General features: G+C 42.2%; 1 protein-coding gene across 1 annotated transcript; it reads right to left on the bottom strand.

The window, feature by feature from the left end:
* Positions 1–66832: 66832 nt before the first annotated feature.
* Positions 66833–68587, bottom strand: LOC147447639 (flavonol synthase/flavanone 3-hydroxylase-like). Its single transcript, XM_086523375.1, has 3 exons — positions 68022–68587; positions 67426–67777; positions 66833–67319 (listed from the first exon to the last, which is right to left on the bottom strand). Exons 1-3 carry the CDS (start codon positions 68546–68548, stop codon positions 67056–67058), a joined length of 1143 nt encoding a protein of 380 aa, XP_086379501.1. The 5' UTR covers positions 68549–68587; the 3' UTR covers positions 66833–67055.
* Between the last annotated feature and the right edge of the window lie 75592 nt (positions 68588–144179).

The raw sequence follows: 144179 nt of genomic DNA, 5'->3' as shown, positions 1-144179 counted from the left end.
TTGGTGGCGGGCTATCACCCCTAGTTAAAATAGACCAAACCTTTAGATTATTTTGAAGGGAACGTACTCGCACCTTACTACTTACTGGCTCTCTTTTAATTAAAATCCTTTACTTGAGAATATTCCCTAACACCTCGCCCCTTTAACCTAGTTGTCGGGTTTCCCTGCCCCACCCAAGCCCGCATGCACACTGCTCGTTCGAGAGACAAACACATCTGCACCTGCACACTACTCTCGGGCCTGCACACATCTCTCAACCTCCAAACGCATCGAGCTCTCTCAGGCCTGCACATTGCTCGCTTGTCTCATCAGCGAATATCCCCTCTCCCTTTTCACTCGCCTCTGTGCACATTCACCACCATACTGCCCTTGGCCTCATTTCCTTTGCCCCTGCGCGTTCTTTGCCTCCTATGCACAGCCTATCCTTCATGTCTACCACATATCAAAAGGTGCTTCCACCTTGCATCTCTCACCTGACAATAGGGACACTCATACGCAAATCTGCATACGTTATGCCATATCCTGCATCCGTCTTGCGACCAGAGCAACCATGCATCCATCTTGTGACCACGTCGATTGCGCAATCACAGGCAAAGGGTGCACAAGTATCGAACCATACAGAAAGAGATAAGACTCTCTTGAGTCTTCTCATCGTAAGGGCTCCAACCAGAGAGAGAGAGAGAGAGAGAGAGAGAGAGAGAGAGAGAGAGCCTTGTGCGTTGCTTCATGCAGACTGGAGTTCGGCGCTGCTCTTTAATTTCATTTGAAATGATTTTTTTTAAATAAGGGAGGATCTCCCAAGATTCTAGTGAAACAAGCATTTTAAAAAGTCGGACCTCCCTACTCGCACGAATGAAATGAAATTCCATTAGTGTTAAGATTCCTTTATTCCCCTCTGGGCGCTCGGTCGTGCTGCCTCAGCCAACGTCCACAGTGCGCATGCTTGCATTTGCATTCGCCTCACCTTGCTGCTCTGTCTTCTCGTCATCTCTCCTCCAATTGGCAAATAGACGTGCTCCATCTCTTGTTCTTCCAGCCCGCCCTGCATATCTACCACCTTAGCCAATTGGCTTGTGCTTGCAGAGATGAGGTATCAATCCCTCTCTCTCTCTCTCTCTCTCTCTCTCTCTAGCCTCGTACACAAGATTCTGCCCAAGGCTCTTGTGCGTGCTCCAAGTAGAGAGAGCTTTGATGTGTGTGTGTGTGTGTGTGTCATGTGTGTGTGTGTGTGTGTGTGTGAGAGAGAGAGAGAGAGAGAGAGAGAGAGAAAAGGAGAAGAAGAAGAAGAAGAAGAAGAGAGTTTTAGCCTACCAGGTTCTGCCAAAGGCTCCTGTGCGTGCTCTAAGCAGAGAGAGCTTTGATGTGTGTGTGTGTGTGTGTGTGTGTGTGTGTGTGAGAGAGAGAGAGAGAGAGAGAGAGAGAGAGAGAGAGAGAGCCTCCAAGTCGTTGTTTGGAATTCCAGTGGGATAGCATCTTCAGATGATTCTCATTAATCTTTTCTTTTTGAAAATGTGTAGCACATACTGATATAAAAGAAAAATTTATATAAGCTCAAAATTATGATAAGTACATAATTACTTTACACTTTTGCATTGATTGATTGGAGAAGGTCGTGGAATGTCACCGCTTGTGTGTTCGTCTTTCATTTCAGAAAATGCGTCAATCATATCATCCATTTGCTCTCCTCTCATTACTTCTTGGCGCTATACGTCGTCTTGCACTGACCGCGGGACGTCATCCAATACTCTCCTTCTTTGTTGTGGATGAGTGATGGTAGGCACTATGTTGTGGATAGATGTTTGCATTTTGGGGGATCCATAGGAGTTGAAGCGCTAGTTTTGGAGCCGCTCCATTGGAAACATACCATGGTCACGAACATGCTTGTTTTAGATTCTGTTTTTACAAAAAATCTGATGCTTGCATTGCATTCAAGGGCACGCCACCCTCTCTTCTAGATTTATGTTACGAGACTGGGCATCCTCTTATTGTAGTGATTAGCTGCAATTGGGATAGCTGATGTAATGGTTAATTATGTGCTGTCTATTTATTTTTCTAATTGAGTTGATGATAATTTTGTTTTTCTAATTGAGTTGATGATGATTTTATAGAGTGGAATGCGAGGATTTGACGAAGAGGCGCCGGCAATTACTCTTGGCCATTTTATACTCGCACAGTATTTGAGATTTACATTCCGATAAGCCACTATGGCTCTGTAAATAATTGTAGTGGGAACTCCCCTTATGGGTCATACAAGAATTAATGAGCTTCATTCCTTTACAAAAGTGAAGTGGTTGTAAAAGAAGGGCCTCAATTTTTGGCACCTTAAACTCACAAATAATATATTAAATACCAACTCCACAAGAGAGGTGCAGTGGAGTTTGGGGTTAAATTTAGGTTTTTCTCTTGCAAATTCTCTTTTCTACTCTCTTATGCTATGCTCTATTTTGTTGTGTACTCTCTAATCAAGTCTCTATCTATTACACACTCTTACAATCTTGTCTATGGCAATTCTATGTTGTGTGTGTGTGTGTGTGTGTGTGTGTGTGTGTGTGTGTGTTTAGGGGGGTGTGTGTGTATGTGTGTGTGCTTGGAAATTGGGCAAAGAGGTGGACAAGTTGATGGTGATGTTTAAAGTATGTGTTGAATAGGTTAAGCAACCGATCTCCCTCTCTACTCTCATCAGTGGTATCAGAGCTTCAAGTACGAGGAAAATCGGCACCGGATTTCAAAATTTAAGGAGAAAATTATGAAATTGCAGCATCGAGTTGCAATATCAAGGTTTACATGACGACTAATTGGCAATCGCCTAATTGTTTTCACTCATCAACGATTGAAATTCGAAGGCGGATTATGGCTTGCTAAAGGAAAGAAAGAGTAAGAGTCGAAGAAAGTAGGGAAATTTGAATCACGTCGGTGATTCGGCTTGACTTTGGGAAGAGGCAACGGACGGCGTAAATTTAAAAAAAAGGAGAGAATCTCGATCTAGCAGGAATAAGGAGGAGAGCCGGTGGACATTCAACCACTTAGGAAGCAGCTTGGGCTACAGGATTTCAAAAAAAAAAAAAAAACATCCCAAGTTTGCATCAACTTGGATCGACGGTGACCCCTTTTGCAACATAAACAAACAAGTCGGCCATGGAGACGACAAGCTGCAGTGGGAACCGCCCCTCGCATGGCCAACATCATCACTGACAACCGCCAGGTCCCTCTGCCAAGCTGGTCGCCCAAGACCATAGGGCACTTTTGTGTTCTTTCTCGAGGGCCAAAACTGCCTTTGCAAGTCGCCATCGTCCTCCCTCTTTCTCGCGTGCTGTCGCCGTAGCTTTCTGCATGCCATGCAAATGGTTACACACCTTTCATAAAAGGTGTGGCCTTGGTTAAAATTACTGGCTGGCCACCCAACTCAAGAACCAAGTTGGCTCCCCCTATTATTAAGAACCTATACACCCCCTCTCTAACTCCCTTGGTCGGTCTCCGCCGGGGGATATTTCTAGGTGAGCAGTTTCCGACGAGCGCTTTTTAGGAATCAGGTGAGCAGATTCCTAAAAAGATTCTCTCTTCCTCTTTGTGGACTATCTCTATCTCTCTCTTTGAGAGAGAGAGAGAGAGAGAGAGAGAGAGAGAGAGAGAGAGAGAGAGAGAGAGAGAGAGAGAGAGAAAGCTATGGAAGCTAGACAAATTGTTTCAAAAACAATATAGACAAGGGTACTTAAAACAAGAACTCCCATTAATAAAATGTTACATTTTATTAAACTTGCATTACATAAACAAGAAGTGTTCATCTTCTGGAAGGCCCGGTTTTAGTAGTTGATGTGCTCCCTTCGATTGGCATATTAAGATTCACCATGTTGCTTAGCTGCTGCCTCATTTCCTCCTCATCCTCCTCTGTGATGAGCCCAATTTTCTTCCAGCAAGAGAAAGCTAGTTGTCCCATCTCGTTCAAATTGATTAAGCTCTGCATATTGAGTTCCTTGCGGCATTGATAGAGGCGATACATGTTGATGGTTGCCTTGAGAGCCTGACGAAACCAGTCGGCTCCATACAATGCCTCTCCGTTTGGAATGGCTTCCATGGCATCCCACGCAGACTTTATTTTACCGCAAGATCGTCGGACATCGTGAAAGAAGGAGAGGTGTGCTAGGAAGCTAGTGGATGCTTTCACAAAAATAACTCAAGCTATGGCAATTTATAGCCACTGTGGTAATATTATATTATTTTATACACGATTTGACACATAAACAACCAGTACTCAAATATGAAAAAAAGTGTATCCCAATGTGACCATCCTAAGATAAAATTAGAAAGTAGTACAATTGTTTAGGTAAAGTATGCTAAGAAGAAGTGAGCATTGTCAAATGCTATGCATCCATGCCTGGATAAGTCCGGCTTCGACTCAGTGCCCTGAAGATATCAACATCTGCTAGGATTGGTTGATGGATAAACATGTTCTCATTTTGGCTTAGCCCTAGCACATGCAGATAAATAAAATACAAATGTTTACATGCAAGATATGGTTTTTGCTTTGACACCCGTTCCGTGAAGTCTGGGCATGTGCACGATGGCTGGTTGCTAATACAAACTTTGTACATCTCGACATGACCATCTTCACTGTTCGTCTCTAGTTTGAAGACCTCACTAACACCATTTGCTGCACATATCTCTTCTACAACCTTCGCTCTCAGGGCTAGTGCTAGACTGATCTTGCGAGCAGCATCCTCGGAAATGGAAGTCGATACCGTACACGTAGACCATCTCGCACTGTGGCTCTTGCACTGCCTTCAGGAGTCGATGCATCTTTTGACTTGAAAGGAGAGTTTGTCATATTTTGTTCTTGAGCAACTGGCGTTACATTAGATACTCCTTCTTTGCTTAGCTCCACTTGATACCCCCCTTCATGCAATATTTGCACCTCATCCTCCGATAGGTTGGTGCCCACATGCACGGGCCAAGTGTGTGGTGGATGAAGAGGCTGCGGCTCAATGTTCTGGTCTATTATATGACAATGCAAGACATGATCCGGACAAAACCAAAACCATTGACGCACCACACCATTTTGGATGTTTTCGATATCCTTCAAACGATGGGGCTGGTATACCAAGGCTAGAACCTGCTATACTGCATCCACACCTGCGTCCGCCTCTTGGTGTGCCGCTACATGTGACCCTACTACCTTGTGGAGTTCGACGTATGGCCCACATTGCCTCATTGACCTTGCGCTCAACTACATACTGTCCACTAGAACCTATACTTCGTACTGCTCAACTACATACTGCCCACCAGAACCTATACTTCGTTTTGGGGTTTGTGATATCCCTTCTTCTGCAAAGTTGATCTTACGTGGTCTTCCACACTTCTTGCGATCTTTGGTGACCGATTTGTACTCAGGCCTATGTGATGCATCATCTTACACGTTGATAACCTCATTTGGCTTCCGTTTTTGCCTTGATGTCTCCTTATCTCTTGTTAATGGAGTTGGTTGTTTATACATTGGAGTGTCCTCAGTAGCCGCATTCACTGCTCTAATCACTTGGCTAGGACGTTTTTCATGGCGTTCCGTAAGCTTTTGTATTGATGGACCCTTACCAATGTGTTTTCCATGGCTGTATGAAATGACCTTTGTGCTCTGTAAGATGGAATTTGCAAGGTCGGTTGTACATGCATCATATAATGATATGCGTTTATGGAAACCCTCCCCTGCTAGCCAGCTGCCATGCTTGCTCTCCGCAAGGTTAGTGTGTGAAGTGTTTGGTCCATCAGAGCTACTTTCTACGCATGTCATAATGCCACCCCAATGTGCAATACGAATTTCCCACCAACTAAGCCATGAATCCATGTATGGAATGGTTACGGTCTATGCAATGACCGTTACGCCACCATTGGCGTATCAGACGAGCCTCCGCTGCTGCAGCCTCTTTTGTTGGTGCTTGCCTCCACTCTCACACATTTCTTTGTGTGTGTGTTGAGAAGCTTGTACCACATACTTCATTGTGTGTTGATTCAAGCTTTGCTTCCAATGAAAAGACAAGAACGCTCTCGGCCGCTCATTGTATTGGTCTTGTCACCACCATTGAAAACAATTTGAACTGCATTCCAATTTTCTTGAGCTTCATCAGCCATGTAGCCAAAGAAATTTGCTTTGTCACACCCACATGATATCATTACATCATTAAGGCACTCCCAAAACAAACATTGTGTTTCCATGTCTTCCTGTTTCATTTCACAAGTTGCAATAGTCAAAAGGTCTTGCATGCTGCAAACAAATTGTTTTAGAGAGAGTAAATGGAAAGCCACAAAGCTCTTAAGATAGGCCATGTACCTTGGATCATAGACATGACAGGCCATAGTCACCCAATCATTAACACGTCTAGTGTGATCAAACTGGATCCACGCACGTTGAAGATCACCATCCCGATCTTGTCTCATTCGGTTGACTAGGTCCACACCGGATGCCGGACCAATTGTGGACATTTTGAAGACATAACATTTCTCCCTATCCATACCTTGACCAGGAAACCGGCTTCCATGGAAAAACTCATATGTGCAGTCTCGCTTTAGTATTAGGAGTGCATCAATGCCAAAAGATTCTTTGTCAACCCCTCTACGTAAAATAGATACTGACCTCCGAAACCTGTCAATGTTAAAAGTGTTTAGATTAAAAAATAATTTAGCATAGAGTTTTGCATCGAAATAAGAATCTATGAAATGCTCATACCAGTTATCTTGCACCAATGGGCCCAACTACTCAGCGATTGCAAATAGCTGTTGCTTGCCTAAAATACCTTCGTTGGTGTTGTTGCGAAGAAGTGTTGTACTTATAATTTCTTTTGCCAAACACATTTGAACCTTCCTGGCTTCTGCGTGTGGGTCAACAGTCAAAATCCTTTGCACCATCAGCTTGGTGTTGTCCGTTAGTGTTTTGGATGTGATGCTGCGCACATCGTGTCGATGTGTGCCATGATGAATCATGACTCTAGTGGCAGTCTCATCGGATGGCATGACATAGTATACTACACAATCACATGTTGCAATACAAAAAGCAATTGCCTTACAAAAATGGCATGTAAGGCTCTTATCTCCAATCTTACAATATTTCCCAGGTCTAGTTGCCTTTTGTATGTACCCGTTGAAATGACTTGTATTGGGAATATGGTAATTAACCAAGCGGACACATTGTTCATTCATGCACTTGAGAGATCCTATGCAATGACTAAGACGCACTACACCTGCAAATACAATATTGGATGTAGTAGGCTTCGACCACAAATGAGGATCATACTTATGCTCCATCGCATCCATATGGTGCAACTTTCCCATGGTAGGTGGAAATTCTAGAACAAGATCTCCATTGTAAGACCTTGGAATCTCTGTAACTTGTTCCACTACTTTGATTTGCATTAACAGCTTTGTCAATGTGCCCTTCTTCTCGGCCTGTAAGAGCTTTTGTCTTGTACTCCTTTTGAAGCTGTTTAAGGGAAAAACTCCAGGGGGGGTACATAGATCTATTAACTCCTTTGGACCGAATTGCATCTTTGACAGACTATCCACAATGGAAATGGGAATCATGCTAGGTGAGCCGGCATACTCTGTTTGATGAGATACGTTGACTTTGTATTTACGTGAAAGATGCTCATCCAATACATAGATGAATTCACCCAAATTGTTGAGAGTCCTCCACTACAAGAGGTTGTGTGCTCTTGTGACGCTGTTAGCGATGGAAATACACTGGGTTTTTATAACCCTCGACGTCGCTAAAACTGTCGCTAGTAGCGTCGCTACGAGAGTGTCGCTATAACCGTCGCTATAGGCGTCGCTATATAGCGACGCTCATAGCGACGCATATAGCGACGCCTATAGCGACGGTTATAGCGACGTTTACACAGAAGACTATAGAGACGCTCATAGCGACGCTACAGAGCCATAAATAGCGACGGTTATAGCGACGCCCGAGAGAATTTTTTTTGGGTGACAGGGCATTCACTGCCACCCATCAACCATATTGTACTTGATTTACTTTTTAAAAAAAGTGCAAGGGTAGATAATAGACCCAAAATAGTCACCCACAAGACGCATTGTTTGCAAAATTGACAAGCATAAAATTGACAATTGTACACATCATAGGCAAAATGAATTGATTGGCAAATGTAATAATGACAATTGTACAACATCATAGGCATAAAGAATTGATTGGCAAAAGGAACTGCGGTGACAAATGTAATAATATACATGGTTCAAAAAGACGTATAAAATCCGTCTCATGATACATAAGCTATGAGAAACCCTAAACTAATGCTATCTAGCTACGACTAAACTGATGTCGTCTAGTCAGACGTCTCATCGCATCCAAGCAGCGTATCTGTCGGATTCTGCAAAAAAAGACAATAAGACAGCTTTCAGTAAGTATAAACATATAACGACATTTATAAAACAATACAAAAAATAGAAAAGAGTAAACCCTAATACTAACCATGCCGCCGCGAGAACTGAGAATGTCCATCAGGGCGTTTAAGCCCTTCCTGCCTGCGTACTCGCGCTCGTACGGTGTGGGATCACGTCCTGTCATCGACCACTGTCAAAACATACAAAGATTTCATTATGTTAGAATTAAAAAACTCATAAACCCTAAACTATCGAACATAAAGAGCAATGCGAAAACACTTACAAAATCGGCCTCAAATGATGCCCATCCACCGCTCCCCAAGTGGTGCGAGCTCCCTGCCTCTACTCGCGCTCTGGCTGCATCCTTTTGTTGCTTCCACTTGTCGGGATTCTCGCGCGCTGCTTTCTTCGCATTCTTCTAATCTTCTTTGGCCAGCCAATCTGGCCTGTTCCACCCATTCTTGATTGCTTTTTGCACTTCGGAACGCTTGTGTTTGCAGTATTCGCGCATTCGAATCTTCATCAGGTCTTCATTGAAGCGCTGATCCCGTGTTGGAACGGGAAACTCATCATGAAGTATGCTGATGACTCTGTTTTTTAAATCACTTGGTACTTCACTCCATTTGTTTAGTATGTAGTGTTTAAACAGCTGAGAGCAAAGACCACGCATGCGTGAGATCACCTTCTTGCCGTCATCATCCATGATGATGCCGCCGCTGAAGTCGACGGACTAAGGCAAGCCCTCTGGCCGGTGACGCGTGAACCTGGGTGTCCCGGCAGGGGTCTCTAGCGGCGTGTCGATGGGGGTACGGACGTCAGGTGTCTCCACCGGCGTCTGGGCCCCGAAGCGAGGAGTGTCGAGTGGGGTGGCTCTTGGCGGAGTAGGTAGAGGTGTGTAGCTGCTAGGAACAGTCAGCCGCGCAAAACCTGGCGTAGATGGCGATGCTGTGGCTGGTGTGGGGGCGGGCAAAGAAGGGAAGGGTAAAGAGCCTCGTCGAACACGAGCCGGTGTGGAGGCATTGGCGGCGGAATCCCCACAACAACCGCCACCGCCACCACTAGAGCGCCGGTGTCTAGACGAGTGTGAAGATCGTCTCGTCGACGCCGAAGCTTCGGAGCGCGCCGAATGCTCCGAAAGAGAGGGAGATGCGGATGGAGTAGGAACGCGCGATGATGCGCCAGAGCGATGACGCTCCACGTACCACTGTCTCTGCTGCGGTGACAAAGAAGAAAGAAACTCCTCATCATCCATACCTGCATTAAACACACGAATATTTAAACTTAATATTGAATGAATAGAGTAGACAATGACGCAAAGACCATTAAATACAATGACGTAATGACGCATATAAATACAATGACGCAATGAATTGAGTGATAGAAGAGGCAAGTCAAAAACTTAGAATTTTCAATCAAAAGATGTGAGCGCGAGTAGAAAAGAGCGTTATACACCATGGAAGGTACTTAAAGAGCCAGAGCTTTTACAACACGGAGCAAAATTGTTCAAATACAATATTTGTGGCTTTAAGAGATCTCTCTCTCATCCTCGTATAACTCAGCATAACTTCCTATATCTATATAGAGCTCTCCGTTTAAACACATATCCTCTGTTTCATTTTGTAGCTCCTCTGCATGCACCCCATATAGAGTAGTAGCATCTTGATGCTCGTCTGGCACCAGTGCAGCGGCTTTTGATTGAGCATCTTCTCTGATCTCCTCCATTGATGCCGTTGTGATTGGCACATGGTAGCCTTCATACGTCCTTGCACTACACATCCATATTCTCCACTTTATATCGCCCTGGCACAATCAAGCTTAGCCATAGGTGCCCCTTCTTCGTAGTCAACCACGGGGGAATTTTGTAGTTGACGATGACAGCGGGCCATACACTGTAAGATGTTGATCTTTGACCAAATGGATTTACGCCATCCATAGCCAGGCCTAAGCGCAAATTTCGAGCTTCCCTGGCAAAATCCGACCATGTTCCATCTATATGTTTCCAGGCTGCGCAATCTGCAGGAATTCGTAGCACACCATCCGAAGATTTATTCTCCTCATGCCATGATGCTAGGGCGGCCATGGACTTACATTCGAAGAAATGCTTGATGCGAGGAAGCAGAGGAAAATGTCGCAAAACCTTTTGTGGAATTTTTGTCCCGTGGAGATCTACTCGATATCTTTCGGAATCAAAGTTTCGGACACTTCTCCATGTCTATGTATTCCCCTCTGAAAAGAATGCAGTCATTAGGACAAGCGTGGATAGAATTGTAATCCATCCCCAAGTTTCGCAAAATCTTTCTTGCTTCATCTCAGAAATCTGGCATCACATTGTCAGCTGGTAGTATGTGCTCTTTAAGTAATCTACACAACATAAAAATACGATACAGTCGTGTAAAAATCTATCAGATCATTATACATTTAAAGTTTTATTAAAGTAAACTAATTGTAATAGATCACCTGAAAAGCGCTGTGACGCTAGTGTCACTCCATCCAAACTTTGCCTGCATGTTGAGAAGAACCAGGAGTGCTTTCAATCTAGACATACGTGCTCCATTATACAATGGCGTATCGGCTTCACTTTTCATATCATCATAGATAAGCCTTTCTGAATCCATGATCGTCTCGATCATTTCATCAATCTCGGGCTCAAACATTGCCTGGTTGGGAATGTGCTCTGCATGATCATCCCCCGAGCTGTCAGAGGCTACATCTTGTGGCCTCACATATGCTGCTTGACCAAAGCGCCTGCGAACACGTCTATTGGGTTGCAAGATTTCTGCTTGTTGGCCAGCGTCAGAGTCCGACGAGTTTTAATTGGCAACAACTCGATCTATAATAGATGGATCGAACTCGCCAAATTCATGAACGTACTGCAAAGAAACATGTCTTGTCCGTCGCACAGCATGCTTGCATTGATTACAAGGACATAAGACCCTCGTTGAGAGAAAGGTGTTTCGGTTGGACGGTCCCACATCCTCGTCACTACTCATAATGAGGATAAAAATCTTATAACCTGGACAACAAATTTAATATTCTATTGGCATTCTTCGTCTTATCTCTCTCTCTCTCTCTCTCTCTCTCTCTCTCTCTCTCTCTCTCTCTCTCTCTCTTTACCTCACATTCTCTAGTCATGTCCAATCCCCGCACACCTCGGTCTAGAGGTGCACGGAGATCAGAACCACCGGGTTATAATCTCGTCTTTATTGGTCAATACCTATATTTGTGGGTACAAGAAATCTACAGACCCACGTCTACATGATACTGCATGTAGTGAACAAAACCCCTTTGCCTCTTCTCTAGCTGTAGCACTTCACAGCATCTTAACATCTTTTCACAGTAGATCTTTTCAATGTTCGTCTAACTCTAAACCCTAAACCGTAAGTAATTCTTGCGTGGACTCTATCTAACGTAAATAAGCGTAAATCTAACTTAAAATAAACCTAAATCTAATTTAACGTAAGTCTACATCTAACCTAATCTTTAACGTCTTTTGGGATAGTTTCCTACGACGTTAAAACTCTCTTCTTCTTGTGTGTGTGTGTGTGTGTGTGTGTGTGTGTGTGTGGGTAAACCTAAATAAACCTAAGTCTAATCTAATATAACATAAATCTAAATCTAACGTAAATTATGTTATATTAAAAACAAAGAACTAAACTAACAGGGATTATAAGAACCTTAAAACTGATTTAACACATAATTTTTCACATAACTCGGCAAGAGTTGGCATTCTCATCACTAAAAATGTGAGAGTTAACTTCCGGCGGTGACACTGCCTCATCTCCATCCACATCTGACGACAGCAATTGGCCCTTTAGACCGTTCTTGCTCTTGTTACTAACTTTGAAGTTGCTGTTGAATGACTAGAGGTTGTCTAGATGGTCATTGTGTCGGGGATGTAGTGACTCTTGCCGCCCTGAAGATCCACCTTCTTCCCTATCTTCTGAAGACATTTCACCAGTACTTTTGGATCGACGGAGCCCACCATGAGTGAAGGTAGCAATACCCTATATTCCATTGAGGGCTTTCTTCACCCGCTTCATACAGGCATCGCAATCTATGGAGACCTAAATCTAATCTAATATAACGTAAATCTAAATCTAGCGTAAATAAACGTAAATCTAATTCAAAATAAACCTAAATCTAATTTAATTTAACTTAAATAAACCTAAATCTAATTTAAGGTAAGTCTACATCTAACCTAATCTTTAACGTCTTTTAGGATAGTTTCCTACGACGTTATAACTCTCTTCTTCTTGTGTGTGTGCGCGTGTGTGGATGTGTGTGCCAATAAAAAGAGATAAATGGTATAACCTTTCTATCACCCATTCCAAGTATGATAGATTGGTTATGCCATTTCCCTCTTGAATAATAGGTCTTGGGTTCAACTCCTCGTCGGCTAGATCTTTAGGTCTTTTAATTTTAATTAGTTTCCTACGATGTTAAATTAGTTTCTCTCTCTTTCTCTTTCAATGTGTGTACGTTTTTTTGGATCGTATGCATGTTTTCTCTCTCTTTTCCTCTCTCAATGTGTGCGTTTTTTATTTATGCATGTTCTCTCTCTCTTTTCCTCTCTCAATGCGTGCGTTTTTTGTTTATGCATGCTTTCTCTCTCTTTTCCTCTCTCAATGTGTGTGTGCATTCTTTGTTTATGTATGTGTGTGTGCCTTTTTGTTTATGTTTGTACTCTCTCTCTCTCTCTCTCTCTCTCTCTCTCTCTCTCTCTCAAAAACACTATGTGTGTGTGTGTGTGAGAGAGAGAGAGAGAGGGAGAGAGAAAGAGGGGAAGGGAACATGAGAGTGAGGAGAGGGAATGAGCATACCTGGCTCTCCTTCCTCTCCTCGTGTGTGTGTGTGTGTGTGTGTGTGTTTGTTTGTGTGTGTGTGTGTGGAGAAGAAAAAGAGAGAGAGAGAGGGAGGGAGAGCGTTACCTGCTCCTTGCTTGAGGGCGCCGAAAAACTCAGATCTGAGATCTGAGTTTTTGGGCGGGCTCTGTTATTTTTTTAGCCCAGTCGGCGTCGCTATGAGCGCCGCAAATTTCTTTGGAAATTTGTGACGCTCATAGCGACGCCGGGATTTTTTTTTGAGCGTCGCTGTGTGAGCGTCGCTAATATGAATAGCCTCTTGTAGTGCTCTCAAGAGGCAAATTCATTTCAATATCACCTACTTCGATAACAGCATCTAAAGTTGTAAATTGCATTGGAGAAATTAATTCTAAAAGAAATGATTCAGATATTATGAATTTACCATTGTAAAAAGGATAAGAAAACTCTTTACCCAAGAAAAATAAAGAGCAAGCCATAATAATATGCTAAGCAAATAATTAAGCACAAGATCACATTGTATAAGCTAAAACAAATTGATTATATACTCACGTCTAATAAGTAGCCGTTATAAATTTAAAATTAATATTATTTTATTAATTTAAAAAATTAATGTTAAAAAATATGAAATAATAAAAATTTTTTAATACAAAATATTTGTTTGTGACTGTGTGTGTGATCACGGGTGATCACGGGCTGGAGCGTTTTGCGTGGACGGAAGCAATGCACTAACGCAAGGGGGGCGGAGGGAGAGAGACCAGGGCAATGGACGGTCGGGTTTTGCGTGCTGGGCCGCCAGTACGGACAAAGGCGGAGGTTGGGTGGGGGCATAGGTTTTTTGGGGGGGGGGGGGGGGGGGGGGCAAGTGGGCGCAAGAGCGGAGGCGGGGGCGAGATGAGGGGGCAAGTGGGGGCGGGATGAGGCGGGGGCGGACAGAGGCCGCATGTTGGGTGGGGGGGGGGGGGAAGTGGGCGCAGGAGCGGAGGCGGGGGCCGGATGAGGACGGGGAGGAGCGGAGCGGGATGGCCTGCATACTCGTCCATGGCTAGTGCGTTGGCCATAGGCGGGCACACGCTCCCGTGTGGACGGTGTGCCTGCCCATGGCCAACGTGCTGGCCGTGGGCGGGTCTGCCTCTGGCCACGTGTTGGCCAGAGGCGAGCACACGCCGAGCGTGTGTCCGCCTTTGGCCAACGCGTGGCCAGAGGCAGAGGCGCCCATGGGCGGAGGCCGTAGCTTGGGTGGGGGGTGGGGGGAGGGCAGGGTGGGCAAGGGGACAGCGGAGCCTGGTGCAGGCGAAGGCCGCAGATTTGGGTGGGTGGGGGGGCAAGTGGGCGCAGAAGCGGAGGCTGGGGCGGGATGAGGGGGCAAGTGGGGGCGGGCGGAGGCCGCAGGTTGGGTTCGGGGGGGGGGAAGTGGGCGCATGAGCGGAGGCAAGGGCGGCATGGGGGGGGGAGGAGCGGACGGGATGGCCTGCATACTCGCCCATGGCCAGCGTGTTGGCCATGGAAGGGCACACGCTCCCGTGTGGAGCGTGTGCCAGCCCATGGTCAACGCGCTGGCCGTGGACGCGTGGGCGCCCCTGCCTCTGGCCACGCGTTGGCCAGAGGCAAAGGCGCCCACGGGCCCACGACAGCCCACGTGGACACGGTGGCGTGCGTGTCCACGTGTACCGTCGGTTGGCGATGGTACAATTTGCCAATCCACGTACACACGCAATGGCCACGTGCGCCAGCGTGTCCACATGCCTTGCCACGTGGACACACACACACACACTAGCGTGTGTGTGTGCACCACACACGCGCACCTAAGTGCAGCGTGTGTGTGTGTGTGGCACACACACACACACATAGACGTGCGCTTACATGCAGCGTGTGTGTGTGTGTGTGCGCGCACACACACACACGCACACGTACACACACACGTGCACGCGCACACACACACGTTGCATGTACACACACACACACACACACACAAATGCACACACACACACACACACAGGGGTGCGTGTGTATGTACACACACACACACGCTGGCGTGCGTGTGTGCACCACACACATGCGCCTAAGTGCAGTGTGTGTGTGTCTGGCACACACACACGTGCGCCTGCGTGCAGCGTGTGTGTGTGTGCGCACACACATGCACACGTACACACGTGCGTGCACGTGTGTATGTGCGCACACACACATACACGTACACACGCACGTGCACGTGCACACACAGACGCTGCACGTACACACACACACACACACACGCTGCACCTACACATACACGAACACGCTGCACGTACACACAAACGCACACGCACACACGCACGGACATGGCAACACACACAGACACACACACACACACACACACACACACACACACACACACACACTTCTTTCTCTCACACACACAATCATAAAAGAAAATTTAAAATTAATAAAAAATTAAAAGCTTTATAAAGTGACCTTCTCTTCTTCATTTTCTTCTTCTCTATTCTCTTTCGCTACACAGATCTCTCTCTCTCTCTCAAGTTCACATCTCAAACTTCCAACCTACAAATTCTCATAAATCATCCTATATCTATTTCTTATAAATTATCCTTCTTTCTCGCAAGCATGAGAACAAGAAACCAAACAAAAAATACTGGTGCAATTGATGAGGTGGATGTTACTACCTCACAAGAAGTACCTCCGTTAGGCACACAGGATAGCCAACAATCTCAGGCATTGAGTTCTTTGGATTGTATTGTATCCATTGTAACTGGAGTGGCTGGAACATCACAATCAAGGGCCGCACCCAGTCATTGTGTGGAAACAGGTACCGCTATGGAGAATGTCAAAGACGAAGTGGTTGGAAATGTTGTCGACAAACACATTTCTTTGGGTTGGGTGGATTCTCACAGAGTACCATACGATGGGAAACTTCCATGATTGCCTCTTTGTCGACTTCTCTCAAACCCCGCCATCCGCACACATGATGACCATGTGGCCGATTTGCAACTCTCTATTGCAAACAAAAGCTACCAACCAACGATGGCCAGATCATTTATTGTTAGTGAACAAATTCCTGGGGAGGATCACAAACAATTTACTCGTTGTGGTCACACTGCGAGGGATCTTGCAATGTCATATGATTTGGATGAAGAGCTTCGCCAAATCCCCGAGCTTAGTCACATGGTCGAGAGGTACTTTGTGGTTTGGGATGGTAATCACCGATTGGAGGCATGGATACGGTGGATGAACGAGAATGACATTCCATTTGAGAAAGCGCCAAAGGTGGAGTGCGTTCTAGTTGACTTTCAGTCACATGAGGCAGCGGAGTTTCTATTGATTTTGGGTATGATCAATAGGTGAGCCCTTTGTTTTTTTGCTAATGTAAATGCATCTTATTTGTAAACTATATAAATTACAATCGATTGTTAAACAGGGCCACGAGGGTTTCAGTGCCTCACACGACTGCTCATGATATTTTCATGATGAGAAAGCTAGGGTTGACGGACCCTACATCACTTCTGCAAAAATTCCCCGAAAGAGCGCGTTTGGCAGCAGAAAGGGCTTTGAGTTTTAGAGGTCCAAATAAGTCTAAGTGGCTAAAATTGCCAATGGCTGTCCTTGCGCAACTACTTTGGAAGGTATGCTTCAAACCAATTGTATATGAGAATATGTTTTGATTATGAAATCTTATTATGTGTATTTTGATCGACTCTTTTGAAAATAATAGGAAGAGTTCGATCATATGTTTAGTAGTAAAACGGAAGGGCTGCCATCAAAAGGGAGTTTTGACTACGAGTTGGCACCTGACGCATACGAGAAAAGCATCAATCTAGCGCTTTCTCAAACGGAGCAATACTTTACGCGCAAAGGGCTTGAGAACGCCACCATTGCAAATCCCGAGAATGGCAGCGATTTTTTCCAAAAATGTATTTCATTTATAGGTTGGGGCGAGAAGACCACGAAAATGACACCCTCGAGAGTGGCAGAGGTAGCGCGTGCACGCATTAGCCCAACAGAGTAAGTAATAGTCGTTTAAATCATTGGATATATTTCTATTTTTATTATGTAGCAATAAAAAATAAGTCTCGCTTTTCCTTTGATAGGAAGTGCCGATTGCTTGATTTGCTCCAAGGCGGTGATGCATCCTTGAAGGAGAAGGGCATCGGTTTGACGGAGAAGGCCTGGATCCAGTGGCTTTGATATCACGTGTACTGGTGGCAGTTGGAAAGGTTAGATTTAGTGAACATTTGCACCAGCTAGCAATTTGTTATGTAACTTGTGAATTATTATTTGCTACTACAGGAGAGTGATTGAGATGGCTGAGAAAATGGAGGCCGAGAATCATGATGTTTCTATCCAACATGAGAAGGCTGAAGGTAGGCATGGTTGCACGCTTGCCCACACATTATTGACATACATACGCAAGCACTTTGAGAAGGCCTTCAAGAAGTGGAGTGCTCGGATCAAATCCACACATGAACCCGAAGAGCAACCCCATTTTGCTTCTATGGCACGACGCTTGCTGTACAGGTTCGACATCTTTAATTGACAAATTAAGAATGTAGTAGGATACACTAATCTTGTTCTATGCAAATGAAAACATTGTGGTTTGTCTTGTAGATGGTGGAGAGATGCTCTTGTCTGCATGGTGCAGGTTGGAGAGAGAGGAGACGGGCTTATATCCTGACGAGTGTATAGATAACTTGCGCCCAAAGGGAGCGTGGCTCAAGTGTCCTTGGTGGCTGGACTACCCAGACAAGGAGTACCCACCCGAAGATGAAGAGCTATACATAGGTATGCCTCTATGTAGTTTTCACCTTTTCCATGAAGCAATAGAATATGGGCTCAATAACTCTTCTTCTTTTAATTAATAGCAGAGCATAGTGCGTCACGGAAGAAAGCGGTTGTGATAGAGGATACTCTATCTCCAAACACATCAAAGAAACCAGAGAGGAAGAAACAGACCTCAAGGAAAGACTCGCAAGCACAACAAGCTGACAAGCAACGTGGGAAGAGAAAGAAGAGGGCTGTAGTTTCGAGCGACAGTGAGAGCGAGCATGTGGTTGCGGACTATTATGTAGAAGTCAGCTATAGTGCTCATAGCCTTGGTGCTATGAGTCACAGTGTACCGACACTATCCTTCACTCCCAGACTAGTGGGGGGCATCCAGGAGTCCCCTCCATGTTCACCATCGCATGGTAGGGCTGCAGAGGACCTATCAAACATGGCTAGAGTTGTGGGAGATAACCATCCAGGTACGTGAAAATGCTTAATGTTGTGTTGTTCTCTTTAGCATTGCTTGAAAGCTATATTTGATCTTATGTTGCTACATACAGATATGCATGTAGAGCCACGCCACCTTGCAGTGCATGCTAGTGCCAAAGAGTTGGCAAAAGCTATTCCAGATGTGTTGTGCAATGACAGGTAAGCCACGCTTATTTACAATCATAGTTATGTGCACACTTATAGTGCTAACAAAAACTGCATGCAGTTCTATGCAGTCACTACGTAGATTCTTGGGCTCTTTATCAGGAATAGGGTAGATGAACCCCAGCTTGAGATTGGGTGGCGTACATTCTGTGTACATGACCTTTCCCTTACACACCAGGCCACATGCAGCTAGCACGGGTGGGGTTCCTTTATGGAACCAATGGGATAGTGATCTTGTGGATGCTGCATTCCTTCTGGCATCCGAGTTTCCTTTGGTGGATGGCATGATTGTGGCGACATGTCGTGCAGAACATCTTTCCATCGTCACTTCGAAGGCAGAGGGAGCTGGTTTCCAGCTGTTGAGGATATTGTACTTACGACTACCGGAGGCTAGTTGTACGACTGTTCAGGACTATTTAGAGGGGGTATGTTGTTTTTTTGTTTTGATAATGAATAGTAACTTCGATGTTCGTGGGTCAAAAAATAATGTTTTACTTGCTCCTCGCAGGTTGGTACTTTGTTGCTAGCTATTTTTTCACCCCCTAGAATTGGTGGGTGTCGGTTTCCGAGGTACAATCGAGCGGATGGAGAGATTGCAGAAAATGTATGTGGCTTCTTTGCAGATGATGACATGTTGTGGGAGAAGCTACCAGGATCAGATTCCACACAGTGGACGCTTGATCGTATGGGCCGGCCTTATCGTAGAGGTGTTGAGAGGAGTCCAGCGTTTGTCAGGTGGTAGAATTTTTTTGTTAGCTGTTTTTATTGTTCCTATAAAATTATAGGTATAATAAATCTAAAGGTAACTTTTTTTTTGTAGATGGCTACTAGGTACCTTCACAGACATGGGAGATGCTGTGTTGGATTGTTTTGCAGGAGTTGGGACATTGGCAGCACAATGTTTACTACTATGTAGACATTGCATCAGTTGTGAGAAGGATTGGGCAGTTTTCAGTGCTTGTTGGGAGCCAGCTCAACGCCTACCTTCCGATTTAGGCTCGACATTGATGTTTCATAGGAGTGTCAGAGCTCAGGTAACTGAGCAACCGCAGTAGGTGTCTGAGCAGCTTCATCCGCTTGACCCACCGTTCTCGACACCACTCAGCAGTCAGGGCGGGGCAGTAGCAGCACCATATCCCACTTTCACAGCCCCATTTTTGGCATGGCGTGCAACTGGACCGTCTCCCAGTTCATTCATTGCCTCCACATCTGAGGCCCCGCCCGGGGTTGATCCATTGCCTCTTTCACTACCTGCAGCCCCCCCCCACATATAGTTTATACCCTTTGCCATTTGGAGTAGTTCCCCCACCATTTGGTGCACTACCCCCGTTGACACGACCTTTGCTTCCTCCCAGAGGATATGGCCCCCACCGCCCTTCTTTCCTCCACGTCACCCATGATGTATCACCCCCCATATGTAGTTTGGATGCAATGGAACTCATAGGTTTGGGGTTTGCTAGATGAAATAGACCCTAATTGTGTGTAAGAAACTTCTATTTCTCTTATTAATAGTGTATTGAATGATTCGCCGATTTTTTTGTTTGAATGTAAGTTGGTCGTGAAATGACAATAAAATTTCTGGAGAGAGCGAGAGAGAGAGAGAGAGAGAGAGAGAGAGAGAGAGAGAGAGAGAGAGAGAGAGAGATGGGTAGATTGTCCCTTCTTTTGAGAATCCGCTCGCCCGATTCTTAAAAAGCGCTCGCTAGAAACTGCTCGCCCAGAAATCGCGTTCGTCTCCGCCAGCCCAAGCAGTAAAGGAATCAAGCCACCGACTCCCTCGGCGCATAATCTCAAAAAAAAAAAATCTCTTGCCGTTCAAAGGGAAAATTGGCCGTCCATTCCTCACCGATCATCTCCAACAACCTTTGGTTGTTCACTCTTCGCCTTTTCTCCCACTGCCACTATAGTTTCAAGAACTATGCCTCAACCATAGATAGCCGACTCCATGAACCGAATTTTACGATGAAAACTAAATTATTTTACTGATTACCATTACTTTTGGGATAGGAGAGAGAGGGCGCCACGAAACTTGACCGACTCGCAGACGCATCGTCGGACCGCTTACTTTTTCGGCAATTTTCTAGCGCATCGCCATTCTGGACTGGACACCACCGCAATTTCTCAGCTAAGGACATTTCATTTCTGTTATTTATTTTACTCTCTTTTACTGATTCTGCATAATGCATCTATAAATATAATCAAACATTGTTATATATATAAAAAATAAAAATATAAAAAGCACGCAATCATGGCACACCTTCCTCAGGCAGCCACGATTGTTGAACAACTATTAAATCTGCAACAATCCCTCGCATATGAACGCATGTGAAGGCAAGAACTTGAAGATAAATTATTGCATTCTGCACGCATTGAACCTGCACCGGCACCCAAGCAAAACAAAATTACCAAAAAAGCCTTCACTTTCAAAGATTTTGATGGCACTAAAAATGCTAGCACGGTTCTAACATGGGTCAGTAAGCTAGATGACTATTTTCATGAAATGAAGACTTCCTCGAGCGTGAAATGGTAAAATGTGCATCAAATCATCTCACTAGCAGCGCTGCATTGTGGTGGAATGCCACCAAACAACACGGGAAAAGACCACGTACTTGGCATTCATTTGAAAAAGTGTTTTTACCTCAATTTTTGTCCACACAGTACAAAGCTAAAGCATGACGTCAATGGGATTTTTTTTGACAAGGTCAAAATGAAGATGTACAGGGTTACACTGACCGTTTTTGAAATTTTTAATTCAATTGCAAGCTATTGAACATGTTAGTCGCGGGTAATTGAAGCGTAAGTACATATCAGGCTTGGCACTACAAATTGAACATGTTAGTCGCAGGAAATTGAAGCGTAAGTACATATCAGGCTTGGCACTACAAATTGGTGCTGAGGTAGATATGTTCGCGCCAGATTCTCTGTCAAAGGCTATTAATTTGGCTCTCAAGGCAGAAAAGAAGAAAGGTGGATAACCCTTTGGTGTGTACGATGTACTTTCAAATTCCTAGTCTCTGAAAAAAAAATCATTATCCCATAGTCCATATACATGTATCCAAAGGACATCCCAACAGTTTTACACAGGTATTCAAAGCACCCTACACATATTATATATATCCTTTTTTTGTAACAATTGTCTCTTAAAATACATTTCACGTGCTTTTATGAAAGAAAAAGAAGGAGGGAAACCATTTGTGGTAAATGAATCTTTTAATGTACGCAATGATTTTGAGTAAAAGTTTTGTGAAAAGAACTAGTCTTGCTTGGTGGGCATTGCTATTGAATATCTATAGAACATAACATGACATACACACATTGACATCAAGCATTTAGCACTGAAGTAAACAAGTACAAAGTGCATTGGCAAACTTTTTTTTTTTGGGTGCAAAACTCACAATTGTGAGTGGATAGTATTAAGAATATCAGAAATATACACCAACCTCAAGCTCAGACCGAGCCTTGAGGGTCAAAGGATTACAAGTTCTATGCTTGATAGAGAAACCACAACTACTCCTAGGCTTTACTTATTACAAGATGTCATCATGATATGTATTGTTCTAGACCAGTCCTCTGAGGCTTGTTTTCCTCCGATCATGTGGATCGTCACTCTGCTCTCTTGTATGATTTCACAAAAGCTTGCCACAGCAAGATCCCCCTCAAACACCCGGTGGTTCCTTGCTTGCCAAATATGGTGAAAGAATTAGTACCTGATTATTTGTATGCAGACAAGCAGAGCAGGACTTCCCAACCTGTTACTACCAAAGAACAAATCAGTCTCGAAGAATTTAATTTTCCATGTCCTTTGAATCCACTTGCATTGGCAAACTTTTAAAAAATAATTACATTTGTGTTTATTACTGTAAATCAAGCCTAGTCAATTTTCTCTTATTTGCATTGGAACCTGAGAGAGAGAGAGAGAGAGAGAGAGAGAGAGAGAGAGAGAGGGGGGGGGGGGGGGGGGGGGGAGGAGGAGAAGAAGAATATAATTTTAACATTGTAGGAAACTATCCCAAGAGATCTTAAAGATCTATCCGACGATGAGAGTTATGTGTTGTCACAGTCGGGGGAAACAAGGAGTCTAGGTAGACTGCCAATCATAGGACCTGGTGAAAAATATATCTGAGGAGAAAAATGTTGGGACAAAGAGCTATGCTATAGAACGGTGATGTAGAGAAGAACGTTGGGTTGCAATATATAAGATGCATTGCCAAACAAAGACATATGTTGATCAATATCAACCACCTAGGAATAAAGTAAACATGTACAGAGTGCATCGAGTACTGAAATACATAAGTTGAATTGCTCAACTATGAGAGAGGAAGTACGTATCTATTTGATATATAGATACGATGATCAAGATTGAGCATGTACTAGTGAGGAAAAGTTAAGGAAGTATTAACAAACTCAAAAAATACAAAAAGCATTAATAAACTATAAAAATTAAATTGCACTACCGACCTGATAATTGTATACGATTGTTGTCTAATTGTCCAAGCCGGAGGACAATGTTTGTATCAAGCTACATAAAACCAATGTGAATAGTTAAACATTTCATCTTACAAATGAGCCATCTCACAGAGTGAAAATGCTAATTATATAGTGCGTGTCACGCAGAAGTGCCATACAAAAGTATGGGGGAGAGTTGGCATTGTGGTTTCTCCAAACATTATAAGAAACAGAAGTCGTGCCCTGCCCCATAGGATTTATGTGTTAAACCTAGCAAATGCATAGGCATGGAGAATTGGATGCAGATAACGAACCTTGTAGTGTTGTCGAGCTGGAGTCGTCAATAGGTGAGCAATGTACCCATGATTGAGCTTGTTGTGTGGATAAGAGTGAGATCAAAGGTTTTTATCACTATTAACCACCAATAAATCTTGCTCAAGTTTGTGTGATTGGTTCCTTTTTGAAGAGCAATTATGTCAATTCCTCCTAGTCGACATCATCATTGCCACCATATCCTTTGTATCTATCCATGTGATCATGATTCTCTCTGTGAATCCTTCAATCACGATCCCTATGGCCAGAATCCCTTCTATATTCATCTTCTTTGGTATGTTCTCTTTCTCTTTCCTACCTTGTCTATGTGAACTAGGGACTAGGGATGAGTGAGCTATGGACCAATTACCAATTATAGGGGAGGGCTTGGGAGAAATGAGTTGAAAAGGAGGATGTGAGAGGGTAATCTAAGTGGGGGTTCATGATGGATATCCTCATCCTCATCATGATCATCATCACCAGGGGTTTCATTAACGGGTTCACAAATGCATGAACACGTTAATAACATGTGTTAATAACATAATTTATGTTGTGACCACATCTATATTCACACAACTTTTTCAATGACCGGTTTAACCTGCTCTGCCTATAAACCCGTCGGGCTTTGGCTTTGTGCGGTGGTCCCTGCCGCGTAATCTTAATACCCAGTTTTTTGGACGGGCTATGTCATCACTATATAGAGGGAATGATTAGGCGCATCTTCAGCTTTTTGAGAAATATTTGGAGTGTTTAGAACTTCTTGTTGGCTAGGAGGGCCCTTTTGGGAAGAAGGTACTTCTTTTAGGGACGATCTTCTTTCCTCATAGACTCGCCTAAGGCTATTGAGCCACTAGTCTTCAGTTCTTTGAATTGTAGGTTGAGTGTGGTTTGTAGTAGCTAATACCTAGAGAGAATTAGGAACAAAGCTGGAGGCACTTGAGCTTGTTTGTATTTGAGCAACACAGGTAATTTACAAGTTGCTTGCTCTCTCATGCTGCTTTATAAACGCTTTGATAGAGCCAAGAGTCTTGCTTAGGGGCTAGTATTGGTTCTTGATATTTCATATGTTCCACATTAAGCAAGGGTCTATTGTCTTATACTAGAGTATTGGGCAGACATAGATCCTTGGTTTGCTTGGTGTAAAGTATCCTTAATTGGATACAAAAGATATCCTTCATTGGGTGTGCAATGTACATTGTATGCTATCAATTTAATGTATCATAATTTGAAAATACACATTTATATTGTCTAAAGATTACTTGCATTTATCATGCTATGATGTTTGAGGTTTAATAAAAATTGATATCTGTACATCTACAAAGATTAATATCTGTGGATATTTAAGAGAACATCAAGAATATCGATTAAAATGTAAGTAGGTCTAGATATTTGATTATGCATGTAAAGTAAGTTATTGAAATAGTTAAATAATAAACACAATACTTGAATTTTTAAACTAGTTTTAAATTGTTGTGTTGCTACATTTTATCATCAAAATCACTATATGTTTGTGTAGAGATGTACGTTGTTGTAATACATGAGTATTTGTTTTGTTACTTTAGTTATGTATTCATTGTTCCATGATTTTTTGAATAGGTATTTGAGATGGAAGGAAACATTGGACTTAGTGATAAAATTCAAATTCAAACTAGCAAGAAAAAAACATACCTGGGATAGAGTGGCAATATGCAATTAACATTGGTGATCGATTCATAGATTATACCATACAACAAACTCTGGTGGGGCACCTCAACTAAGGGAACATTTTCTAGGTGGACCCAAGAAGCGGGGTCGCACATGTCAGTGCAACTATAGTGGTCAAACGCTCGCGGGAAGAAATTCAAAAGTAAGAATCAAAGAAACATTACACGTCTACTACTAATATCTTTGGAATGCCAGAACATATTGGTTCTGTAACATTTAATGGCCTAGTAACTTGTGTGTAGCGGAAAATAGCATGAACTCATTAGAATAGATTCCTAATGAGATTAACAAGAGTGCTTGGGTAGAGAGAGCAACAAAAAGCATAACACCTAGTTAGATAGCATGAACAATACTTCAAAAGAGAGAGAAATCAAGCAATTGACAACAGTTGAGGACCGGGTTTGCCTGGAGCCGGTCCCCCCTCCAAAAGGCTTTGTATTATGGTTTCTCCCATCAAGAGAGACATTTTACAATACAATTCTTTGTGTTCCTTCAATACTAGCTAGTGCAATGAAGATGGAAACTTCATGCACTAAGCAAAACACTTTTCAAACACAACATTAATTCCCTCACGGTCTCAAACCCAAGACCTCACACATCTTCGAAGATGGTGAGAGCTAGCGGGGTATGAGAGTAGATTGAGAGGAAGAAGGAGTATTCTTACGAGAAACATGTACATCTCCTCATACTAGCATAGCTTAGCTTAGTAATTAGCATGGTAGAGGAGATGAGCATGCATTGACACTTGGCTCTTGGTTGGATTTGCATCACAAAGCCAAGAGTTTTTGGTGTAGGCCTCCCTTCTCACAAGCTTGGAGTAAGTAGTAAGCTTTCCATTAAAGCTTGAGAAGGAGAGAGAGTCTTCTTTGCTTCACACATGAGATTGTGTGAGTGTGTGTGAGATAATAACTTGCAAAAATCAACCCCCTCTCTCTCTTGGTCGACCTCCCTTGCTAATTACTTATGCTACAGCCCTATTGAACCTCCCCACCCTCAGCCAATGGAAATTAAGCAGCATAAGCGATAGCCTTTTGACATGTGTCACCCTTTCCCCTTTTGTGAGAGCTTTAGGTAATTAATAAATGTAGCTAAACTCTCATTGGACCCCTTTGCCTCCTGACCAATAGGAATCAGGCAAGCCATTGGGATGTTGAATGCTCATTGGTCCCCTTGGGAGACTGTCCAATAGTCTTCTAGAGAGCTTAATTCTTCTTGGTTCTTTTATTTAGTGTTTTTAAATTAATTAAACTAGATTTAATCTAGCCTAATTCTCATTGGTCCACCTCCATGGATATCTAATAGGATTTGAGTACACCTTGTGGGCATCTGACCTAGGGAGCTGACATGTGTCCCTCTTTCCCCTTGTGTACAAATGAAGTTGTGTGTGTGTGTGTGTGTGGGTGTTTCTCTCTCATCCCCTACTTCTTGGGCTCGCCCCCTCCTATGTAGGGCTTGACAAAGACTTTTTGGGACACACTCAAAGCATCCAATTCCCCTAATGTTTGACCTTTGGAGTCAACCTTTGAAACCTTAGCATTTTGGAAGTCTTTATGGGTTGAACCTTAGGGTCTTTTGAGCCCATTGTTGCACATAGCTCTTTTGCGGATGGCCCCCCCTTTGGATCCCTACTTTCCCTCCTTTGGATCCCTACTGTGGCCGGTGTGCTACCTTAGCCAATATTCTAGCTTTTTCTCCCCTGGCACTTCCCCATATTAAATGATCAATTTAACATGAGAAAATCATTTAGGAGAATTAGATATTGATTATTATGACATTACCTCTCTCTTGAAATCATAGTTGTCCTCGACTATGGGGTAGAGAAGATAAAGCATATTCATTAGTCCTTTTCGTAGCGGGTAGAGGATCCCTATGTTACCCTACGACATCGTTCCAGAATGGATGACTGGTCCATTTGGTGCTTGAGAGCTTAAGCTGCCGCTAGTATGTCTGCAGATTAGTCCTATCAGTCTTCCATAGTAGAGTGACAAGCTCTACTTGGTGTTCGGGAGACGTCGTCTCTGCAAACTTGATCTGAGCATGCATACTACTTCATTTTTGTGCACAATAAAGAAAAAGAGAGTCTTATAAGACAAAAACTTTGTTCATTTTAAAAATTTGTACATTTGCTTACTCTAGGGAAGCTTTGTAAGCATTGACAAGGTTTAGGTTATCCTTTAATTGTATGCCTTGCATCCATCTAGCATCTTTAAAAGGATAATTCTTGAACTTAATAAGATATCGTCGATAGTCTTACCGCCTCTTAGTACCTTGTCTTCATGTGGGAGAATGGACTCGGGCTACAACACCTCTTCTTGGTCCTCGATCTCTGGTGGATCTTCAATAGTTGGTTCTTGAGGTGGCTCTACTTTGTAAGGCATTGTGTATGAGCCAATAACTGGGCAACTTGAGTTGATAGGCCATCTCATTGATTGGCCTAAGAATCTGGAAGGGACCATAGTAAATTTTTGCTAACATAGCATAGTACTTTTGGTGTCCCGTAGGATTCTTGCCTGTCATGTGCCTTAATCTAGCCTTGGGAGATTTTAATAAGACCCAATAATTTTCTTTAAAGACTTGGACTCTTCTGTCCTTGTCAGCAATAGCGTTTTGCCTTTGCTGTGAGATAGAGATAGCATCCTTAAGCTTTTGGAAAGATTCTTGTAGGTCTCAGCTATACGCATCTGCAGCGAAGGTCTTCTTGTGTACCTTAAGTAGCAAGGGACTTTTTGATCTTCCCTCAATTACCTCAAAAGTTGCTTTTCCCGTGGAAGTATGTACAATGTTATTGTAGGCATACTCCACTAAGGGTAAGTGTTTAATGGTTTGTTTTAGCCGAGCAATTTTGCACACAGATTCTGACAAATTGTCTGACAATTCACTCTGACAACACAGAAATTCCTCCTCCTACAGATTCATCACTTCAGCAACACAGACATTTTGAACTGAACATTTATGCACTTGTATTGTACCCAGAACATAGAATACATAGAGATAATGAGAAAGAAATAAGACAACTAATCTGAATTTTGCATTCGAAAAACTGCTGCATCTGACATATTGCATCTGACAACTAGAAATCCGTCATTACATAGAAAATCCGCCCAACACCATCATGCTACATAACTGAATGGCTTTCTTCCTCCCATGAAAGAGAGAAAACGACCCTTAAATTCCAAGATCCCAAAAGTCACTTAAAATAGACTACGGTTCACACCTTTGTCAAAAGTAATCCTCCTAAGGTCTAACTCTAACACTTGGCACAGCCCGGTGGCTTGAGCCATAGGCTGACCTCGGACCCACAATCCCTTGATCCATAAACTAGATAAAAGAAGAAACTTGCAAAGATAAAACAAAATCAGCATAACAGCCATCTGAATATCCTCCTCTTTGATATTTTGCAAATGGTCTGACTTTTGTTCTGCAATATAATCCTCCACTGATTTTTGATGAATATGCCACACTGCTGACTTTTTGCTTCTTTGACTTCTTGCCTTGCAATTGAATAAATTCTTCCTCCACATTTTGAAAATTGGACCATACTCGCTTGTCAAACTGAATGAAAGAAACTTGACTGTCAAATCAGACAACACTTTTGCAACACTCAAAATTTCCACCTTGATGAAGAAAATCCGCATAAACTCCATCGGATCATCTCCTCAGTAAAGCACATTCCACTGAATCCATATGTCGATTCCTCTTGAACTTCTTGAGCATCCATACAAACTTGTAACACATTCCTCTTCCACAAATAAAAAACCAAGTCTGAATTTTGACAATCCGCCATCCACATCTGTGAGGATTCTATCTGATCCATTCTTATCAAAATCCGACCATAAAACAATCCGCTCAACTACATTCTTTGCAATTGAATGTTCTCCTTTCACATACTCAATATTTGACATCAAAATATGCTCTTGAATCTGCCAAGCATCAAGATAAGCTTCCATAAAAATTTTTGGTATTCTTGTATCACCTGCAATGTAACCATAGCACTTATCTGCAACAAACATGATTTGACGACCTGCAATGGATTTGCCTCTTGTTCCTCCATATTCATCGTGAGGAAATTCAATTGTTGAAAATTCTTCCCATCGATAAGCTGATTCCAAATTCTGTTTATAGGATTGAGATATCACTTCTGCAATATCCTTTGGTTGTATATCCTCTTGTTTTTGCTGATCTTCCACCTGCTTCCTTTTTTGATATTTTGCCCGTGGCTTATTCTGATATTCCGCATCATACTTCCTCCTTGAATCCAATTTGATCCTCCACACCTGTTTTTACATAATTGGACTTGTAAAACCTACTTCAGATCCTTCAAATATCTGCATTTGACATCCTCCAAGCTGAATGCTATCATAACAACTTTTGTCAAATAAATTTAAACCCAAATCTGCCAAATAGTCGATTTCATCACCAACTTTCTTCACAATGAAAAATCCTGAAAGTTAAACTGAACATTTTTTATCCACATCAAAGATTTAGATACTTCAAAACCGAAGTTTTCACCCTCAACAACTTTTGTGACTTCCCACATAAGAATTTGACATTCCACTGTTGACTTTTGCTTTGCATCCACATCTCTAATCAGATTATTTTTCCATCACATTCCTTTCCACGCTCTCTATCATCTATAACATGTGTATCCAAAGCTTCAACCAACAAACTATTCCCCTGCATCATTGCATCCTTTCTCTCTGGCTTAATTTGCATCAGGATCTGACTTCCATGATGACAACTCAGCTTTGCATTCATTCTATATCTTTGTTGATTACTAAAATTGCATCTTCTTTCGCATTAAACTGATGTTTGTACACATTTGAATCCATACCTTTCAGATTTGAATAATCCCAAGCACATACATGAATGAACTCCTACAATAACTTCTTCAAATTCAATATAAATCTGTCATCAAGATGAACACTGATTTTGACAACTTTTGGACTCAATTTAGATCCCAAATTCAGCTCTTGCAAAGAATCCTTCTTCACCCTTGAAACTATCTCCATCAGCTTGTCATACAAGCGCTCAACTCTTGTATTTTCTTCTTTTGTTGCAATATCCCTGTCCAAATTGTTGAAATCCTCCTTCACATTTGACCTCTGATTGACTTCTCTCTTTTGAATTAAATTCTGATCTGCATCTGCATTCTCTGACTTATCAGATGACTTCTTAGAGTTCTCCTGACAAACTGTAAATTCAGACACAATAAAAGGACTTTTTTCTTGAATCTGTAAACCATCACAATCAGCATATGTAAATTCCTTTATGGTTGGTTCAATGCACTGGGATCCTGATTTCAAAATCTGCTTATGGGTTTCATGTATCAATTCCACAACATCATCCGACTGAAAATCCTCTTGTGTGAATATGTTTGGTAGAAGTTCCACAGTCACTGCGTGAGCATACTCTACTGGTAGGTTAGGAGTAGCTAGGGGCTCTTTGAGGCTCTCTTGGCCAAGCTCCTTCTACACTTCCTTCTCCTCCATCTTTGTTAGTCCCACTTGGTGACTTTCAAACTCCATGCCAATCCAAATGTCATCATCATCATTGGACTCCCCTTCAAACGGATCCTCAAATGTTTCTCTCAACTTCTCACATGCTTTTTGTAATTGCCCAATGCTTTTCGTGCTTGAATATGACTTCTGCTTGTCCCCTTTATGAGTATCCAATCATTCATATGAATTCTCCAAGTCATCCTCAAAATCAGTTAGTCTTTGTAATGCATTCTTCATTTCCCCCAAATCTAATGCTTTATGCACTTTACGGATTATTCTATGAAACTTTGTGCATAAATCAACCATACACCATTTCCTACATGCATCTTTCATCAAGCATTCATCAACCGCACATGGACAGTCATCCGCTTCATGCTTCCTACTCATACAAATCTTGCACTTCTTCTTCTTCTTTTTACCCCCCATTACTTCGATTCTTCTCGAAAACCTTGTAATAAAATGTTACCTTCTTGTGGTTGCAAATCAGATTCCATCTTTGCAATTCAGATTTCTCCTTGTATTCTGATCATCTTCTTTGTTCTGCTTTGCAAACTGTTTGCCTTCTTGTAATTGTCATCATAACTGCTACTCGGTAATCTTCTTGGCAATCTTCAATCCCACAAGAGAGAGTAAATCTGACCATGAAGACGCTTCATAAGCACAGTGATCGCCAGTGTTTAATGGTTTGTTTTAGTCGAGCAGTTTTGCACACAAATTCTGACAAACTGTTTGACAATTCACTCTGACAACATAAAAATTCCTCCTACTACAGATTCATCACTTCAGCAACACAAACAGTTGGAACTTAACATTTCTGCATTTGTATTGTACCCAAAACATAGAATACATAGCGAGAATGAGAAACAAATAAGACAACGGATATGAATTCTACATTCGACAAACTGCTTCATCTGACATATTGCATCTGACAACTAGAAATCCACCATTACACAGAAAATCCGCCCAACTTCCATCACGCTACATAACTGAATGGCTTTCTTCCTCCCATGAAAGAGAGAAAATGACCCTTAACTTCCAAGATCCCAAAAGTCACTTAAAATAGACTATGGTTCACACCTTTGTCACGCTACATAACTGAATGGATTTCTTCCTCCCATGAAAGAGAGAAAACGACCCTTAACTTCCAAGATCCCAAAAGTCACTTAAAATAGACTACGGTTCACACCTTTGTCAAAAGTAATCCTCCTAAGGTCTAACTCTAACAGTAAGTACTTCTCCCATTGGGATCTTTGATCTACTTCCGTTACATAGGCTTTTAGTAGATCGAGAATTGTTAGGTTAGCTATTTCACTTTGGCCATCCGTTTGCGGGTGATAGGCCGAAGAGAAGTTTAGCCTTGTTCCCAAATTCTCAAAGAGACCCTTCCAGAATTTATTGGTCATTCTAGGATCTCTATCTGACACTATGGACATTGGAAAGCCATGGTACTTGAAGATTTGTGAAATGAAGAGGGTTGCCATTTGATGGGCTTTGATAGTCTTTTTGACAGGTATAAAATGAGCCCTCTATGCTCTGCATAAGGAGGAGCATGAGATTCATACATTACTTTCTCACGTAGTGAGCTAGTAACACATAGTATATTTCCATAGAGAAGATAACCATCTTGTAAATAGTCTATTTTCGTAGAGAAGATAACCATCTTGTAAAGTAAATGGTTCTTCTTTCTTCCATAGTACAAGGGCTGAAATCACATCTCTAAAATCGGGATCAATAGCATACTCATCTATCATAGAAGATAGATCATTGTGAGTTGCTATGGAAACGGCATTCACTCTCGGCCGTCTTGAGAGTGCGTCGGCTACTTGATTATGCTTGCAAGCAATGTGAGCAATATAAGAATGAAATTGCAAAAGAAAGTTTGCCCACCTCATTTTTTTGTCGGAGAGCTTGGTTTGCGTCATGAAGGACTTAAGACTTTGGTGATCCGTTCGCAGAATGAAAGGAGTCCCCAATAAATAGTGCTTCCATGAGTCTAAGACATGTAGAACAGCGAGGAGTTTCTTTTCATATATGCCTAGAGCTTGCTCAACAGGGTCGAGCCTTTGACTTTCATAGCCTATGGCATGCCCTTCTTGAAGCAAAACAGCTCCAAGGAAATCACCACAAGCATCACATTGGATCTCAAATGGCTTTGAGATATCCGGTAGTGTAAGCACAGGTTGAGAGATAAGATTTTCAAAAGCATTGTTCTCCTTGGCAGACCATGTGTACCTAACGTTTTTCTTTGTTAGGTCATGTAATGGTCCTGCTATTAGTGAGAACTTTTCTATGAAGCATCTATAGTATGCGCACATACCTATAAAGCTTCTTAACTCATGAAGATTCCTTGGTTTAGGCCATCCTTTTATTACCTCTAACTTTGATGGATCCATTTGGATGCCATCTTGAGAGATAATGTGACCTAAATACCGAATCTCTTGTAAGAAAAAATCACTTTTCTTTTGATTAACATAAAGTTTATTCTCTCTTAGAACTTGAAATATTACCTGGAGGTGTTGCTTGTGTTCGTCTAATGAATTAGAGTAGACGATGACATCATCAAAGAACACTCCAGTAAAGGTTCGGTGAGGCCTGAATAGATTCTCCATCAAGCAATTGAATGTGGCTGGTGCATTGGTCAAGCCAAAAGGCATGAAAATGTATTTGTAAAGACCAAACGTAGTGCAAAGTGCGGTCTTTACAATGTCTTGATCAACTATCCTTATTTGATAATAGCCACTTTTTAGATCAATCCTACTGAAGTAGGTGGACCCTTGTAGCTTATCAAATAGGTCTTCTACCCGTGGAATGGGAAACCTATTCTTGATAGTGATCCTATTTAGTGCTCTATAGTCAACACACATACGATATGTGCCGTCTTTCTTTTGCACTAGTAGCACAAGAGAGCAAAATGGAGATGAGCTAGGCCTAACCATGCCCTTCTCGACTAACTCATGCACTTGCCGCATAATCTCCTCTTGTTGAGCTTGAGAAACTCGATAGGGAGGTTTTTTATGTGGTGAAATTCTTGGAAGAAGTTCAATTGCATGGTCATCATTGCCTCGTTTAGGAGGTAGCTCACAAGGGATGTCGTCAATAAAGACATCTTGAAACCCCTTGAGAAAATTAGATAGCTCTAATTCCTTTTGATTGTGTGTATTTTCTTTTGTTAAAACATTAGGTTCATTTTGAGAATCTTTAACAAAAATCATGTACACGGAAATAGAGCTCTTTATTGACTTGTTGAAAGCTTGTGTATGTACAATGGGTATAGTGTTACCCATTTCCTTAGCATCTATATACATATCTTTTTCCATGAACTTAAAGGAGATTCTCCTTTCAGGGAATTTAACATTGGCAACCATGCGATCAAACCATGGTGCCCCTAGGATTATATCCTCATGCTTGAGAGAAGAGATAAAGAAGTCCTCTTTGTCCACATAGCTTTCGACATGAAGCCTCAATTTCCCGATTAAGGGAGTGACTGAAGCTTCTTGCCCCTTGAAAGCACCATCTGCGAGTAGGACATCTCCCATCTCGTAGGCTTGTATGCCTAGCTTGGTGGACAACTCTAAAGATATAAAGTTGTGAGTAGAACCAGGGTCAAAGAGAATAAAAGCATCATGTTCTCTTACCTTTCCCCAAGCATGGCATAGAGGAGATCCTTTGTGGTGAATTTCGTCCTCTTGGATTTCGACCAAGGTAGCTCTAGGAGGTTCATGGCGGATGTTCTTTTGGGGACAAACGCGGTACGCATGCCCTTGCTCGCCACACTTGAAACAATGGTTATCATTGCGATAACGCTCAAGCTCTTCAGGAGAGAGTTTATTTTTGCCTTTATAAACTCCCTTCTCTTTAGCTTTGTTGGAGTTTCCCTTAGGAGACTTTTGGACATTGTCCTTCCCCTTAGGCTCATTGGAACCCTTTTTTTTCGTGGGCTTAGAATTTCTTTTAGCCCCCGTTTGGAAATTGATTTGAGAGGCCACCATAGTATGGTGTATGACCAATGATATGGTGCGTGGCCTTTGGGAGTTGACATACTCTACCATTTCTTTAGTTAAGCCCGCACAAAATTGTTGCTTTTGCTCTCCAAAATCCAACTTTTTGAAGACAGTGGCTTTGAGTTGTAGGTCCCAAAACTTGTCTACATATTTGTGAATGGATTCATAGGGAGAGAGCTTCAAGCTTTGCCATTTGGTGAGTACTTTGTCTTTGGCATTAGTGGCCAAAAATTGCTTTATAATGGAAGCTCTTAAAGCTTTCCATGTTCGTGGAGCTTCATCATTGGCCCGTAGGCTAGACCACCATTGTTTGGCGGACTTTTGAAAGTGCATAGCTACATGGATTAGCTTAGAGGACTCCGTGAAGCCCTCATCTTCAAACACCGCATCGAACTGTTGGATAAAGGCCAAGACTTTGTCCGTAGCACCAAAAGTGCCATCGTAGGTAAGGAAAGAGATACTCTCCCCTCCTTCTTTGAACTTCTTGAGCTTGGATGACCTTTTCCATGCCGCATAGGATTTCCTATGGCAACTTCTTTTTAATGGTTCAAAGGTTGCACCATCACTTTCTTCAAAAGATGAAAAATTTGAGGAAGATGGAGAAGAGGTTGACCTCTTTCTGGCCTTTTTCTTTCCTTGATCTTCTTTGTCTTCACCATCACTTTCATAAGAGGACGAGGATGAAGAATATGGAGAAGAGGGTGTCCTCTTTCTCGCCTTTTTCTTCTCTTGCTTTTTGTAATCCCTCTTTGAAGTATGGTGTGGAGAACTATACGATGGTCTTCTCCATTTTGGAGGTGATGGAGAGCGTTTAGCCCACCGTCTTCGTGGAGCCATCTCCGCCAAGGTGGTGGGAGACTCACTTCTTTCTCATTCCTTCGGTGAAGGCTCTTGATTTCTCCTTTGAGAAGGAAATACGTCATTAAGGAGAAAATTTCGGAGCCCTTCATATGGATCCTCTTCTTCTTCCCGAATCGGAGAGAGATCTCTTTTGGAAGTCTCACAAGGAGGCTTCCTAGGTGCTCTCTCGTCATGGTGGGGAGATTGGAGAATCCCATGAGCACAAAGCTGCCGTTGCACTTCACTTTGGAGGGATGGATTGCCCATGGCTTGTTGAAGCATAGAAACAAGATAGTTAACAAGCATCGGGGCATCATTAGTAGCATTAGCAAAATCAAAGTTATCAACATTAATTTCACTCTCTTTACTATTGTCAGCCATTCTAAAAACTTTTAGGTGTAAACTTTTTAGGTGTACTTTGGCACTTCAAGCCCTAGTTGCTACTCCTCTTTACCCCTTTAGAAAAAGCACTCAAGCTACTATACAAGTGGCTCGAATATCCTTAATTGCAAGGAATAGAAGAGAGAGTCGTTCAACACCAAAACAACACCGGCTCCTGTGAAGATTCTAATAGCTCAATCATGGTTAATAAGTCATAGGCAAGCCCCGTAGGTCTCCACTATTAAGACCATAGCTCTCGACGATGATGCCCCGTTAACTGCACAAAGGCAGGAGCACTGCAAGGCTGAAAAATCCCTATTCTACTTAATCACATGCAATAAATAGTACCAACCATTTATAGCTAGCTTGAGGACCTCCCTTCTTGAGCAAGAAAAGAGAAACCTTGTGCTCAGATACCAATGTAACATTTAATGGCCTAGTAACTTGCGTGTGGTGGAAAATAGCATGAACATAATGAGCATTTCATTAGAATAGATTCCTAATGAGATTAACAAGAGTGCTTGGGTGGAGAGAGCAACAAAAAGCATAACACCTAGTTAGATAGCATGAACAATACTTCAAAAGAGAGAGAAATTAAGCAATTGATAATAGTTGAGAACTGGATTTGCATGGAGCCGGTCCCTCCTCCAAAAGGCTTTGTATTATGGTTTCTCCCATCAAGAGAGAAATTTTATAATACAATTCTTTGTGTTCCTTCAATACTAGCTAGTGCAATGAAGGTGGAAACTTCATGCACTAAGAAAAACGCTTATCAAACACAACATTAATTCCCTCACGAGATCAGACCCAAGACCTCACACACCTTCGAAGATGGTGAGAGCTAGCGGGATATGAGAGTAGATTGGGAGGAAGGAGTATTCTTACAAGAAAGATGTACATCTCCTCACATAAGCACTCATATTAGCATAGCTTAGCTTAGTAATTAGCATGGTAGAGGAGATGAGCATGCGTTGAAGCTTGGCTCTTGGTTGGATTTGCATCACAAAGCCAAGAGTTGTTGGTGTAGGCCTCCCTTCTCACAAGCTTGGAGTAGGTGGTAAGCTTTCCATTAAAGCTTGAGAAGGAGAGAGAGTATTCTTTGCTTCACACATGAGATTGTGTGAGTGTGTGTGTGATAATGCCTTGCAAAAATCAACCCCCTCTCTCTCTTGGTCGACCTCCCTTGCTAATTACGCATGCTACAGCCCTATTGGACCTCCCAAGCCTCAGCCAATGAAAATTAAGCATCATAAGTGATAGCCTTCTGACATGTGTCCCCCTTTCCACTTTTGTGAGAGATTTAGGTAATGAATAAATGCAACTAAACTCTCATTGGACCCCTTTGCCTCCTGGCCAATAGAAATCAGGCAAGCCATTGGGCTGCTGAATGCTCATTGGTCCCCTTGGGAGACTGTCCAATAGTGTTCTAGAGAGCTTAGTTCTTATTGGTTCTTTTATTAAGTGTTTTTAAATTAATTAAACTAGATTTACTCTAGCCTAATTCTCATTGGTCTGACCTCCATGGCCATCCAATAGGATTTGAGTACACCTTGTGGGCATCTGACCTAGGGAGTTGACATGTGTCCCTCTTTCCCCTTGTGTACAAATGAAGCTTGTGAGTGTGTGTGGGTGTTTTTCTCTCATCCCCTACGTCTTGGGCTCGCCCCCTCCTATGTAGGGCTTGGCAAATACTTTTTGGGACACACTCAAAGCATCCAATTCCCCTAATGTTTGACCTTTGGACACAACCTTTGAATTTTGGAACCTGAGCATTTCGGAAGTCTTAATGGGCTGAACCTTAGGGTCTTTTGAGTCCATTGTTGCACATAGATCGTTTGCAGATGGCCCCCCCTTTGGATCCCTATTTTCCCTCCTTTGGATCCCTACTGTGGCCGGTCTGCTAGGTTAACCAATATTCTAGCTTTTTCTCCCCTGGCACTTCCCCATATTAAATGATCAGTTTAACATGAGAAAATCATTTAGGAGAATTAGATATTGATTATTATGACAGGTTCCATCCAACAAACTCTGGAAGCATTGCCGACTTGCACTCCGAATCCCAATGTGTAGCCAGAAAGTAATCTACCCAGTGCATCTTCATCGAAGCGTCATTTTGATATGGGAAAGGGGTCTATGCGTCAAACTTCATTACAAGAAAGATTACGTAACGGTCTATTCGATGATGCATATCTTGCTCTTGTTGAAGAGATTTACTTTTCAGGAAGTGCTATGGTGATGGTGGACAATAAGCATTGGAAGACAGCATGGAAGAACATTGGTGAGTTTGGATCGGGGTTTTCATTGCCCATGCACCATGCTATGTGAAATGATCTATTGGAGAAATTCTATGTTCAAGTAAAAGAACGTGTGCAAAGGGTAATTGTTAGCAATATAAACCTTTCTAGATGTACCATAGTCAACGACCACTGGTCCAATGTACAAAGAAAACCACTAATTAATTTAATGACTGTTTCACCTAGAGGCAAAACATTTGTTCGTGTTGTGGATTCACATGGTTCAATTAAGTCTAGGGTTATATTGCTAATGTATTTTCCTCTATGATAGAGGAAGTGGGTGCTAAACATGTAGTCAAAATTGTCTTAAAGCGACGATACCCGCACATTTTTTCTTCCAGGTGCAATACACATGGTTTGATTATTGTATTAAAATTTTGGTATAAAAGAGACTATTCCAAGTGGTTTACCTCTATTGTCGATACTACTTGGCATCTTGTGAGATTTATGCTCGAAAGACAGAGAGTATTAGATATTTTTCGACCTCGCATGTCAATTATGTTAAAACTACCTGCAGAGACTAGATTTTGCACTCACTTCTATATTTTTGAGTCTCTTCTTCAAAACAAAGATGCAGTCATAACTACATTTACATGGGGATAATAAACTTGTGAGCTTTTCATTTAGAGCTTTCTATAAAAATTTAGAGCTTTTTAAATTCAGAGCTCAAGGAGCCCCATGCTTCCTATACACTATTGCCAAAGTAGAAAGTTATTTTCTATATTTTTTAAGCTTCTTAAAGCTTGTTACATGACATAAAATATGATAGATAGGACCTAAAAGGTGTCAACATGAAGATTACAATGAGAGAATAGTTTAATTGAGCAATATCCGAATGTATGACATAATGGAATATCAAGAAGATTTCTATGGGGAGGAGAGAATCTCCATAACAAGATTTTGAAGATCTCTTGGAAACTTTTCTTCCAATCAAAAGCTAGTAGAGAGTTGAATGTGCTCAATCTACAAGGATGGTTGATAAGATAGTAGAAAAGTGGATATTTAGATCCATAAAGCTTGATGACTTTGGTCATGCCTAGTAGAAAAAAAGTCATCTAATTTTTGTGCAGGAGGACAAAGCATGGAAAGGTTTAGACTTGAAGGAGATTGTCATCTCCACAGAAAAGGTTAAGCAAGGTGGCTCAACTTTGACTTCTAGAATGTGGGAAGACTGGAATTCCATTAAAGAATCCTAGAAGTTTCCCAATGACATCAATTTTAACTATCACTATCTACTTCATGACTCCATTTGGTTGGGCTCCTTTGTTGACATTGAAAGAATGTCTCATATATGCTTCAAGAAAGGGATAAAATCTTAGAAAGATGTATATAGAGAAAACCATTGACTTAAGAATACTGAATTGGTGAATGTCTTTCACTTGTCAAAAAGGCACCAAGAACTTGTTCAATGTAGTTGGCATGAAGGATTGAGCTCTTCAAACAAGCCACTCACACAAAATGTAGATCTTTAATAAAAAATACTGTATTGGGAAATACAACAGATTCAATCCATAAGAAATTCTCCTACAACTCACGAATCAATACTTTGCCCAAAGAAAGACTCAAGAAGAAATGGTAGTTCTATTAGAGTATCAAGCAGTGGAACAACATGATCAAATGCCTCTGGGCCTATTCCACAAAAATTAAGCATAGTATCCTATATGAATCATCATTCTTCATCAAGGGATTTGGACAAGGGGAAAAGAAAAAAAGTTTTACATACCCAAGATGCTCTTCTGCAATAGAGTTTTTTCCAACACGTACTTGTTTCATGTCAAGCTAGCTCTCATATGTGAGAACACTTCAAAAATCACCTCTCTCCCTTTTGTATTGAAGAACTTTTTGGAGAGTGCAAGAGACAAGACATTCCCTTATGGAACATATGGAGAAGTGTCTACTTGTTGTTGCTGACTTGATACTCATAAATTGCTGCTCTTCATGAAAACTCCTTTTAATTTTAAGCTCACCTATTCTTGTGGGACCTTAGAAGAGTAGCTTAACATCTAGTGTCTTAAATTAAAGATATGTCTACTCTTTCCCCCTCTCAATTTCATATTATTAAGTGGTAGCAATGGCTACCTTGTATGGATAGATGTTTCTCTTCTGTTTGGTTGCTGATGCTAGAAGGCTCTATCTAGTTTTTCAGTCTCCCCCTCCATTCTTGTGTTACCTCAAAAGGGAAGCTCAACATCTAGTGTCTTAAATGAAAGATATATTTACTCTTTCCCCCTCTCAAATTCACAAAGGCTACCTTGTATGGAAAGATGTTTCTCTTCTATCACGTTGCTAATGCTAGAAGGATGTAGCTAGTTTTTTTATCTTCCTATAATGCATTTTCTTTGTTGGGACTACCTCATTCCCTACCTATGTGATTTGATGTAATCTTTTTATTTCTTAATTTATTTTTACACTCCTTCTATTGAAAAGGGCATAATGATTTTTTTTTCATGCACTTACATAAAAAGCGTTGCAAATAGAGCATGGAATTTTTTTTTTAAAGAATTGAGAAAAATATCCTTGAATGATACTTGTGACAACACCATAGACATATATATTTCGACAAACCTCTATTGGAGTGAATGTTTTTTTTCAAACTCTTGAAGATTTTGATATAGAAGTTTGTATGCAAATTTCTAAGGGTCCGCTTGCTATAAATGGAGAACGCGGAAGACCTACAAAATACCAAAAATAACATGCTATGGGGCCAAAAGAAAAGAAAAAACGACTTAAATAGAAAAAAAAAGGATGGACCAATTATAAATCTAAAGACAAGGGTAGTGATCAGGGATGTAAGAGAAGATAGGTATGTGCACTGTCAAGACTATGACGGTTGAATGTGTATTTTGGTTGCCATTTGTCACTTATGTCCTGCCCAAACAACAAGAAAGGGTAAAATATACCACCAGTAGGCATGCATAGCCTCTCTTACAAGGATAGCCTTGAAGTTTGAGTGGCAAAAAAGAATGCCCCCCTCTCAGTGTGGAGGTCTAAAAGGATTGAGGTAGGAAATGTTATAACTTTGAATGAGCTTGCAAAACTATCGTGGTGACATTGATTTTGTTTAGTGTATTGCAAGAGCAACAAGCTACCAATATAATTGTTAGGAAGGGGAGGGTCAATCATAAATTACGAACAAAAGTATATTACTTTTTCAAACATGGTAGGAAGCACACCAAGCCCACTCAACTAGGGGCAATATGACATGAAACACTCCTTTTGAATGTGGTTACATCCATAGTCCATAGATTCATAGTATTATCGATTGACATTTTTTACTAATTAAATTATGCATTTCTGGTTCATGAATCATTTTCAAGACCACATCGTTGTAGCACCTCCGGGCCTCGGTGGCGATTCAACCGCCTTGAAGCACGAAATTTCACCTAAAGTGCACGTAGCATGTCTGCACATGGATGGTTTATGAGCTCAATAGTGTCTACTTTAAAGATCAACTTCTTTTAAGAAAACTTTTTCAACCCAACAATTTTGTCTCCTGCTACCTCTACTGAGTACTCGCCTTAAGAAAGTGGTGCCTTAAGAGCACGGAGTGCGTCTGCGCGCATGCGGATGGACTCAGAGCTTGTGGTAGTTGACCCCTCCCCCTTGTGTATCATGGTAGTTGAGCCCTTCCCCCTGCGTATCATGGTAGTGGACCCCTTCCCCAATTGGACACATGGTGGGTGGTGACACACACCTACTTTGTTTGGTTTGGACACAAAACACGCTTATAAATTTCGTCTCGCACTACCTATAGTCAAAAACCTCAAGAGCATGGAAGTCGTCCGCGTGTGTGCGAACAGACTCCTATCCGCTTCTGACTTTTGTCTCCTGCTCTCAAGGCTTATTAGCCTCAAGAGCACGAAAGTCATCCGCGTGCGCGGACGGACTCCGAGCCCATTGTAGTGGACCCCTATCTGCTTCTGACTTGTCTACTGCTCCAAAATGCCTCAAGGCTTATTAGCCTCAAGAGCACGTAACTCGTCCGCGCGCGCGTGGACGGGCCCTGAGCTCAGTATAGTAAACCTGCATCTCACGCGTAGCATCTCACAGCCTAATCAAAGGAGAGTGGCCAAGCTGAGCCTTTGAAAGAAATGACCACACGAGTGGCATCATCTAAAAACCTGGCCGGTTTCGCCACCCTCAGCAGCTGGTCTCTCGCTATTGCTATGCACTCAAGGGATAAATAAAAGTACAAAATCTCATGTGTGTGTAGGACGTAAGGCTTTGCATCCTGGGTAAAGGAAATATGGGTTTGCGGCCAAGCAGTGAGATATTGTCCATAATCTGCTTTTGCAATCACCAATACACAACAACTAGGTGACTACCAAACATTGGCTCGCCCGGGGAAGAGGCATTTTGTTCAAAAATTTTGTCTTCATGATTAGTTCATATCTTCAAGTTTAGTGCCCATGTGGTAAGAGGCTTAGTACGGGAATGTTGCAAGGGGAGGGCTAGAGGCATTACAATGTATTCGTGATGGGGTTGTGGCAAAGCAATGAGATGTTGGCCTTAATTTTCTTTTTCAATCACCAATACACAACAACTAGGTGACTACCAAATCTTGGCTTATCCCGAGAAGCATTGATCAGATAAGCGACATTTTGTACAAGAATTTTGTCCTCATGATTACTTCAAATCTTCAAGTTTAGTGCCCATGTGGTAAGAGGATTAGTATAGGGTTGTTTCAAGGGCAAGGTTAGAGGCATTGCAATATATTCCTAGGTCGAGGAAAGATGGGGTTGCGACAAAGCAATGAGGTGTTGGCCTTAATTTGCTTTTGCAATCACCAATACACAACAACTAGGTGACTACCAAATCTTGGCTTAGCCCAAGAAGCATTGAACAGATAAGTGGCATTTTGCACAAGAATTTCGTCTTCATGATTAGTTCATATCTTCAAGTTTAGTGCCCATGTCGTAAGAGGATTAGTGCAGGGTTGTTGAAGGGCAGGGTTAGAGGCATTACAATATATTTGTGGGTCGAGGAAAGATAGGGTTGCAGCCAAGAAATGAGATGTTGGTCTTAATTTTCTTTTGCAATCACCAATATACAACAACTAGGTGACTACCAAATATTGACTTGGCCCGAGAAGGGTTGATAAGATAAGAGACATTTTGTACAAGAATTTTGTCTTCATGATTAGTTCATATCTTCAAGTTTAGTGCCCATGTGGTAAGAGACTTAGTATTGGGTTGTTGCAAGGAGAGGGTTAGAGGCATTACAGTATATTCCTAGGTCGAGGAAAGATGTGGTTTGCAGCCAAGCAATGAGAAGTTGGCCTTTGCTTTTGCAATCACCCATACACAACAACTAGGTGACTACCAAATCTTGGCTAAGCCCGAGAAGCGTTGATCATATAAGAGGCATTTTCTACAAGAATTAGTGGTTATGTTCTTACCCTTCTTATTTGAAACAAATCTAGGATCATCTTGACACCCTTGCTTCAATTACCTACACCGATACTGTCAGATGGTAGCGCCTCCTCCTCATCTCTTTGCTTGTTCTCCTTCTTACCATTCTTCCAAGAAACCTTAACCAGGGATTAGGAAACAAGGCATATGCACAACAAAACACCTCATTGTTCTTAATGACGCTTAATTTCATTATTAAAATCAAATGAAAATTTTTCTTTATGTATCAATGCAATTTTGCACCAAGGATTGACAAACTCCATTGAAGTGCACATTGTGCAGCCGTCAAACTAGAGTAATTTATGCTTTAAATCATAAAAAATTCTTAATGATGTAAGCAAAAAAAAAAAAATTGGTTTAGCTTGATTTTACACTTGGTTGTAAGAGGCAAAGCAAGTAAAATTCCATGTAAAATAAGGATCTCAAAACAATTGTTGCTCACTAATTAGCTCACATCATCTACTAACATTCACCACAAGAGATGGGATTGAGGCATGGCTATCCAATATACCAGAGAGCGAATGATCAACATGGAGTATCATGCTGCTACCTCAACATTATAAGACATAAAGATGCAAATTGTCATGACTCATGTTTCTATAAGTGAGACGTGTTCTTGTTATGTTCGATAGTACTGAAAGCTCCAATATGAAGGTGAGTATTACACAAAATTATTTATACACAAATAGAGCTCCAAAAAATTATCATTAGAATAAATTATGGAGAAGAGATGTTGGTTTGTAATCAATGGTCCTAAAGTAAAACCATTGCATTGATGTGCTCAATGGAGAAGGTATAAAGGTTGAAAGAAAATTATTTGGATAGCATGGAAAATGGCCAATGTATCACTAGGAGAATGTATCACTAGGGGAACTATCCAAGTCTGAGTAATAAAGGTTGCCCTGCCTATGGGTCATCTCTTCCTGCGAAAAGTTACAAGCGAGTCTCTTTCTTGCCTTAAGTTACTTCCATCTAAAAATAAATAAAAATCATAAATATTTCAATTTTTTAAAGCCAACAAGTGAGATTTCTCCAATTGTCTTTTGCTATCAATTTACACCCCCCATTCGGGTGAGCCAATTGAGGCTAGCAGGGTCTTAACACTAGAATGGTAACATGACACTTTTGTGTCCTGTTAAGTGACCATTTTTCTTGAATTATTTGAAGAGTATGAAAATGAATTTCTAGGTGCTATATATCCACAAATTTGCCTTATGAGCTGAAAAAAACTTAGCATTTTTTTTGGAGTATCGATCTCACCATTAACCTTACTCTTGCACAACATTTTTGAACCTAAACTGTGTGAAAAAACGGGTCCTGTTTTTGGTTTTTTTTTCAATTTTTGGCAACTATACCACTCTAAAATTCATGTTTGTGAGGTTTAGATGGCTAGAGGTTAGGCCTTCATAGTTCTCAACATGTTTTGATGCTTGTAGGGAGAGCTAAGTGTTAAAATTGAAAGTTATGACCAATTTACAAGAATTGCTTAATCCTATTTTTTGGCCAAAATTAGCACTTTTATGATTTTTTTGGTGACTTTCTTGATATCCATATTCAGTTTTGATTGTGTAAGTGTAATGTATACCATAAAGCTAATATTCCTTGAGTTTTGGGGGACCTAATATGCTATATAGCATAGTATATGATGATGGTTGATTTTTTTGATTGCTGAAGAATACGATACATTTTAGAGTAGCAATTATAACTTTCTCAATATTGCTAGTTTCTTAGGCCAATTGTGTGTATTTTGTAGGTAGTAACCATATCTAATCATAGACTACAAACTTGGCTAGATATTGAGTAGTTTCTATGGGTTTCTAGAGGTCATAGTGCTAAACCCAGTTTTTTTATGTTTGCTGTATTTAGCACTTTATCATTGCCCCCAAGGTTCCAATTGTAAGAGATCCATTATCCTTTTGACATGCTCCATGTCTCCTTTTCAATCCAAAGACCCAAAGGGAACTAAGAAAACATGTGTATAGTATCTGTATTGAGCGTGACTATAGAAACTTTGATGATAGGTCCGCAGAATGACAAAAATGCAACTTTTTTGTACCTTTTTTTTTCCCCAAAAAAAAATTAGTGAGGTAAAAGCAACCACATGTTTTGGTCACCAACCCATTGAAGTTAACAGGGCATTTTATCTCATGTCCTACAAAAATCCCCACTCTTATTTATATGCAATCAACCGTAACAAATTGCTGTTTTGGGTAAAATGCAATGGTCCATCAACTTTGGAGGCTTGTAGTAACCAAGGGATGAGAAAAATTACAAGTTTCTCATTTTTTCCATATGTAGTAGTTATTGAGCTGTAAGCTCATGAAAGGATTTTTCAAAATGAGTGGATCTACTATGGTTTTGGAATTTTTTCCCAAAACCGTGAAAGGACACTTTTATGTCCTGTTAGGTTACCATTCTAGTGTTAAATGTCTCGTTGTTGAAATAACTCCTTATGAAAGGCACTGACATATTCCACTAGTGCAAGAAAAATAGTTTTTTCCTCTTCTAAGCTTACTTTCTCCAAGGAGGCGAGGAAGGCGCATAAATTTCCTTCTTGTTTCCTTTAATTAGTAGAGAAAGTTGATGTAGTGAGAGTGGCCATGTCATAGGAAAGGCTTGTTTGGCCTTTGAATCTTGAGTGTCAAGAGAAGCCTTGAGATCTTGAAAGTTGACTCTTGTTTTTTCTTGAGCAAGGCTTAAGAGGGAAAACTATTTTTTTCCTTTCTTATTTGAGCTATCTCTGATGAGATGACATTGCAACTCAAAATGGAAGCAGGATTGACTTATGCCTAGTATAGAAAATTGGTACTAAGATGTTGACAACATCATCCCTTTGAATGACAATATTCTCATGGAGGTCTTTTGAGAGGTCAAGCTCCATAATAACCCAAGGAAATGGTGGCAGACAACCATCATCTCTAGGATTTACAAGAAATGGTAGTTCCATTGATCGGCCTCTCCCCAAGAAAAAGTTTCATCAAACTTAATGTCCATCATAATTTAAATCCTTTAAATTTCCAATGAGTAAACATCTTTCTATTATTTTACGTTTAATTTATAGTATTTATTGAGTTCCTTGCATGACAAGTTTTTGAAACTAATGCATCCTTCCCTAGCATGGCCTACCATTTGAGTAATATCTTGGGCAACTTTGAATGAAGAAAATTAGAAGTATGGGCCAAGTTGGACCCACAACAAAAAAGATCTAAATTTGTGCAAAAAGCTCTAATTTAAAAGCTCCCAAAAATTAAGCACTCCATTTACATGTATAGCATTTCGTGACGGGGAGAGCGAGTAGAATGAAAAAGTGAAAGAGAAAATCATGGCATTTCATGAATGGGAGAGCGAGCAGAACATAAAATTTTTAAGGACAGTGCTTACGAAAAAAAATTGGTGGAGTAGTGTGATGGATGCATATCATGTAACATGCTTGTTATGTATGCCATACACAATCTGGACAAGAGGGCGTCCAATCCCAAAAAAGTATGGATGCAATGGTGGACTTTCCAAAGGATTTTGGAGTTTCTTGAAAGCGCATACACCATTACACAGTGTTGCTTACATGCTAGATCCTGCATATTAGAATATGGACTTGATGTCCATCCAATGTTGAAGTGGTTCATGATTTTTACATAGTGGTAAACACTTTCTATGCCAATGTTAATGATCGTGTAAGATGCATAAAAGAAATGCCCTCCTTTCGATTGAAAGAAGGTCTATTTTCAATCTCTCTTGTTCAATAAATGGCAAAAGAGCAGCCTGCATGGAAATGGTGGATGATGAATGGTGGAGAACACTATTCTTTGTTGCATAATCTTGCGATGAAAGTTTTAAGCTAGTGTTCTTCGAATTCAAGCTTAGAATGAAATTGGAGCATGTACAAATATATTCACAATACTACTTGCAATTGACTTCTTATGGATCGTGCAGATAAACTTGTTTACATGTATTGCAATGAAAAAATCATGCAAGATATGCCCAGATGGATTTTTGATTGCGATGATGCAGAAGATGAACACTTTGATGTTGGACCTGTGTTGTCCACAAGCCTTGAGCTAGAGGAAAATGTTGATATAGATTTAGACGAGCTCAATCAAGCATGCGACAAAGTATACATAGATGACAAAATCTTGGAAATTGATAACAATGAAAATTAAGCAACACTTTCATTGACTTTGCGAAAGAGTGTCATTAGTAAAAGAGTACAATTAGTTTTTGTCTTGGAATAGATTTCAAATTACAGTAGGAGTTGCCTCTTGCGACCCCGATGATTTCTATTCATTGGCCATGCCAAGTATGGTATATAGGCCTTCATTAATTGGTGCACCGCACGCTGCACCACACAAAGTGCATGTGGACATATTTTGCATTTGCCTCACCAAGCATATAAGATGGTAATAATGTCCACATGGTAACATATAATGGCCGCTTCAACCCCCGTTGAAGACTTTATAGCATATGGGACATTGGTTGGTGGAAGAGACTGCTAGCTACATTTGAGACACCCACAACCTCACGATGCGTTAAAAAGTGGGAGATGTGATTGCCTTGGCGTATAGGATTTAAATGTTGAGAAAGGCCCTGCACATCTTGACTAAGCTTGTTAAGCTGAACTTCAACCCTTGTGGTGGTCAGGGGAGGGGTATGCGCTTGTGATAGTCTCATTGCTTCTTGCTATTTCTCTACGAGCTTTGCCCCCATGCTTTCTTTAACCTTGCTCAACTCCATTCTAGCCCCTTCCACCATAAGAGCAAGCTCTTGTCTTGTGAATGTCATTGTCTCCTCATGAATATCATGGGTGCTAACGGTGACATCTCTGGATGCGAAGTCCACTGGCCTATCGAGAAAAAAGGGCATACAAAGCATTTTAGTGAAGTAGAGTGGTGCATCTGTATTATGGAGCGGATGGTCGTACACCTCCAGGAGGATTCGCTCAACATTGAGTTTGATGTCATTATTTTGGCACCTTGATACCTTCCATCTTCCCTTCTTGATCTCACCTTCTGGGCACGTCCATATCTCTAATTTGATCATATCCTTTGTGACTTGTTTGTTTATGTCACTCCATTGGGCATGACTAAGATTTGCCCATTTTGGACAATTTGCCATTCTAGTTGCATGGCAGACATTCAAACCTTGTGAGAGAGCTTTAAGTTGCTCTTATGCCTTTCTAGCCAACTCATGGTGCTCATTATCTTGTACGTCTGCCATAACTACAAAAATATAGGTGATATAAGAAACTTGGTGAATGAAAGATTAATACATAAAACTTCCATCTCATTGGCCTCAAAGATTGAAAGATGGAATGCAAAAATCAATGGAAAGCATCCAGTAAAGACAAGTATACCTCAAATATGAGACCAAACAAATTATCTCGACCACATCTCAAATTCTCTTGACCACATATTTCAAATATAAAAACCATATTCAATTACAAAATTGTATTAAACGATAGAGAGAGTTCGACTAGCGGGCGTTCCCTAACTGGCTAAGTTTTCAATGATCTAAAAAACTTTGTCACTTGCATCATAGATTTTCTCTCTTCGCGATTCGGTAAGAACATCCAATTTTTGGCTCTATAAAGTATAGCATCCATGGTGGCTTTTTCGTGGGTATTGCCGCCCATCCACAGATCTTGTACAACCTTCCAAAAATCATATAGCACTTGTAGTAAGTATCCCACATCGTAGACATCCCTTGTCGGAGTACAGGAATCTTCAAGAAGGGGATCATATAACTCGGGCGCTAGCCATCCTCACTTTTGTCGCTCTTGATCAGCAGTAGACTGAGCATGTGTCACCTTTTCTGGGTTTTTGTTGCCTCATACCTCATATACAAAATTAAGCGAAAATCGCTTTTTGGGCGCTCTTAGTAGAAGTCCCCAATCAATGATGCCGATGTGTTCCTTCAAATCTTTAGTGAAGTCCATCACTATATTAAACGAGTGTAGGTCGGTGTGGAGAATTCCCGTCGTATGTGCAGCTGCCATACCATCCACTAGAGCATGCATAATGTGGGACATATTCATCACTACCTCCTTGAGTTTGGCAAGCTGCTCCCGTCTGAGTCGCATGTTGAGAGAGGGAGGCTTTTTCCACCCTTGATCCAAGCGATACATCGCTCTGACAAATTCACTGTATTTGGAGGGCACTTCAAGAGTAGGTCGCTGAGAGAGCCGTCATTATATTAGTATGAAAAAATTGTAATCCAAGGTGACTTATTCATGAAATCAATGCACTTGACGATTGTTCGGTGCAATACTTGCATGCCCTGCTCTATTTGAAAGCTCTCGAACTTGAAGTTCCCTTGTACAACTTCCCACAATATGTTATGTGCTAAGGAAGAAAAGATATCCTTGAACTTTGTACTCTTTTACTTCACCAAAGGTCCCTGAACAAATTGTTTGTCCTTCAATCAATGCCTCGTGCGGAATGCCGATGAGATGTGCGTACATGTAGTTGTAAACAATGCGCATAATTGCCCTTGTTCCTGTAGCGTCTGGCTTCCCGGTTGATGCAGCTGCTGTGTCTTGGGCAATATCACTATAACATATGCACGGTATTATCGCCCGCATTACCGCACATAAACAAATAAACCTGTAATATGCAATTTCCCGTAAGCAGAAAAGCGTGCGGCAAAGATTGCGGTAATGGTCTAGCGGTAAACCTTGGGTAATGTATGCGGCTAAATTCCCGCAAATATTACCGCGCGTATTACTGCTACCATATCCGCAATCATTACCGCCGCGCTATTATCGCGAGAATTACCGCGTGCGAGTTTATTATTAAAAAAATAGATGACCGTTTGGATGTTCCTTGCAGGACCATCCAAAAGGTCATCTATTTTTTATTTATTTAAAATATTTCCCAAAATTATTATTAATTACAAGCAATTTAATTACAACAAAATATCAATTGAGCAAACTACAATTGGACAATACATTAAGCCAAAAAAATGATTGATAATTTTATTTACAATTGGACAATATATTGAGCCAAAAAATTGGACAATACATTGAGCCAAAAAAGTGGAATTACAATTGGACAATAAAGTGAAATTACAATTGGCCAAAAAAATGGAATTACAATTGGACAATGCATTGAGCCAAAAAATGATAGGTAATTTGCACTTACATAAAGAGGGCAAAAAAAGCCCGCGTATACAAAATAGAGGATGGTCATGGCCAAAACGCTAACGCGTTTGTGCAATTTGTTGATGGGGGAGAGGGAGGCATTTCGCGTGGAACTCCTTGACTCTGCAAAACCAGGAAAAGGAACAATTAACACTTTGTTATTTAATATTTGATATAAAATCAAAAATTTGATAATTTAAATAAGATTAAACTTACATGTTGTAGACTTCTGCGCATTTTCGAACTCCTCTCGAGAGATCATTTGATTTTCAAACAACCAACACCAAGTTTGATACTCGGTATGGTTCTCTATATATCTTTGCACATCACTGGTCGGGCGACTCATGGTAATATTATGCTGACAAAAAAATAGCAACCAATTAATGAAATGAAAAACATTAGGTTTTTTACAATAAAACTAATATTTTTACTTACATATTTGTCTTTCCAAGCCGTTTTTCCTCCCAAACCATAATGCGTAGGAGTCTAATGGGATCTAGCCTCAACTTGGCACGTATACATCCTCACGCCCGTTGCCCTTTCGTCCTCTTTCTCTTCGGCCGATAGATGTGCTCAGGAGACTCCATTGTCTTCTTTGCACCTCTCCTCACACTAGATTTTTTGTTCTTGAGAAATGTTTTGACATGCTCTTGCAACCATTGCCTTGAGAATTGTTGCCCCTTAGGGTTGGGGAAACGCATGTGCATGGTTGTCTCTATATATGTGAGGTTGTAGGGATCCTGCTGATCAAATTTGAGAAAACAATTGATATATGTGGAGTGGATTGATTGGTTGACGTGTGTGCGGAATCTCCTGCCCTGCGCTGTCTCGAGATCCACCATACCTCCTCTATGAACCTGGCAGTATAACCCGCGAGCATCTGGTGCAGGCATGTCATGGTCCTCATCTTCTGCTGGAGCAGGGAGCGGTGATTGTGGAGGAGAATCTGTAGTACTCCCCCCCCCCCCCCCCCCCCCCCCAAAAAAAAAAAAAAAACAACTAGCTCCGCTCCCTCGTCGAGATCGACCGGCGCTAGCGCGCAAGCTGTCCTGGTGCTGACTGATAGAAGAGCGCGGACGTGAATCTGGGGCAGAAGGTGGGATAGGTGATGGATAGGTGGACGCCCGTGGCGTCAGACCCTGTGGCGTCACACCCAACGGCGTCGGACCCTGTGAAGGAAAAGATGAACCTGGAGCTGTAGGTGGAAAACTCTGCCGGTACGGAGTGCCACTAGTCGGAGTAGAGACCTCAGAGAATCCAAAAGCTGCTAGCTGCTTCGGTGAATAGAGCTGCCTAAGGGTTTGCTGCGAACCTAACCACTCAGCCCGAAGATGCAATTCCCTCTCCACATCTGGATCGGTCACAGGTACGGCAACGGACCCACCAAGAGCGTCTCGAAACTAGTCAAACCCTGATGAGGACTGCTGAGGCGACGGCTGTGAATGATAGGCAGAGAGAGCGTCGGGATATGACATCCCGTCCGCCATGAACTCCTCAATGCTGCGAAAGCGTGGTGTGGAAGAAAAAGACATGGTCTACATTTATTACGACAAAGATTAAACTCGCTAATATAAATTGGAATATATGATTAAAAATTTACACATTGATTTTTTTCAAACATTGGATTTTTTAACATTGGATTCTCTATAGTATCCAATGTGGAACGAATCCAAGGTGTGTCTACAACCTATAAAAGAACCTTGCAAAGCCTTGAGTGCTTATAAGATATTAGTGTGTGTATTGGCTAATAAGAGATTATTGTGTTTATGATTAGTGTGACCGATTGTGCACACACTAATTAGTGTGTGTTAACAAACACTAATTAGTGTGTGCATTGGCTTGTGCACACACTAATTAGTGTGTGATTGGACAATGCACACACTAATTAGTGTGTGTTAACACACACTATTTAGTGTGTGATTAATGTGTGCATTTGTCAATGTGATTGGCCAATGCGCACACTAAATTAGTGTGTGTTAACACACATTAATTAGTGTGTGCATTGACCAATATGATTGACCAATGCACACACTAAATAGAGTGCGTTAACACACACTAATTAATGTGTGCATTGACCAATCCCATTGACTAATTAGTGTGTGCATTGGTCAATGGGATTGGTCAATGCACACACTAATCACACACTAAATAGTGTGTGTTAACACACACTAATTAGTGTGTGCATTGGCCAATCCCATTGATCAATGCACACACTAATCACACACTAATTAGTGTGCACATTGGCCAATCACATTGGTCAATGCACACACTAAATAATGTGTGTTAAACACACTAATTAGTGTGTGCATTGGCCAATCCCATTGACCAATGTACACACTAATTAGTGTGCGCATTGGCCAATCACATTGGTCAATGAACACACTACTCACACGCTAAATAGTGTGTGTTAACACACACTAATTAGTGTGTGCATTGACCAATCCCATTGACCAATGCATATACTAATCACACACTAATTAGTGTGCGCATTGGCCAAGAACATTGGTCAATGCACACACTAATCACACACTAAATAGTGCGTGTTAACACACACTGATTAGTGTGTGCATTGGCCAATCCCATTGACCAATGCACCCACTAATCACACACTAATTAATGTGCGCATTGACCAATCACATTGGCCAATGCACACACTAATCACACACTAAATAGTGTGTGTTAACACACACTAATAAGTGTGCGCATTGGCCAATCCCATTGACCAATGCACACACTAATCACACACTAATTAGTGTGCGCATTGGCCAGTCACATTGGTCAATGCACACACTAATTAGTGTGTGCTCACACTAATTAGTGTGTGATTAGTGTGTGTTAAGTTTGTGTGTAATCACGCACTAATTAGTGTGTGCATTGGTCAATCACATTGACCAATGTGCACAATAATTAATGCGTGTTAAGTTTAGATTTTGCACACACTAATTAGTGTGTGCATCAGAGTAATGCACACACTAATTAGTGCACGCATTGGCATATGCACACACTAATTAGTGTGTGTAATCACACACTAATTAGTGTATGCACATACTAATGCATAACTTAAATTAACATATGTATGTGTGTGCGTATGTGTATTTGCATGCGTGTTAACTTGTGCATGTGTATGTGTATTTGCATGCATGTTAACGTATGCATGTGTATGTGTATTTGCATACGTGTTAACTTGTGCGTGTGTATGTGTGTGTGTATGCGTGTGTAAAAATCAAGAAACATAACAAGAAAACTTACATGGAATTGAAGAGCTTGTTGGGAGAGGGTAGGAGAGTATAAATGGAAGAGCAGAGATGGTGGAGAGTAGAAGAGTAGGTAGCAATGCTGTAAGAGCTCAAGGTTGTGAGGTTCTTGCTTTCGGCTTCTGTGAAAAAGACGATGAAATTTGAAATTTAGGGTTTTGAACTTCGCGGGACACGCGGGTGCCTCTAGTTATAAAAAAATTTTAAAAATACTTTTCCATGCCTATTACCGCGACATTACCGCAACCTTTACCGCAAGTATTACCACGACTATTACCGTAGTGCAATTTCGGCCCTACCATAGAGAAGGCCACGTTCTGACATTATGACTTTTGATTTTCAAAATCTATTGGTACTATGTTTTTGACGAAATGTATATAAAATGAAATGATTCCTAGTACTTTGAAAATGACATTTCTACCTAAAAATTTTGATTACTATGCATATTAATTTTTTTAAACTTTTTTTTGATATTTTATTAACCTTTTTTTGTAATTTGATTTTAATTAGTGTATGTAATTTATTAATGTAGGTTGCTTGGGATGATTTTGATCCGTCCACTGAACCAGATAGATCACGGTGGTTGGCCGAGCGATTACCATGCCCATGCGTGCGGTGCAAATACAGAATTGCTCGACTTCGACGGATATGCTTGAGTCATGTAGAAGATTATGGACTATGGGACGATCTTCGCAAGTGTGCACGGATGGAAACAAACGATCCGCGAATTGTAGAGGCTATTGACATCACCCCTCATTGGCGTGTGGTTGGTGGAGGAGGGGAAAGGAGAGTGGAAGAGCGCATGCGCCAGGAATCCATTAGAGAGGAGGAAGCACATCAAATCAGTCAACTGCTGCTCCCTCTACGAGTGACCACATCCCATATCCTTTCGTAATGAGCATGCCGATTGTGACACATATCCATCGTGCGGGGAGCCTAGGTTCAAAGAAAGAATGCAGACCAACAAAATTCCACGTAAAGTTTTGAGGCATTTTCCACTCATCCCTCGTATCCAACACATGTTTAGATCGAAGGGTACGAGCAAGCTTTTGAGTTGGCATGCAAAATATCGCTCCACAGATGGTATTATGAGAGTGCTAGCTGACTCACCAGCGTGGAAGCACATAGAAGACACATGGCCAGAGTTCAAGAATAAGCCTCGTCACATGAGGATTGGGTTAGCTAGTGATGGAGTGAATCCATTTGGGCACTGCTCTACTTCGTGGAGCACTTGGCCGGTGGTGGTTGTGAACTACAATATTCCTCCTTGGGAGGCAACAAAAAAGGGAAACATTTTACTATCACTTCTCATTCCAGGAAAGCACAAGGTAAAAAACATGGATGTATATCTGCAGCCTCTTACTGAAGAGCTTCAAGAACTATGGAGAGGCATAGATGTCATTGACATTTCACGGCCACCACGAGACCGCAAAGCCGTTGTGAGGAGTTTTTTGGAGCAAGGGATTGCGCATATGTACATACACATGCATGGTGCATCAAATAAAGGATTGCCCAATTTCCATAGCCAGGTGGTTATGTGGGGCCCACGTGTGTACAAGTAGGACAGGGTGTACATAGTGCAGCGATTTTCACTATTATCAGTACAAGTGTGTTTTTTCTACAATAAGGAGGAGTTGGTAGCGCGTAAAAATTCTCGAGGAAGCTATCTGCGGGCCGACGACATGAGGTAAGCAGGTGCGTCAGATGGCATCGAGTGGCGTCAGGAGGTCGAACGGGGTCAATATTTGCACGTGGATAAGTACAGACACAACGTGGGTGTTTTCTTGTGAGAGTTCTGCAGAAAGGTCATCATTAGGACCACTTTTTGGGGCCACTTCACGTGGTTTCGAGACGCATTATTGAAAAGAAATGAGTGCCAGGTGTGCGCATGGATGCAGCAAGGTGACAACTATGCACTGCGAGGTCAGTTTTTGGCCTGTTCGGGGTCCGTTTGAGGTCATCTAAAAGGCCAAGGGTGCCCAAGTAATAAAGCTAAGTGTGGGAACTGAAAAAACAGAGAGAAGACCAGAAAAAACGTGGAGAAGAGAGGAGGAATAGCCGCAACTGTGTTTTTGCCCATTTTGGAGCCTGTTTTGGCCATAAACTGCTAATCCGAGGTCGGATTTGAGCACTTTGACATTGTAGACTGGGGTTTTGGGCCGTTCCGGACGCGATGGAGCTGTCCATTTTTCCAAATTTCTCACTCTTTTTCTGCTGTTTTTCTGTGTAAGTTTCTCCTATGAGCGAAGTTTCTGCTCCAGTTTGTGATTGTATCTGGCTTATTTTACCCATATTGTGTGAGCTATTTGCCCCATTGGTGTTGGACCAAGCTCATTTGTATCTAATTATCAGAAGTTCTCCTCTTTTGAGCTGAGTTTTTTGGGTGTGTGTGTGTGTGTGTGTGTGTGTCTGTGTGGAGTGGGAAAGTGGATAGTCTCTCTCCTCTCACTCCAGAGGTGTGTTCCCTGTCTCGGCCAGGTGTGTTGTGTAAGCCGAGTGGTGCCCCATAGTGTGTGTGTGTATCTTCCCAAGAGTATGTGTCGGGTCGTTATAGAGGCGCTATGTGTGTTTTCATCCCGCTCACATTCTTTTGGTGCCCCCACGGAGGATCTTCTTCGAGTACCTTCTGCTTCGAGCTTCAAGCTTCGAGATTCGGGGCTACAGGTTACAAGTTACAGGTTACAGGTACAGGTACAGGTATAGGTGATTCACACAGATACACGTAGCTGGAGTACATTGATATACTAGCAGTGATGTCAGTTGCAGTTGTTGTGGGTATGCATCATTTGGCGACTATTTGAGCGCATTGTCTGCTGGATTGTACGTTACTTGTGGAAACTGCCATTGTACGCATTTATGGAGCCATACTTGGTTGTATTTGGCAGTCCCAGCCATTTCTGAGACTTGGTCTGGAAAATAGTCATGTCTGAGACTTGACTATACACGATTTGCATTAGCCTTCGTGTGAGGGTCGATAGCGTGAGGTTTTTATTGAGTTGGGGGATTCTCAAATGTGGAGATCCTTTCGGTGATACAGGTAGCTGGAGCACCCTTTTCATGACCTCGCCATAGGCTATGTACTAGTGAGTCCTACTTGATGCTCGGGTTCTATTGTTGACAGTTTATGCATACATAGACAGTCTATATTTTGGGTTCGTACTGCTCTACTTCTGGGGAAACTCTGCCAAAATTTTTCCAAGTTATGATGGTTGGTTTTTTGGTCTTTTGAGCCATTTATGCTGTTATGCTGCTGAAATTTTGGCAAAATCAGAGGTTAAGTCAGGTGTGCCTTCTTGGGAGTTTCATGGTTGGCTTTAATGGATGATCAAAATGGCCCTCAATTCACTCCATTTCATTTAACTCAAAGAATCCAGATAAATGTTCATGTGTCCAGGAATATTTTTTTCCAGCAGCGCATAGTCTTTATGTTTGGGCCAAGAAGATTAAGAGAGATCCTGGAATGTCCTTTGCCTGTTGTAATTCCGATGATCAAGTATGAAAACTCATTTGATGTGCATGTGTTTGTCCTTATCTAAAGTTGAGCTCCATTGAAGTTTCTGGGGATTGGGTAGTCAAAAGTTTTGGGTTCTTGCACGTGTGTTCAAAGGGGTTCTCAAAGAATTAAACTTGGGTAGCCATGGCTTTCTCTTATCCGGAATTTCATGGAAGAAGTGGTGAAGATGCGGAAGGCTTTCTGGAGCAAGTCGAGGTGGCATGCATAAGCAACAATATGTGTGATGAGGAAAATATTTTAAGGCTATTTGGATTGCTTTTGAAAGATGAGGCCCGTGTTTGGTTCATGGATTTGGAAGCTCAAGAGGCAGTGGCTTCTTCTTATGGTTTGAGTCTTGACAAGTTTATAGAAGCTTTTTTAGAGCGTTTCCAAGTTTTTGAAGATGCAAATGCAGTATAGAATGAGCTCAATGCTCTTAAGCAAGGTTCTTGTCAAGGTGTTGATGCCTATGTACACGGTTTTACAGATTTATGGACTCGTTGGTGTGTTGCTCTTAAGGATGAGACCCCCCCTTGTTCATTAAAGAATTTTTTTTTTGTTGATGGTTTGTCACCTTGGTTGCGGTTCGAGGTTGAGTTGAAGAGGCCCGAATCTTTTGAAGATGCGGTATGCATTGCAAAGCACAAGGAATGGAAGTTTAAGCGTCTTGAGGAACATGGTATTAGTACAGGTATGCATGTGCAAGATGGATTTGACATGGAAGATGAAGTTAAGCCTAAGCAGGTGAAAAGTAGCCTATCCTATGATGTTTCTCGTTTCTTCCCAAGGTCTATTGTGAAGCGTAAAGAGGTCTTGCAGGTTGACAGGTTTATGGAAGAGCCTAAAGAGGTGAGTAATGCTTTGGATACAGGATTGAAAAGTCTTGAAGAGGATGCATTGGCTACTTGTGTACCTTGTGATTCTGGGTGTGAGTGTGAGGTTGAGGTTATTGATGATGAGCATGTATCTTTGGATACTAGTTCCTTGGAAATTAGGGAAGAGGGCAAGGTTGAGAGCCATTTTGTGGATTTTTTGGATGTGGAGCCTGTTTTGAAGCCATATTTTGATGTATGTGCAGTGATTAAACCGGTTTGTGAGCATGATTGTGGTTTAGAGCAGGGATCTGTATTCTTGGAGACTGATGAACCCATGCTAGAAGCTATGGATAGTGGTGCTAGCCATGATTATGATGTGGATGAAGTTATGTGTGATGATGAGTATGCTTATGATGATGAGAAGGGGTTTGGCATATATGAGTCCAATCTCAGCTATGTGGATGCCTATGCTAGGGATATGTGTGCTGCGGGGATACTTTTGTGCTTTGGATATCAACAACTTTACCTTCACACAATGCTTTTAGCTACTTGGGTGCATGATTTGCAGGTTGTTTCTATGGATGGTGAAGCCAAGATGCCAGGTGATGAGTCACTTGAGTTGTCTCTATCGGTTGGGTTGAATGTGGCATGCAATATTTATGCTTTTGGAACTCCAGACAGGGCGGATGTGTTAGTTGGATATGCCTATGGTGCATTTTTGTTCATTGTTGACAAATGTAGGTGTGGTGTTATGATGCTTCTTGTGAATCAGACGATATGCCTTTGGCCTTTTGATCCAGGTGGAATGAGCATCTACTAGTGCTGCTGCTGAGCATGAATGCTCTAGCAGGCTAGCGGGTGGGCAAATTATGTCAGGAGTTTTTTGGAGAAAGGGATTGCGCATATGTACATACACATGCATGGTGCATCGAATAAAGGATTGCCCAATTTCCATAGCCAGGTGGTTATGTGGGGCCCACGTGTGTACAAGTAGGACGGGGTGTACATAATGCAGCGATTTTCATTATTATCAGTACCAGTGTGTTTTTTCTACAATAAGGAGGAGTTGGTAGCACGTAAAACTTCTCGAGGAATCTATCCGCGGGCCGATGACATGAGGTAAGCAGGTGCGTCAGATGGCATCGAGTGGCGTCAGGAGGTCGAACGGGGTCAATATTTGCACGTGGATAAGTACAGACACAACGTGGGTGTTTTCTTGTGAGAGTTCTGCAGAAAGGTCATCATTAGGACCACTTTTTGGGGCCACTTCACGTGGTTTCGAGACGCATTATTGAAAAGAAATGAGTGCCAGGTGTGCGCATGGATGCAGCAAGGTGACAACTATGCACTGCGAGGTCAGTTTTTGGCCTGTTCGGGGTCCGTTTGAGGTCATCTAAAAGGCCAAGGGTACCCAAGTAATAAAGCTAAGTGTGGGAACTGAAAAAACAGAGAGAAGACCAGAAAAAACGTGGAGAAGAGAGGAGGAACAGCCGCAACTGTGTTTTTGCCCATTTTGGAGCCTGTTTTGGCCGTACACTGCTCATCCGAGGTCGGATTTGAGCACTTTGACATTGTAGACTGGGGTTTTGGGCCGTTCCGGACGCGATGGAGCTGTCCATTTTTCCAAATTTCTCACTCTTTTTCTGCTGTTTTTCTGTGTAAGTTTCTCCTATGAGCGAAGTTTCTGCTCCAGTTTGTGATTGTATCTGGCTTATTTTACCCATATTGTGTGAGCTATTTGCCCCATTGGTGTTGGACCAAGCTCATTTGTATCTAATTATCATAAGTTCCCCTCTTTTGAGCTGAGTTTTTTGGGTGTGTGTGTGTGTGTGTGTGTGTGTGTCTGTGTGGAGTGGGAAAGTGGATAGTCTCTCTCCTCTCACTCCAGAGGTGTGTTCCCTGTCTCGGCCAGGTGTATTGTGTAAGCCGAGTGGTGCCCCATAGTGTGTGTGTGTGTGTATCTTCCCAAGAGTATGTGTCGGGTCGTTATAGAGGCGCTATGTGTGTTTTCATCCCGCTCACACCGTCATCAAGTGCATCCTCATGTGGACCATGCATGATTACCCAGGATTTGGAGAGGTATCTGGTAAGTATGCACATGTTAAGTGTACTCTTTGCTTTAGGTTTATCATCTCATGTGTAACATTTGTTTACCTCTTGGCAGGATTGTCAACATCTGGACATAGTGCGTGTCCAACTTGTGGCCCTTCCCTTGTGACAGAGAGACCTCCTCTTCTTGGGAAGGTGATCTATCCCAACAACCATTGCTTCCTGCCTCCTTCACATCGTAGATATGCTCCCCCTATCAATGGAGTGAAGCCGTTCCATTGGAACATGGCTGATTGGGCGAAGCCTTGGGAGGAGCATCACGGTACCTCACCCCCTCCCAATTGTCGCTCCCCTATTGGGCTTCGTTGAAAATTGGGCTCTTGTTGGACCCTATGCATGTGTTCAAAAATGTTGGGCAAGCTATATGAGATCACATAATTGTCAAGAAGGATTCATTGGGTGCTAGGGAAGTTTTAAGAGCCATGAGACGTCTCCCCCCTTCAGCCACGCCCCGCATGGGGGAGCGTGGAAAGATGATTTTCCCAAAAGCACCGTGGATACTGTCAAAGGAAGACCAAGAGCGGACAAAGCAAGTTATGGCATCCATCCGAACTCCAACGGGATATATGGGGTCACTCAAAGGTGCTTTCACAAAAACCAAAAAGGGTGGCTCCACTCAATTGTATCGATTGAAATCCCATGATTGGCATAAAATTCTTAAGGTAAAAGTAGAACAATTTGTGGTGTCTATGTGTCCTTATATATAAGTTGACATTCACTAAGATGTCTTATTGTTTGTAGTTTGTACTTTCCATAACTATTAGTGGTTAGGGAGACACTAAGGTGAAGGCTGCAATATTCAAAGTGGGTGAGATTGTGAGGTAATGGGTTTTTTTCCAAGTACTCTATCATGTTGTGCCATGTACAATGGAATTTTTTTTCATGTACTGTATTATTTGTGCCCTGTAGATTTGTGATCTCCAAGGAGATAGAAGTGGAAGCCATACCAGTAGCCCATCAGCTACCAGTAGAGGTGGTGTGTGCTATTGAGGATGCATTCCCACGTACAATCCTTGTTAGCCAAGTACACCTATTGCTTCACCTTGTTGAGGAGATTTCCATTTGTGGAGTGGTTCACTCTAGATGGATATTCTTCTTGGAGAGATTCTTGAAGACTTTAAGTTAGATTGAGGTCACAACCGGAGGTATGCAAAATCAATACAATATAGATAGCATTTACACACTATGGAGGCACTAATAAAAATATGTGGTTTTAATGTTTTCAGGCAAGCATGGCAGAAGGTTGGGTGGTGCAAGAGGCAGTTGTGTATATCTCACAGTATCTCATCACAGTGGATCCATCATTGCCTCGTTTTTGGAGTGAGGAAGAGGATCTTAGGAAGCACTCAACCATTCCCAGTGGAAAAGGCTCACTCTTGGTCATGGATAGAGAGTTTCATGCCATAGTCAACAACTAATATTACTCAATGCCACTATCATGACCAAATGGGTCAATATGTACTTGGAAGCCCGCGCAGCTAGAGAAAGGGATAGAGATGCATGGAATGAGGTTGCATGAAGGTAGACACACACCTCCTTTTCCTAAAGAGCTTGCAAAATATCTTGATTTGATTCAAGTAGAGTGGATTTATAATGCCATGAGCAATGCCAAAGCACAAGGAGAACAAATAAGCCCTAAAGAATGGGAGTATGCGCGAGGATGCTTGCGCAAAGTGAGTGTGTATATGTTATGTATGCATGTATGAAAATCACTTAATGAAATGCGATGTAACTTCTTATGCATTGTGATTGTAGGGTCTCACTTTCAACTCCATTTGGTCCGAAGGCCGACATTTCCGCACCCGCAAGATAGATGAGCGTCGGACCACTTACGATTGTGGCGTGATGGAAAACTTGGACACAACAACAGATGAGGTCAGATATTGTGGTACTATAGAGAGAATAATCAAAGTGGATTTCAGATCTTTTCACAAATTCCTCTTTGATTGCCGATGGTTTGCGGGTGAGGTCAAAAGACATAAAAATGGGCTCATTATGGTGGATTCCACCCAATTCCATCGGGGAAAAATTGACAACTCGGTGTATCCTAGTAGTTGCGAGCAGGTAATTTAGGCTATGTGCAATCAACTTAAATTAGAAATTTAATATATGTATATCAGCTTATTCTTTGTGTGTTACGTACAGGTTTTTTATGTGTCATGTATATATCAAAGAAGACTTTGGTATGTCATTCCAGTCACGCCGCGGGGTAGATCTATCTTTGCATAGACAGACATTGAGCCAGTAATTGATCCCATCATACTATCACCACAAGATGCAGAGGAAGATGTAGTTGAAGTTGAAGAAGGTCAGCCAAGCCTTGCAACTAGTCATCTTGAGGAGGAGGAAGAGGGAGAAAGCGATGATGATTCTATAGGAGGTGATGGAGAGGAGGAAGAATCTCTAAACTTGTTTATTGATTTGAATACTATGGGTCTAAATATGGGCCCTAGTGCTTGTAGAGATCTTATACAAGATGAGAATTAATAAAACTCTCCATTCTTTTTTTTGGCGTAGTATATGATTAATTCGCAAATGTTTCGTTATGTGCTATTTATGAATAGTATTTGTAATGGTTTTGTTGTGAGTATTATGATTTATGTAGAGAATTTTTAGAGTGAAAGAGAGATTAAGTGAAGTGAGCATTCTGTAGAGTGTAGGAGTTGTAGTGTGTAAATACATTTTGAGTTGTATTTGATTTAAATGGTAACCCATAGGAGAGGGAGGGGGAAGGGGTTATATGGCCTTGGCGATAATGGGCACCGTAATAAGCGCGGTAATATCTACGGTAATACGCCACATGAACAACAAAGCGGTTTCTCTCTCCTCATTTTGGATTTCTCTCTCTTGTTTTGCGATAATGGTCTGCGGTAAACACCGCGATCTCTCATAGTGGATATGTACTCTTTTTGGAAGTGACTCTGTATCTAATGCTCTCTTGCTCTTCACCTTCTGTTCGTTCCATATTGAATCCCATATCTGCAATCGACGTAAATGAGTAGAAGCTAGCACCAAATCTTTTAAATCCTCATACACAACTCGTATACTTCTCAAAATGGTATGAGTTATGTGTTGATAATCAACGACTGCTTGCTTGTGCCTTTCACACAATGTTGCATTGCCTTCTCTTTCGAGTTGATACACTATATTTTCTCAAATCTTCTCAACAAGATCTCGCATGAGGATATTAGACTCATTGAATTTCCTTATTATCATCATCTGCATTTTGCGATACTATAATGATTGCTTCTGTGCGTAGGACACGCAAGATGACTTTTTGCTCGTCGACGAAAAGCATGGTGGTCGCAAAGATAGCGAGAGCTACAACTATTACAACACAAAACACTTAATACGCATCCAAATCTTTCGAAATAAAAACAAAAACAAAGTGTCAAACATCAAGCAAAACATTACATTGCTATCCATTTATTTTAAAATGAGAATCAAACAACTATAACTAGACCATTAATTATACTTCAAGAAATATTACAACAACAGACACTTAATAGCATCCATATCTTTTTCGAAATGAGAGAGAGAAAGAGAAGAGATGGTGTGAATCTTTTTTTTTTTTAATATAGAGATAGAGAGAGATTAGATGATATGTCATAAATTTTAGAGGTTTATCAAATTGAAGGGGAAGATTATATGAAAACTATGATCTAAGAAATACTCATACTGCGTTACCGACCAAGTATCGCATGAATCACACACATTAAAACAATACAAGCCGCGTAAGTGGAAAACCAAACAAATTTATACCGAACAAATGCTACAATACGTGCATTAACGTACGACACTATTTTGTTGTGTTACCAACAAGGTACCGTCCGAATCTAAGGAAAATGGAATTGTATATAGACATAACCTAGCCGTGTTACCGACCATATGCATGCATTTGATAAAGAGAAGGGAAGGTGACATTGTCATAAAGATATTATTATTGACGCGTTACCGACTAGTACCACTACGACGTGCCATACTTATCATAGGATACTACTCAATCGCGTTACCAACCAAGTCTCCCACGATAAGCACCATTCCGAAAAATAGCCTTACACATGCATGCACCCCTCGTGTAGCGGGTTGCACACATCTAGCCGCGTACTACGACTATGCTACTGCTCGCATGAGCACACACATCCACATATAAATCTCAGTACTTGTGAGCTAGAAGATGGTCAAGAAATATATTCCAAAGGGCTCGCCAAGATTATTGATGACCCCGACGGATACCATCAAGTATTAAAGATACCCGATAGGCCTGCCGAGCTAAGCAAAAGCCCGACAAGATTTTGGCCGATTCCCAAGTCACCCCAAACTAGCAATTTTGTGAACATGAGAAGCTGTTAACATGTTAATATCATGTTCACAAGTGTTATTACCAGAAAAAAAGCTGTGATCATGTGATTATGAAATCCTGACCATCACCGCCATCGCTAGTAACAACAGCAGTAGCAATGCCTCCTCCTGCGTGGAAGATGGGAGTTGCCTTGCAAGAAGAGTTGCGAAAAGAGGACACAACACGTGGAGAACAGTCGGTTGTGGAGAGGAGGAGATAGAGATAGGGCCGGCAGTAGACATGGCCGCACACGGAGAGGATGATGAGATGTGAAGCTTGTGGCATGTTGCAGCACTGACACAAGAAGTTGGGCTTTGAAAGCGTTGCTGCTGTTTCGAGCTTTGCTGCTCACACTAGTGCTCAAACGACCACGGGGATGAGTGAAAGTAGGTGAACCGCTTGCCAACATATTAGACAGTCTGCCATAGCCTGATCCTCAACTAGCCACATTTGCAAAGGCGGCCAACAAAAGAGATACCTCGAGGATGAGTGAAAGTAGGTGAACCGCTTGCCAACATATTTTAGATAGTTTGCCATGGCATGATCCTCAACTAGCCACATTCGCAAAGGCGGCCAACAAAAGAGATGCCCGCATTCCTTCGCCATCGTCTCTCTCTCTCCACTGTCTCCCAACATATTGCACAAGGTTCCATCGCCCTCCATACTCGTCGCTCTACAAGCTATGAAAAGCAACCAACCATAAAAAGCACACTCCTAGAGTTGACTTTGATTAGCCTAGGGTGGTGATTCATCCACATGGCTCATTCCATGGGCTTTGTTTGGCAAAATCTCCTTCAACTTACCAAGTAAAAACTCTCTAACACTATCCGTTCAAATTCTCCTTCTTTTCCTCCTCGTTTTCTTCCTTGTTTAACTCGTTCCAACTCTGTTGCTTTCCTGTTGTTCGTATTCTACCGACTCTATCTCTCTCTCCCTAGGCCTTGCCGTGAGATAATCTCTTTGAACTAGTGTGGGAAGTGACTCTTGATGACATGGCAGTAGACTTCTGGAGAGCTTCAAATCAACGCCATCTTGTGCCAAATGTTTTTGCCCAGCCTTCTTGTAGATATTTTGCCTCTTTGACCTTCCATTTTCTTCATTGTAGTGGCCGCCATGGTCTGCATCTCAAACTCTGCATTGTCTTTCTTTCTTTCTTAATAGATGTAACGCGCACATGAGACGTTCGTGGCGCGGTCATCAGTACCATGAACGTCCTGAGATCGACTGCTGCTTTGCGCACATGACAATGGCCGTTCAAGCTAACTTGGAGCTGACATCATGCTGACCTTCAAGGTGCAGAGCATGAAATGAACCAACGATCCCCACGCATGCTGTGCTGCAGCTTTTACAGACCTGCAACATCTTCACGTTAGTTCCGGCCATGCGAACGCAATGGTTGGTTGCTGAACGTGCAGGGGGAGGGAGGGACTCCATTGCGCTACCAGCGGTGGCGAGCCATTTCATTTCCTGCAGGGACGTGGTGGGCCTTGGTGATGTGGAGCTCTCTTTTTCGCTGAACGAGCTACATGAACGCAACATGTGCGCAACACAAGAGACCTCCCTACTGCACTTTGCTTGCCTACCAACGGCCTTCTCAACCACACACCATGCCTTTTTCTGTCGAGAAACGTTGCGCCTTTTTCTCCTCCACTACATGATTTTTTTTTTTCCCAACTCGCCGTTTTCTCCTCTTTAAAGATAGCAGCTCCTCTTTTATTGTCTAATATGGGCGGTCATGGAGCTCATTGGATGAGCTTTGTTAGGCAAAACCTCCTTGGGCTAACCAAGTAAAGATATTGTTTAGATCTTCTCGTTCCATGTGCTACCCCAATCATGATTTTTTAACACTTCGAAGATTAATTTGACTTATTGTAAAGGTGTCCTTGTTATGGGACATGTGCTCTTAATTGCCCCTTTACTCGCCCCTAGTAAATTGAGGGGCTCCATAACTTTTACTAGTACGGCGAAGGCGGCCTCTTTCTCTGCCCCTCTCTCCCTCTTTATCGCATGCAAAGGGACTTGTTTTTGTTTTGGACTTTAGCCTTCAGATCATAGATTGCGACACGTGTAAAGAACTCCCCCTTCCACGATATTATGTTAGCAGATAAAAGCAACTCCAATGTCTAAGCAACTCCAATGTCTGCGTACTTGAAGACTTTATATTTAGTCATGAGTGTATGCATGTAACAGCCATAAAAGGAAAGTCATGAATCATGAGAGCATCACATTATCTTTTTCAAAAGCCCATTATACAGCGTATTACGGGCCAGTGGCTTGATTGTGGGGTTGGGGTTGTGCGTTGAAACTTGAAAAATGATGCTCTCAAAAAGAAAGAGAGAGAGAGAGAGAGAGAGAGAGAGTTCATACAAACACAAAGTAATTAAGGAGCGACCGGGAAGCTTATTCTGAGTTTTGAGTTCAGGAAGAAATTCCTGCATAGATATCGATGCCTTTGCGACCATTTTCGGGAGGCAGGTGCCCATACTCACTTGTTGCTGCAATGTACTCCCCAAAAGTGAATGGCCTGTAGCGTGGTGGGCAATACTCTCCGTCCATGGTGCATGCAGGCTGGATCAAAAGCTCAGAAGGAGGCCTGCTTGACAGAAGAAAGGAGAGGCGATGTCTATCGCGGTTCAACACGACCCTGTGAATCCCAGCCTGCAGAACACCATTGCTCCATCCCTGCAATTTACACATACATCAGCTAATCAACTAAACTCACAGAGAAAGGTTCCCAACAAACTAGTTATATCAGCACGCACTGATTAAGTACAGAGTAGTTATTAACCTGCAAGACGTCGTTGACAAAGATGATGATGCCGTCTCTCTTGTAGTCCACAAGATGCCAGCTGCTTCCATCCTTGCCTAGTATCTGCAGGCCGTATCCGGTATCTTGGTAGAGTAGCGTCATCAAAGTTGGATCTGTGTGAGCCATGGTGCCCAGCGCCAGAGATGGCTGTGCACACGCCGGATAGAAATTGAGACGAAGATCCGCACCCGCATTTGGTTGCCCAGCTGCTTTCAGCTCCTCAAAGGGCCGAGTGAAGAAGTCGGTGGGCAGCCCCAGCCCCTCTGCCAAGAGTCCCAAAATGCTGTTTTTGAGTGCCTCCAGCTCTCTGCCCACCTCAGACACAGCGTCGCTGCACACAATGGACACAAGAAAATGTGAATTAGCGGGTGGTCTTACGCTCGGCTTACTGCTCGATGGAATTTCTGGCATATTTTACGTTCAACATCATGAGCTATTTCTGCTCGGGAGGCGCCGCATACCAGGTAGCGTAGCTGCAGGTATGCGGTCCCTCGGATTCATTCCCTCCCTCACAGAGCTCATGCTGTGGTTGTAATTCAGAATGCGGGAAATGACAGTTGAAAAAAACTCCTTACCAAAATGTCGGATTGCCACTAGGCCATACGCGGTTGGCGAATTGCTCCGCGCTCGGTTCAGCCAGTATAGATCTCAGAGTGATGCCTTCAAGCCACATGCAGCCGACGTCCTTCACCATCCTGCTTTTGCCGGCATAGCCATCTAGGAAATTTGAACCCGCCCCCTTCTCTTTCTGCTCAGTGGGTAGGCAGAAGAAATCATGACCGGAGGACGCCATCCTCTCCAGCAGCTCAATGGGCACACCATGGTTCACCACTTGAAAGAAACCCCATTCTTTGGCGGCGCGCGTCAATGCGGAAACCACATCTGCTCGCCCTCCTGCGCTACCGTGTGGCGATGCCAGCATTGGGGCGAGGTCGATGACGGGTAAATCTGAGCTCGGGAGAAGGGATAAAGAGGGACGGAGTGCCTCCTTCACCATGAACCTCTCTGGAATGACGACATCGTTGGATAAGCCACTGAGAATCACAGAAATGTCTCTAACGGAGAGCTCATCGACGCACACAGGAGCATCGACAGCTGCCATCGCGAGAAGAAGAAGAAGAAGAAGAAGAGTAGTATTTTAACGTCATGGAAAACTATCCCAAGAGACTTCAAATAGTGTGGAGCACCGTGGACCGATGCGCGAGGGTGCCATTCATACATGGCCGGACGCCAGGGCCACTTTTCATTGCTGGCAACCTATGTAGTTTAGTATCCGCCAATTAATTTTCCGTGAGCTATAGTACTATGCATAATGCCTCTCTTTTCATCTCAAAACATTTTGCACTGCCAAGCACGGCATAGTTATTTTTCCAATGAATGCCTTGCGCACCCTCACGACTAAGTAACACTTATATTTAATGCGGAGCCAAGTAACGGGATCGACGACGAGAAAGTTCATGCACAAAGATCGAAAAGCTCATAGCCGTAGATGTTTGCTCAAAAACTAAACCTAAACACGCACTAAACCTAAACTACTCAGAAACTAAATTTGGATAGGCACTAAATCTGGACAACGTGGCCAATGCACCCTGAACTCACAATATTACAACGTCAAAACAATTTGGGATACACAATGAGCGCGCAGGTGAGGTGGTTAGCCCGTTTGACCCTAAACGCGGACCCCTCAGGTCAAAGGTTCAAATCGCGTAGATGCGCCTCGCTTTTTGTGCTGGCTCGATTTAGCGCCCCCCATTTTTTCGACGGCGTGCCTCGATTGTTGCGCTGGCCAGGTTTAGTGTGCCTCGAGATCAGGTCCCAACCCCGACCGTCGATCCCATTACTTTGCATAGGTGTTACTTAGTCCCAAGGCTTGCGCACCCTTGGGCCCTCATTCCTTCAAAATCTAAGTATAAAAAGACGGGTAATCTTTAGCTGTTTGAGAAAGAAGAGAGGGGGATAAGAAAGAAGGTCTCAGTAAAACCCTAGCGATGAGGAAGTGACAGACACTAGTCTCAGGACTAGGGCGTGCCCTTTGAGGCCACGCCCTTCCTCTCATCATGACGAGCACCTCCCAAGTAAATGCTCACCTTTCCTCCAATAATGCTTGGCACCCGTTGAATCTCCTTCCCCATCGAAGTCTCGTTCTCCCTAACACGCCTTGCGCAGGTCAGGCCTTCAAGCTCTCCCTGTTTCAGGAGTCCTACAGGCGCTCCCTCAAGGTCTGACCCAGCATCTTTCACCACAGGAGGAGATGGAATCCCCTCGCCGTCACTACATCTCAAAGCAGTAACAGAAGAAAGTGGCAAAGCTAATCGCACAGGCCCCCACAAACAGAAGGATCTACTTCCTGAGGACATTCTTGAGGGAGAAAGCCAAGGAGCTGTTGCTGCAGGAGCCCCTACGCCAAGTAACAGAGGTAAGCCCCATGTCACCCTACGTGCTTCTCAAATAAGAAAGAAACAGAAGGATCTAGAAGAGTGAGCCCTCATTGGTTTGCTAGCGGGGCCACATCCGTCTGTAGACATCCTCAAAAGTTGGATTAGAACCCAATGGGGTACCCTGGCTGCAGAGGTAGAAACAATATACGCCCTGTCTAAGAGGCATTATCTGTTTGTCTTCAAAACTACAGAGATGGCTTTCTCGGTCCTCAGTCATGGTCAGTGGGTAATTCGATCTTCTTCCCTCAGTATTTTTCCTTGGGATAAGGACTTAAATCCTGACTGATCTGCCCTAGTTAATTACCCGGTATGGGTGGAGTCTCCTAGTCTCCCGATGCATTATCATGCTCACCTGGCCGAAATAGGCACTCTACTGGGTAAGGTCCTAGGGGGGAGGCAGAAGGCCAATTACATCCCATCTTGGCATCCTCAGGTCTTAATAGAAATGGACATTTCTGTAGATCTTCGCACGTCCATCGACATCTACACGATGATGGAGAGTTGTTTGAGCAAGAGATACTCTACCTAATACCTGCTTCCACTGCGGGGCCAAATCTCTGTTTGTGAGAAACTGTCCTATCAAATTTCCTTGTGCCCCTCAAGAGTACAACTGTTGAGAAGTCGAAACAGGACAAAGAAGGGGACTCAACTTGAAAGGGCGGTGGTAATGCGTGTGCTAGTCTCCACCCGTGCTATCTTATAGCCTCCACCTAGCGTACACATTGTTCGGCCGTGCCGGTGGCCTTGCCCGTAGGACCCATGTCCTTACATTACCCCCCCCCCCCCCCCCCCCCCCCCCCCCTTGGAGAATTGTTTTCGTCCTCGAAAATGAATGTAGGAAAACGTTCTTAAGTGCGGAGACATTCTCCCATGTAAAACCTTCTTCAAGTCTATCTAGCCATTTTACCAACACCTGTCGTCTGACATGATGTCTGGTGCGAAGCTCATGAGAATCCAAAATCTTTTCGTGCTCATGAAAAATGCTTGGCGGTTCGATAAGGCAAACTACCACACCTATGTCAATGACATTATTATCCTGTCCTAGCTGTTTTCGTAAACGGCTAACATGAAAAACAGAATGAACTTGTGAGTGCTCTGGAAGAGCTAACTTATAGGCCACTTGACCTATATGTTTGAGAATGGTAAACGGTCCACAATAGCATGGTGAAAGTTTAGCAACTTTTCCCGTCTTCAGACTTTCTGAATGCTCCGGAACCTTAAGGAAAACCTTGTCTCCTTCTTCGAAAGTAGTAAGACAATGATGCTCATCTACATACTTCTTATATTGATCTTGAGCTTGCTTAATATTATGTCTAGTAACTCGAAGCATGTCAAAATGGTTTTAGAGAAAATCCTTCGCTAGTTGTATCTTCTTCTTAGCCAACCCCACCATAACGGGTGATCTAGGTTGAAATCCATATAAAAGCATAAATGGCCTAAACCTTGTAGTCACATGCTTTGAACTACTATAAGCAAATTCTAATATAGGTAAGTAGTCTTCCCAATTGGTTTGATTCTTGCTAATGTATGCTCGTAGCATATCCTCTAGCACTTGATTAACTCTTTCGGTTTGACCATTTGTTTTTGGATGTTCAGCCGTACTTAGGTTAAGTTTACTTTCCAACTTTTGAAACACAGCTCTCCAAAAGTGATTATTGAACTTTCGATCTCTGTCACTAATGATACTAGCTGGAAGACCGTAGAGTCTATATATATGTTCAACAAATAGTCGTGCTAATTTTGGTGTCTTAACCGTAGTCTTAGTGGGAATGAATCGACCCATCTTTGTGAGACGGTGTACAATTACCCATATGGCATCATGGCCATGATTTGTAGTAGGTAGTCCTACTACGAAATCCATAGAGATACTCTCCCACTTACCTTGTGGAATCTCTAAAGGATGTAAAAGGCCACCTACCTTGAGGCGCTCTGCCTTATTAAATTGGCACGGTTGGCAGTTTAGTACGTACTCTTGAACATCATGATGTAAGCCTTGCCAACAAAATTGCCGTCGAACTAAGGCATACGTCTTACGAATACCTGGATGACCAGCACTTGGACTATCGTGACACTCAAATAAGATTTGGCACCTACTGTCTGAGTCCTTTGGCACACATACTCTACCCTTGTGGAGTAAGTGGCCATCATCAATGAAAAAATTATTTGATCTCTTAAGCTCTTCCTGAGTAGGGGTGGAGCTCTGTGTGTGTTGGAGTTTTTATCTAGGCGTGCATAGACATGTTGATCTGGCTCTACAGAGACATGTGAGTGTGAGGGATCCCTTTTTAAAACTTCACTCCACACTTTAGTATATGATTGATCTTGTGCACACTTGCCACGTAACGACTCCAAAAATTCACTCTTTATTTCCGTGAAAGCAAGTGAATTAAGCTAATGCATCCGGCTTAGTGCATCCGCTACTACATTATATCGCCCCTTGCGATATCGTAGCTTACAATCATAATCTTGAAGGATTTCTGTCCATCTTGAGTAGTAAACCATTTGATACTCTCATGGTCAAAAACTACTTCAAACTTGGTACCATATAAATAGTGTCGCCACTTTCGTAAAGCGTGAATTATAGCATAGAGCTCTCTCTCATAAACAAAATAATTTTCTTGAACTCTATCTAACTTTTTACTTTCAAAGGCTATAGGTCTTCCCTCCTAGAGAAGTACCGCACCAATTGCTTTATCACTAGCATCAGTCTCTACCACAAACGGCTTAAGTGGGTCAACGATTGCTAGGATGGGAGTAGTGGCTATAGCTACCTTGAGCTATTCAAAACTGCATTTTTGGGCTTCTTTCCAAGAGAAGGTCTTACCTTTGCTTTAAGTTGATCTGTTATAGGAACAACGATTTTGGCATAATCACGGATATACTGTAAAATCCAGCCATGCCTAAGAATATTTGAAGCTCCTCAACTGTGTTGGGATGTGGCCATCAAAGAATGGCAGCGACCTTGTGAGTGTCCATCTTGATGCCAGAATAAGAGATCACATAACCGAGGTAATGTATCTCTGTTTTAAAGAAATCGCACTTGCTTTGCTTAGCACACAAAGCGTGAGCTCGTAGCTGTTCGAACACTAATCGTAAGTGTTCTATGTGTTCATCTTCAGTCTTACTGTAAATGAGAATGTCATCAAGGAAATCCACAACAAATTTTCCAAGAAAGGGACGTAAGACACTATCCATGAGTGTCATAAATGTAGCTGGAGCATTGGTTAAACCAAAAGGCATAACCCAATATTCAAAATGCCTGAACCATGTTCTAAAGGCATTTTTGGAGATATCTTGCAAAAGGATACACACTTGGTGGTATCCTGAACGAAGATCTATCTTTGTATAGTATCTTGCCCCATGGAGTTGATCAAACAACTCATCCACTCGAGGTAGAGTATACTTGTTCTTGATGGTTATAGCGTTTGATCCGCGATAATCTACACACCATCTTTCTTTTTTACCAATAGAATTGGTGATTCTCAAGGCGACGTGCTAGGTCTAATGAAACCACGGGCGAGGTAGTCAACCAACTTACTCTCAACCTCCTTGGCTTCTTTAGCACTCATACGATAAGGTGGTTTACTCATCGGTTTAGTGTCTGGAAGGACATCTATGCCATGGTGCACATCACATGTAGGGGGTAAAACTGGCGGTAAATCACTATACTCCGTGAGTAAGTGAGTCAGCTTTTGTCGTGCAAAAGGAGAAAGTAAACTAGAGTTATGCTGGGATGGAGAATCTTGTAATTCTTGTAATGTTTGTTTTACAACAGTTGCATGTTGCTCAATATAATTAAAATTGAGAGCACTTTGCTCGTTAGATTTGTTAACACTTTGCTTATCATTAGAATTCATTGCACTTTGCATACCATTGCTAGAATTCACATCACTTTGCTCTTGAGAATTCACAAGACTTGGAGACAAGCAGTAACACAAAAAGACTTCATCTATTAAATCTGCTTTCTATAAAATAGAAAGCTTGGCTGTACATATAAGAGGTGTAGATGGTATATTTTTCTCACAAAAAAAAAGCACATGTTTACCATTGTCCATAAAGGATAAGGAATTGTGTTCATAACTAGTGTTCAATGTGTTTCCTACACCATGTAGCCACTCCCGTCCTAATCCTACATCAGCACGGTCCATGTTCATAACTTGAAAGTCAAGGGTCATCGTATGATCTTGAACAATAAGCTCAACCCCTTGAACTATCGTGTCCCATACTTCTTTATCATTGCCAGACATCTGTTTGACCACATACTTGTGAGAGTAGGGAGTCTGTGTAAGTTTCAATTTCTTGACTAGCTTATAATTTTGGAAGTTATGAGTTGCACCATCATCCACTAAAATACAAACATGTTGTCCATTAATAGTGCCATGCATGCGAATCAAATCATGGGGGATAAAGGTGGGCTACCACATTGAAGCAGACACACAACACTTGTGCTTTTCTTCCATATGAAGAACCTCTACAACACAATATTTAGGAGATGAATCTAATGTGAGGCGTTGCACCATGTGCATGGCCTTTTCTTTGCTTTGCAAAAGAGGACAATCTTTCTTGTTATGTTGGTCCAAAAGACATCTAAAACACAAATTGTGTTTCTTTTCACGCTCAAAATCAGCAGTGCCAAGAGACCCACTTGGAGTATCTCGTGATTGCTTAGGCTTCTTAGCCTCTTGTGGGCATGGAGAGGTAGATTGTCTTTTATTCCTCTTGGAACGTGTGGGAGATCTACCTCGCCATTGGCTCTTAGCCACATTGCTTTTAGCAAAATTATTCTTAGAGTAGGGAACATTTCCCTTCCTCTCTTGGTCATCATCATGTCTTTGGGCATGACCGATGGCTTCTTCCAAAGTTTTTGGATGTTGGGTCTTGACATGAAGACGATAGTCTTTGTCAAGACCCCAATTAAAACCCCGTATCTTTTGGAATTCATCTAGACCTTCTAGTTTTAATATGATTTCTCGATACTTTGAAAGGTACTATGTGAGAGAGAGGCCAGACATGCGGCATGCATCCCATGCTAACCAATTCTTATCTTCTTCATCAGAGTCCAAAAACTCTTTGGAGAAAGAAGCTTGAAACGTAGCCCAAGACGGAGGACTAGCATCTATTGGAAATGTCATCCACCACTTATAGGCCTTGTCTTTAAGAGATAGACTTGTCTCCACAGCCGTCTTTATATCTGGGATGTGTCTCAATCTATGAATATCACTCCATTTGTGTAAGAACATATTGACCGTATCCTTGTTGCGATCACGCTCTTTCCCGTGAAACTCAAGAATGGTGATATTCTTAAGCAATGCTTTGCTACCTTCTGCATCTTCTGAAGCACTTGTCTCTTGGACTGCTTGAGGCGTGCGAGCTTGGTTTCCTTGAATCGTGCCACTTGTGGCTCCTTGAGCCATCTGTGAATTCATAAATTTCACAAGTAGCTCAGTAAGATTTGTAACATTTACATTGAGTGCAGAGAGGTTGCGTTCAAGTACGCTTTTCCAATTTTTCAAGTCTTGAAAGCAACCATATCTACAAGACCATGACCTCCTAGATCATCAACGTCATGCATATTAGTGTCGACAGTACCCGTGGTGCCCTGATTTTGATCTACGTGCTCAAAATCAAAAGTGTGCGTTGGTGGGATATCCTCACCGGCCATGGTAAACACACACTAATGTAAAGAGAGAAAAAAAAATTGTCAACTTGTACCTTGTAAAGCTTGAAGTCTTTGTGTTTTTTATGCTTGGCAATTTGTGTGGCATGCGAACCTCGCCTTGCGAAAATTATAGCGCTTCACGTGTTGTTCATCGTAAGAACACCTTCGTGGATTCTTCACAAAAACTCGTCGTTTTTGTGAAGGCTTTTGTTCACTTTGAAGCTACCTCCTTGAGGAAAAAATAATTTTTAGTGTAAAACTTGCTTTCCTCCAAAAAGTGAAAAGAAGGGTGAAACTACTTCCTTGAAGTTTAAAGCTTTCCCTTACCTTCTAGCTTTTAGCTTTGTTGTCAACACAAGTATGCCATCTTTCCTTCTTATACACAACAATGCTTAATAGCTTGATGGTAAGAGTGTTTGTTGACCGCTGGGTCAACAACACAACATAACTCAAGTTTCGTACCAAAGTCTTATCTTTTGCGAGTTATGAAATGCTGCGGATTATGGCTATAAACGTCATTTGTAATGAGTAGTTATTCTAGTTTCAGAAGCCGGGGTGCAATGGCACTTTCAGATTGTAAATACAAAGCCATTTGACCCTTTCAACCCCATTTTTGGTTAAACCTAAGGTAGCCTTAGTATATAAGGTACCTAGGTCATTTTGTAAAGGAGACTTTTAATCATAATCAAACTTTAGCGCTGCCGTCTACTGTGTGTGAGACAGAAAGAGAGTGAGCGTGAGCTTCATCCTCTCGCTATGCCTGGCTCGCTCAACACATTGGAGATCCGACTGCACCATTGTGGTAGGCTCGAGGAGAGCTACGCGACAACGCCAAGCATTCCACGCGAGACGAAGCGCACACGCCGACGCATCTACGAGCTATTTGTGGCTGTAAGTGTATCAAATGATGTCTGTTTTCTACGTGCTAGTAGTCTATAGAATCGTGGCGACATAAGCTACGCATAGGTACTCATAAATTTCAGTTTTGGGCACTTTCGGAATTCAGCTCTGTCATCCTACGCGTTTTCCGCAGACGGGTTTAGAGTGAGGGTTTTGAGTGTAGAAGCTTAGGGACAGGTGTATCCTAGTGAGGCGATGGTGTTCCTTAAGTTTCGTACGAATCTGGCATGATTAGGTGAGTTACCTTTTGTATGTGTGTATGTGGCTAGGTGGTGTAGTTGAGAGCAGTGAGGTTCTTGATTGTGGTTTAGTTGGCCTTCCTGAGTGTTGTATGTGTAGGATGGTCTCAGCCTGACAAGCTTAAGAGATTTCCTCCGTGTGGCTATCGTGTCATCTGTGTCCTCCATTGACATTATGTTGATCTAGGTAGTGTTTGCATGCACTTCATGGGTGTGTGAGACTTCCCGTCCAACATTGGCGCCACTGCTGGGGACACAAGGACCTAAGTAGGTTTCCTACTAACACTCGTGTGATGGTTGCTTGATTTAGTTTCGGCTAAAAAAAGTGTTTTTCTTAAGTGGATCCGGAAGAGGATATTCCGTGATCAAGTGGATAGCCAGGAAGCGTGTGTCTTGCCGAGGGTCTGCGACTAGATAGGTTTAGTTAGGATATGTGGATTAGAGTAGTTGTTGGTGGTCGAGTGATTTGTGAGGTGATAAAAGCGTTTACTAGTCCGTGTGTGGCAGTGAAGCGTTTTTCTACTCATAGATGCAAAACCCCATATGGTTTGTAGGAGTAGCTTTAGGTAAGTGATTCGATTCTGATCTAGAGCTATTCATCACTGAATTATTTGCTAAAGTGCTTGATTGCATTTGAAATCACGGAAAAGTGTGCTTGTGAGGGTAAAAATGCATTAAACAAGCTTTTGTGGATATTTTTGTATGACTGACTGATGCTGTGCATATAAAAGAGCATTTGCAAGGGTTCTGTGAAAAAAACCTGCAATTCTGTAAACACAGATATCCTACACGTAGGATGTCTCAAGGGGGTTCTGGAGACCAAATTTGAAAATTCTGACTGCACCAGTGGGTTCAGAGGGTAGGTTTTACCCTAGTAACATATTGACTTGAGTGTTTTTACCTATTTTTGTTGACCAAAAGCCAAAAGGCAGAGTCAGACAACACAAAATTTCAGAAAAGGCTTAAATTGAGTGATTTTTGCATGTTTTTGCAATTGTGAAGCATACTTGCACTTGCTGAGAGCATAAGGAAGCATCAGGGACACTTCAGTCTGAAAAAATCAGCAGTAGACATCCTACGCGTAGGATGTCTACAGGGTGATCTGTGCAGTTTTTGGAAAATCTGAGGTGACCAGTGTGTTCAGAAGGTAGGTTTTACCCTATTTTCACCTGGAAAGTGGAAATTTTGACCAAATTTTGACAGATCAAAGCCAAAAGACGAGAATTGCTAGACATCCTACCCAAATTGTGCCCAAGGCATAATTTTTGAGACCAAACCATAGGGTGACTTCATGTGCATGTTATACATGATGTTTTGAGTGCATGTGATAAATTTCATCTCATTTGGGTCAGTGAAAGGGAAGATTGAGCGGACTTTAACATTTTGACTGAAAAAGGCAAGAACAGCTAGTTTTGGGGTCTTTTGACATCCAAACCAAAATCTAAGCATACCACTGGGTTGCTGACATCAAAGGGAAGCTGTGGGACAAGTCTGGGGTCAAACAGGCCAAAAAGACATCCTACGCGTAGGATGTCATATGTGTGATTTTGCACTCCAAACTTAATTTTGAGCATACCAGAGTGATCAGCACCTTAAGGAGAGTCTGTAGTTCAAATTTGGGTTCATTCTGAGCAAAAAGACATCCTACGCGTAGGGTGTCTCCTGCATGATTTTGAGACCAAAATTCTACTTTGACCATACCATGCTGTCATATAGCCTTAGTCAAGCCTCCTAGTCAATTTTGGTCCAATTTGGAGTTGAGTTGACTTGGGAATTCATCAGAACAGACATCAGGCTTTTGGAAAAGATTCTTGATCATTTGACCAACCTATAGGTGTCAGAATCAAAAAGTAAAAATAGCTGTGAGTTAAGCACATCAAGGGGAAGCTACAGTGCAAGTTTGAGCTGAAACAGAGCAAAAAGACATCCTACGCGTAGGATGTCTCCAGCTTGATTTAGGACTCCAAACCAACCTATGAGCACACAACTGTGATCAGCATATCAAGGAGAAGCTGGGGTGAAAATTTCAAGTCATTCTGAGCAAAAAGACATCCTACGCGTAGGATGTCTCAAGGCCATTTTTAGGTCCAAATGAAATTCTGAGCATACCATTGTGTTGCTGGACTTAAGGGGAGTCTCTGGACCAACTTTTGTTAAATTCTGAGCATATAGACATACTACGCGTAGGATGTCTCTAGGCCAGTTTTAGGGTCCAACTGTACTTTTGACCATACAGAAGTGTTCACAGTGTCACAGAGATCCCAAGTCTTCTTCCATTCTAAACTGCATTTCACTGTTTTGTCCGTAACTTTCACAAACGGTATCGGATCAAAAAAGTTTTTATATCAAAACGTAGCCTGAGAGCGGCCCTACAGATCTTAGAGCAAAACTTGAACTAAATTATGCCTACGGCAACCATTTAGTTCAACTTTGAAAAAAAAATCGTTTGAGGCCTCAAAATTCATCCGGAAGTCAAGGGTGTCTAGAAGCGACAATTTGCGAGAATTGTGACGAAACGCTTGCGGTTTTGGACATAGTTTTGACTTTTCCCTAACCAAAGAACTTGAACACAGTGGACTAAGTCTACTTAAACCAAGAAAAATCTCTTAAGCCCAGAAATCATGTCTACCCTAGATTCAAACGCAGCTTACACAAGCTTGGAGATCCCGACGATAGAGGAATATCCTCCCACAATGGATCTTCCAAACTTGCAATTGATAAAGACCCATCTTGTTGAGAGAGTTTGGATGATTGGTCATGAGAGTGAAGGACTATATAGATACATTGACGACAATGAGGTCAATCTTTATAGGTGCTCAGATCCATACCTAGAAGAGATAACGGATTACAAGCTCTTATATGTCTACACATATGGAGTCGACTGTCAATGGAGATCTATAGTTGTCGACAAGTATGGACGAGAATACAGAGTTGTAGAAAGCACAAATCCACACACTGTTCTAGAAAGAGGAGGATATTTGGTCAATGAAGGACCACAAATGCCTCCACCAAACACGAGAATACCTATAGGAATTCCAAGAAGAGAGCCACCAGGATTCCCTTCAAGAGCGATAACGAGAGAAGGATTGGGAGAGTCTCTGGTTAGACTTGTAGACAATTGACGAGTTAGACCATCCCAAGTCCATAAATGGGTAAACAGAAAATACTCCGGAGATGAAGATCCGAGAGATCACGTAGCGGCTTTTAGAAGAGTGATTAGAGCAGAGGAAGTTTCAGATTTTGCGACACAGTTTGCGGGATTTGGATTGTCTCTAGAAGATGATGCAACTACATGGTTCGACTCGGTGGAAAAATGGGATTTTGAGACCCTAGATGAGCTGTTTGAGGAGTTTATTGAAGAATTCTCGCCAAAAGGCATTGCTCACAACACAATCTCACAAATCCATAGATTCAAACAGAAAGAGAATGAATCAGTACGCAAAGCATCATTACAGCTCAAGAGATATGTTAAGCTCTGTCCGAGAGCGGAATTACCTATGCAAGCACGACTGATGCTGATCTTTATCCAGGGAATGAGACATGCGGGCCTTCAGAAGGATCTGCATATGATAAGGAGGATGACGCTAAACGAGTTGATCAAAGAAGCTCTTTATCTAGTGGATAACTGTGAGGCATACAAAGAAAAGGACTTAAAGAGTCAAGGAGATGACACATCCTCTCAGAACAGTGTTTCACAGATAAGTGAGTCCATTGCCAAGCCAACGGCACCTATTGATCAAGAAAAGCTTATTGAAGACTTGGTCAAGAGGTTGATTCGTCTTGTAAGGTCTGATTCGGGAAAACCGAAGTGGTGTGACATTGAGAGAAAATGGACGAACCATACGTAGGAAGAGTGCTATTATAGCATGGAAAATGCTAGGGAGAGGTATGTACAACCTATTCTAGAAGCACCTATTCCACCTAGATACATTACGGGGAATGCTCCAGGACCAGTAGGAGTTTTAAGGCCACAGCTTGTCTTAGGACAACAACCTCCGCTGCCAGGTGCTAGAATGCAGGTAGACATGAGATACATGCCAATGATGGAAGCATCAAATAAACCAACGCTAGTACCAACTACAATGTGGTATAGCAACCAAAGTGAGTACTACCCTTTGGAGCAACAAAATGTGAGAAAAACACATGGAGTGGTGAGGCCGGTACAACCTCCACCTCCTGGGTTTCAGTCGAAAGAAAGAAGGTATGAAATGGACGAAAGGACATTGCAATTCATTGCAAATAGCGGCTTATCTATGTCAAAGCTTGCTTATAGCCAAGAGGAAATGCTAAAAGAATCTCCTCAACCACAGATAGATTGTCACAAAAGTCGTGACAACCACTTGGTCAAACAATGTCCTCATACGGAGATCACTGAAGTAAATGCTTATTGTCTTGAGTGTGGCATCACTCACTTGATCCCTGATTGCCCGAAAAACCCTAACCAAATCAGGAAAATCACAACAAATGTATCAAGGATTGTTCAGCTCCCTAGTAGCTCAGAAAATGAAAATGTCGTACCAGTTCAAGTGGTTACGAGAGCACAAGCCCAAAAGAAAGCTGATGAGAATCCAAAGACAAAGAACACGGAAAGTGACACGAGTCCAAAGACAGATGATGGACCAAAGACAGACACACCTAGTCAGAGAACCAGGAGTAAACGAAATAGTTGGAAAGCTAGAAAGACTAGGATGAAAGCATGCAGGGAACGAGAGCAAAAATCCCTAGCTGAGAAGCTTACCGAAGCTGAGGAGAAGATAAAACAACATGAGGAAAAGGAGGCACCTTCTCTTACACAGATGGTTAAACCTCAGATGAGAAACCGAGAAGTGCTAGTTCAGGAGGATCTGTGTTGGCAGAAAAGGTTAATGAGACATTAGATGCCCTCTTGAAAGCCTATGATGGGAGGCTCAAAAACAACCAAACCCAAGAACAGAGGTGGATGACATATCCCTATGCGGAATTAGAAAAGCAAAGGTTGGAAATGTGCAGGAAAATGATTCAAACAGCCCAAGCTTTACTAGAACCACCAGTTGCAAAACCTGAGGATGTGAGCCGTGTCATGCCTAAACAAGTAATCCCACCAAACCAGGAACTAAAAGAGCCAAATTCTAGTCATGAGCATAGACCAAACCTCAAAGACCCAGCATTAGAACCAAGGATAGTATTGAATACCACAGATAACTCTTCCGAGGGATTTCACCAATACTATACCTGCGGATTGTAAAGAGATAGATGGTATTGACGAATTGTGGAAACAAGTTAGAGAGGCCAATGAAGCCGATGACCTAAGAAGACGAGTAGACAAGACTGGTGATGAACGAGGAGTGTTTCTACCACCAATAGAGGAATTTGAGACTGGATCTCAAATGAATCTAGACGTGAGATCGTGTTGGGGCGACAAAGGATCTGTACAATCTATGGATAGTCAACCCCATTCGCTAAGAACACTACCATCCTACATGGGAGAGTACGAGACCAAGTCAGATGTGGTTGCAGTCCCATCATAGAGACTGTCTCCCAACAAGGCCATCGATTCAAAGGGGCTAGTAGATATTCTATCTACCCCAGTCACCTGTACAATAATGTTAGTCGAGTTGCTCAGAATAAGACCAAACATGTGGGCTAATGTGGGTAAATGTCTAGAGAAATTTGGTATAAAAACCCCAATGAATCAAATTGAGGAAGGCATCAAAGAGCTTGAAATGCCTCAACTAAATACTAGGCTAGTGCCATTAAACAAGGTAGGCGAGTATTACGAGGGAGAAGATGGAAACACCACCCTTCCTGTGGAATTCAATGGTGAAAAAACCATGGCAATCCTTGACAGTGGAGCTGGTGTGGCCATTGCAACCAAAGAGGTTTGGAAAAAATGGGGAAAACCTGCCTTGAGACCCACACGAATGACCCTGAAGCTTGCAGACGGACACAAGGAAAAGCCCCTAGGACTGCTAGAAAAAGTAATTGTTACTTCTTGTGGCATTGAATATGAACACACTTTTGCGGTTGTTAACTTTGGCAAGAAGAAAAACTATGAAATCATTCTGGGAAGACCATTCATGCGACAATTGAAAATGGTCCAAGATTGGGGTTATGACCATATATACCTGAGACATATGGAAACCATAACAAAGATAAACTTGAGGGACCATAGCTACAGGGATGTGACGAGAACACCGGTTGAGGAGTTTGATTCCGCTACAGTTGCAGGATCAGAACTTCCAGCTTGGTTAGGTAAGCCTAAAGAACTGTGGATGTGTGGAGCTTCACAATGTGGTAGCTTGAAACGTGAGGAATGTATCCTAGAGAGAGCTATGGAGGATAGGGACTATATCCCAGAACCATTTCTTGAAGAAGAGTTAGAGCCTTTTGGATGGGAACACATCTTGGCTACTCTGGACGTGTGCGCCGTGGAGGATGCTCCCACAACAAAGTTTTGTGATGAAAATGGCTATGATGTCGTTCCTTATTTTGCAGTGAGTGTAATCCAGGAAAATGAAGAGAACCAGACATCAACAAGATCTCGAAATAAGGAGCAAACAAAGAAATGTGGAGAATCAAAAGATGAAGAAGACGACGAGTTCTATGACTCTGTAGAACACTTCGAGCTTCAAGAAGATCAACGACACGGGAATCAATGTCATCGCTACACGAATAAAGTGCATCAAAAGTGGATTCCAAAGTCCTCGGTGAAGACACAGCCACCACAAGCATCCTCATACATGGCTCCTAATAAGGATGCAAAGACTCAGCTAGGAGGAATACGACCAGAGGAACAAGCTAACAATGCTCTAATCAATGGGCAAGAAAAGTCCTCCAAGAAACTACCACCCACGAGCAAACAGACAGTAACTTTCCACTACCATCCAAAAAATCTAGGGAAAGTACAAGAAGTCAACCTTGTTGAGGATAGTAGCGATAGTGATGAATCTTACGACATCCCCTATCATCAACTCAGACCTTCACTATCACCAACCCCTTTAGCAACAACCATGACAGGTCAAAAGAACAGGACAACAAGTCAAATCCAAAAAGCTCGACAAATCTGGATACCAAAAAGCCAGATCAACCAAAAACAGATATGGATCAAGAAGACAAAGGTCTCTAATGACAAATCACAAGATCCAACACCAAAACAAAAAAAAGGAAAGCGTGCACGAACGGGTAAGAATATCACAAAGTCGCAAGCTTTCACAACTCAGGTTTGGGATACAAAGAAGTTGATTCAAGCACAAAAAAAACAGCAATTCATTTGGATTCCCAAACAACCACAGTATCAACTTTCAAAGCCTAAATCCCGTCCCCAACCAAGCGTACAAGGGCTGAAGCAAAGACCACTGTTGACTCACACAACAAAAAGGTGGATCCCAAAGAAGTCTCTTCAAACACAAACAAAGCATGGGCAAGTATGGGTTCCCAAACGAGAGCCAGCAACAAAACAGCCAATAATCGCAAAGAAATGGGTCCAAAAGAAGAACAACAAAACTGCTGTCAGTGCATCGCTGCTTGAATTCTTACAATTCTTCCTATGATTACAGTACAGTTAGAAGAGAGAAAGTCGCTTCAATCAAGCAACGATATAGGAGCTTCAGAGACCATTACATTGCTTAGAATAGGAAGCCTCGCCAACAAATGCCATTAAGCAAATTGCTTATACCCACATCTTGCAAAACATAAATCTTGTATGCATAATAGGGCTACATTACAAGGCCTGCATAGGCACGACTTTTAATTGCCCAAGCACAACACATACCCCTTGCGATACCCTGTCGTAAAGGATGACTCCAAATAGGAAGGGGGGAGGCATTCTGAATGTGGACCTCACATTTGACTATTAGAGGGCAATGTTTTGTGAGATGCATTGAATTTTTGCATTTTATTGTAATAATTTTTTGACGAAATTTAGAGTATATGCCCTCATAGTAGTGTTACAGAGGAGTATGGGGACAAAATCCATATATGAGCCCCTAGGGACATGTGTATAGTGTACATAGCATTTATATTTCTATTTGAATGATTTTTCTTTTGTTGAGTTGTTTTAAGATTTTCCTTGTTTATTATTAAGAAAAAATTAAAAAAATCCATAAACCACATGAAGAAAAGACTGACGAGAGGCTTGAGCACTACAAAGAGAAGAAGGTATGGGAAAACGATGAAACTTCACGAAGTATGTCTCAGCAGCCACTACAACAGCCGAAGAACTTGTCACAAAGCAGTGTCAACATGCAACCGACAAGTCATACAAGTCAGAGTTGAGCGAAGCCACAAAATGAGTGAGGTGTTAGTCCCAAAGCTTCAAGTAATATTCTCTGTGGTCTAAGCGTCTTAGCTATTCTAGGTACTGCTCAAGCTGGAAGAGTTGAGCATATTTAAGTTGTGTCGCTCATGCTGGTATAGGTGAGCAAAAGAGTCAAAGTCTACTATACTTAAGTTTGGTGAAGTGAAGGAGAAGGTCCAAAAGACACTCACGTACTGAGCACTGTGAGATACGAGTGGAGAAACTTCTACATCGAAAACCCTTCTTGGAAAGGTGGAAGCTATTGAGATATATTTTGATGTCACATGTGCTACATTTATTCCTCGAAGCACCCATCATCTCCTTCTTTCACATTGCATGCTTTTGTTGACAAATTTCTCGTATGCATATAGAGTGTCCCATAATTGGCACATGCATCAGGCACTCTTTCCGTGTTTCACCAAGCACTCACCTTTCATGAACATGTACTTCACGTTCAACTGCTCAACTCCAATAAGAGCGTATACCAAAGGAATTTTTTTCCCACCGGGTTTTTCCCTTTGGTCATCCAGGTTTTAGACCCTAATCTAAAGACAAATATCACCATCCTCTTGTACACATTCCTTCTACATCAACAATAAGGAAATGCTACTCAAATCAATTGACAAATGAATTGGAGCACCAATTTCAGATCATAGCATACTTCTCCTCAATGGCGAGTCGAAGAATGGCCTGCAATGACAAAGCTGCAGACAACACTGACAACAAACTAACTCAGGAACAAAGAAGTCCCCAATGAAGAAGAGCAGACATAAGTGTAATCAGAGGATCACAAATTCTACAGATTGTAGAAGTTGTTTCTGAGAATCACAAATACTCCGAATTCACAGATTTGCTGGAGCAAATGATGGATGGAGCTTTATCTATCCATGATGATAAGAGTCAAGTTAAACGACATTGGGTTCTTTTTGAATTTAGATATGGCAGTAGACCTATAATGACAGAAACAGATGCTGCAGCTCGGAGCGTGGATGTGAAAGACATAAAGTTCGTCATCAATTATGATTTTCCTGAATCATGTGAAGACTATGTACATCGGATTGGACGAACAAGAAAGCTACTGCAAAGGCTATAGTCTATACTTTCTTTCCAACAACAAAATGACAACAACAACCACATCTCCATCGACAATCAGGTCATGTCGGGGACGACATGAACGCGGAAGGGGGGAATGTTGACCGTTGGGTCAACAACACAACATAACTCAAGTTTCATACCAAAGTCTTATCTTTTGCGAGTTATGAAATGCTGCGGATTATGGCTATAAACGTCATTTGTAATGAGTAGTTATTCTAGTTTCAGAAGCCGGGGTGCAATGGCACTTCCAGATTGTAAATACAAAGCCATTTGACCCTTTCAACCCCATTTTTGGTTAAACCTAAGGTAGCCTTAGTATATAAGGTACCTAGGTCATTTTGTAAAGGAGACTTTTAATCATAATCAAACTTTAGCGCTGCCGTCTACTGTGTGTGAGAGAGAAAGAGAGTGAGCGTGAGCTTCATCCTCTCGCTACGCCTGGCTCGCTCAACACATTGGAGATCCGACTGCACCATTGTGGTAGGCTCGAGGAGAGCTACGCGACAATGCCAAGCATTCCACGCGAGACGAAGCGCACACGCCAACGCATCTACGAGCTATTTGTGGCCGTAAGTGTATCAAACGATGTTTGTTTTCTGCGTGCTAGTAGTCTATAGAATCGTGGCGACATAAGCTACGCATAGGAACTCATAAATTTCAGTTTCGGGCACTTTCGGAATTCAGCTCTGTCATCCTACGCGTTTTCCGCAGACGGGTTTAGAGTGAGGGTTTTGAGTGTAGAAGCTTAGGGACAGGTGTATCCTAGTGAGGGGATGGTGTTCCTTAAGTTTCGTACGAATCTGGCATGATTAGGTGAGTTACCCTTTGTATGTGTGTATGTGGCTAGGTGGTGTAGTTGAGAGCAGTGAGGTTCTTGATTGTGGTTTAGTTGGCCTTCCAGAGTGTTGTATGTGTAGGATGGTCTCAGCCTGACAAGCTTAAGAGATTTCCTCCATGTGCCTATCGTGTCATCTGTGTCCTCGATTGACATTATGTTGATCTAGGTAGTGTTTGCATGCACTTCATGGGTGTGTGAGACTTCCCGTCCAACAGTGTTGGCCTCTTACCCTCATGGGGTGGGTTCAACCCTCCTTCACGCAAGGGTTAAGCGGGCTTTCCTGCGCATACAACCAACGAAGCCTTCGGATCCTTGGTGCCGTAGAGTTGTCGGTCGAGTTTTCCTTGGTCGTCCGCCTTGGGCGTACGTGGGGCGATTGCGGTTGGTTGTCGTTGTCTGTCTTCGCGCGTTGCGCACATGAAATTGTGATTGTCTTCTTTTTGTTGCACAGCGGAGATGTCGTTGTCTGCGGGTCATGGGAGAGAAGCAGCACATCGCACGCACATGCAACCCGCTTTTTCCCTTTCCCAAAAAAAGCTTGGATACCAGTGAAAGGACGATGGTACTGTGTGTGCTAGTCTCCACCCAACCGTGCTATCTTATAGCCTCCCCCTAGCGTACACACTGTCCGACCATGCCGGTGGCATTGCCCGTAGGACCCATGTCCTTACATGACTGGTTTCACCACTGTGACTCATATCAGAGGTAAAACAACTTGCGCAGAATAATAACAAGGGTTGGGATAAGCAGCGGGATAGGAGTAAAAACTGTCAGCCGAATAGGTTCTCTGTGATGCTCCCTTAATGGGCTTCGACGATAACGACTTCTAAGAATCGGAAGTGTCTGAATCAGATGCGAAGGAGTCGCTACCCACCGAGCTGGAAACCCATGTTAACAAAATGGATGTTGACATGATCATTGAACTGAACTTGGCCTCTCCCCAACCAGATATCACCAACAAGGAGAGCGTTCACCCTTTGCCCCCCCCCCCCCCCCCCCCCCCCCCCCTGACACCCATGGACATTCAGAAAGATAACAAAAGGGCACACGAACAAGCCACTCAGAAAGCGACTAAGTCCCCGGCTAGGAAAGCCAAAAAGGATAAAAGACTATGTAGATGAAAGTCCTAAACTGGAATATTAAGGGTCTGACAGACCCTAGAAAATCCCGCAAAATTAGGGCTTGGGTCTCGGATAATCCTGTAGACATCATCTCCCTTGAAGAGATTAAGTTTAATGGAGATGATCTCTCTAAGCGTCTCAAGGAAGTGTCAACCTCCCTTAGATGGTATTCCTCCTCTTACTCTCGGGGGTCGGGTGGCACAATGATAGGCATCCCTGCTGCGTGGCTGTCTCAGAACCCTAACATTCTAGTGGGGGAACATTGGGTGGCGGTCCCCATCTTTGCTCCGTTTCCAGTCACACTAGTCTCTTTATATGTTGCAGGCTTCTCATCCCAAAGAACCAAGATGTGGACTCAACTCTCTCATTTGAGGGGGAACGTCATTATAGTTGGAGATTTCAATATGGTGGAAGATTTTGAGGACAGATTCTTAGGCAAAGGAGTGGTCATCAATGGTGGGGACAAGATGGCTTGGGACAGGATGAAGGACAACCTGGAGTTGTGGGATAGCGGGGAACCAGGAGTCTTCTCTTGGCAGAATTACTCTAGAGGAAGTCAGGCGAGGAAGGCCAGACTTGATCGCAACTACATCTCTCTCCCCTTGGCTAACTCCTTCAATAGAATCAAGTGCAGGATAAAGTACAATTCTTGCATGTCTGATCACTACCCAGTGACCACAATGATTGACCAAAAGGCTAATAAGATCAGGAACCAGTGGTTCCATACGGACCCTGCCCTTTTTCACCTCCCAATTGTTCAGTTAGCCATGGAAAGGATTTGGAAAGATCACTTTTATGGAGTAGTGAGTCCAACAGCAGCATGGTCTGCAGCCGTCAAAGAGATTTAGAGAAGCCTGTCTAGATTTCGCAAGGAAATAACGTTGATTTGACGAAATAGAAGGGATCAACTCTATAACTACCTCCTTCAACTTGAAACAGGTCCACAAAATGAATTTACCTAGACCTCTATAGCTGAATTAAGAGCCAAATTGAAACATGAAGAAGATATAGCCTCTAAACATGCTACTATCTTCCTTAGAGAGTGGTGGGTAGGTAAAATTGACAAACCCTCTAAACAAATGTTCAAGATACTCAGGAAAAAGAAAATGAGAGATTCCTTTCCGCTATTTGTGGCATCCAACGGCTCTATCCAAAACTAAAAGGAAAATCTAGAATTTACTCGAAGCCACTTTGAGAAATTGTTCAGTCCCAAAGAGGTGATCTTCCCCCCAAGTGTTGCAAGCAAGGGAGGAAGTTTGGAAATACAGGCTGAAGGTCATCTCCCCTTCTTGATTTCCAAAATTAAGACTACAATTGAGTCACTGGCTCCTAATAAATCCCCTGGTTTAGATAGTCCACCCGCTGAATTCTTTCTGAATTCTTTCGAGTGTTTAAAGAAACTCTTGCCCCCTGTCTCTTAAAGATATGGGAGAAAGCAGTTCGGTTCCAGGCACTCCCATTTCTATCAACATGGGGATCATCAAACTTCTGCACAAGAAAGGTGCCAAGGAAGACCTGTCTAATTGGAGACCTTTTACTATGCTCAATACATGTTATAAGATTTTTGCCAAAGTGGTTGCTCTCCGAATCACCCCTATCTTAATGAAATAAATTTGTACACAAGAGAAAGGCTTTATTAAAGGGAGGAGGATGATTGAGGCAGTCATAGCTCTTTGGGAAGGAATTGAGCATGCAGAAGACTTGGGAATTGATTATGCATTTGTAAAAATAGACTTTGACAAAGACTATGACCACCTCGAATGGTCTTTTATCCTGCTTAGTCTTTAAAGGATGGGATTTGGTACGGGGCTGATTAAGTTTGTAACCACATTGTTTGCTCATGCTAGAGCTAGAGTCTCCCTCAATGGAGCTCTTTCAAAATTCTTTGAGCTTTATAGGGCAATTAGACAGGGCTGCCTCTTGGCCCCTCTTCTGTTTGCAATAAGTGCAGATGGCCTTAACTGTTTGGTCAAAGGAAAGATGGTGGAGGGTGTTATCAAAGGCATCTCACTTCTAGATAGGTTCAACCGGCAATGTATTTTACAGTTTGCTGATGACACAAATGCCTTGCTGTGTAATGAAGATAACTCACTGTAGGAGTTCTGGGCTGCTATGGAAAATTTTTTCTCTGCTTCTGGTTCAAGAATCAACCACGACAAGACATGCGTCAAATCCTCTTGGACTCCTCTGCATGACTGGCTTCTGAATCAAGGGTGCACTGTGATTATTGATGGTAGTGATATATTCAGGCAATTGGGTTCCCATTTGGCTTAAAGGTCTCCCTCAGACAAATGTGGGATTGGGTGCTAGAACAGTTCACGGCCAAGCTAGACCGATGGAAAGGCTTTCAGGGCTCACTGGCTGGCAGAGTGATTGTAATCAATCACTTTCTCAATGCGTATATCTTCTTATTTATCAGTTTTGCTGGCGTCCTCCCGACTCTCATCTTGGCATCATTAGTAAATACTATAGGAGCTTCCTCTGGGGGGGGGAGATCGTTTAAGAAAGCTGCAGCTAAAGTTCGGTGGGAAATATGTTGTCTACCACTAGATAAAGGGGGGTTGGGTGTAAAAAATGTGAACAGTTGGGCAGATAAAGTTGCAGTGAAACTGCTCATCCGAGCTCTAGAGGATAGATACTAACCAAGAATGGGCCCTCCTTCTGTTTAGAAAAATTAACAACTTCTCGCTAGAGAACTTGAAGCCATGGCAAAACCTGAATTGGGTCACTATCTTTTTTGGGCCCTTCCCCATCAAGGCAAAAGGGTCTGAATTACCAACCTCGTTATGGGGAGCGTGGAATAGATCAAGAGAAAATATGTCAGTATTTTGTCTCACCAACAGGGCTAATGCTGTTCGGAAATACGACTCCATTTGGTGGCCTCTCGCCCCTTAACCCCAATCACTAATTAGAAGATAAGGATGGCACTTTGATGTCACAACCAAGGAATTACCACTTGGGTAGTTCTGTGGAACGACCAACTGCATAGGTGGAGATCAGCTGAGGAACTACTGCTTTAGTTTCCCCTCCAGCCATGGGAGCTCACACTCATAATATTCAGACTCAAAGTATTCCATAGTTCGGAGCTATGGAAGCTGTCACTCAACGACTCAGTCCCTCTTAGTGCCTTTGGATGGTAAGGAGGATACAAACTGCAACACCCGCAATTTAGTTTTAGTGACCTAAGTCCTCCACTTCATATCACCTTGGCGCTGAAACATCAATGTGGATAGGAGACATTGGGTGTTCAAGTTCAAAAAACTATGGGATAAGAATTCAACCTAAGAAATATGTCCTCCTTTGGCTCATCCTCCATAAAGCCCTATGGATAGGGGAGAAAAGTCTAAATGTAGGGTTATCTACCGAAATCTTTTTAGATCCAAAGTAGGGGTTGAATCTATTTTTCACTTATTCATAAATTGTCCACAATCTTTGATGTCATTCTGTCCCCTATAAGAAATGTACTCAGAAAGCCAGTCTCTTGGAGACAACTGTTACTAGGAGATTCCATAGGTATCCTAACGTGCTACTGGAACCTAACAAGGGCCGAGTTCTTATGGATCATCTAAAAATTGAGAAACAAGTATGTATTTAATGTTACCAGGCTCCAGCATGAGATCTCTCTTTGTGGATTTCAATTTGCAGGTCTTCAAAATGAAAATCAATGAAGTCAAAATCTACTATCTGAGGAACAAGATTATCAAAGATGCGGAGAAAGCTCATATGGAAATGGATGAGGAGGATCTTAAGCTTCCCATCGATAAGAGAAAATTATTGGAAATAAAGAACATGCTGGCTGTGAACCAGGAAGCATCTTAGGAGGCCTATGAGGCGGTCTCCAAAGATGGAAAATTCATGGGAAAAATATAGGACATGATTAATGCCTTGAAGGATTAATGTATCTAGGCTGCATCTGGTCTGCAATACTGTCTATGCTATATCTGTTCAGCATTTCAGTCAATGTTATGTTATATCTGGTCGGCAATATAGTCACATCAGGTTTTGTAACAAGGGAGAGTCTTCTTGAGGAAGCACTTGGTCATATGATGGATCATGGCACTGCTGTAATGTTTGTCTTCTCTCTTCTTCTGTTAATATAAAGTTCACTACTTTGTTGGATTTAAAAAAAAAAAAATCTAAGCATAGACTTCAAGTTGAAGCAAATGTGGTTTAACTTGGGGAAGTCCCCTCGCTTTGTGTCGCTAAACTCAACCAAGAGCTTCTTGGCCCTACCCCTGTTCGGGCAAGAAGCTCCTCAAGAAGCAATGTTTGTACTTTCTAAAGTACACCACATTTTTTGTACATGTCGACCAAGGTAGTGCCAAGCACGACGTCTTTTTTCAATATCCCCTGGATTGATAATATCATCATGAAATTACCTGCCTATATTAGCGTCTCGGTGATTCCATGCCTTCAAGATTGCAAGCGCACATGATTGCATCTAGAGAGATTCCCTCGCTACCCAGATCTCGCAATCAACGTTTTTCCAAGGGACCACAAGGTACATCCCACACAAGAACTTGCCTAAAATAGTTTCTATGCTCTCTCAAGTCCAAGACAGTTCACATACATTCTCACCAAGGCAGCTGAAACCGGCTCGTAGGGAGGTTGATTTTGGCTTTCACCCAAAACTTTACTTTAGACTTTTGGACACAGAAAATATTTGCAAATAAAGACCTGTTGTTGGAATTAACACTTCAAACAGACAGAGCTTGGAAGCTAGAGCGCTACCAAGCAGACACCGACAATCTGTTGGCCCCAAAGACTGGTGCCCCTTTTGGTATTTCTTTATTGTATTCAAAGAGGGAATAAAACTTGAGATTTCTTATGAGCTGTCTTGCATAATCCGAGCTGAAAAAGACTTGTTCTCGCTCGATTTTGGCAGCATAACTGCACTAGGAAACTTCATAGACAAAATCCCCACGCATTGGATGACTTTCTCGGTGCATACGGGCACTTTTCCAAACGTGGCGAGAATCTGCAGCATGCTGAATTCTTTGTTTTCTGCCCCGAAGATACACCAGATTGCATGTACTTCGATCCCCTCGCTTCCCCAAACCTCCTGGGGGTATTAGGGATCGATTAGGGCCAAAACACTAAACCTACAAATTTACACAATAGGCTGTAAATCTCTATTTTGGGCAATGGCATCCATAGCAAGACCTCAAGCTCCCGCACCTATAGGGCTACTTGCCCTTTGAATTGAATGAGATTTCTTGCATGAAATCTCTCCAAATTTACATGTACTTGCAGGGGATTAGTAACTAGCTAATCCAATACCTTTGCAAGAGACTCTTGCCTCGAAAATTGCACATGAACCCACACAATTGTACATACAGACAAAAAGCCCTCGAGCGGTGCATCACATTTCTGTATTCAAAGGGAGGGAGAGGTGCGCGAGAGCGGAATCATCGTGCTACATAAAGCAAGGGAGAAGGCAAGCTTTCCATTAAAGTTGTGAAACCTACACCCACTACTCACCCACAAACTGTAGTTCACTGAATGAACTAAAATCAGCCTCCTCTCTCAATTTGGGTGCCCCCTCTTCATGATGACTTGGCATTTTTGCTCTAGAGCCGCGAGTCACATGAAACGCATTATGAATCTTCCAAGTGTCAGGAATTTCATCCTATAAGCAACATCCAAGCACTTGTAAAGGCCCATAGTAACGCCTACTAAGCTTCGAAAACAACTTTTTGTTTTCCTTCATCTTCTTTAACCTTTCCCTTTCAAACCGTAAAAGTATCCAATCACCGGGTGAAAATTGTAATTCACGACGGTGACGATCAACAACCCTTTTTTGCTTTGCATGAGACTTCTCCAAGGCAAGCTTAATTTTATTATATATTTCATCCATGTTCTCAACATACCGATGTGCCTCAAAGATCTTGTTCTCTGTATGAAAAATGGGAGGAAACTTTTTGTCACCTTCAACAATCTCAAAAGGTGCTTTGCATGTGGACAAATGCATCCTATTGTTGTACTTATACTCAAGCATAGATTTCAGTAGCTTCAAGACAATAGAATTAGCCCTTCTGATTGTCCATCAGTTTGTGGATGAAACGAAGATGAGAACTTGAGTGTAGTGCCCATGTTCTCAAGCCTCTCCAAAACAAACTTATCATGCGAGGATCACGATCACTGACAATCGACTGTCGCATACTGTTGGACGGAGCGACTCACACACCCATGAAGTGCATGCAAACACTACCTAGATCAACATAATGTCAATCGAGGACACAGATGACACGATAGGCACACGGAGGAAATCTCTTGAGCTTGTCAGGCTGAGACCATCCTAAACATACAACACTCTGGAAGGCCAACTATGCCACAATCAAGAACCTCATTGCCCTCAACTACACCACCTAGCCACATACACACATACAGAAGGTAACTCACCTAATCATGCCAGATTCGTATGAAACTTAAGGAACACCATCCCCTCACTAGGATACACCTATCCCTAAGCTTCTACACTCAAAACCCTCACTCTAAACCCATCTGCGGAAAACGCGTAGGATGACAGAGCTGAATTTTGAAAGTGCCCGAAACTGAAATTTATGAGTACCTATGTGTAGCTTATGTCGCCACAATTCTATAGACTACTAGCACACAAAAAACAGACATCGTTTGATATACTTACGACCACAAATAGCTCGTAGATGCGTCGGCGTGTGCGCTTCGTCTCGCGTGGAATGCTTGGCGTTGTCGCGTAGCTCTCCTCGAGCCTACAACAATGGTGTAGTCGGATCTCCAATGTGTTGAGCGATTCGGGAATAGCGAGAGGCTGAAGCTCACGCTCACTCTCTTTCTCTCTCACACACAGTAGACGGCAGCGCTAAAGTTTTGATTATGATAAAAGTCTTTTTTACAAAATGACCTAGGTACCTTATATACTAAGGCTACCTTAGGTTTAACCAAAATGGGGTTGAAAGGGCCAAATGACTCTGTATTTACAATCTGGAAGTGCCATTGCACCCCGGATTTTGAAACTAGAATAACTACTCATTACAAATGACATTTATAGCCATAATCCGCAGCATTTCATAACTCGCAAAAGATAAGACTTTGGTACGAAACTTGAGTTATGTTGTGTTGTTGACCCAGCGGTCAACACTCCCCCCTTCTGCGTTCATGTCGTCCCCGACATGACCTGATTATTGATGGCAATGTGGTCTTTGCTGTCGTTTTGCCTTCATTTGTTGCACTGATTGTAACTTTGTCGACCACAACAAGAACTATGATCCATTAGAGCGGATATCTATTATCATAATCATTCATCTTTTGAGATCCTCTGATTACTTTTATGTCTGCTCTTCTTCATTGGGGACTTCTTTGTTCCTGTGCAATCATGTTGTTAGTGTTGTCTGCAGCTTTGTCATTGTAGGCCATTCTTCGACTCGCCATTGAGGAGAAGTATGCTATGATATGAAATTGGTGCTCCAATTCATTTGTCAATTGATTTGAGTAGCATTTCCTTATTGTTGATGTAGAAGGAATATGTACAAGAGTATGGTGATAGCTGTATTTAGATTAGGGTCTAAAACCTGGATGACCAAAGGGAAAAAACCCGGTGGAAAAAAATGCCTTTGGTATACGCTCTTATTGGAGGTGAGCAGTTGAACGTGAAGTACATGTTCATGAAAGGTGAGTGCTTGGGTGAAACACGGAAAGAGTGCCTGATGCAAGTGCCAATTATGGGACACTCTATATGCATACGAGAAATTTGTCAACAAAAGCATGCAATGTGAAAGAAGGAGATGATGGGTGTTTCGAGGAATAAATGTAGCACATGTGACATCGAAGGATGTCTCAATAGCTTCCACCTTTCCAAGAAGGGTTATCTATGTAGAAGTTTCTCCACTCGTATCTCACTGTGCTCAGTACGTGAGTGTCTTTTGGACCTTCTCCTTCACTTCACCAGACTTAAGTACTTAGACTTCGACTCTTTTGCTCACCTATACTAGCCTGAGCGACACAACATAAATATGCTCAACTCTTCCAGCTTGAGCAATACCTAGAATAGCTAAGACGCTTAGACCATAGAGAATATTACTTGAAGATTTGGGACTAACACCTCACTCATTTTGTGGCTTAGCTACTCGACTCTGACTTGTATGACTTGATGAATTCCTAAGTCAACTCAACTCCAAATTGGACCAAAATTGACTACGAGGCTTGCCTAAGGCTATATGACAGCATGGTATGGTCAAAGTAGAATTTTGGTCTCAAAATCATACAGGAGACACCCTACACGTAGGATGTCTTTTTGCTCAGAATGAACCCAAATTTGAACTACAGACTCTCCTTAAGGTGCTGATCACTCTGGTATGCTCAAAATTAAGTTTGGAGTGCAAAGTCACACATATGACATCCTACGCGTAGGATGTCTTTTTGGCCTGTTTGACCCCAGACTTGTCCCACAGCTTCCCTTTGATGTCAGCAACCCAGTGGTATGCTTAGATTTTGGTTTGGATGTCAAAAGACCCCAAAACTAGCTGTTCTTGCCTTTTTCAGTCAAAATGTTAAAGTCCGCTCAATCTTCCCTTTCACTGACCCAAATGAGATGAAATTTATCACATGCACTCAAAACATCATGTATAACATGCACATGAAGTCACCCTATGGTTTGGTCTCAAAAATTATGCCTTGGGCACAATTTGGATAGGATGTCTAGCAATTCTCGTCTTTTGGCTTTGATCTGTCAAAATTTGGTCAAATTTCCACTTTCCAGGTGAAAATAGGGTAAAACCTACCTTTTGAACACACTGGTCACCTCAGATTTTCCAAAAAGTGCACAGATCACCCTGTAGACATCCTACGCGTAGGATGTCTACTGCTGATTTTTTCAGACTGAAGTGTCCCTGATGCTTCCTTATGCTCTCAGCAAGTGCAAGTATGCTTCACAATTGCAAAAACATGCAAAAATCACTCAATTTAAGTCTTTTCTGAAATTTTACGTTTTTTGACTCCGTCTTTTGGCTTTTGGTCAACAGAAATAGGGAAAAACACCCAAGTCAATATGAAAATAGGGTAAAACCTACCCTCTGAACCCACTGGTGCAGTCAAAATTTTCAAATTTGGTCTCCAGAACCCCCTTGAGACATCCTACGCGTAGGATGTCTATGTTTACAGAATTGTAGGTTTTCTTCACAGAACCCTTGCAAATGCTCTTTTATATGCACAACATCAATCAGTCATACAAAAATATCCACAAAGGCTTGTTTATGCATTTTTACCCTCAAAAGAACACTTTTCTATGATTTCAAATGCAATCAAGCACTTTAGCAAATAATTCAATGCTGAATAGCTCTAGATCAGAATCGGATCACTTACCTAAAGCTACTCCTACAAATCATATGGGGTTTTGCATCTATGAGTAGAAAAACGCTTCACTGCCACACACAGACTAGTAAACGCTTTTATCACCTCACAATCACTCGACCACCAACAACTACTCTAATCCACAGATCCTAACTAAACCTATCTAGTCGCAGACCCTCGGCAAGACACACGCTTCCTGGCTATCCACTTGATCGCGGAATATCCTCTTCCGGATCCACTTAAGAAAAACGCTTTCTTTAGCCGAAACTAAATCAAGCAACCATCACATGAGTGTTAGTAGGAAACCTACTTAGGTCCTTGTGTCCCCGGCAGCGGCGCCAATGTTGGACGGGAGCGACTCACACACCCATGAAGTGCATGCAAACACTACCTAGATCAACATAATGTCAATCGAGGACACAAATGACACGATAGGCACACGGAGGAAATCTCTTTAGCTTGTCAGACTGTTGGAGCCCCATTTGTCCAACTGTTGTAATGAGGCCATCTTGTAAAGCATATCAAATTCCCATTTTATGTCAAAGACGTCTTATCATTTTGATCCATTCGTCTGGGTCATGTAAAGATTAATCAGTTAGTCAGTACTCAGATTTGTTCCCACTTTGTAATAATGAGTAAGAGAACCCCATGTACATTTTTGAGCTAAGGTGACTAAAGTATAAAAGTCACCTTAGAACCATTTTGGAATAACATTGTTTTTGAATATTAATCCTGTGTCGTACGAGTCTGAGAGAGAGAGAGAGAGAGAGTCTTATCCTCTTCGCTACGCGCTTCTCCCTCACCGGATTCACGATGTGACTACACCATCGCGGTAGTCTCTCCGAGAGCTACGCGCCCACGCCACACATTCACATTTTCGAGCTGTTCACGATCGATCCTTCCTCGAGCTTGTTTTGTTTGTAAGTAGCACAAACAGTGTCTGTTTTCAACAATCAAGTGCTTTATAGAATGAGAAAGAGATTAGCTACACATAGATACTCATGAACTTAAGTTTCGCCCACTTTTGGATTATGACCTATTAGTCTATCGCGATTGTATTCGAGATAACTAGGGTTCAAAATCTGGTGAGATTAGACTTATAGGTAAGTATATCCTAGTGAGAGGATGGTGCCTACAAGGTTTGATGAGATTCCGAGTTCATTGGAAGTGTAAATGGTGTTGTGAGCGGTTAGGGATAGAGTGGGTTGCATTCTACTAGGGTTAGTGATTGATGCATCATAAAAGTGCGTATGTATAGATTGGTCTCAGCCTGACAAGCTAACAAGATTGCCTACGTGCACGTACGGGTTAGTCGTGTCATCGGATGATAAGTATGTTGTCTGTGTCGTGCTTGTGAGTATGAACAGGGGAGTAGTTAAGCCCTAAAACATTGGCGCCGTTGCCGGGGACACAAGACCTTAAGTAGGGAGATCTACGTCACTCGTGTGATGGTTAGTTTACTTTAGTTTTGACTAGAGAGAGCTTAAACTTTTAGAACAAGATCCAGGATAGAGTATCCTGAGGTCTAGTGGATAGCCAAGAAGCCTGCGTCTTGCCGAGGGTTTGCGACTAGTTAGATTTAGTTAAGTAGGATAATGTGGAGTTATGGTTTTTGGTTTTGAGTGCTTGTTATACTTGTGTAGAAATAGAGTAGAAAAACGCTGTAAAAACGCAAGAAACAAACAAAAAGAAGCAACAATAAGGCTGTTTGCTTGCCTTGAAAGCAAAAACCACACCATATACCCTTGAAGGGGGTGAAAAAAGTAGACATTGAAATTTATGATCCAACACTTGAGAAAACATAAAAATTGCGACCAAAACCAACAAAAAGAAACAGGTGATTGTCATAAGAAAACACTAAGTGAACCTAAAGAGGCCAAAAAGAGATATAACCATTAGCCTAGGGTAAACTGACTGTGTCAGGTGGTACAATTGATATTCACAAGTTTAAGATGAATTGTCATCAAATTTGCATCACTTCAAGTGCATTTGAGTAATGAATTACCATAGAAGAGTGAAATTTGTTAAGTGCTTGAGTCTAAGGTCAAAATAAGTCCAAACTTCATAAAACTTGGGGGATAGACTTATATGGGCACAAGGAACACAACTATGCAAAAACAGACAAAAATTAAATCCCCATTGCTCTCTGCCTAGTCTATCGCGATAGACTGATGAAGGTGGTGATTGACTAACAACAAGGAAAAAACCTTTATACCACAGGTTTAACACATCAATACAAGGGTACTCACAAAAATTGAGTGAAACTGAACACCATGTTGACCACAAAACTTCCAAACTGGTGTTTTAGAGTCTGAATTCAGAGACAAGGACAAGAAGGCTTTGACCAAATGTCTAAACAGTGCCAAAATTTGTCAATGCACTACACAAGGAGAGGCTGAACCAGCTGTGGAGAAAACTTGAGAAAAATGCTAAAAAGGGAGAAAATTGTGAGTCTATCGCGATAGACTAAGGAAACTGCTGCTAAGGACCATATCTTCCAAATTTTCCCTAGGGAGAGCTTTATCAGAGCCTATATAGCACACACACCAAATTTCAAGGCATTTAGACCACTGAAAGTCAATCTAAGGCCCAGATAGAGAATCAGGCTCTGACTAAAATACTAAAATGGGACCAAAACCCAACCCAAGTGTCCAAACTTCATAAAACTTGAGGGATAGGCTATAGAGGGTAACTGGAACTCAAGGGTGAAGTCACAATTTTGAATTGACTTGTGCTGAGCAAATTGTCAGTCTATCGCGATAGACGAAGAAAGTAGTGATTCAGACATATTTTGCAATTTCTGACTTTACTGCTAGGACATACTCTCCATATAGATCCCAGGCATCATTTCATATTTGAAATTGGACCACAATTGCTGTACATATTTGAAAGATTTTTGGTAATTCAGGGAAAAACCCTTGTGAACAGACTAACCATCCTTGTGTAGATCCCATAAGGAGATCATCACAAAGCCGCACAAGAAGGAGTCCAAGTAAGATTTAAGTTTGCAACCCAACTTTCATTCTTATGTATTTAAGGTCAGGAGCCTTTGTTAAGTCGGGAGCTAAAAGTGTCAAAAGTCAAGTAAGCACCACGTCCACCGAAGAGAGTGTAACTCAGACGAGACTAGACCCATTAGCACCGATCATTGAAGAGGGTAGTGATACTGACACTTCGTCGGAAAAGTCCTTCTTCATGATGGGGAGTCAACAGCCAGGAGGTTTCAACGGTGAAGGACCAATGCCAGGGGGGATCACCTCCCTACATCCTTTAAACGAAACCAAGTTCATTATAATCTTCTTGGAAGGAACTAACTTGAGGGGAGCCTTAGTTTATTCTGACTATCGGAGACGCAAGTGTATTTGTATTGAAGAAAGACCGGCTCAGAGACTAGAGATAATTCGAGTCTATGATGATGGAGACAGATTTCGAGACGAAAAGGGGAACCACTATCTGATAGTGAGTAACCAAGAGGATTACAACAAATATGGGGATAACGTGGCAAAAGGGAAAATGGTTTCAGAAACCCAAGAACCGCCTCCTAACATTGATCGACCTGGAGCGCTTTTTATGTATGATAAGAAAACAACCAGGGTCCCAACCTATAATGAGAATGTAAACAACCAGGGTCCCAACCTATAATGAGAATGTAGGGATTTACAAGCATGAAAGCGAGGGAATAGTCTCTTACTTTCAATGCAAGGAACCCTACCCAAACGAATTAAGCAAAGACAAGGTTCTTTACTTATTTTCTTATGAAACTGCTATGGGGAAGGATATTGTTTTTGTTGATAGATGCGAGTGAGAATACAAACATATTCTCCCACAGGAGGTTGAAAAGGCAACAGTTCCGGGAGCATCGACCTATGGCCCCGATGAAGTACCAAGAGCCACCTACACCCCTAGCAAGTCGACAAATCCCTTTTCAGAAGAGTATGACACTACCTCACATTCTACCCGACAATCAACGTCCAACTACCAGGACCAACCAGATACTCAGCCATCATTGCAGGCATGGCTTCGACAGAGTGCTACATTAGAACAAGACCGAATCCGAGAGCGTTATCAAACCGAACGAGGGCTAAGGGATTTACAAGAACCACCACTCTATGCACAGTATCAAGGAGAGAGTAAGCCAAAGACTCAGGGGTCAACTGAGCGTGGAAAAACACCCCTAGAACAAGTTCAGATAGATGAACCATCTCTCGCGAGAACTGTTAGAAATTATGGCTTAGGAGCACCATTGGGAGAGGAACCTGGCCACTACAAAAGACCAGAGGAGGTATATCGACTAGGACGGGGAGATCCCATGATGAGATTTGTAGACCATCGTAGAATTAGACCTTCTCAAGTGCAAAAATGGGTAAACAAGAAATATACGGGAAGCAGGGATCCGAGAGATCATGTAGCAGCCTTTGTGCGTGTAATTAGAGCTGAAGAGGTGTTAGACTTTCCTACCCAATTTGCAGGATTCGGTTTAACCTTAGAGGATGATGTTGCTACATGGTTTGACTCAGTGGAGTGAAGAGACTTTGAGTCTATGGAGGAAGTGTTTGACGAGTTTATCGAGGAATTCTCACAAAGGGGAATAGCTCATAATACAGTCTCACAAATTCATAAATTCGAACAAAAAGATGGAGAGTCTGTGAGAAAGGCAGCCCTCCGATTAAAAAGATATGTTAAGTTCTGCCCCGTGGAAGAACTGCCAACTCAGTCCAGACTTATGCTTATATTTATCCAAGGACTAAGGAATGCAGATCTTCAGAAGGACTTACATATGAAAAGGAGCACGACGTTGAATGATTTAACCAAGGAAGCTCTATACCTTGTGGACAATTGTGCGGTCTACAAAGAGGGTGAGTTCAAGGATCTTGAAGATGATTCTTCCTCGCAACAAAGCGGAAGCAAGTCTGCTGAGACAACACCGAAAGGAGAAGTAGCAGTAAGCCAAGAGCAGCTTGTAGAGGAAGTGCTTAAAAAGATTAACTTGTATTCCAAACCACAAGCTAAACAACCAAAATGGTGTGCGATTGAACAAAAATGGACAAACCATGGGACGGAGGAGTGTTATTATAACAAGGGATATGTGAGAGAACGACCATATGCTCCGCAAGCTCAGGCAACATCCCCTCAAGTCCCACCGATGCCTAGATATCAGACAGGCAACCTACCAGGACCTGTAGGTGTAGAAAGACCACAACCAGTGTTGGGAAAACAACCACCCCTACCAGGATTACGACCAGTCGCAATAAGATACACACCCACAGTAACTGAGTTGGATGAGTCGGATGAGAAGGCTTTGGTACCTATGCATGCATACTACGACGAGCCCAATGGATATGCGGCGAACTCTGTCTATTATCCACAGAAAGAACCCTCTATACCAGAACCATGGAGCATGATAGGAAATACAGGAACACCAACTGCTTCACAGGCAGGGGGGGAAGGAAGATATAGCTTGGATGAAAGAACACTGTTGTTCATAGCCAACGTAGGCATGAGCAGGCAAAGAATTGCACACCAACAAAGAGGAGCTCCAGGAGCACCTCAACAGCCTAAAGGACCATGCTACAAGTGTGGTGGAGACCATTGGCTGAGGGAGTGTCCTCATGACGAAATCATTAGGGTCAACACATATTGCATCGAGTGTGGAATTACTCACTTGATCCCTGATTGCCCTAAAAACCCGAGCAAAGGATCAAAAACTACCTTGAATATGCTGGGAGCGCTGCCTTTTAGTGGAGGTTAGAAAACGAAACTCCGATTCCTGTTAAGGTCTTGACAAGAGCCCTAGCAAGGAGAAATGACAATCAGCCCAAGAGTAACGATGAAAATCAGAAAGAAATCAAGACTGACAAGTCTAGCGTCAGTCGTGATAATCCTTGGAAAGAACGAAGAGCGAAAATGAAAGCTAGACGTGAGCAAAAACAAAAAGATGTAGAAGCTGAGCTAATGATAGCTCGAGAGAAACTTAAATAGCAAAGAGAGTCCGACTCTCTAAAATCAACGGAGGGACCAAGAAGTGCAAGCTCAGGAGGGTTGGTATTGGTAGATAAGATCAATGAACCCTTAGATGCAATCTTGCAAGCATATGAAGCAAGATTGAAGAACAGACAGACTCTAGAGCAAAGGTGGATGACATATCCATATCCAGAGATAGAAAAACAGAGACTAGAGATGTGCAAACAGCTGATTGAAACTGCACAAGCTTTACTGGAGCCTCCACCTATGGAAGTGGGGGATAGAGTAATCAAACCACCAAACAATGAAACACCTCACAAAATTGAACAAAGGATACTCAACAAGATAGAAAACGTTAAATCCTTGTCGGATGTAGAGGATGCAAGAGACGTGCCTAATAGCATTGATGAATCACTCAAAGATTTTCCACCATATACCCCTATTGTGGAAGAAAATTGGCCTGAAGAGCTATGGGAAACGGTGAGAAAAGCTCAAGAAAAATATGAGACAAAAACAGTCGAGTCGCCGCCTTTCTCGGAGTTGAACTTGAATAAGCCTCCATGGGATTTAGACGTTAAATCATTTCAAGGGGATAATGATTCAATTGCATCCGAAGATAGCAGACCAGCATCACTCAGAACTTTGCCATCATATATGGGGGACTATGAGGCAAGGTCAGAAATTCGAAGAGTACCTTCTCAAAGAATAGGCGGGTCAAATCAATTGGACACTAAAATCCTGACAGACTTGTTGACCACTCCGGTCAAGTGTACAATCACATTGGCAGAATTGTTAAAAATTAGGCCAAGCATGTGGATGGAAGTGGGCAAATGTCTTGAAAAATTTGGTATAAGGATGCCTCTTTAGTTCTTCGAAACCGAGCTTAATGACACAGAACCGAAAAAAGTCAACACTAGACCAGTGCCACTCAATAAGGTAGGAGAGTATTGTGAGGGTGAAGACGGCAACACAACCCTACCAGTTGAGTATAACGGCATAGAGACTAAGGCAATACTTGATAGCGGAGCTGGCATTGCCATTGCGACCAAAATGCTATGGAAAAAATGGGGAAAACTAGCAATACGAACAACTAGAATGAAATTGCAGCTGGCGGATGGGCACATAGAAAGGCCTATAGTATTTCTTGAGGCAATTGTGGTATCTTCCTGTGGCATAGAGTACGAACATACCTTTGCCATAGTAGATTTTGGCAAGAAGAACAACTATGAAATTATCCTTGGTAGGCCGTTCATGAGGCAACTCAAAATGGTGCAGGACTCGGGGTATGATTATTTGTATCTAAGACATGGTGAAACTACTATACGAGTAAACATGAAAAATCATAGCTACCATGATGTCACGAGAACCCCTGTGGAAGAATTTGACTCAGCCACCATTAGTGGATCAGAAGTCCTAGCGTGGCTTTGTAAGAAAAAGGAGATATGGATGTGCGGGGCATCTCAATGTAGTGAATCTGACCACAATGAATAGACACTAGAGAGGGTCTTGGAAGACGATGCATATATACGAGAACCTTTTCCTGAAGAGAAGCTCAAACCCCTAGAATGGTCTCAAATTTTGGCTACATTGGATGTATGCGTCAATGAAGTCACTCCCACCAAATTTTGTGATGAGAATGGCTACGATATCATACCATACTACATGTTGAGCAAAATTGTGGAGGAGGACGAGAACGATGGAGATACTGAGAATATGAGGATCAATAAAACAGAAACGAAACTTGAGATTAAGATAGTGGGCTATGTGGACATCCCCACTAAAGAAATCAATCAGGAGGGAGAAGAATTTTATGATTCTTCTGATCAAAGTGAAAACAAGGATAACGCGGATGACGAGAAGTCGGAAAATACGGAGGGAGACGACAATCAAGATCACGACAATGACGTCTTCTACAATTTCCCAAACCAAAGTGAGAGACGCCAAAAAAGATACAAGAGTAAACGACACCATATCAGTCTATCAACCAGGCTGAGACCCATGCCGGAGTTTAGGGGTAAGACACATTTCCTTATGAACATTCATGCTGTTGATTGTGCTAAGGATAAAGTGTCAGGAGGTTGTTGAAGACTCGGGATTTAAGTCCAGACTGTTGAAACCTAAGAAAACCAGCAAAGCAAAAAAAAGAGTTGCATCAGAAAAACTGAATGTCTCTGGTGATCCAATTATGATGAAAATTGAATGGAAAACGAGATACAATGAGTTGAAATAAAAAATTAAAAATGTATGGGCAACTGAAATGGAAAGTAGCGATGGAACGAACGCTAGTGATGGGAGTAAAAAGATAGATGTACCTCCTCACTATTGTAAGTACACCATTCAGGAAAGAAGATTGGTGGCTCAACAACCAATGAGGGAGCCTAAATCAAATGAGTCCTACGATGGGCCAGAGAACGCCAAGAAAATAGACTTAGCAGAGACAGGAGAAAGTCCTCAACCTGCTTACATTGCCACAGATCTAGGTCGGGAAGAAGAGGACTTACTGATCAAAACACTTAAGGAGTTTCGAGATGTATTTGCATGGTCGTACAAAGATTTGAAGGGGGTGGATCCTAACATTTGTGAACATTCAATCCGTCTGAAGTCTGATGCAAATCCAAGCAAACAATGTCCATACACATATAATGAGACATTCGCCAAAAGGATAAAAGAAGAGATAGACAAACTTCTGGAGGCTGAATTTATTTATGAGATAGAGCACACAGACTGGGTGTCCCCGATAGTGGTGGTACCCAAGAAAAACGGGAAATTACGAGTGTGTGTAAATCTCAAGAAGGTAAACGCAACAACAATAAGGGACAACTACCCTCTTCCTATCACTGAACACGTCTTGGAACGAGTAGCAGGCAAGCAAGCCTATAGCTTTATGGACGGATTCTCTCGTTATAACCAATTGGGGGTCAAACTAGAAGATCAATACAAAACAGCGTTTGCAACAGAATGGGGCATATATGCATTTAGAGTAATTCCATTTGGCTTGACCAATGCTCCAGCCACATTTCAGAGATTAATGACACATGCTTTTAAAGAATACTTTTGAATATTCTTGGATATTTACATGGACGACTTGAGTGTCTATTCTCTATTGAGAGAAGACCATATAGATCATCTTAGAAAGGTATTCGAAAAGTGCAGAAGGTATAGGATTTGCCTCAACCCAGAAAAATGTGTATTCATGGTACGACAAGGTAAAATCTTAGGCCACATAGTGTCGGCTAATGGAATTACCACTGATGAAGACAAGGTAAAGGTGATCATAGAATTGCCAAGACCAAAAACTGTACGAGAGGTACAATCATTTATGGGACATTGTGGATACTACCGACGTTTTATCTACATGTACGCTCTAATAGCAAAACCCTTGTATAGTCTAATCATGCTCTTCAATTGGACCAATGAATGTGAGGAGTCATTCCAAAAACTAAAAGATGCACTGGTATCTGCACCAATTCTAAAAGCACCAGATTGGTCAAAGATCTTCCATGTACATGTAGATGCTTCAGCATTTGCAATAGGTTGTATATTAGCACAACCAGTGGAGGGTAAGATGGATTTTCCAATCAGTGTTGCTAGTAGACAACTCAACAATGCAGAAAAGAATTATACTACCACTGAAAGAGAAGGATTGGGTATGATATATGCGGTAAAGAAATTTCGGCATTACTTGCTTGTGAACAAATTCACATTCTTTGTGGATCATCAGGCACTCTTGTACTTAGTAAACAAACCTTGTAACACGGGACGAATTGTAAGATGGTTCATTGTGTTGCTGGAGCTTGATTTTACGGTAGTAGTTAAGAAAGGAAAAACTCATCAAAGAGCAGACCACCTTTCTCGATTACTACATGGCGAAAAAGCTACTGGGGTAGATGATGATCTCCCAGACGCATACCTGTTTAATATAGAGATGGTACCGAAATGGTCAAAGAAAATTATTCCGTTGCTGACATATGGAATGAATCTCGACAACAAACACACGGTGCAAGACGTTAGACAAGCACGAAATTACACAATGCTTGCCGGAAGAATGTACCATCATGGAAACGATAGGATTCTAAGGTGCCCGAAACTGAAATTTTCAAAGTGCTCGAAACTGAAATTTATGAGTACCTATGCGTAGCTTATGTCTCCACGATTCTATAGACTACTAGCACGCAGAAAACAGACATCGTTTGATACAATTACGACCACAAATAGCTCGTAGATGCGTCGGCGTGTGCGCTTCGTCTTGCGTGGAATGCTTGGCGTTGTCGCGTAGCTCTCCTCGAGCCTACAACAAGCGTGTAGTCGGATCTCCAATATGTTGAGTGAGCCAGGCGTAGCGAGAGGATGAAGCTCACGCTCACTCTCTTTCTCTCTCACACACAGTAGACGGCAGCGCTAAAGTTTTGATTATGATAAAAGTATTTTTTACAAAATGACCTAGGTACCTTATATAATAAGGCTACCTTACGTTTAACCAAAAATGGGGTTGAAAGGGCCAAATGGCTTTGTATTTACAATCTGGAAGTGCCATTGCACCCCAGCTTTTGAAACTAGAATAACTACTCATTACAAATGACGTTTATAGCCATAGTCCGTAGCATTTCATAACTCGCAGAAGATAAGACTTTGGTACGAAACTTGAGTTATGTTGTGTTGTTGACCCAATGGTCAACACATACCATGGTACTTGAACACATTGTACATGAACAATCGTGCCATTTGGTCAAATTTTATCTTCTTCCTAACAGGAATAAAATGGGTTTGCTTGTTGAACCTACAAATAATGGTCCATATACCATCATTCCATGTCGGCGTTCTTGGAAGATCAAAGATAAAATCCATAGCAATGCTTTCCCATGGATTATTTGGAATAGGCAGTGGTTGTAATAACCATGGTACCTTTTGCCTGTCAAACTTGACCTTTTGGCAAATCACGCATGCTCGCACAAAGGCATCCATATCTCTCCTCAAAGTAGGCCAATAAAAGAATGTCTCGATCGCTTTCACTGTTGCATCTATACCACGATGCCTTGAATACGGTGGGACATGGCTTTCTACCATAACCTTATGTCACAATGGCTTAGTGACACATAGTCTGCCATGCATCATCATAAAACCATCCTTGAGGAGGTAGTGCTCATGGCGTTGCCCATCTTGCAATTGTTCAAAGATCCTTGCAAAATATTCATCAGTAGCATATTGTTCCTTCATGTCATCAAGCTCATGATGATAAGGAATTGACACATTTGAAATAGGTGGCTTTCTTGATAACGCATCAGCCACAACATTCTTCTTGCCTTCCACATGCATAATCTGGAATTGACTGTGTCAAGAAGTATTGCAAGGTCTGATGATCTGTATAGACAACAAAATCAGCACCTAAGAGGTAGTGATTTCAGCTAGAAAGTGCATGGATCACGACCAAAAGCTCTTTCTCATAGATTTGCATAGTCTTTGTCTTCTCTAGCCCTTGCAAAATTCTTCTTTCATAAGCTACTGCCCGTCCATCTTGCATTAGCACTGCTCAGATGCTATCGCCACATGCGTCACACTGAACCACAAATGACTTCCTAAGATCTGGTAAAACAATCACGGGATCTAAAGGCAACCTTTCCTTTAAGAGACTGAAAGATGAAATCCCTTTTTGGGTCCATCTGGAAGTGACCTCTTTCTTTTGCAAAGCGTGAAAAGGTGCAGCTATCTCTACAAATATTCCTGATAAACCTTCTGTAGTAGGAGCACAATCCCAAGAAGCTTCAGACATCGTGCACAATCTTCAAGTCTAGGCATGTCTCTCAACCTTGGCGGGATCCATTGAGACACCATCCTTTGACATTATGTGGCCAAGAAAGTGGATCTCTTCCAAGAAGAATTCACTTTTCTTGGGATTGACAAGTAACTTGGTTGTGACTGTGCAGCTCTTCGAACGCAATGGTCAAGTGACACCTATGCTCCTCTTCATTCTTTGAAATGACTATCATGTCATCAAAGAATGTGCCAACAAACTTTTGATGCGAGCAAAAAATCCGGTAGATACTGACAACCTGTTGGCCCAAAGACTAGCACCCTTTTCGGTATTTCTTTATTGTATTCAAAGTGGGAAGAAAACCTACGATTTCCTACGAGATGTCCCGCATAATCCAGGCTGAAAACAAACCTGTTCTCACCCAATTTTGGCAACATAATCCTACTAAGAAACTTCACAGACAAAATCCCCACGTGTTGGATGATTTTCCCGACGCATACACACACTTTCCCAAACTTGGCGAGAATCTGCAACACATTGAATTCTTTGTTTTTTTCCCGAAAAATGCACCAGATCTTATGTACAACGATCCGCTCATTTCCCTGAATCTCCTGGGGTATTAGGGATCGATTAGGGCCAAAACCCTAAACTTGCAAATTTACACAGTAAGTTGTAAATCCCTATTTTAGGCTCCTTTTTGCATGTCGATCGCATCCGTAGCAAGGCCTTGAGCTCCCGCATCTATAGGGCTACTTGCGCTTTGGAACAACGAGATTTCTCGCGCGAAATCTCTCTGAATTCACCTGTACCTATGAGGGATTAACAACTAGCTAATCCAATACCTATGCAAGAGACTCTTGCCTCAGCAATCACGCATGAACCCACACAATTGTACATACAGATGAAAAGCCCTCGAGCAGGACATCACATTTCTGTATTCAAAGGGGGAGAGAGGTGCAGGAGAGCGGAATCATCGAGCTACATAAAACATGTAATTCTATGCACTTTAAGCAAGCGATACTTACCAAGAATGGTAATGATGAGAAAGGAGAATTGGGGGGGGGGGGGGGGGGGGGGGGGGGGGGAAACGACAATTAACACTAAACACGTTTTGCTTATATAAAGCTCATCAGTAGTGCTAATTTCTTTACAAGGAGTGAGGGGTATAAATAAGGGTTCTGGGTTACAAACTGAAGATGGGTACGAAAGGTAAGGATAGAGAGTTTTGAGGTACCCAGCAATAAATACTGGCATCTTTTGGTAGACAAAAGTAAAAACTGACATAATTTGGTATGATGTGCACCCTTTGGAAGGTAACAACAAGGAAAGAGAGTCTAGAATGAAGGATAAATGCATAAAGTGCAAAACTTGGAGGGAGAAACAATTAAGAGAGGCCCAAACATTTATGGGGGGAGGGGGTTGGATATACCAAAATTATATTAATGGTTCAAACCTAGAGAGGGTTCCAACATAAGAGAGAGGGGGGGGGGGGGGGGGGGGGGGTGTTTGTTATAACAAAGCGATCAAGGAGGGGTGCGAGAATAGGGGGTTGGCATTTTTCCAACATTGGGCGCATTAAGCCAACAAATAAGAGGTTTCGGGAGGTGGGATAGTTTGGGTGTGGTGTTCAATTGAAGTGTGAGAGGTTCAATCAAGTTAGGAGAGATATTAATATTGCGTGCAAAGGGTGAAAAAGGAATTTTGACCACTAAGGGGGAGTCTTTTGCTTTGGGTTTCTTGATTAGGAGAGCGTCTCTGTCATTGTAAGAGATAAGAGAGAAACATGTTTGAAGGAGAGCTCGGGGGTAGCCCCTTTCTCTAAGTTTTTGGAAGAATTGGGCATGAATGGTAAGGAAGCCCTCCAAAGAACTCTCTCTAATGATGTATCTTTTCATCTCTGCAAAGATGAACGCGACCTTTTGGTGTGTGGGGTGCCAAGATTGCCAGGAAATGTAATTGTAGAAGTTGAGACTTTTTTGAAAGTAGTGAGAATCAAGAATCCTTGAATGAGAAAAGGAGGGTCCTTTGAATAAATGAATGTCAAGGATGGAAGCTTCTATCGCAAAAATGACCGGGGAAATTTTGATATGGTTTTGGAGTGGCGAACCATACAGCTTGAGGATTTTTTCAAGGTCGAGAAGGGAGCCCTACCAAATGCCGAAAGCATCATCAATGAATCTTTTGTAATAGAGGAGAGAGGGATGGGAGGGAAGGTTGATAATGTCCTCTAAGTGAAAAGAAAGAGGCAAGAATATATGTTCTGTGAGGCTTGAATACCTTCTCCATCAAGCGGTTGAATGTGGTTGGTCCATTGGTCAAGCCAAAAGGCATGACAATGTATTTGTATAGACCAAACGTAGTGCAAAATGCGGTCTTTACAATGTCTTGATCAACTATCCTTATTTGATGATAGCCACTTTTTAGATCAATCCTACTGAAGTAGGTGGACCCTTGTAGCTTATCAACTAGGTGTTCTACCCGTGGAACGGGAAACCGATTCTTGATAGTGATCCTATTTAGTGCTCTATAGCCGACACACATACGATATGTGCCGTTTTTCTTTAGCACAGGAGAACAAAATGGAGATGAGCTAGGCCTAACCATGCGCTTCTCAACTAACTCATGCACTTGCCGCATAATCTCCTCTTGTTGAGCTTGAGAAACTCTATAAGGAGGTTTGTTAGGTGGTGAACTTCCTTGAATAAGTTCAATTGCATGGTCATCATTGCCACGGTTCAGGAGGTAGCTCACAAGGGATGTCGTCAATAAAGACATCTTGAAACCCCTTGAGAAAATTGGATAACTCTAATTCCTTTTGGTTGTGTATATTATCTTTTGCTAAAACATTAGGTTCATTTTGAGAATCTTTAACAAAAATCATGTACACTGAAATAGAGCTCTTTATTGACTTGTTGAAAGCTTGTGTATGTAGAATGGGTATAGTGTTACCCATTTCCTTAGCATCCATATACATATCTTTTTCCCTAAACTTAAAGGAGATTCTCCTTTTAGGGAATTTAACATTGGCAGCCATGCGATCAAACCATGGTGGCCCTAGGATTACATCCTCATGCTTGAGAGGAGAGATAAAGAAGTCCTCTTTGTCCACATAGCTTTGGACATGGAGCCTCAATTTCTCGATTAAGGGAGTGCTTGAAGCTTCTTGCCCCTTGAGAGCACCGTCTGTGGGGGTAGAACATCTCCCATCTCGTAGTCTTGTATACCTAGCTTGGTGGCCAACTCTATAGATATAAAATTGTGCGTAGAACCAGGGTCAAAGAGAATAAAAGAATCATGTTCTCTTACCTTTCCCCAGTCATGGCATAGATGAGATCCTTTGTGGTGAATTTTCTCCTCTTGGATTTCGACCAAGGTAGCTATAGGAGGTTCATGGCGAGTGTTTTTTTTGGGGAGAAGCGCAATACGCATTCCCTTGCTCGCCGCACTTGAAACAACGATTATCCTTGCCATAACGCTCAAGCTCTTCAGGAGAGAGTTTATTTTTGCCTTTATAAACTCCCTTCTCTTTAGCTTTGTTGGAGTTGCCCTTAGGAGAATTTTGGACATTGTCCTTCCCCTTAGGCTCATTGGAACCCTTGTTTTCCATGGGCTTTCATACGAGGAAGAGGATGAAGAAGATGGAGAAGAGGCTGTCCTCTTTCTCGCCTTTTTCTTCTCTTGCTTTTTATCATCCCTCTTTGAAGTATGGTGTAGAGAAGTATGCGATGGTCTTCTCCGTCTTGGAGGTGATGGAGAGCGTTTAGCCTGCTGTCTTCGTGGAGCCATCTCCACCGAGGTGGCATGAGACTCACTTTTTTCTCGTTCCTTCGGTGGAGGCTCTTGAGTTCTCCTTTGAGTTGGAGATGCATCATCAAGGAGCAAATTTCTGAGCCCTTCATAGGGATCCTCTTCTTCTTCCCGAATCGGAGAGAGACCTCTTTTGGAAGTCTTGTAAGGAGGCTTCCTAGGTGTTCTCTTGTCATGGTGGGGAGCTTGCAGAATCCCATGAGCATGAAGCTGTCATTGCACTTCACTTTGGAGGGATGGATTTCCCATGGCTTGTTGAAGCCTAGAAACAAGATAGTTAACAAGCATCGGGGCATCATTAGTAGCTTGCTCATTAGCAAAATCAAAGTTATCAACATTAATTTCACTGTCTGTACTATTGTTAGCAGCCATTCTAACAACTTTTATGTGTAAACTTTTTAGGTGTACTTTGGCACTTCAAGCCCTAGTTTCTACTCCTCGTTACCCCTTTAGAAAAAGCACTCAAGCTACTATACAAGTGGCTCGAATACCATTAATTGCAAGGAATAGAAGAGAGAATCGTTCAACACCAAAACAACACCGGCTCCTGTCAAGCTTCTAATAGCTCAATAGTGGTTAAGCACTAGGCAAGCCCCGTAGGAATCCACTATTAAGACCATAGCTCTCGACGGTGATGCCCCGTTAACTTCACAAAGGCAGGCGCACTGCAAGGCTGAAAAATCCCTATTCTACTTACTCACATGCAATTAATAGTACCAACCATTTATAGCTAGCTTGAGGACCTCCCTTCTTGAGCAAGAAAAGAGAAACCTTGTGCTCTGATACCAATTTAACATTTAATGGCCTAGTAACTTGTGTGTAGCGGAAAATAGCATGAACATAGTGAGCATTTCATTAGAATAGATTCCTAATGAGATTAACAAGAGTGCTTGGGTGGAGAGAGCAACAAAAAGCATAACACCTCGTTAGATAGCATGACCAATACTTCAAAGGAGAGAGAAATTAATCAATTGACCATCGTTGAGGACCGGATTTGCATGGAGCCGGTCCCCCCTCCAAAAGGCTTTGTATTATGGTTTCTCCCATCAAGAGAGACATCTTACAATACAATTCTTTGTGTTCCTTCAATACTAGCTAGTGCAATGAAGATGGAAACTTCATGCACTAAGCAAAAAACTTATCAAACACAACATCAATTACCTCATGGTCTCAGACCCAAGACCTCACACACCTTCGAAGATGGTGAGAGCTAGCGGGGTATGAGAGTAGATTGAGAGGAAGGAGTATTCTTACGAGAAAGATGTACATCATCACTCAGATTAGCATATCTTAGCATATACTCCTTTTGTGGTCATGACCTTGCATGTGGGGCTAAACACCATCACGTGGTGCCCTCCAGTCAATTGCACCCTTCACACCCCCTAATTTTCATTAAAAAGCTCCCAAAAAACCATTTTTTCACCCCCACTTTACAAACCTGTCACATCTTGCTTCGGGGTCGGTTTTCCAAGCCGAAAGGCCCGATCAAGACTCCATTGTGCCGACTCCAACACGGGAAAGCGTCATTGCCTTTGGTTTTCTTTGACTCTACCATCCGAGGTGGTAAAAAAATGAGAAAATTATCTGTATCCTTCTCTAGTATCTGCCGCCAATTTCGACTCGCCGCATCTCACTGACCGAGCATCCAAATGAAAAACCGTGATTTGTGGTATCTTCACATGAGGTCCTCCGCCATCTAGAACCTTATCGAAGCCAAAGATTCTAGATGGCACGTCCTACAATGCGATCAAGTGGGCACAGACCCGACCCCCGGCAAAACTTTAACTAGCCATAACTTGCTATCTCGAGCTCTGATTCTGAATCCGAAAAGACGGGTATGCTCCATAATTTGAGGACTAAAACTGCTGACATCTGCTCTGGCCACCTTTCTGCAGTTGTCCTATCCATCGGGGATCTGCAACACTTTCTAACTTTAAACTGCAATATCTTGCACAGCGGGGCTCCGTTTGACGAGCCGTCTGCACCGGCTTCTAGATCACTTCGAACAATACTTTCTAGGACACTGATAGAGCACTTTGGATACCTTTACATGCTATCACATCTTGAACTTTCTTGAAAACTTTTTGGTCTAAAAAGGGGCACTGAGCACACATTTCCTCTACCTTTTGGCTGCCCAGGACCTTGATACTTGCTTAAACCCTTTGCCCTAAACCTGTGCACACCTCTAGCACTACTTAGCACCACTTGTGGCCTCGACCAACTTTGTCTGTACATCATTGCCCAACCCCCTCATCGAACATTTATGTTTGACCAAAAGCATATTTACAAAACTTTAGAAACTGGCACACCAAACTAGCAACTCAAAGAACTTGCAAAAACTCCAACCCTTTGTACATGCTATGTACAAAACCTTCACTTCCTCTCACACACTACATACTTAGGTGGGTTGCCCACCCCACTTGGCTACAATCTGATGCACCTCAGGCACTAGAATTTTCTCAAAATACAACTTGAGCCACACACCGTTCACCTTGCAAAAACTTGGAAAAAACTTGGAACTTGGAAAAAACTTTTGGACACTGCCCTGCGCTTTTAAAACCTTCAATCTCCTTTAGAGTCTCCCTACCTAAGTAAGTGGTTGGGGCCACATATAGGACTACAACATGCACCCGCACTTTGCTACTTGCTAACTGGTCCGCCTCTTGGTTCTGCTCTCTCCTCACATGCTTGAATTGAACTTCTTCAAAAGACTTTAGCATTTTTTTGATGGAAAAGAACAAGTGCTTCAAATAATCCCGCTTTACCTGCCATTGGCCTAACAGTTGCTTGATGACTAGCAATGCATCTCCCTTCACCACCAACTTGGAAATGCCGAACTCTATACACTACATTAAACCCAAGTGCAGAGTGAGATACTCCACCTCATTATTGGTGTGACATCCTCCAAATCATACGCCTTTGGAAATATGGCTTTGCCGTGTGGGTCGTGTATCACTACACCTCCACCTGACTTTTGTACTACCCTTCGATGCACTTCATCGAACCACATTGTGAAGGCATTCTCCCAATAAAGATCTTCTTTATTTTCATCTCGCACCACACTTGGATAGGCTGGCAAATTGATGGCCTTGTTGACAAGAATGTCTGCCAAGTGAGACCGACTCGTGTGGTCTACTTTAAATTGAAACTTGAACTCTTGCAGCTCCAACACCCACTCCATAATCCTCCTTCCTGGCTTCAAATGCAACAATACCTCTGGCAATAGATTGTTAGCCGTCAACACAAAAAACTTGCGTACAATTAAATGCACACTAAAATTCCTACAAGCGAAGACCAAAGCCATCACCCATTGCTCTGCTTTGGTGTAGGTAGTCTCTCCTGGGCTAATCACCCTGCTCTCAAAGTATATTGGCTTGTAGCTCCTACCTACATTTTGCAGTAAAACTGCTCCAACAGCCATTGTGCCCATTTTCATAGACACATAGAAGTTGTCCTCTTGATTGTGAGGACGCACCGCTGGCAACTGACACAAAATTTCCTTGACTCTGTCAAAGCCTCCTGAGCCTCCTCATCCCACTCATAACCATGCACCTATTGAGACCTCTTTTGAAAAGGATGCACGTATTGCAACAACATCCAAAAGAAGCGTGATAGATACTTTAGCTTATGAACAAACGAAGCCAAACCTTGAGCATCCGATGGTGGCTCCATCAACACCAACACCTTCACCTTCTCAGGATCAGCCTCTATACCATTTTGCAACACACAATGACCCAACAACTGCGCTCGAGGGTATGCTATCTTGCACTTCTTAGGGTTCAATTGACCTCCTTCTTCATCAAGCCTTGGAAAGCATAACTGCAGCTTCGACATGTGCTCTACTCTTGAACTATAACAACCTATATCATCCATAAAGACCCTGATAAAGAATCCCAAGTAGGGGCCAAATACCCAGTTCATCCAATCCTAGAAAGTAGCATATGCATTCACCAACCTGAACGGCATCCTGCGTAAGAAAAACAACCCCATGGAGATATGAACGTGGTCTTCAACTGGTCTTCAAGCGTAATCCAATTCTAATAATACCTTGAAAAGCCATCCATAATTGAGTATCTCTTTAGGATCTCGTCTTGAAATGGTGATTTCTCTTGGTCACCGCATTCAGTGGCTTATAGTCGACACATACCCTCCATTTCCGATTCTTCTTTTAGGGGTTATGACCACTGGTGAAACCCACTGACTCCTTCACAGGGTATATGATGCATGCATCCAGAAATCTATTAATCTCCTGCCAAAGGGCCTCCTTTTTTATCTCCCCTAGTCTCCTCAGTTTCTGTGCTTTAGGCCTATGTTCCTCCTTGAGAATAATCTTGTGCTCTACCCCTTTTGCACCTCGTAAATCTTTGTATTCTGTCACAAACAGGTTTGGATAGGACTCACATAGTTGAACATAACTCTCCTTCTCACCCTTGGTCAAATCTTCACTTAACATGCTTGAAACCTCCTCTATGCTTAAACCATGAGCTTGAGGCTTCATACCTTTTCCCTTAGGAGGGGAGTCATCTATGGTGACTCCGAACAAATCTTCATCTATCTTCAGCATGTCGTCTTCGCTCTCCTTTTCCTTTGTGCTAGTGTAGCCTTCATCATAGCCTGTTTTTGTCTTGTACTCGTATCTTGTCATGTCATCATCATCCTTAGCTTCCATAGGACGAGAACTACTCTCATTGGTCTTCAAATCTAGCACAATCTATCTCCCTTTCTCCTTGTCAGGCAAAGTGCACACTTTGCTCTCCCAATCCTGCTTAACACCGATTGCCAAAAGCCACGGCCTACCCAAAATGATTGGGTAAGCATTATCACCTGCCCTCATTACAAAAAAGTCTATCAGGAACTCTATACTCATTACGTTAACCTTGACGTCCTAAGCCACACCAAGACACCTAGCTTTAGTATGGTTGGCCATCGAGTCATGTGCACATTCGACTTGGCTATTGCCTTAATGCTGGTCTCTTTCATGGTTGCTTCCATCATGACACAAACATGTGCTCCACCGTCTATATAAGCATGCACCTGCATCCTTTTCTCAATGACGGTAGGTGGAGCTGGATGCATAGGATTCTCCACTGTTTTCTCTCTTGGACCATTAAATTTCCCTTGACCTCGACCTCTACCAAACAACGGGTAAATACCTCCTCTCTCTCTAAGTTGGCGGTTGAGGATAGCTAGGCACATGATGCCCCTCTTCTCCACAATTGTAGCATCTACCTGGCAGCGGCATTGTCCTGCCCCTTGCTCCTCTTGGATGTCCTCTATCCATCATGCTTAGCCGCAACTCTTGTATTTGTTCGGACAAATCTTGCACCGTACATACCCAATTTTGCGGTACAACGGCTAGACCTCGATTTCGATGATTTTCCTCGTGCATCGCCTCCCTCGGAATCTACGGTTGAAGGGGGGTCATCGTCTCGTAGCCCAACACAGCCTGCTCTATCTTTTTCTTTTTCTTTTTTCTCTTTCACCGTGCAATCGCTACTGCACCATTGTAATTTTTTGGGCTTTCAAAATCGACCTTTTCTCTCACTTTAGGGTGTAGACACGCCATGAATTTGTCCATCTTAAAGTCATCCCCATTAGCCAATTGCATGGCTACCGCTAATTCGGCCCAACACTCTTCAAAAAAACCCAAAAAACAAATTAAAATCTTCACTTACATCTTGCTTAAGCACCTTCAGCTTCACATCCATCTCAATCAGGGACACTTCCTTGTGGAATTCATGAAGAAACCTCGCCAGTAGAGCCAGCCACGCCTGCCTCGGCTAGCCTTCCAGAGATCCATACCAAATTTTGGCTTTTCTACGCATCACCAAAGGAAATGTCTGCATTTTTCTATCCTCGTTCGGCATACACAATGATAGCATATGCAACTCGAAAACCGACATCCACTTGTCAGGGCCCTCCTCGCCTGTGAAAATCGACCTGTAGCTTATAGCTGCCATGACTTTCGATGCAAAACATTGCTTCTTTTCAATCAACTGGGAGTAATCAGTGTGCTCCTCAGTGGGGGCACCAGAAGATGGAGAGGGGGAATGAGGGAACATGCCCAGAAAACAACAAAGGCCTCTCTATAGCTCACGGTATCCACAACACCCCTATCCTCTCAAAAAACACCTTCAAAAAAACACTTTTCACTAGGGGACCACTGCCTGCTCATTTCCCAATGCTTACACACTCCACAAGTCCACCACACAACGCACACCTACTAACATGGTTTGTCTCCACCATCACGCACACACTCTCGCACAAAACGCCGTCGGGGTCCGGGGGGCGCAAACACCTCCACACTGTCGGCACCGTGATTGGAACACAAGAGCATGAGAAAGAGAAGGAAAACGACAACAAAATAGGCCAATAGTGGCTTGATTACACTTTGAGAGGCATGTACAAAGCTTGAAATGTCATCACAATGGCCATTTTCATGAGACAATACAAAGGGGGTTGACAGGCACACTCCTTTGCCAAGAAATTCCACTCAGTAGGCTTCAAACGGCACAACAAAAGCCCCCATTTCATTAAAAACATGGCTTTTATGGTGGGGGGCCTTTAACTTTGGAATTGCACTTTAATTGGCCCATGTGGAATCCCAATTTGGAAACTTAGGAAGGGGGGAGCCGCTTTGCTTCCATCGGCTCTCTTTTTCTCTGTTTGGCTTGTGCTTGAGGGGGTGCACTAGCGATGTTGCTAGTGCCCCTTGACATCTTTTTCATTATTTATTTTATTTTTTCCCCTTGGGAGGCTTAGCCTTGCACTTCCCTTTTGACTCCTCTTCTTTGACTCATGCTTGGATTGCTCCTTTAGTGGCCTTTGACCGCCCTCTTTGGCCGCTCTTTGGGTTCTCTCCTTTTCCCTCTCTGACATTCTCATTCCCTTGCACTGGCCGCTTTGACCTCCCCGTCCAGACATCTTTTTCCTTTTTCCTTCGAACTCCGTCTCTCTCCTCCTCTATGCTCTCCTTTATGCTCAAGAACCCACCCCTTGGCATCCTCTATTCTCTAGCGTTGGGGGACCCTCTCCTTCTCTCTCATATCGGGGAGGCACTAGCGAGGTCGCTAGTGCCCTCGCCCTTGAATTCTCAAAAGATGGGCTCCTAAGGGGCCGTGGGACCAAGCCCTTGTGGGCATGCCACATCATTATCACGTATCCCTCAATGCTGCCAACTGTCGACTGCAGCGCTGCCCTCGATCGTAGCAACCCGCCAAAACGGTGCCAACCTCCGCCCGACTGCGCGTGCACAACGCCATGGGCACCACCAAATGCCATTGCGAGAGAAGGGAGCTGGCTCCCCTTCTCTCTTGTATGCCTTTAAATGATACACACTCTCACCCATATCTCCTCCATTCCATGGTTGCATCCTTGCATGTGGGGCTAAAAACCGCCACATGGTGCCCTTCAGTCAAGTGCACCCTTCACACCCCCTAATTTTCATTAAAAAGCTCCCAAAAACCATTTTTTCACCCCCACTTTACAAACCTGTCACACCTTGCTCGAGGGTCGGTTTTCCAAGCCGCAAGGCCCCGTTGAGACTTCGTTGTGCCGACTCCAACCTCGGAAAGCTTCATTGCTTTTGGTTTTCTTCGAGTCCGCTATCCGAGGTTGTAAAACACCGAGAAAATTATATGTATCCTTCTCTAGTATCTACTGCCAATTTTGACTCGCCGCATCTCACTGACCGAGCATCCAATTGACAAACCGTCAATTTGTGTTATCTTCACATGATGTCCTCCACTGTCTGGAACCTTATCAAAGCCAAAAGATTCCAGATGGCACGTCCTCCAATGCGGTCAAGTGGGCACCGACCTAGCCCTCTGCAAAAATTCAACTAGCCATAACTTGCTATCCTTAGCTCTGATTCTCAATCCGAAAAGATGGGTATGCTCCATAATTTGAGTACTGCAACTTTATCTGCTGACGTCTCCTCTGGCCACCTTTCCCCAGCTGCCCTATCCATCGAGGATCTACAACACTTGCTAACTTTAAACTGCAATATCTTGCACACGGAGGCTCCGTTCGACGAGCCGTCTGGACTAGCTTCTTGATCACCTCGAACACTACATTCCAGGACACTGATAGAGCACTTTGGATACCTTTACCTGCTATCCCATATGGAACCTTCTTGAAGCCTTTTTGGTCTAAAAAACCGCACTGAGCACACATTTCCTCTACCTTTTGGATGCCCAGGGCCTTGATACCTACTTAAACCCTATGCGCTACACTTGTGCACACCTCTAGCATTTCTTAGCACCATTTCTAGTCTCGACCAAATTTGTCTGTACCAACGTTATAATCGAGAACAACTGATGGATTTGTGCTTGAGCACGAGCTTCAAAACCTTGTAACCAAACTCTTGCCTCATCTTGCAAGGAGTAACCAAGTAGATGTAGCATAATTCCAAGATCTTGTATCCCCCATAGTAAACACTTTATTTTCAACCTTTCAATGAATCTTCCTGAGGCAGTCCATGAAACTTTGGAAAATATTGAGCCATATTTGACTTCCACAAAACCAATTACATGTGACTTCAAAGAGGAAAGGGATGTTGATAGATTGCTCCAACACGTAATCCATTGTGAAAAGGTACCAAAGCTCCCAGTGCACAGCATCACAAAACCTCACTTGGCCCTCAACAAAGGCTACAGTCCAATCAATATACCGCCTCAATTGTTGTCCACAAAATGCACTTAGGTGGTTTTCCATAAGGACCTATATTCCCATACATCATCTTCCTGTAAAGAGTGTAGAAATCCAAAATAACTTGTAGGGAGCTCTTGCCCTCCCCTTTGGGGGCACCAAAAACTGATAAGAAAGACTGAATGTGGGGCACCCCTCTATAGCGTAGCCTTCCTATTGTTTGGAAATTACACTCAGACACACCAAAAAGTATGTTAAACCTCTCAAGTTGGCCTTTCTTCCCTCAACTCAAAGCTCGCATTTTGGGAATTACAACCCCATGCCAACCCAAACTAGTGTAGGAATGAGTCGTGTACTCAAGGCCTTGAACTATAGCATACGCCCACCAAATTAAGAAAACGACCAACTTAAAACTTAAAAGATTCATCCATACACATCTCCAAAACTCAAAACAGCCCACTCTTTTCAAAATATCTCTCACTCTTCCTTACTATCTCACCCACAATTTCCCACACACACCCATAGACCGCTCTGAAAGAGACTATATCTTCCTCACCAAAACTCGCTTAACACACACACACACACACACACACACACACACACACAAGTACATAGATCTCTTACACAACCCAATACAATTATGTGATGAGGGAAACATGAAATTATCTCCTTGTATTGCCCAAAGATGATAAATAGCATGATAGATAGGTGTGGAACAGCTCTCACACACCCACCATGAAATCTCATGTCGCTTTATGCATAATGCTTAGTTTGCTAAATTTTTTCAAAAAACAAGCACCTTTCCAACTTTCTTTCCATAAGACTTGTGCTGATGTGAAAAAAAAACAATATTTGGACCAAAATGACCATTTTTGGGCCATTTTTTTGTCCGTTTTAGCATAAAAATGTCCCTAAGTATGAGAATTTGGCCAAACGAGTTACAAAATCCACCAAATCTTGTACGCACACTTGTCAAGGAGTCATGAAGATCTCCCAGTTAGCTCATATGACTTTCCATCCATGGTTTATGTGATCCAAGAAAAATCCGCACCATCATTGTTGAGATGCTCTAACAACTAGGTGGCTCAACTTTCCATGCACAAAAAACATTGTACCATGCTTCCACTTGTCTTATTGAGGTTCAAGATCATAGTTACATCATGTAGGGGTTCTATAATAATTCAAAGTTGTATCCCAAGAACACCATATTAGTGAATTTGAGAATTTTCCAATTTCCACTTTCAAAATGAGCTTAAGATTTGACCACATGGCCAAATCTTAGCCAAAGTTCTGAGAGTGTGGCTCGAAAGAGCTTTTCAAGTACTACCTTGTGGAAGAAATTGGCCATAAAAAATAGTTTGAGATTTGTCCATATGTTCAAATCTTTAGGACATTGGTTATTCCCAAATTGGCTCTAAAGTCTCAAACTCTCTAATATGGTGTTCAAGGATACACCCCTCAACAAGGTATGGGCAAAATGGTAGCGCTACATGAAAGCATGTTTGGCTATGAATGTAGTATGTATATGTGCAATATTCTTGGATGAATTGCTTGCATTCAAAAAACATTTGAGCATTTTTTCCTACATGAAAAATGCATGATATATCTTGCCAACACTCCTAGTCTGCCAGAGAATTCATGCTCAACAACAAACTTCCAAACGTACAACCCACTCCATCCTCCAGGATCAAAAGGCCATAAGACATAATTTTCACTCACATGTATAAAAATGCATCCTTTTTTATGCATTTAGAACTATATGTATCACCAAGTTTAAAGCATACTTTATATGCATCATAAGATCTCCTTTTGGGCATGCAAATCTCTCAACAAAACAAACATATGAAGACTCTTCCAACACCACATCATGAACATAATCCTTCACTAGATCCTCCCATTCAATGTCAACTTGGAATTCAATTTCTTCCATGGTTTCATCTATAGTGGATTCAAGTTTTACACTTGTAAAACCCCCATTCAATGCTATCATGTCATTTGTAGATGCCAAGTCTTCTACACATGATTTGGGCTCTTTAGCAAAAGGAGCAAGCAAGGTAACATCAATTATGTTCTTTTTAGGCATGAAATAAGTATCTCCATCACTATCCACATTCTCAAGAGCCTCTTTACTCACTTCATAAGCATGGCTACTCATATCATCATACACATCATTATGGCATTGCTCGTATGTAGATTTGGTATCAACATCTGTAGCATGCTTAGTGGCATCATCGCTCTCTAACATATTATCAACCATCACATGCACTTCACAAACCTCTTTGTATTCATCACTCTCTAGCACATGAACTTCTCCCATGAACTTCAAAACATCATCATTTACTTCAATCAAAGAAGGAGAACATTGATTAGCCTGTTTGGTAGCATAAATCGACTCCTCTTCCAATGTAAATGAACTAGAGATATCAACTATGGGAGTCATAACTTTTTCATCCTCTCGACTAAACATTTGAGATTCATTTATTGCATTCTCCTTGTCATGACTCACATTCACCTCACTAATGGCATTGCATTTGGCATGTATGGCACCATCAAGCTTGGTAAAACAAAGGATGGCATGGTTTGGGCACACTTATTTATCTCTCCAAGGGGAGAACATGCTTGTTGTACTTGTTTAGGGACACCAAAAAAGAGTTCTTCATTACATGACTTAGCAACATCTCACTACAACACGTCGTGCAAAAATTGACGTTTGTACCGATGCAAATAAACGTGGTCTAAAATTAAAATGCGTCGGAATAAGCATCCCTATACGCGTCGGACTTGTATCGTTGATATATGTGTCGGTATAATCACTTTCTATACCGACACCTGTACCGACGTCTATACAGACGACTATACTGACTCCTGTAGAGACACTTGTACAAACGCCCGTACAGAGAGACATATCGATGTCTGCACCTGCAAATTTTTTTTGAGCAGAGAGTAGTGCCATTTGTTGCTACATGTGCTGCAGTAACAAATGCACAACCTCTCTACTCAAAAGAAGAAGGAAAATGTAATTGCACTTTGCATTAAGATAGATTGATAGTGAATCATAAAAAAGTAAAGAATTGTTAAGCAAACGACCATAAAAATGAAACTAGAAATTCCAACAATCAAAACCATGATAACCATAACTATTACCATTGCCATAAATAAACACAAAACTATAAGTATAATTGTAAGAGAAACCATAACCTTAAATTTAAACATAATGATTACCTTAACCATAAACAACACATAACCTTAACCAATACCAATGACATAATCATAAAGATAATTGTAAGAGAAACCATAACCTTAAATTTAAACATAATGATTACCTTAACCATAAACAACACATAACCTTAACCAATACCAATGACATAATCATAAACAAAATCATGACCATTGCCACTATCATAACCATAAATAAGTATAACCATAATGATAATTGTAAGAGAAACCATAACTTTAAATTTAAACATAATGATTACCTTAACCATAAACAACACATAACCTTAACCAATACCAATGACATAATCATAAACAAAATCATGACCATTTCCACTATCATAACCATAAATATAAGCATAAGCATGACCATAAAAGGGTGTCAAAACTATAGCCATTGCACATGACATAACCGTATATAAATACCATATCGAAAACTGTTGTTAACACCATAACCTTGCCACTATCATAAGCATAAACATAAACATAACCATAATCATAACCATAAAAGAGTTATCCAAACCATAACCATTGTTAGTGACATAGCAAAAAATAAACCATAACCATAAGCATTATCATAAGCATAACAATAAAGGTATTGTTAGAACCATAAACATTTTCATTATGTGCATCATAAGATTAATCATAATCATAAGTAGCGATTATGTGTGTGTTTAGTTATGTGTGTATATTTATGTGTATGTGTGTGTGGATGAAAGAAAAAGAAGAAGCACTCACATTTAAAGAATGCGAGTGTGCGATAAGTACAAAGAGTCAAGCAAATACCTACAAAAACAAAGCATAAATATTTTTATCCACACGTAGAAACACAAATATTTATGTGTATGTGTCTGTGCATGAAATAAAAAGAAGGAGCACTTACATTTAAAGAATGTGAGTGTGCAAGAAGTACGAAGGGTCAAGCAAATACGTGCAAAATCAAAGCATAAGCATTTTGTTATCCACACACCCTAACATAAATTTTTCTTACACAAATACAACAAAAAATGTACCCTCTTTGTGTAGAAATGTGTGGAAGCATAGATGAGGCAACTCTATGAAGGTATGCAAGGAGGGAGGAGAAGATGGGGAGGAGTTATGGAGGTAGCCGCGGCGTGGAGAAGAGAGAAAACACACAAAATGAGCTCTGGGGTATTGTAAAGCAGCAAGTCATCACGATACAAACGTCTATATAGGCACTGATACACACGTTGGTATACACATCGATACATGTGTCGATAAAAAAAAAACGTTGGTATAGGTGTCCGTATGAGCGTCGGTATAGGTGTTGGTATGAGTATCGGTATAGGCGTCGGTATACGTGACGAAATTTGAAACTTGAATTTTGAATTGGACAATGTCTCCCTCCATCTTTATCAACGCTTATACCGACGCCCGCCATCGACATCGAAAAAATGGCATTGGCAACCAAGTGATCCATTGTAGTGTCTAAATTTAAGACATGAGAAACATTTGGCTTTGCGTCTTCTTGTAGTCCAAGCTCTCTTTGTCTCTTGAGTTTCCATTCTTTATCTCTTGCCACCTTCACTGCATCCTCAAATGTTTTTGGATGTTTTAGCTCAACCTTTAATCTCAAATCAAACCTCAAACCTTGAATAAAAATGGCCTTTTTAAGTTTAAGAGGAGGCATTTCATCCACCAAAGCATCACACCATCTCTTCCATATATGAGTAAAAATCCATACATAAGCATCCACACATTCATTCTCGTTTGAGCACGTGTCACCAATTCATGCCACACATTACTTACATTTTACACCTTTCTTAAGTGCATAAGGAAAGCCCTTTTGACCACATCAAAGCTTGCATCCAAAGAGGAATCTTGCATCCTTGCATCAACTACTTATTTAGCAAACCACACTTTAGCATCATCTTTCAAGTTGTAACCAAGAAGACGTAACCCCGGGGGATTCACCATAGAAAACTTACCACACCAGGAAAGTTCAGGGGATGGGGTTTTTTTTACAAGTTACATAAGCGTATAAGTTAGGGGCAGACCCCCAATAATTTATCTCCAAAGCTTAAACATAAGGGAGGGGGTCATCATATTTAGGGGGGGGGGGGAGAAGTGATCAAAGAGAAAAATAAGAGGAAGTTCTCGTGTTTCAAAATCATGGCTTCCCAAAAGAGTCTTCCCTCAAACTGGTGGGTCAATAGCTACAAAGAAACATGCAAGAACTAACATTGCTTTGTAACAATTTTTTGTTTTGTGATTATAGTTCATTTGTTGAGGGATTAAATCTATAAAGAGTTTGTATAGAAGCAAATTTACATGCAGAACTTTATAACCATGTCTTTTGAGTAATTTAGATGGGTCAGAATTGGACAAGTAGCTAGAGTCTTGTGCTACAGCCTGAGGCGTGGAGAGCCCTGCAAAGTACCGAAAACAATATATTGCAAGCCATAAAACGGACAAATCTCCATACCTGGCGAATCCACGAGCACATAATCAATGCTATACGCGAACAGAGAGAGATAAAGAGCGGGAGAGAGTGACTGAACGTGTGTAGGCGCACCTTCTAGAGCGGAGTGCTACGCCGGCACGGCGAGAGAAAAGAGAGGAGAGGTGAGAAGAAGAACACAGACACTGGGTGCAATCTCCCCCCGTGCAAGAGTGACCATTTCCCCCTTACACGTATTTGTTATATAGATTTCTTGAATGGTCAAATTGGTTACAAATTGGCCGGCCGGTCATAATTGGCCAAAGCTCATAAAAGAGCACTTGAATAATAAAATGTACATGATATACAAATACATTTGCATAGGCCAAGCTGGGTCTAGTCTTTTCCACCTGTCAGCTACAATAAATAATAAAATGTGAATTCTATAACATACCTCTCCGTTGGAAAGCAACTGTCCTCAGTTGCGAAGATAAAAATCTGCAGACAGTACTTGTCAAAAACAATGATTAGAAATCTGTAATAAAGAAAAATCCATAAAATTAGACACATTGGTTATGGCTGTTGTCATCCACATAATACCTATTCTAGTGTCCCATACCACTAGAATAAGCAGTATATGTCATACCCTGATGAATCAGGATATCATTGGTCACACTCATCATCAATTTCATAATGTCAAGTCTCATCACATAAATATTGTTGTAATAATCACCAGATACCAAATCCCAATCCAATTCCAATTCCACAATATAAGTCCAAATCCAAATTACTTTCATTGTGTACCCGGGTAACAAAATCATACCAATTACAGTGGTGGCCAGCCACTGCAGCATGATTTTGTGATTGGTGTTGCCGAAATTGGCGAATCTACACCAATATGACGTGCTGCCTAGATCAGCGAATCTGCAGTAATGCTGCCTAAATCGGCGAATCTGCATTTGGTATTGCTTAAAAGGTGTAAATCTGTAGTTTTTTTGTTGTTGTGCTGCCAAGATCGGCGAATCTGCACCAGGATGAGCATTTTCACACTGCCTAAATCGGCGGATCTGTGTGCACGTGACCAATAGACTAGACCAAGCATAAAAAAACAACATCATAAATTACCTGCTTGATATCAAATTGGAGTAGACTGTAGTGTTTAAACCAAATGAAAACAATATCCCAAAACAACAGGACTGATTTAAGTAGCTGTCTGATCAGTTATGTCAATATATGACGTTTCAATGAATATAAGTACATTGAAAACTTGTTACAGAATTGAAATAAGTGAAGGGCTCTATTGTCAAAAATTGTCTGATGATACCCAAGTTACTTGTTGTAAAGGTGGGTGGGTATGAGAATATCTGTAAAAGTGATCCCTCAAAAGACATTAACTTGAAAAAGTATTAATTTTGTTCAATCTAAATTATTCTGGAGGATTGTTAGATAAGGAGATGTAGGAAAAGGTGATTTATTTATTATTATTATTATTATTTATTTTATATTATTTTTTTGATGCCTGAATAAGAAAGTACGTGGAATAAGGACTGGGGTGGGGAATTAGGTAATATTGCATTCAAATGAAAGTTATATAGGGAGGGAGCTTACTTATCAGGGAGAATTTATCTAGAGGGATGTAGTCATAATTCATACCTTGAGGTTCTCTGATTGTAGCAATGTAGTTGAACGTTATCTGCAAAAGTATTACTAAAAGACAAGGTACCAAAAATAAGTAAACCGCACATTCATATTGCCAAAGTTGATAATGGTAAAACGGATGCAAAGTTAGGATTGAAAGTGGGAGAGTTTAACTACAAAAAGGCGAATAATGAAGATCGTAAATGAGAATACCTAGCTATCAATTGTTAGCGTTGCGAGCCTACAACCGTTGAAAAATTACAACAGGAAGAGTGACAACAACTGACCGACATATTTATAAAAGTCTTGCAAACATGATAGCATGCTAATTATTAGCTTCTTATGAAGTATCGTGTCCCTGTAAGGACTTGGAGTGAATAGAGTAGTGAATGTGGGTGCATTTGTAGATGATTTTACAAAGAATATATATTAGCTTGGACAAACCAATAATGTCGTTCAATATTTTGTGAGACACGGTGTAAATTTAGAGAATAGGGGAAAAGATGGGACATCGTAGGAAAATGCAGAAGCATCAACATCAAACACCCTTGGTTTTGCTTAGCCAGTTTCAAAAATCATTCAATTTAAATAAAACACTAACCAATACTGTTGATAGCATGAGATTTTGCTTTTGTGAGCGGTATTGTTTTGATTACGCAAGAAGTAGTTGCACGAAATTGTTAGTAATAGGTTTGAGATTGCTTATAGAAATACCTTGATTGTTAGTCAATGAACACATTCTGAAATAATTGAAGCAGTTATGGCTAGTGTATGTCCATTCATACCTCCAGTTGGTACATTATTTGCTAAGAGATTACGTCGACTATCGATCGAGACATCTACAACAACCCATCGACGGCCTACGCGATTCGAATATCTCAAGAATTAGTTTTCCCGAGTGGGAACCAATTGGGTAGGCAGCTAAAACTCTGAGTACATCAGCTGAAGGGCGCCATAAGTAGAAAGGATCTCAACAGGGTGAACATGAGAGATAATGGAAGGGAACATTTTTGCCCAGCGTTCCACATCCATAGGGTCTCAACAAGGGGGGGAGAATTCATGGTGACAAGGCGAGTGTGGCAGGTACTCTCGGAGTATAGCCCCGTAGGCGTAGGGCCAATTGCCGCAAGGGAACCACTGGACATAAACATCATATTCAATACATTCGAGAGGAGCACCTATGGTGGAATAGGAAGGTTGAGGAACCCACAAGGATTCAGAAACTTGGGCAACTTGTAAAAGTTCTTCGAGAGCAACAAAGGCCTCTCAAAGAAAAAAATTAGATCGAGCTTCGGAGCGCACACTGCTTGCTGCATGTACAAGAAACCCTTGGAGCACCAAGCCATGCATTTTGCAGTAATAGAGAGTGGTCCAGGACATGGTTTTACTGACGGAGCTGTCGAATGAGTACTAGCTGCTAGTGGACGAGGCGTGAGAATCTGAGGTGCCCTGGCTCGTTGCTACGTCTCCGGTGGTCACACGTACTTAAGCAGCCTCGATCTTATAACTGATCAACGCGCCATGGAAGGCTTACTACCACAGTGATAACAATATTGTAAGGAGTTCGTCTGTTTTACGATGGTAGGAACTAGCAAAGGTGGTGCTGCCTATTCCTTGTTGCCAACAAGGAGAGCAGAGAGCTTGTGTGGATCTGGCTGACTCGTTCAGAGAGAGAGTGGTTGCATCAAGTGAGGGAGAGAAGCGGGACGATAAGGGTGGGTTGGCAGACGATCACAGCCGCAATGGAGTGGTTGGAGACTGCATGCGGCTCACCGAGTGATGAGAAGTGGGGCGGGGGATGGTTGAAGATGAGAGGGAGAAAGATGGATGGCTCCATGCGAACACATGAGAGAGAGAGAGAGAGAGAGAGAGAGAGAGAGAGAGAGAGAGAGAGAGAGAGAGAGAGAGAGAGAGAGAGAGAGACATGCAGCTGGTGTGGTCGTGAGTAGTTTTAAAAAAAACTACGCCGCAAACTTGAGTGGTGGCCATAGAAAAAAACTGTAGGTGGTTGATAGCTGCAAGGTGGGCGCCACTGAAAGAGAGAGGTAACTACTCGGGTGCAGAGAAAGCATGGCGAGGAGTGGGTGAAGCCCGGTGAACCTGGAAGTGGTCTCGACCAGCTTGCATGGAGAACACACGGAGTGGTTGGTGGCCTGAGTAAGAGAGAGACATGCAGTGGGACTGGCGTCTGCAAAGGAGAGATAGAGAGAGATCGAGGGTGGTGGGTGGTTGGAAGATGAGTGGCAGTCTTTGGTGAGTGGCTGAGGGCTGCTGCATGGTTACGCAAAAGGGCCAGTTGACGTCTCTTCTCAGAAAGGCACGAACGGTTGGTTTCCTGCAGCTTCAGTTTGCATGCGATGCGAATGAGTGGTGAAGGCCTGGTGGTATTGCCATTTTTCTCAGTTCGTTACCTACCAGACGCTCCCTGTGTTGGCGTTAGACAAAAGCGTCCGGCATTGTACATGACTGCCAGATGTGGTCGACTGGAGCGGCAATTAGGGTATCATGGCTAAATGACGATGACGTGTGCAAATGATCAGGGCTAAATGACGATGAGTTCGAACACCTGAATATTGCATGTCGGTGATGCCCTGGCTGCAGTGAAGCCATGAGATCATTTGCTACCACCAAGTAACATATATGCAGGTCGAGTAGGTTGCACCCAAGCCAGCACTGGTGGCGGTTCCCTTTGCCTACTGCCGTCGAGGGGGAGAGAAAAATCGCTTATCTTCGCACTTCTCTGTGATGTGTCTTGCCCTCTTGCGCCACCTATTGTGGAGTATGCTGCCATTGTCGCTTGTTAGTAAAGGGAAGCTCAAGGGCTTTTTCCCTTGAGAACTATCTCATCGTGAATTCGGAGGACGGTATAATACTCATGCCTGCCCCTTGGCAAGCGGCATCGGTGCTAACGATTTTGCTTATCTCCTTGTCATAATCCACTCCATGATCAAGTTTGAGCGCAGCTCAAAGGTTCACTCGGGATCCTTAATCTTCCTTTGCTTCTATTCTTGTCTGCGTTCAACTTTTCTACGACCTTAAAATTTCTCCTCGTAATCCTATAATGTAAACTGTCACTAAGCCCTCTCAAGTGAGATTTTGCTCTGCTTAATATCGACCTACTAAATGCTATGCATTACTCCTCTTTGTCGTAACTAATCATATCGACATGATTTTTAGTTTAATCCATGTTTTCTGTGTTTAATTAACACAATATTTAAATTAACAAGCACTAAATTATGGCGATAAAGAAAGGAATCTCTTAAATTTCAACCAAAAAAACATTAATTGCATCATGCAATCAACATTAAGTGAAGCAATTAGCAAAATGTGCAAACATAAGAAAGAAAAACCACTTAGCTGTTGCTTCTCAGATTGTTCAGTCTGGGAGCGTAGCACCTCGCTCTGATACCACTGCTACAGCCTGAGGCATGGAGAGCCCTGCAAAATACCGAAAACAATATATTGCAAGCCATAAAACGGACAAATCTCCATACCTGGCGAATCCACGAGCACATAATCAATGCTATACGCGAACAGAGAGAGATAAAGAGCGGGAGAGAGTGACCGAACGCGTGTAGGCGCACCTCCTAGAGCGGAGTGCTACGCCATCACGGCGAGAGAAAAGAGAGGAGAGGTGAGAAGAAGAACACAGACACTGGGTGCAATCTCCCCCCGTGCAAGAGTGACCATTTCCCTCTTGCACGTATTTGTTATATAGATTTCTTGAATGGTCAAATTGGTTACAAATTGGCCGGCCGGTCATAATTGGCCAAAGCTCATAAAAGAGCACTTGAATAATAAAATGTACATGATATACAAATACATTTGCATAGGCCAAGCTGGGTCTAGTCTTTTCCACCTGTCAGCTGCAATAAATAATAAAATGTGAATTCTATAACATCTTGCTAGAGTGCATGCTAAACGGGCACATAGTTTGAAAGTCAAACTAAGACACATTGAGGGTACATCTAGTTATCAACAAAAGTGGTTCCTTATTATGTTCCAGTCACTATACTAGATGCTCTTTGACTAGTTTTATTCAGCTAGATCATGTGAGACCTAAAATTTATATGTAAGATAGGGGTATGGTAGTTTTTTGCATTGATTTTCGTATAAGAGTAGAAAGGGGGGTCATATTCCCTAATATAAGTTGTATATAGGGGTTTTATCAAAGTTGACTACTCGTAGGTGGCATCCCGTTTTGTATATAGAGTGAATCCCCCTGAGGATGTAACATGACACATGGATCCTATATGCCACAAAGCAAGCATTCCATTTCCATTTTCTCCATAAAACCGATTGCATCGTCATTCTTAATTCATAAAACCTTGTATATTCTTACGCCATAATTGTTCAAACTAGCAATACCATGCATACTTCTGCAAAGCGCTCTTGCCCTCCCTAGTGGGGCACCAAAAACTTACAAGAAAAGTTGACTATGAGACACCTCTATAGTGTAACCAAACAAAATTTGCAAAACGTCTCAAGTTGGCCTTTCTTCCCTCAACTCAAATCCCGTATTTTGGGAATTACAAGCCCACGCTAACCCAAAACAGTATAGAAATCAAGTTGTGGATGCTCGAGGCTTGGAATTACTGCACACTCCCACCAAACCAAGCTATAGATCAACTCAAAAGTTCAAATATTCAGCCATACCCATCTCCAAAACTCACATACAACCCGTTCTTGTCCCAAATCTCTCTCTCTCTCTCTCTCTCTCTCTCTCTCTCTCTCTCTCTCTCTCTCTCTCTCTCTCTCTTCCTTACTTTCTCACCCCCAATTGCCCACAGACCGCACTGAAAGGGGCTCTATCTTCCCCACAAAAACTCTCTCAACACACACACACACACACACACACACACACACACACACACACACACACACACACACACACACACACACACACACACAATTAAAAAGATCTTTTACACAACCCAATACACTTATTTGATGAGGGGAAGATGAAATTCACTCCTTATATTTCCCAAAGATGAGAAAGAGCGTGATAGACAAGTGCGGGATAGCTCTCACACACCACCATGAAATCTCATGTGCCTCTTATGCATCATAGTGAGTTTGCTGGATTTTGTAGGAAATAAGCACCCCCTAGCTTACTCCCCACAAGAGTTGTGCTGATGTGGCAAAAAATTCAATATTTGAGCCAATAATGACCATTTTATGACCATGTTTGGACAGTTTTTGGCCTGTTTTATTATAGAAAATGTCCCTAAACATGGGAATTTGGCCAAACGCGTCCCAAAATTCATCAAATCTTGTACGCATACTTATTGAGTCATTATGAAGATTTCCCAATCAGCTCCCATGACTTTCCATCTATGGTGCATGTAATCTAGGCGAAACCCGCACCATCATTGCCGAGATGCTCTCACAGCTAGGCTGCTCAACTTTCCCTTGGGGGGTTCATTATGTGTAAAACTATATCACATGCGTGCAGGACATGTTTGTAAAACCCCTTATCCGTGATTTTTTTTTGAAATATCATGTATCCTTTTTTTAAAAATTGTAAGTTTTTAATAAAAGAAAAAAAGTATCCTTCTATACATATATTTCTGTAAGTTTTAGGAACTTTAAATACCCTTCTATTGAACTCACGTTGGTGCAACCAAAGTGTGTCGACTTTAGAAGATGTCATGGGAAAATGTATGCAGGCTGACAGAAGCATGGCAAGGGGCTGGAGCAGCTAGGAAAACCATGGGATGACCGGTAGCAACGGAATGGTATGCATGATGCGGCTTATAGGCCAAGAAAGGCTCCATGAAGGGCTAATTGGGTAGCAGGTGAAAGAGATGCATGGGCAAATGTATGCAGGCTGACAGAAGCATGGAAAGGGGCTAGAGCAGCTAGGAAAACCATGGGATGACAGGTAGCAACGGAATTGTATGCATGATGCGTCTTATAGGCCAAGAAAGGCTCCATGAAGGGCTAATTTGGGTAGCAGGTGAAAGAGATGCAAAGTGAAGCTTCTGGGTCCAAGAATGAAGAGCTTGAATTGTTGAAGGAACAGGTCCAGACGGCTCATCAAACCGAGCTACAGAGCCCAAGTTATTAGTGGTTGAATTTTCAGTGGTTTGTAGATTCTTGCCGGACAAGACAGCCGAAGACAGGTGGTCCAAGGGGAAGTCGAGGTACAAGTATGTAGAGCTCAATTCATGGAGCCTACCTGTCTTTTTGGATTGTGGATCAAGGCTATGGTTTGCAAGGTATGATCAATTGAAGTTTTTTCGGGGGCCGAGTTTGAGCCTAGTTGGCGGCATTGGAGAATGTGCCATCTGGCATCTTTTGAGCACTGAAAAAGTTCTAGAGCAGGGTGTGCATCATACGGAGATAGCAGGAAGTGAGTGCATGTCAAACAGAGTCCGGATCAAGAAGTTACAGCAGTCGGAAAATTGGGTGCCTTTGTCCAAATTTGGTTGCAGATGCTTTGATCGTTTTTTGCACCCTCAGTATGTGGTATTGGGAAATCCTGAAGTGCGGTTGAAGCCATGAATTTTCAAGGTAGCACGGTGAGCTTGTGGCCGGGTTTTACGGCTAAAAGATGGACCATCAGGGACCAATGGGCATGCAGGACAAGATGGGGGAGGAAAAAGTTTTTTTTAAAAAAAAGGTGGTTTTGTTTTATTTTCAAAGCCTTGAGGCTTGCGGCACCACGAGCTACCATGTGTCGGATGGCGTAGTCCCACATGCGCAGATTTGGGCAACGGGATCGCGCTATATAGGGTAGAGCGTGGCTCCCCATTGGTATGCAAGAAGGGAGGAGAGGGGAGCTCCCTCCCGTTGGTGACGGCGTCGGCGCTGTGCAGGGCGGTGCGTGGTGTTTGGCGGTAGTTTTGGCAATGTTGGTGGTGGCGCGCCCACGGGCGCCCTCATGGGGTGGAATTTCACAGTGATGATGTGGCAGTTAAGGGCCAGTGCCCAAGTCCGCTAAGGGTCCAAATTTTCGAGGAAAGAGGTATACCCCCCCCCAATAGCGACATCGTTATTGCTCAAGGAGGGGAGGGGTCTCGCTGCAGAGAGGTGAGCTGACAGGGACAGTTAAAAGGCGAGGCCAAGGAAATCCAAAGATATAGCAAGGGTAATCAAGCCAAGGCAAGAGAGGAGAATTCAAAGGCCCAAGGGGGAATCTGGGTGGCCAAATGGAAGGGACAAAGAACCAAGCTGTACACTATACAAATGTTTCCAAAAATCAAATATGCCAAGTGGTGGCAATGCAAGTAAATTCTAAATAGAGCTCCGAATGAAGTGCACGACATGGAAGCTCACCCCATTTTTCTTTTTTGGGTCTCCTAGACACACCCTTATAAAAGGAGGTCTATGTTCATTTTTTGGGGTCTTTGACCAATGTGGGCTTTTTTGCGTGAGTGTGTGATTGGAAGTTTGAAGCTTGTGTTGTGCCAAGCTTGCCATTGAAGCTGCATACTATGATTGTACTACTCCCCTATGCAATAATACCACTTATTCGCCCCTATCTCTTGTGCTTCTTCTCCCCATTCCCCTCCTTTCCTCTCGCTCTTCGTGTATTGGCCATTGCTTGCAGAAGGTTTGCCTGCAGCTTGAAAGGTGCTACCAAGAGGAAGGAATAGGAGTGTTTTGTGAGTCGGAAAGGGCGAGTTGAGCAGTGTGAGTGCATTTGTGCTGCGGGGTGTTTTTTTCAAGGTGTGAGATAGTTGTTTTGTATGCTAAGTGGAGTTGTTAGTGCAAATTAGCCAATTTGACGGTTTTATTTGAGAGGTTAGGGGTGCTGTGGAATCCCTGGGCTATAGAGAGGCAAATATTTTGTGTGCTGGGTGTGTTCCCTATTCCCCCTCTCCAACGTGATAGGTTATATATTTTTAGGTGACCTCCTCGAGAACTTTCCGTGCACAAAAAACGTTGTACCATGCTTCCACTCATCTTATTGAAGTCCAAAGACATATTTACATCATGTACATTGGGTTCTAGAAGAACCCAAAGCTATATCCCAAGGATCCAACCCCTCAGCAAAGTATGTACAAAACAGTAGTGCCACATGAAACATGTTTGACTTATGTACAAAGCATGTACATTTGCGACACCTTTTAATGAGTTGGCAAGGATCCAAAAACTTTTTGAAAACATTTTTTGTTGCATAAAAAAATCATGACATAACTTGCAAAACCCCTTGTCTGCTAGATCATTCATGATCAGTAGGAGTATCTAGAATGAGAAACCCACGTATATCATCCTCAAAAACTTCCTCAACACTTTCATGTTAGCATATATATGTGGTAGTGATGTGTTTGAACACACTTAGGACCGCCGGGGCATTTTTCCCTTTTTAGGAGGTTTTTTCCCCGTGCATTGTATATACGCCCACCATTCTAGGGCTATCTATCTTTCCATTGCACACTAAGTAAAACACTCTCTATTGTGTGTCTTGAGCTTCCTTCGTCTTCTCCAAGCTGTGTGTGTTTTCTTGCAACCCTGATTCCAAAAATTGGTATCAAAGCAGGTTGCGCCCTCCCAGGCTTAGTCACCAGCAGCTCTAGCACACGCCTGCTCACTTTATTTGATTTTGTGAGCTTTGGAGAGCGTTCACAGGTCGACAAAAAAATTGGAATTTTTTTTAGTGCTGTTTTCTGCATAAGAGGTCCCTTACAGTCTTCTACGGTTTGTATAGCATGTGTTGTTCCCACTTTGTTTCTCCTCTTTTTGGGCAGTTCTTGCATCAAGTGCAGGCATTTTCCATGGTCGACAACAACATAGATGTGTTCAAGATGTTTGTTGTTGAGGATCGCTAGGATGGGGATAATTACCCTATGTGGGCTTACATGATGCAACATGTTCTTGTGTCAAAGGGTGTCTAGAATATTGTGGAGGGCATTGATGTATGTCTTGGTTCTGAAGATGTAGGCGATGTTGAGGATGTTGCAGGTCTTGCTGCAAGGATTACTGTTAGAGTTGTTTTTCCTATGGTAGAACAAGTTCGTTGGGATGTAAAAGATGCGTACGCTCATGCATTTATTGTGTTGTCTGTGAAGCGCACTATTACTTCTCACATTCGTTCAATGAAATCTACAAAACAGGCTTGGGATATTCTGGCTGGTCTTTATGCAAGTTGCAACAATGAGGCTAAAATTGCATTGCTGCATAAAGAGATGGGATCAAAGATTATGCATGAGGAAGATGACATGGACACTTTCCTTGCTAGTGTCAAGGATATCAATGAGAAACTTATTTTTACAGGTGAAGTCATTTCAGATAGTTCCCTTGTGCAGACTGTTCTTGATGCCTTGCTAAATTCTTAGCAGACTTTTGCCAGTACTTGGAGACTTATGACCTAAGGAAATCCTGAAGTTGTCAAGTTTGATGCATTATGCACATTGCTATTGCAAGAGTCACTTTCCAAAAAAAACAAGACAAGACACTGTGCATTTGAACAGGATTTTATTGTTGCTCAAAGAAAAGGTGGTAACAATAGGGCAACCACTTCTCATGGTTCTTTTGTGAGTGGAAAATCATATGTTCCTAATGCTTCTGTTGGTAGCAATTCGTCTGGAAATTCTGGTGATAAGGATAAAAAGAAGATGTGTTGCCATTATTGTAAAGCTAATGATCACTTGATGAAGTAGTGTCCTAAGTTGAAGGCCAAAGAGGCTAAGAAGAAAGAGGGTGGTTCCACTGCAAATGTTGGTTCCACTACAAATGCAACTATTGTTGAGTCTTCTATGAAAGGTAACTATGATGCTGATGTTGATGCAGAATGGGATTTTAGTGAATAATGCACTTATAATCCTGTTGTCCATGATGCATGCATGTTAGTTGCATCAGATTCACATGTGTGGTATTTTGACAATGGTGCTACAAAGTACATTACCTCACATCGTGATTTGTTCACCTCTCTTGAGTCTTTCCCTCATGGGATGTACGCTTTGCCGTACGTGTCAAAGATGGGAACTTACCTGTGCACTGTGTGCGAGCCTCGAAAGGTTGCAAACACATAACTAGAAGAGCCTAGAAAGCTCAAAGGGGCAGAGGTGTGTCACTCACCACTCAATGCTTCCCTCGTGAAGGATCCTGTGCCGCGAAGAAGAAGGAGCCACCATCAATGTCGCGCTCAATCGCCTCGCCACCACAATGCTCAATCACTCTCTCTCTCTCTCTCTCTCTCTCTCTCTCTCTCTCTCTCTCTCTCTCTCACACACACACACACACACACACACACACACACACACACACACACACACACACACACACACACACACACACACACACACACACACACATGTGAGCACACAAAGGAGAAGGAGATAGAAATGGAGCAAGAGCACTTCTTAGCTTACACCTCAGAGAATGGGGATTTTTAGGTCAAATGGACCTTTTATAAGAGTTTGGCTCATTCACACATGGGCGTCCACAGTGGCCCGCCGTTGCAAAACTACTTTAAAAATAAGATAAATGGTGCGCCTCTCATCGGCGATCACCTACACACCTATTGGACCGACAAGCCCGGTCCATGACTCAATGAAATAAATAATATGTGTCCATCGAAGGTGATAGGGTGTCCATGAGGGTTAACATGCCCCCCTTCTTGATGTAGATTCCATCCTCGGAAGCTATTGAGATGAATCCCGTTCGTCGAGGTGGAAGAGAATCCAAGATTGAATGTCCTTTGCCTTCTTCAATCACTACAAAATCGACCAAAATTGGCACAGTAACTACATTCTCATATACAATTAAAAATCATATGCAGTTGTAGGCAGACAAATTGATTGGTAGCAGAATATTAAACAATATTTCAGCAATAAACATTAAACTGTAATATAATCAAATGAATAAACAATTGTAAAGGTAAAAAACTAAACATGTATGGAATCGCTAATTTAATGGTCGAAAGGAAGTAGAGGTCAACTATTAATACCATGGGCAAGCTTCTCAATTTTCTGTGGTCAATTAAGTTGTTTAATTGCCAGAGCCAAGTATTTCATGTCCGAGGACTGACTAGAGGCTATACCTAGAAGACCTTGTAGTTAAGCTACAATAAAAGGAATTGCTCATGAAATCAACGCCTGACTTATTTCCTTTTCTTTGATCCCCCAAAGTCTTTTCACATTGATTCAGTTTTGATGTGTGTGCTTAATTTATATGCCTTGGGTTTTTTGCTTCTCAAGGAAAAGCGTCCACACTGGGAACCTCTAGGGCTCTAGTACCATAGGCGATACATGTGAGTGAAGTACCAAGTCAAGCTGGGATTTCTCTTCCAGCTTAAGATTTTACATTGTGGCACTTTTGATTTTTTTGTTTGTTCGTTTTCAACATTTTAATTTTGTAACTTTGGGGAGTCATATAATAATGTTATCCTCCCAGGATTATCACTCTAGTAAACTCCCTTTATAATACTTAAGCTAAAGAACAATATGGACTAATCCCACTAGAAAGCCCTAGTACATTGCACACAATGCTGCCTAAATAGGATTAAGAACCTAAAGTAACCATTGATTATTAGGAAGGCATTCCCCGTGGTATCAAGAGAAGATCTCTAACTCATAACTTTTTCAAACTAGCTTAGTCAGGCTGCTTCATTTTGAAACCTAAACAAGGGATTATGAAAAAATATTATATAAAATCTTATGTTTAATCTAAGAAAATGTGTTGAATATTTTGCTACCAATCACATTTAAAGCAGACAAACATGGATGCAAAAACAAAGACAAGGGGCAATGCTAATGGTCAAGAAACACCTGTTTGTGTTGATGATCGCGCTTGATTTGAAGAGTGAACAAGAGAAAGTGTTACTTACTGGGCACCCTCCTGTTGTAGTGGTTAGCTGCAATTGGGATAGCTGGGCGTAATGGTTAATTATGTGCTGTCTATTTATTTTACTAATTGAGTTGATGATGATTTTGTAGAGTGGAATGCGGGGAGTTGATGAAGAGGCGACGACAACTACTCTTAGCCACTTTATATTTGCACAGTATCTTAGAACATCATTTCAATAAGCCACTATGGCTCTGTAAATAGTTGTAGTGGGAACTCCCCTTATGGGTCATGCAAAAACTAATGAGCTTCACTCATTTACAAAAGTAAAGTGGTTGTAAAAGAGGGGCCTCAATTTTTGGCACCTTAAACTCAAAGTAATATAATTAAATACCAACTCCACAAGAGAGGTGCCGTGGAGTTTGGGGCTAGATTTAGGCCTTTCTCTTGCAGATTCTCTTCTCTACTCTCTTAGGCTATGGTTATTTTGCTGTGTACTCTCTAATCTAGTCTCCATCTCTTACACATCTCTTACACTCTCTTACAAGCATGTCTATGTCAATTCTATGTTTATTGTGTGTGTGTGTGTGTGTGTGTGATAGTCTAGGTGAGTGTGTGTGCTTGGAAATTGGAAGAAGAGGTGGACAGTTTGATGGTGATGGCTTGAAAGCTTGTGTTGAATATTCTAAGTGGTCGATCTCCCCCTCTTCTCCCAACAGTGGTATCAGAGCGTCAGGTTCGAGGATTAATCGGCACCAGATTTCGGTTCTAAGAAGGAGTTCCTCTAATCGACAAAATTTCAATTGAAATTCATCAACCTTGCAATTCAAAGATTCAAGGATTTGTGGCAATTCCAAAACTAATTGATCGAATTTGCAAAAGAAATTTTGCTTGGGCATCAATTGTCGGCCAATCGGCAACTCTTTGGCAACCGGCTTCTAGTTTCCACTTCTGGACGAACAAGAACGGGTATGTTCAACAGCTAAATTCAAGCATTAGCTAATATTGAGTATATTTGAAGATACGGACCAGAAGGTGAACCTATTCGGAATTGAAAGTAATCGAGAAGCTTCAATTACAACTTTGAAAGAGAAGTTGAATTGGGTAAAAAGAAATCGGCAAGGCTTTGAAATCGGCAAGAAGAAGGTAAAAAGCTTGGAGAATCGGACGGGTTTTGGCTTCGAACGAATGGAAATTTTCAAATTTGTTAATTTGCCTTGCATTGAGCTTCCTCATCCCCAAACTGCACCGGTTCAATTCTGCTGCGGGAAGGGCTGCCTAACAACAAGTTTAGCTCTCAAACGAAATTTTCTTGGCTTCTAACACAATTGCCGAGACCGCGTGGGAAGCAGCGCCTGCAGACCAAAAGCTGCCTTGTCGACCTGCTCGAAAATAGTCGAAGACAACATCAAAAGGGACGCCTTGCCCGAGGGAGTAACTTTGCCTCCTGGCAAGTGCACAATCGAGGCCTACACCGACCTGCCAATCCCCATCTTCCCCTACGGCGCTGTCTTTGTCTGTGTACTCGCTGCCATGTAGGCCTTTGCAAATTTAGGCTCCCAAAAGTAAGGCCTCACTTACTTAGCCGGCCGCCCACTATAGTTACCCAATTTCTTTTAACCACAACCATCCAAAGGACCTTTCACATGCTACCTTGGCCGCCTAATGGCAATCATACCTCTCGACTCTTCGGCCGTTGAAAAAGTCCTCGTACCCCACTGAAGAAGAAGTTAAATTGTGCTTCGGTTGGCTTCCAACAACATTTGAAATTGCCAGTCATCTTAATTTATATGGCTGATTATTTTTCAAGAATCCTATCCAAATATTACAGCAGGCGGCAATCAAAAGCCGCGCATCATTAGCAATTATCTGCTACAACACAGGGCGCGGATCGGGCCGTGATCATACAGTAAAATTATCAATTTTATTATCATTTGGGGTTAAGGGAGATCGGATGCTACAAAATTCGATCGGCTAGGTGACGCACAATCGGACTGTCTCTTCTCTGGCAATTTCCTAGAGCACCGCCATTCTGGACTGGACGCCACCGCTCTTTTTCAGCTAAGTACATTATATTTCTATTATTTATTTTATTTTATTCCACATATTGCATCTGTGAATATCACCAAATAGCCTTTTTAAACATTACCATTTAATTATTTATTTATTTAAAAAAAAGCAAAAAAAAAAGCACGCCATCATGGCACATCTTTCTCATGCACCCACGATTGCAGAGCAGCTTCAAAATTTGCAGCAGTCACTCACATATGAACGCATGCGAAGGCAAGAACTTGAAGATAAATTATTGCATTCTACACGCACCGAATCTGCACCGGCACCCAAGAAATACAAAATTAGCAGAAAAGCCTTCACTTTCAAAGATTTTGATGGTACTAAAGATGCTAGTACGGTTCTAGCATGGGTTAGTCAACTAGATGACTATTTTCATGATGAAGACTTTTCCCAGCGTGAAATGGTAAAGTGTGCATCCAATCATCTCACTAGCAGCGTTGCATTGTGGTGGAACGCCACCAAACAACATGGAAGAAGACCACGCACATGGAATGCATTTAAAAAAGTGTTTTTGCCCCAATTTTTACCCACACAGTACAAAGCTAAAGCACGACGTCAATGGGATTTAATTCGACAGGGTAGAAATGAAGATGTACAGGGTTACACTGACCGTTTTTGGAATTGTCTAATTCAATTTCAAGCTATTGAACATGTCAGTCGCAGGAAATTGAAGCGAAAGTACATATCAGGCTTGGCACTACAAATTAGTGCTGAGGTAGATATGTTCGAACCAGATTCTCTGTCAAAGGCCATTAACTTGGCTCTCAACGCAGAAAAGAAGAAAGGTGGATATTCCTCTCACACTGATCAACCTGCTAACACTAACCGCAACAAGAGACCTCCTTTTTCTCCTAACTTTGACAGAAGTAAACACCAAAGCCGTACCTTTTTCAAAAGACGAAGATTTGACAATCCTCCTACCACTGCTCAACCTCATACGAGCAACAACAACAACAACAACACCCAGCAACGAGGCAACCAAAATTCTTTCAACCAACGTTCTCCTCCAACTTCTAATGGTAACAAAAAGGTGAAGTGTTTTAAATGCAGTCAGTATGGTCACTATGCAGATAAGTGCCCAAATGGTCATGCTAAGGGCAATGGTCAATCCAATGGCCATTCAAATGGTGTCAACAGGAATTCAAATCAGAAACCCTTCAACAACAACCGCCCCAACGGAGCTACTCTTAACCTCATCGAAGATGCTACACCCGACGACAATGAAGTGGAAGTTAACTACGGTGAGGGATATGATCCTGATTATGATAACGATGACAACCCATCCTCAGGTACTCCTATATCTCCTCACACTTTGTTTAAAGTGCAAGGCACTATTAAGGGTGAAAATGTCACCATTCTGCTAGATAATGGTAGTAGCCATGATTTCATTTCCACACGGTTGGCGCAGCAGCTATAACTCTCTGAAATTTCATCACCTCATAAGGTCAAAACTGTTTTTAATAATCAACGTTTTAATTGTAAAACTCAAGTCACTGTTGAAGTTTGCATTGGTGAATTCACACAAGCACGTACATTTTTGGTAGCACCATTGCATGGTCTTGATATGATTTTGGGAATGCCATTTCGTCATGAATTTGACCCGTTGATTAATTATAA

This window comes from Adiantum capillus-veneris, chromosome 11 (genome assembly GCF_014529385.1).
Source record: "Adiantum capillus-veneris isolate H3 chromosome 11, ASM1452938v2, whole genome shotgun sequence".
NCBI lineage: Eukaryota > Viridiplantae > Streptophyta > Polypodiopsida > Polypodiales > Pteridaceae > Adiantum > Adiantum capillus-veneris.
Note: the sequence above shows the minus strand (reverse complement) of the source record. Positions and strands in the feature narration are given on the sequence as shown.

Excerpts from the sequence above, each read along its gene's own strand:
- LOC147447639 (XM_086523375.1), bottom strand. The coding sequence starts at position 68,548 with ATGGCAGCTGTCGATGCTCCTGTGTGCGTCGATGAGCTCTCCGTTAGA. Across the intron at positions 67,778-68,021 it reads AGTGGCAATCCGACATTTTG|CGACGCTGTGTCTGAGGTGG; the intron begins GTAAGGAGTTTT and ends CATTGTGTGCAG. Across the intron at positions 67,320-67,425 it reads TTGTCAACGACGTCTTGCAG|GGATGGAGCAATGGTGTTCT; the intron begins GTTAATAACTAC and ends TGTAAATTGCAG.